The 134,196-nt window shown below is 36.9% G+C and overlaps 10 protein-coding genes, 1 long non-coding RNA gene, 1 other non-coding gene and 1 pseudogene across 24 annotated transcripts; 7 read left to right on the plus strand and 6 right to left on the minus strand.

Annotated features, from left to right (window-relative positions):
- Window positions 1–14,004: 14,004 nt before the first annotated feature.
- LOC106367572 (transcription factor MYB62-like) lies at window positions 14,005–16,957 on the plus strand. The gene is made up of 3 exons (XM_013807369.3): window positions 14,005–15,595; window positions 15,780–15,909; window positions 16,224–16,957. The coding sequence occupies exons 1-3, from the start codon at window positions 15,445–15,447 to the stop codon at window positions 16,804–16,806; spliced, it is 864 nt and encodes a 287-aa protein (XP_013662823.2). The 5' UTR covers window positions 14,005–15,444; the 3' UTR covers window positions 16,807–16,957.
- Window positions 16,958–21,965: 5,008 nt separating this feature from the next.
- LOC106363373 lies at window positions 21,966–23,233 on the plus strand. The gene is made up of 3 exons (XM_013803123.1): window positions 21,966–22,043; window positions 22,136–22,305; window positions 22,393–23,233. The coding sequence occupies exons 1-3, from the start codon at window positions 21,966–21,968 to the stop codon at window positions 23,231–23,233; spliced, it is 1,089 nt and encodes a 362-aa protein (XP_013658577.1).
- A 643-nt stretch (window positions 23,234–23,876) lies between these two features.
- On the plus strand, window positions 23,877–24,254 carry LOC125590498 (secreted RxLR effector protein 161-like). The gene has a single exon (XM_048764082.1). It carries the CDS (start codon window positions 23,877–23,879, stop codon window positions 24,252–24,254), a length of 378 nt encoding a protein of 125 aa, XP_048620039.1.
- Window positions 24,251–36,479, minus strand: LOC106363372 (annotated as a pseudogene).
- A 180-nt stretch (window positions 36,480–36,659) lies between these two features.
- On the minus strand, window positions 36,660–38,144 carry BNAC07G10820D. The gene is made up of 3 exons (XM_022700697.2): window positions 37,008–38,144; window positions 36,836–36,904; window positions 36,660–36,749 (listed from the first exon to the last, which is right to left on the minus strand). The coding sequence occupies exons 1-3, from the start codon at window positions 37,698–37,700 to the stop codon at window positions 36,735–36,737; spliced, it is 777 nt and encodes a 258-aa protein (XP_022556418.1). The 5' UTR covers window positions 37,701–38,144; the 3' UTR covers window positions 36,660–36,734.
- A 24,376-nt stretch (window positions 38,145–62,520) lies between these two features.
- On the minus strand, window positions 62,521–65,025 carry LOC106367570 (LEAF RUST 10 DISEASE-RESISTANCE LOCUS RECEPTOR-LIKE PROTEIN KINASE-like 1.1). The gene is made up of 4 exons (XM_013807367.3): window positions 64,164–65,025; window positions 64,043–64,084; window positions 63,723–63,965; window positions 62,521–63,653 (listed from the first exon to the last, which is right to left on the minus strand). Exons 1-4 carry the CDS (start codon window positions 64,801–64,803, stop codon window positions 62,701–62,703), a joined length of 1,878 nt encoding a protein of 625 aa, XP_013662821.1. The 5' UTR covers window positions 64,804–65,025; the 3' UTR covers window positions 62,521–62,700.
- A 184-nt stretch (window positions 65,026–65,209) lies between these two features.
- LOC106364789 (protein RER1B-like) lies at window positions 65,210–66,453 on the plus strand. The gene is made up of 4 exons (XM_048763814.1): window positions 65,210–65,620; window positions 65,736–65,914; window positions 65,984–66,164; window positions 66,265–66,453. The coding sequence occupies exons 1-4, from the start codon at window positions 65,558–65,560 to the stop codon at window positions 66,319–66,321; spliced, it is 480 nt and encodes a 159-aa protein (XP_048619771.1). The 5' UTR covers window positions 65,210–65,557; the 3' UTR covers window positions 66,322–66,453.
- A 7,505-nt stretch (window positions 66,454–73,958) lies between these two features.
- LOC125590499 lies at window positions 73,959–74,399 on the plus strand. Its single transcript, XM_048764083.1, has one exon. The coding sequence runs from the start codon at window positions 73,959–73,961 to the stop codon at window positions 74,397–74,399; it is 441 nt and encodes a 146-aa protein (XP_048620040.1).
- Window positions 74,400–74,963: 564 nt separating this feature from the next.
- LOC106367568 lies at window positions 74,964–80,513 on the minus strand. 13 transcript variants are annotated; one of them, XM_013807366.3, is made up of 7 exons: window positions 79,932–80,513; window positions 79,512–79,801; window positions 78,979–79,045; window positions 78,832–78,879; window positions 78,636–78,684; window positions 78,327–78,438; window positions 74,964–76,670 (listed from the first exon to the last, which is right to left on the minus strand). In XM_013807366.3, the coding sequence occupies exon 7, from the start codon at window positions 76,225–76,227 to the stop codon at window positions 75,184–75,186; it is 1,044 nt and encodes a 347-aa protein (XP_013662820.2). In that variant the 5' UTR covers window positions 76,228–76,670; window positions 78,327–78,438; window positions 78,636–78,684; window positions 78,832–78,879; window positions 78,979–79,045; window positions 79,512–79,801; window positions 79,932–80,513; the 3' UTR covers window positions 74,964–75,183. The 13 variants fall into 13 exon arrangements, with proteins under 13 accessions (XP_013662820.2, XP_022556437.2, XP_013662817.2 ...); XM_022700716.2 differs by having other exon boundaries at window positions 78,979–79,048; window positions 79,512–79,741; window positions 79,932–80,401; XM_013807363.3 differs by having other exon boundaries at window positions 78,979–79,048; window positions 79,932–80,401.
- A 10,870-nt stretch (window positions 80,514–91,383) lies between these two features.
- Window positions 91,384–93,942, minus strand: LOC125589798. The gene is made up of 2 exons (XR_007325948.1): window positions 91,852–93,942; window positions 91,384–91,644 (listed from the first exon to the last, which is right to left on the minus strand). It is a non-coding gene; the product is annotated as an uncharacterized LOC125589798 (long non-coding RNA).
- A 16,224-nt stretch (window positions 93,943–110,166) lies between these two features.
- LOC106363371 lies at window positions 110,167–113,622 on the plus strand. The gene is made up of 3 exons (XM_013803122.2): window positions 110,167–111,353; window positions 111,571–111,799; window positions 111,949–113,622. The coding sequence occupies exons 1-3, from the start codon at window positions 110,167–110,169 to the stop codon at window positions 113,620–113,622; spliced, it is 3,090 nt and encodes a 1,029-aa protein (XP_013658576.2).
- Window positions 113,623–114,462: 840 nt separating this feature from the next.
- LOC106364788 (CLAVATA3/ESR (CLE)-related protein 43-like) lies at window positions 114,463–115,100 on the plus strand. The gene has a single exon (XM_013804294.3). The coding sequence runs from the start codon at window positions 114,648–114,650 to the stop codon at window positions 114,915–114,917; it is 270 nt and encodes an 89-aa protein (XP_013659748.1). The 5' UTR covers window positions 114,463–114,647; the 3' UTR covers window positions 114,918–115,100.
- Window positions 115,101–127,801: 12,701 nt separating this feature from the next.
- Window positions 127,802–127,908, minus strand: LOC125590811. Its single transcript, XR_007326813.1, has one exon. It is a non-coding gene; the product is annotated as a small nucleolar RNA R71 (small nucleolar RNA).
- Between the last annotated feature and the right edge of the window lie 6,288 nt (window positions 127,909–134,196).

The raw sequence follows: 134,196 nt of genomic DNA on the forward strand, positions 1-134,196 counted from the left end.
AGCAGAAGTTCAGACCAAAAACAGAAGACCTGCTCGGCATGATGATAGAGGCGAACGGGCAACATATCATGTTACGGTTCCAGACATTTTCACAGATGTTGGACGACTTAGCGGAAAACCAAAGGACCGTCGACTTACTGAGCAGGAGCGCAGTCATTTGCAAACATATTTGCTCACCAACTGCGAAGACGTTCTTCAATATGAGAGGTAAATAAATGAGCTTACAAATTTTTATTTTAACAAGTTGAAATTTAAATCTTAATTAATTACATTATTGTCATCATATACAGGATTTTCATGGCAGAAAAGCGGTTCGAGTATAGATACGCCACAGAGGACGAACTAGAAGAAATGAAGCAGAGAGAATTTAGTGGATGGATGTTTACTTATGTGAGTGCTTTAAACAAATTAAAATATATTTTATCACATATTTATACTAATTCACATTTATTGATATAATATATATATATGTGCTATTAATAGGTGTCTGCTGGTTTGGCCAGAGGTGAAACATTTGACGATTGGATACGTGAGATGGTCGTTGGACCAAACTTTGTTGTGAAGTCATATCCGAGATTTTGTACTCGAGGATATGCATTCACAACTCAGAAGAGGAGACGTTCGAGTACGACTTATGATGCTGGCGTTTGTTCTGCATCAGGAGATGATGTATACTACGGACACATACATGAGATTTTGGAAATTAAGTATTTGGGCATGGTTGGATTGCGCTGTACTGTTTTCTATTGTGATTGGCACGACAACACCCCAGATCGAGGTGTGAGAACAGATGCATTTGGTGTTACATCAGTAAATTCGAGGCGAAAGCTGCAATATTATGATCCTTTCATTCTTGCTTCTCAGGCCGATCAGGTAATTAAATGTTAATTATTCAGAATGATTCATCATCATGTGTATTAATTTATAATTTTTCTAAATGTTACAGGTTTGTTATATCAAGTACCCCCGGGTAAGGAACAGAGATGATCCATGGGTTACTGTTACAAGACTCAACCCGAGAGGCCGAGTTCAGGGAAGTTCTGAGCTGGAAGACCCACTACAACCAAGCACATCCGGCAACTTAAGTGCAGCAGAAGATTTAGCTGGAGTTGGCCTTGTAGTCGATTTAACCGACTTTGGAGAGGAAGCCGTCGTTCACGTAGAGGATGAACCAGTGATTGGAGAGTTTCACCAAGATCCAGATTCAGATTCATCTGGTGATGATGACTCGGAAACAGACTACCATTGAACTTATTTATTTTTTTTTTAAAGAAATACCGAGGAAATTCCGAGGAACACTTGATATAACCTCTTTCCTCGGATAATAGTTATTTGGTTTATCTAGCAAGGCAAAGCTGAATACGAATTAAAAACTACTCAGAACACAACCAAATAAAACGAAGAAACCATGTAAAAGAAATACGAACTCATAATTAAGAAACCCAAAAAAAAACTCAGTTCAAAATTAACAGAAAATAAGACCATAAAACGTTAGAATAGAAAAGAAAATAAAATAGCCGGTGATAGCTCCTACTCCTCGTCTCCTGCTCCAGATGTTCCTGCATCGTTGGGTCTCTTGGACCTCTTTCTTACCCTGTGTGTACCACTCGAACCCGAACCAGAGGTGGATGGAGAGTTGTCCCGATGAACTACATCATCCTTTTGGCAACGACACGGCCTGATACGTGAAATGGCAGCCCAGATCTTGTGTAGCATGTCGTTGTTTGTCTTTATGCTCTGATCTCTCCAATGTTGTTGCTGGCGCGAAGTGGCGTTCGGTGGAAGCTCTTGCAGCTTGTACTGGCTGGAGTCTGATGGGAGTAGCTGATGGGGTTGTGAATCATCTGGAATGGCTTGTGCAGCCTCATCTTCTCCTTCTTCATCAACCACGCCCTTGCCTTTGGTCTGATATTTTGGCGTGAAGAAGGATGGCTTGTCTACTAGTGCGGTAGCAGGGGGTAGGAACTCAACTGCAGCCTCTGAAAGTAGAGAAGTCAGACCGATCTGAGGCAGGTGGCAGTAGAGTGTTTTCTTCGCTCGGTCCTGGAATACGTAGACGTAAGGACCATCCCGATGGATCCTCGAGTGGGGACCAGCTATGAACTCCTTACTTACTAGAGAAATGACATCCAGGTAGTTCCAAGCAATGTTGTTCGATCTGTCCAGTGCTACCTGCTGGTTCTTGCAGTCTACACCCACATGTCTAAGGATCCGAGTAATCACTGCACCAAATCCACATGCATTGCTCTTTTTTTGGTTACTTTCCCCTTGTATCCTGCTAAGTTTGCGGCCAGCACCGCTCCCATGTTGAAGGCAGTAGCAGGTGGGAATGTAGAGTTTCCAAATGCCGGTAGCAAATGCCTCACACCTTGGTACAGGAGGCACAACTCCCATTGCGTGACTGATGCGGCTGTGGTTGTCCCGTATAGCAATGAGCCAATGAGGCGTGTGGCATATCTCAGTACTGGGCTCCGGATAAGTGACTCCTTTGCCTGAGAAGATCTATAAACCCCTGTGCCAATCGTTTCCCAGAAGTTCAACAGCTCTGAAGTCCAATAAAGACCAGATGTCCTCTCCCCTGCACTCAATCCAAATAGTCCGCAGAGGTCTGTGAAAGATACCTCATAGTATACTTTCTGCACTACGAATGCCAGAAAACCTTCCTGATGGCTATCATCGGGACGGGTGACGTATGCGGATGCTATGAACTGGCGTACCAACTCCGGATAAGTGGGTTCGTTGAGGTTGCATAGTTGGCCTAGACCCATGTTCTGGAACAGTCCTTCAATGTCTGCTTGGATTCCCAATATTGTCATCGTCTCAGGACATGCTAGTTGTGTAGCCGGAACGGCTACCTTCTTCATGTTGTTGTAGTGGGTGGTATCAGACTTATCCCACTTCTTTGGCCTTTGCTTCTCTCGCTGAGACGAACCCTCTTCTTGTGTGTTCTTCTTTGCTGACATTTTCGTGCGCTTCATTCTCTACAAAATAGAATCATTGCTCTCAACATGGTTATAATCAATTAAGAACTCAAAGCAACATGAAAATGAAAAGCGAAATCGAGTTGTGATAAAAAAAAAACCAAATTGAAAAAAATTCTCAATCCCTAAATCATCTCAAATCCTGTTCCAAACTCGTTGATCACAGACAATTGTGTTCTATTCCATGTTTAAACATCTGTTTCATGCATATTTGATCAAGGAATCAACACGGAAATAAGAAATTCACAAAACCCAAAAAATTGCTCAAGAACACGATTTCAGAATGTGGAGATTCGCGGAGTATACCTGTCTTAGGGTGAAGACGAGTGTAGGAATCAGGTAGAGCTCGAAAAATCAAGTGGAATGGAGCCCAAAATTGTTCAAATCGGATGATTATAGAGAGAGAAAGGGGGGGGGCGAATTATAGGGGAAATCGGAGGGGATGAGAGTTCTAAGGTTTAGATCCAGAAAAGGTCGGGTTTTGCCTTATAATTCTGTTTTCCGAACACGCATCGATCGATGCGTTTTTGTTCTATAACGCATCGATCGATCACAATCTTACGGCCCGGTCCATCTTTGTAATCGATCGATTTGTTTTTGTTCAGAAACGCATCGATCGATGCGTTTTTAAAAAAACATACAAGATTTTCCGAGGACATTCCGAGGAAAAATTGAGATTCTCGATCGATCGATGGGATACTCTCATCGATCGATCACAATCTTACGGCCCGGTCCATCTTTGTAATCGATCGATGCGTTTTTGTTCTATAACGCATCGATCGATGCGTTTTTAAAAAAACATACAAGATTTTCCGAGGACATTCCGAGGAACAATTGAGATTCTCGATCGATCGATGGGATACTCTCATCGATCGATCACAATCTTACGGCCTGGTCCATCTTTGTAATCGATCGATTTGTTTTTGTTCAAAAACGCATCGATCGATGCGTTTTTAAAAAAACATACAAGATTTTCCGAGGACATTCCGAGGAACAATTGAGATTCTCGATCGATCGATGGGATTCTCTCATCGATCGATCACAATCTTACGGCCCGGTCCATCTTTGTAATCGATCGATTTGTTTTTGTTCAAAAACGCATCGTTTATTTAAAAAAAAATACGTTTTGAAACCCCAAACACTAGTTCCTCGGAATTTCCTCGGAATATTTTGAGGAAATTCCGAGGAAGAAGAGGGTTTCCTCGGAGTTCCCTCGGAATAATCCGAGGAAATTCCGAGGAAATAGGGTTTTTAAACTGAAAACAACGTTTTGCCGTTTTAATAACACCTATATAACCCTTATTAAGTGTCTTACGTTCATTATGAAGTCAAAAATTTGTTCCTTACCGTATAATTAACACTTTTCCGATTGTATGAACGAAATCTAGCAACATAAGACAAACACTTATACATTTTAATGAACGGTAAAGGGAATACTTTCAATTAGTTTTGAAATTTTTTATTTCATGGTTTATGCTCATCTATACAAAGAATCCTCAATGGTATGCATTACAATTGTATAAGAAATGAAATACGGCAAAAAAAATTGATGTTTTGAAACCCCAAACACTAGTTCCTCGGTATTTCCTCGGAATATTCCTAGGAAATTCCGACAGATATTTTACTATCCGTCGGAATTTCCTCGGAATATTTCATTTTACCGGGCAAATATTTCGCGAAAATTGAAATTAGAATTCCGACGGATAATATCCGTCGGACCCTAGGTTTTATAACCACGAGCCACTTCTTCTTCCCTATTTCTTTCTTCTTCCTCTGCGCAAATCCTCTCTTCTCTCCGGCGATTTCCCCCTGAAATCCGACGATATCTCCGGCGATCTCCCTCTTCTCTTACACAAATCATGTGAGGACCCTATCCCACTCTCTTAGGTTCTATTTGTTAGGTTTTTGTGTGGTTTTGATAGATTTTTTTTAGGGTGATTGGTTAGGATTGTGATTTGGTTGTATAATAGGTTTAGAATTGTGATTTGGTTGAATGATTTGTTTTGTTGAATTGATTTAGAATTTTTTTATAATTTTTTTTTTCTATTTATAAAATCGATTTTTGTATATAAAATCGATTTTTGTATTTTACAAAACGATTTTTCTATATAAATTCGATTTTTTGGACTTTACAAAAAAAAATTCTATATAAATTCGATTTTTTGGATTTTACAAAACATTTTAAATATCTATAAAACTTTTTTTGTGATTAAAAACTATTATTTGGGATTTAAAAATATTTTTAATATATATATATTATTAAAACTATTTTTTTGTAATTATTAAACTATTTTTATTTATTAAAAATATTTTTTGTTTATTAGAACTATTTTTATATATTTATTAAAAATTTTAAATATTTATAAATCTTTTTTTGTGATTAAATTATTTGGGATTTTTTTTTAAAAAAAAATAATTTATATATTTCTGTATTTATTAAATATATTTTTTAAATTTACAGGTCTCATGATGATCAGACCCGGCCTCGACAGCGTCGTGGTCGTGGTGGTACGGGGAGCCAGTCTCGGGATTCCAGCCATTTTCAGGATTCCCCTTCGCCCCACAGCTCCAACCATACATCTCCCTCTGCTGCACCCGCTCCTGCTCCTCTCGCTCCTGCTGCTGCATCCGCTCCTGTTCCTCCGGGTCCTCCGGGAGTGATGCGTGTTGCGGAGTTGGTTCAACAGCCCGGTCGTGACCATCTTCCGTATCTCACTCCGTATCCACATGGACGGGGTCAAACATGGTAATTAAACATTTTTTTTTTTTAAATTTGGATTCATTATTAACCGTTTGTTCTTTTAATAAGGTTCAACCGATCCGGGAACGGGATCAGCGCATGGATCAACCGTATGATGTACTCGGCCCTCGACAGTGGACATCCGACTTTCACTCACTTCCCAACCGACAAGCAGGTTCTGTGGTTTCGTCAGTTTGCGGTAAGTATTCTAATTTTTTACTTATATTTTTAATCTTTAATATAAATTTTCTACTAATTGTGTTTTTTTTTCAGCAAGAGTTCAACTGGAATTCCGATGAGACGCTCTTTATCTATCACCACTTCGTCCATAAAGTAATGGACAACTATGGGAAGCAGATCCACGAGTGGAAGAAGAAGTGGGAAATCAATAAGGTTCGATTTAATTTATTAAACCATTTTTTAATTTATTAAACTATTTTTTAATTTATTAAATTTTTCTTTTTTTTTTATTAAAAGGTCCCAAAGTCGATGAACGACACGGTCTGGAAGGAGTTGTGTGCGCATTGGGATAAGGAAGAGACGAAAGAAACTTCTTCCACCAACTCCACCAACCGCAAGAGCGACCGTAAAGGGAAGGGCATCTACAAGCATAACTTGGGTGCTCAATCTATTGCCACTCTCGGAGATCGCATGGTAAGTTCAACCGCTTTTTCTTCAATTATTTGAGTTTCAGAATTTAAATTTATTGTGCATTTCTTCTAATTTCTAATGTTTCTTTAATTTATGTTTTTTTTCAAGGCGGAAGAAAATGATGGCGAGCCGGTTGATGATCTCGCCCTAATGAGGAGGGCGTATACCAACAAGAAGACCGGCCAGATTGATGACGGTCTTGTGAGGGACGTGGTCGACCTGGTCCAAACTCAGGTGGTAGACGAAGTGTCTCAGCTTCAAACCGAGGATGACGCTTCGACGGCTTCGACCAACTTGTCCCGGTTTCGAATCAACGAAATCGTTGAATCCGTAAGTTCTTTGTTTTTAAAAGTTCAATTCATTTATTTCTTGGTTTAAATTTCTAAATTTGGCTTTTTTCTATTCAGTCGGTTCCAAAGAAGAAGGGACGTTTGGTCGGTTTGCGTCGTCGCACCCGGTCGGTTCCCCCTTCTTCTGCACCACCGCCCTTTGTTGATCTAGAAGTACTTACGGCCTAGTTGAAGGACAAAGATGATCATATATCTTTGTTAGAGACCCAGATGGCGGCTCAACAGGCGGGCTATGAGGCACAGAGGAGGCTTAACCAGCAAATGATGGAGATGATGCAGAGGATGTACCCGAACGAGGTGTTCCTGGACGTGCCAGACCCGTAGTTTTTTTTTTTTCCACAAACTCGGAATGTTTTATTTTTATTTGTGAAACTTTGAATATTAATTAATATGATTTCAATTTTACTTTTAATTTCATATTTTCGAATTTAAATTTCAGAAATTTTATTTTTTTTAAAAATTAATATTTTTTACATTCCGAGGAAATTAAATATATTTTTCACTTGATCGATCGATGCGTTTTTGTTCAAAAACGCATCGATCGATGCGTTTTTTAAAAAACGTTCGGGCTATACCGAGGGACAGGTTCCTCTGTTTATTCTGAGGAACTTTTCCCTCGGTATATTCCGAGGGACATCTCCCTCGGAAAATTCCGAGGGAGCTGTCCCTCGGAAAATTCCGAGGAACTGGTCCCTCGGTATATACCGAGGGAAAAGTTCCTCGGAATAAACCGAGGAAAATGTCTGTCGGTATACTCCTATCGATCGATGTATATATGTCCAAACACGCATCGATCGATGAACTTCCGAGAAATTATACCGACGAAGTTCTCCCTCGGTATATTCCGAGGACATTTCCGACAAACTAGTGATCCTCGGAATTTCCTCAGAATTCCGACGGAAAATTCCGAGGGATTTCCGAGGAAAAAATAAATTCCGAGGAATTATTTCCGACGACGTGTTTCGTCAGTATGTCGTCGGAATAACGATATTCCGACGAAATTCCGACGATTTTTTCCCTCAGAATCCTTGATGTTTTCTTGTAGTGTATGGAGCATCTTGTTATTCACCTCGCAAGAGAATTGGAACTTGGTGGTCCTGTGCAGTATAGATGGATGTATCTGTATGAGCGGTATATATTCCATTTGAAGAAGATGGTGAAAAATTTAAGTAGGGTGGAAGGTTCTGTAGTCGCACAGATGATCAATGAAGAAACTTCAAACTTTGCCGAGTACTACTTTCCAGCAGAAGTTCAGACCAAAAACAGAAGACCTGATCGGCATGATGATAGAGGCGAACGGGCAACATATCATGTTACGGTTCCAGACATTTTCACAGACGTTGGACGACTTAGCAGAAAACCAAAGGACCGTCGACTTACTGAGCAGGAATGCAGTAATTTGCAAACATATTTGCTCACGACCTGCGAAGATGTTCTTCATTATGAGAGGTAAATAAATTAGCTTACAAATTTTTATTTTAACAAGTTGAAATTTAAATCTTAATTAATTATATTATTGTCATCATATGTACAGGATTTTCATGGCAGAAAAGCAGTACGAATATAGATACGCCACAGAGGACGAGCTAGAAAAAATGAAGCAGAGAGAATTTTCTGGATGGATGTTTACTTATGTGAGTGCTTTAAACAAATTAAAATATCATTTATCACATATTTATACTAATTCACATTTATTGATATAACATATATATATGCTATTAATCTAGGTGTCTGCTGGTTTGGCCAGAGGTAAAACATTTGACGATTGGATACGCGAGATGGTCTTTGGACCAAAATTTGTTGTGAAGTCATATCCGAGATTTTGTACTCGAGGATATGCATTCACAACTCAGAAGAGGAGACGTTCGAGTACGACTTATGATGCTGGCGTTTGTTCTGCATCAGGAGATAATGTATACTACGGACACATACGTGAGATTTTGGAAATCAAGTATTTGGGCATGGTTGGATTGCGCTGTACTGTTTTCTATTGTGATTGGCACGACAACACTCTAGGTCAAGGTGTGAGAACAGATGCATTTGGTGTTACATCAGTAAATTCGAGGCGAAAGCTGCAATACTATGATCCTTTCATTCTTGCTTCTCAGGCCGATCAGGTAATTAAATGTTTATTATTTAGAATGATTCATCATCATGTGTATTAATTTATAATTTTACTAATAATTTTTTAAATGTTACATGTTTGTTATATCAAGTACCCCCGCGTAAGGAAGTACCCCCGCGTAAGGAACAAAGATGATCCATGGGTTACTGTTACAAGACTCAACCCGAGAGGCCGAGTTCAGGGAAGTTATAAGCTGGAAGACCCACTACAACCAAGCACATCCGGCAACTTAAGTGCAGCAGAAGATTTAGCTGGAGTTGGCCTTGTAGTCGATTTAACCGACTTCGGAGAGGAAGCCATCGTTCACGTAGAGGAAGATAAGGGTTTCCTCGGAATTTCCTCGGAATATTCCGAGGAATTTCCGTGGAAATAGGGTTTTTAAACCGAAAACAATGTTTTGCGGTTTGAATAACACTTATATAACCTATAATAAACACTTTTCCGATTGTATGAACGAAATCCCCACAACATAAGAGAAACACTTATACACTTTAATGAACGGTAAAGGGAATACTTTCAATTCGTTTTGAAATTTGTTATTTCATAATTTATGATCATCTATACAAAGAATCCTCAATGGTATGCATTACAATTATATAAGAAATAAAATACGGCAAAAAAAATTGATGTTTTGAAACCCCAAACACTAGTTCCTCGGTATTTCCTCGGAATATTCCGACGGAATTCCGAGGAAGATAAGGGTTTCCTCGGAATTCCCTCGGAATATTCCGAGGAAATTCCAAGGAAATAGGGTTTTTAAACCGAAAACAACGTTTTGCGCTTTGAATAACACTTATATAATCCTTATTAAGTGTCTTAGACTGATTATGAAGTCAAAAATTTGTTCCTTACCCTATAATAAACACTTTTCCGATTGTATGAACGAAATCCCCACAACATAAGAGAAACACTTATACACTTTAATGAACGGTAAAGGGAATACTTTCAATTCGTTTTGAAATTTGTTATTTCATGGTTTAAGATCATCTATACAAAGAATCCTCAATGGTATGCATTACAGTTGTATAAGAAATGGAATACGGCAAAAAAAATTGATGCTTTGAAACCCCAAACACTAGTTCCTCGGAATATTCCGACGGAATTCCGAGGAAGATAAGGGTTTCCTCGGAATTTCCTCGGAATATTCCGAGGAAATTCCAAGGAAATAGGGTTTTTAATCCGAAAACAACGTTTTGCGGTTTGAATAACACTTATACAAACCTTGTTAAGTGTCTTAGACTGATTATGAAGTCTTACAAATGAAATACGGCAAAAAAAATTGATGTTTTGAAACCCCAAACACTAGTTCCTCGGTGTTTCCTCGGAATATTCCGACGGAATTCCGACGGATATTTTAGTATCCATCGGAATTTCCTCGGAATATTTTCATTTAGCTGGGCAAATTTTCGCGAAAATTGAAATTAGAATTCCGACTGAATTCCGACGGATAGTATCCGTCGGACCCTAGGTTTTATAACCACGAGCCGCTTCTTCTTCCCCATTTCTCTCTTCTTCCTCTGTGCGGCTCCTCTCTCCTCTCCAGCGATTTCCCCCTGAATTCCGACGATATCTCCGGCGATCTCCCCCTTCTCTTACACAAATCATGTAAGGACCCTATCCCACTCTCTTAGGTTCTATTTGTTAGGTTTTTGTGTAGATTTGATAGATTTTTGTTAGGGTGATTGGTTAGGATTGTGATTTGGTTGTATAATAGGTTTAGAATTGTGATTTGGTTGAATAATTTGTTTTGTTGAATTGATTTAGATTTTTTTTATAATTTTTTTATTTTTTGTATTTATAAAATCGACTTTTGTATATAAATTCGATTTTTGTATTTTACAAAACGATTTTTGTATATAAATTCGATTTCTTGGATTTTACAAAACGTTTTTTTGTATATAAATTTGATTTTTTGGATTTTACAAAACATTTTTAATATCTATAAAACTTTTTTTGTGATTAAAAACTATTATTTGGGATTTCTTTTAAAAAAATATATATATATATATATATTTTATAAATTTCTATATTTATTAAACATTTTTAAAATTATTAAAACTATTTTTTGTAATTATTAAACTATTTTTTTTATTAAAACTATTTTTTCTTTATTAAAACTATTTTTATATATTTATTAAACATTTTTAATATCTATAAAACTTTTTTTGTTATTAAAAACTATTATTTGAGATTTTTTTAAAAAAAAAAATATATATATATATATATTTATATTATATAAATTTCTATATTTATTAAACATTTTTAATATTATTAAAACTATTTTTTGTAATTATTAAACTATTTTTTATTTATTAAAACTATTTTTTGTTTATTAGAACTATTTTTATATATTTGTTAAACATTTTTAATATCTATAAATCTTTTTTGTGATTAAAAACTATTATTTGGGATTTTTTTAAAAAAAAAATTAATTTATATATTTCTATATTTATTAAATATATTTTTTTTTAATTTACAGGTCTCATGATGATCAGACGCGGCCTCGACAGCGTCGTGGTCGTGGTGGTACGGGGAGCCAGTCTCGGGATTCCAGCCAATTTCAGGATTTCCCTTCGCCCCACAGCTCCTACCATACATCTCCCTCTGCTGCACCCGCTCCTGCTCCTCTCGCTCCCGCTGCAGCACCCGCTCCTGCTCCTCCGGGTCCTCCGGAAGTGATGAGTGTTGCGGAGTTGGTTCAACAGCCCGGTCGTGACCATCTTCCCTATCTCACTCCGTATCCACATGGACGGGGTCAAACATGGTAAATAAACATATTTTTTTTTCTTTAAAATTTGATTCATTATTAACCGTTTGTTCTTTTTGTTAGGTTCAACCGATCCGGGAACGGGATCAGCGCATGGATCAACCGTATGATGTACTCGGCCCTCGACAGGGGAATCCGACTTTCACTCACTTCCCTACCGACAAGCAGCATCTGTGGTTTCGTCAGTTTGCGGTAAGTATTCTAATTTTTTACTTATATTTTTAATCTTTAATATAAATTTTCTACTAATTGTGTTTTTTTTTCCAGCAAGAGTTCAACTGGAATTCCGATGAGACGCTCTTTATCTATCACCACTTCGTCCATAAAGTTATGGACAACTATGGGAAGCAGATCCACGAGTGGAAGAAGAAGTGGGAAATCAACAAGGTTTGTTTTTAATTTATTAAACAATTTTTTTAATTTATTAAACGATTTTTTAATTTATTTAACTATTTTCTTTTTTTATTATTAAAAGGTCTCAAAGTCGATAAACAACACGGTCTGGACGGAGTTGTGTGCGCAGATAAGGAAGAGACGAAAGAAACTTCTTCCACCAACTCCACCAACCGCAGGAGCGACCGTAAAGGGAAGGGCGTCTTCAACCATAACTTGGGTGCTCAATCTATTGCCTCTCTGGGAGATCGCATGGTAAGTTCAGTCGCTTTTACTTCAATTATTTAAATTTTAAAATTTTATTTTTTTGTGCATTTCTTCTAATTTCTAATGTTTCTTTAATTTATGTTTTTTTCTAGGCGGAAGAAAATGATGCGGACCGGTTGATGATCTCGCCCTAATGAAGATGGCGTATACCAACAAGAAGACCGGCCAGATTGATGACGGTCTTGTGAGGGAAGTGGTCACCCTGGTCCAAACTCAGGTGCAGGACGAAGTGTCTCAGCTTCAAACCGAGGATGACGCTTCGACGGCTTCGACCAACTTGTCCCGGTTTCGAATCAACGAAATCGTTGAATCCGTAAGTTCTTTTTTTTTAAATTTAATTCATTTATTTCTTGATTTAAATTTGGCTATTTTCTATTTCAGTCGGTTCCAAAGAAGAAGGGACGTTTGGTCGGTTTGGGTCGTCGCACCCGGTCGGTTCCTCCTTCTTCTGCACCACCGCCCTTTGTTGATCCAGAAGTACTTACGGCTCAGTTGAAGGACAAGGATGATCGCATATCTTTGTTGGAAACCCAGATGGCGGCTCAACAGGCGGGCTATGAGGCACATAGGAGGTTGAACCAGCAAATGATGGAGATGATGCAGAGGATGTACCCGAACGAGGTGTTCCCGAACGTGCCAGGCCCGTAGTTTTTTTTTTTTCTAAAACCCGGAATGTTTTATTTTTATTTGTACAACTTTGAATATTAACTAATATGATTTCAATTTTAATTTTAATTTTATATTTTCGAATTTAAATTTCAAAAATTTTATTTTTTAAAAAAAATTAATTTTTTAAAAATTCCGAGGAAATGAACCCTCGGAATATATCGAGGGACTAGTTCCTCGAAATTTTCTGAGGGTTCAAATTCCGAGGAAATGAACCCTCGGAATATACCGAGCCACTCTTGTTCCTCGGAATATACCGAGGGATCCTTGTTCCTCGGAATTTTCCGAGGGTTCATTTCCTCGGAATTTTCCGATGAAAATTATGAGCAACATTTCGTCGAAACTTCCGAGGTAAATTCCTAGGACGTTCTCTCTCGGTATATTCCGAGGAGATTTCCGACGAACTGGTGGTCCTCAGAGTTTCCTCGGAAATTTGTTTCCTCGGAATTCCGTCGGAAAATTCCGAGGGATTTCTGAGGAAAATGAAATTTCCAAAGAGTTATTTTCGAGGACTTGCTTTGTCGGTATGTCGTCGGAATAACATTATTCCGATGATATACCGATGATTTTTTCCCTCAGTATGTCGCTGTTTTCTTGTAGTGCTTCGTTCCATGTGTTTCTCTATCTTTTCACTTTGCTCTGCCCCACTAAACATTATCTTGAAAGTGAGGCTGTATTATTGAGTTATTTACATTTTTAAAAATTTGTTAAACGAATTATCCTTTGCTCAAAAAAAAAAAACGAATTATCCAGAATTTTAGAAGGAACAGTTCCAAAAATTACACGTGTTCCTTTAGACTATCTTAATCCAAGATGGTGACTACGCATAGAGTTCCGGTGCCAAGATTTGATTGATTTAATACATACGTCGAAACCCTTGACAAGTTGCAAAGCATGTACCTTCTTTTATGCCGCCAACCTTGTTCTTTAGTTCGTTATTGCTTTGATAGTTGCTAAAGTCATAACTTTTTATTTCATATAACCATTAAGTTCCGTGTATTTCTTCTATAGTTTCTCTACGATCCGGACTCACCTGGGCCAGTTTTTTATAATATTCGTGGTTGAACCATAAGTCTAAACCATCCATTACTAAATCTGGTATGCACTCGATTTGGATCCTGATGGGTTTTGTCAAATCCATATTCAACTCTTTAATTAAAATTGGACATCTATTATATAATTAACAACTTTTTGTCTAAACCAAACCAAGTACCACGCAAATTGTTTAGCCAGAATCTTTGTCCACTTTGGACCTAAAGGCAAAGCTACGTAAATTTAGTTTTAGATTTTTTTTCCAAAAAATCACGTATTAGTTAGAGTTAGATATTTTATTATATACTAGATATTATTTATCTAAACTTTTAAAGTGAAATATTATTTGTATTCACAAAAAATAACAGTACCTTTTTCAAATAAATTTCCTAAATATTTTCATTGGAACACCACAATAGTGGAAAGTTTTTATTTTGTAAAAAGTTTGGTTTCTTAAAAACTAGGGATTTACCTTTCTTCAAAATATTCTACACTCTATTATTCTGCTCACGAATTTGAATTTATTTACCAGAATTAATGAGCTAAAAGCATCAAAAACTTATCTAGAACTATTCTCAAGATTTAGTATCAGTCTTAAAATGTATATTGTTCTCTTTCTCTTAATATTCTTATAGAAAAAAAGAGAAGAATACTGATATGAAAGTATAGTAGTTATATCATTATATATATATATATATATGCTATCTTACCATCTAATGATGTACATATGTTGGAAATGAACTTGAAGTTTGAAGATAACTTAGAGTCCAAGTTATACTTATCCTATTCGAGTTATGTTTAGGAAAATAGGTATTACTAATGAGTTTACGAACTCTATATCTCTATATAAGGAGATGTTATATTGTGGCATAACCTATTAGTTTTAGAGATTTTGTGAGAGCTTAAGTTTTGATATAGTTTCTTAATCTATTAAGAAAATTATTCTTATTGATCTTTGAGTTCTAAACACTTATGTTACAAATCAGAGCCTCTTCGACATGGGAGAGATCGAAAGAAGAAAATTCAAGGCTAAATTTGCAGACTACATACATGTAATTGTCCATGCCTTGAGTCTTGACAATTAAGATTTATGATATATGTATGGAGAAATATGTGAAACTAATTATTATAATGGAAACACACAGAAAAGACATCTTTCAAATGCGCCAAAACTTCAGTTATCTACTGGTTGAATAATCTAAATGGTTTAACTTAGGTGTATAAAAGAAGGGAACAAATAATGTATAAACGAAAAGTACGAACATTATCCAATAACACGGGTCTATAAATTCTTCCACAACCACTGAATTCACTCTCACTTCTATCAAAAGCCTCTTGGTCCTTTGGTCTTTTTATTCATCACCATCTCTCTCTTAGTCTCTTCTTCTCATTTCTCTCGCTCTCTCTTATACATACATACACACAAACAAAGCTAATGGACTGAAATATATAATAATAAAAAGGAACAAATAATGTCAAATATAATGAAGAAGAGGTGTAATGAAAATGAAGAGAGCACAGAGCAGAGAAAAGGGCCTTGGACGCTTGAGGAAGACACTCTTCTCACTAATTACATTGCCCATAACGGTGAAGGCCGATGGAATCTGCTAGCCAAATCTTCTGGTAATATTCTTTTTCTTTTTCTTTTTTTTTCTTTTTCTTTCCAACAAAATGCAATACACTTGATGTGTGCATGAGGTTAGTTGGTTAGAATTAACAATTAAATACCGCCACTTCGTGTTATAATCAGTTTGCATTAAAGAGTGTGCATGAGATATCTGTCTTATTAATTTTTTTTTTTAAACAGGGCTAAAGAGAAAAGGAAAAAGTTGCAGATTACGATGGTTGAATTACCTTAAACCCGACATAAAGCGAGGGAATCTCACTCCTCAAGAACAACTCTTAATCCTCGAACTTCACTGTAAATGGGGTAATAGGTATGTTACTTTATTCATTTTCTGTCTCTAGCTTCATAAATTAATTTCATATTCAGTCTTTAGCTTCATAAATTAATTGGTATCCTCTCCTTTCTTTTTAGTCTTTATATGAGGATTTGGTTAAAGAAACATGAAGATGAGAATATTACACAATAAGTCTTTACTTTTTGTACCCTTAAATACCCCATTCACTGATTTACTCTTTTACCAAAAGACATTTAACCAAGACACTTTATGATACAAATGGTCATAAACTTTGCATAAAGGTTTCTCTTAAATAAAAAATGCACAACTATAATGTAACATGTTTCCAGGTGGTCAAAAATTGCGCAGTATTTACCGGGAAGAACGGACAACGAGATCAAAAACTATTGGAGGACTAGAGTGCAGAAACAAGCACGCCAGCTCAATATTGATTCCAGCAGCCACCAGTTCTTGGAAGTTGTCCGTAGTTTCTGGGTTCCAAGATTGATCCACAAGATAAAAGATAACACAAACACCAACACTAGAGCTCCTCCTACGGATTCACTTGGACCGGTCTTACAAGACAATAATTTCTCACATAATTTGGGTTTAAACAACATAGATTGTTCCACTTCCATGTCTCAAGATCTGGCGAAAATTTCACAGTTAATGGATTTGTCTGATCTTGAAACTACCAGTTCAGTGTGCTTGGAGGGGTCAAGAGGGAGTAGTAATCAATATGTGAATGAAGATTCTAGATATTTCCATTGCCTAGAGGAGGAGTACATATTTCCCACTATGGGCAATTCAGACATTTTACCATTGCAGGATTGTCACGTAGCAGATTCGACTTACGAGGAGGATGTGACACAAGATCCAATGTGGAACATGGATGATATTTGGCACTTTGAGGAGTACGCACCCTTTAATTAGGTTGTGGAACCCATTAAAATGGATGTTGTTACAACCTCCAAGGAGTTTCTAAGTATAGTATCATCTTATTTTTTGCTTGTTATAGTTTATAGTTAAATATTGATTAATTGATATAAAGTTCAAAGAGAGCTAATGAAAAACTGTTGCGTAATATTAATTTTCTATAGTGTTTTACGTACGTAAAAGAATTAGTTCGAGTAATCTAAATCTTGACTAATCATGTGGAGGTGACAACTGATTGAATATACTAGTGCTCGTCTTTGAATATCAAACCGTTGTCATTTTCGTTAGTTTAGATCTTCTAAAATAAAACAAATCTAATCTCACCTCTACATGTGTAATAATCCAGAATCAACGATTTATATATACCCGATGTTAAATCAAAGAAAATGTTTTACCAAAGAAATCAAAGAAAATGACGCTGAGATAGTGAGAGTTCTAGAAAATAATGGATGAATTGTTTCTTCGAAATTAGACGTGTGCGTGGTAGATAAGTCGACGGGAAGTCTCTACGTTTGGCATATGAATCTTCTTCAAGGTAGTTTCTAACTCAACATGTTTTCTTTTTTGACTAAAAATCTTTTTTTTTTTTAATTCAACATCTTCAAGAAACATATAAATCCATAAATATAGGAACCATGTAATTGTTACAATAGAGATTCGCACCATATAAATTCGCAACTTAATTAATCATTATTATATTTTTCTCCTAATCTTCTGTATGCCTCGACCAAAAACCTATACCTTCTGTAATAATACATACTGGTTGTTTAGTTTTCATGTACAATAAATATGGGAATATGATTTAGATTAAATCTCTTTCGATTTGATATGATACATGTAAGTCCATTGCATTTCGCCATTTGGCGTAATTACACTTAAGAGAGATTTGTTCCGTCTCAAATTGAGATACACATACTGTACATAGTCCCTCAAGACTCAAGAGCTTCAACTTAGCGGAGAAAGGTAGTTTTTATTTTCAATAATGAAATGTATACTCTTCAATTACTTGTGGGGGGGGGATATTACTAGTTCCTCTTCATTACTTCCAAATGAAAAGTCATAAAAGACGTTCATATTTTTGGAGGTCAGTTCATGGAAACTTTAGAATGATTTGGACTCAAAAGGCATTATAAAGTTAGAATAAATTTTTAAACCGTTTTTTCGAGGTCAGGAAGGCAAGAGTACATACATACTTTTGACAGAGATGAAGGGTTTTGCATGCTTTGTCTCCTTCTCACCTCCAATAATTCAAGTTTTGTATGGATCACATTTCTATAAGATAAATAGAAAACAAAAATTTATATATATGTGTGTGTGTCTTGCAACACATTATGCGAACGGTCTTAGACCATCTCCAACTCAAACCTATTTTTTTCTCTATAATTCTCACTAAAATAATATAACTATATTATAGAGTAAGTTTTGCTCCAATGGTGTACTTTATAATAGAATTACTTTATCATAGAGAAAAAATAGAGAGATTTCACTTTCTTACTCTATATTTGGAGTGAAAAATTGATATCCCTCTATTTTTTCTTCTATAAAGGCATCTCCAACTCCAATCTATTTTTCATTCTAAAATAGAGTTTAAAGTAAAAATACTCTAATGATACTCTATTTTTCACTTTATAATAGAATAAAAATGAGTTTACTCTATATATATATATATATATATATTAAATTGCTTTTTGTTCATCATTTCTATTTTTTTACTCTAAAATAGAGTACTATTGGAGTATATCACAATTATATTATAGAGTTATTCTATTTTAGAGTAAAAAAATAAGGTGAACCATTGGAAATTGTCTAACAGAATAACTCTATTATAGAGTAAACCATTGGAGCAAAACTTACTCTATAACAAAATTACACTATTTTAGCGAAAATTATTGAGGAAAAATAGGTTTGGGTCGGAGATGTCCAACCCGTAGGAAGAGACTTATACGCGCTGCTCCAAGCCGTATTTTATAGGTCAAGTCTTCACATATCAATTTTTTGGATATATTGCCAGCAAAATTACTCGGAATGAACCATTCATATACATGGAGCAGTGGGGCGTTTTGTAAATATATGGAAAATTATTATAATTTTTTATGGTATTTCGGACCTATGGCTAGAATAATCTCCTAGAAAAAGTATAGTCTATGGATAGGTCATTTACCCGAGTATTCAAATGAGACTCGGAACATAATTTCACGCGTGACCACACATGTTTTGTGTCGTGAGACTACTTCGAACCCGAACCGATTAACTTTTCAAAATTTATCTACCACTAGACCACTTCTGTATGATTAAATATTACAAATAATTCTTATTTTTTGTTCGTTAAAGGGGTTAATCAATTTAAAAGCAAGACGAAGCACTTTCACCCGAGGGTTTCTTTACATTCACTAAACACAAGGACGTAAAGGAGGAACACCTACTGAAACCAGATCTCATATTCGCTTAGTATGAAATAGCTAAAAAATTACAAGTAGTTTTATTCCTTTCCTCTACTTAGTTACTTGGCAAAACGACTTGACTTTAAACATTTGTACACAAACTTCTTTTTCTTTATGAATTATCTTCTATAGCAGTTGTAGTAAAAAAAATAGAAAAAAAAAACGTGTTACAAAAACCTGTCTAGATACTTAGATAGCCATCGTTATTTTTGTCATCATTCTCTCCCTTATATCACCATCTCCACCCATTTTTGTCTACTACAAAATCATGAACGTGTATTCCGGGGAACCCAACAAAATTGGAAATTGGAGAAACATTGGCCATATAAACTGTTAGGTGGTCAAAGTTGTTCAAGCAGATGTTGTTGTTGTTATAGAGTCGTATGTTTTTGTTGGAATAGTAACTTAGTGACCAACGAAAAATGTTGTGACTTGTCATTATCAACATAAGAATTACCTTAATTAGTAAATTCTAAGCTGTAAGTAGTTCATGCAACAGTGATTTTATGGCATCGATTCACTCAATGAGACCTTGAGTATAAACCCATAACAACAAAACATTACACATTCTTTAGGGCCGGCCTTGAGATTTATAAGATTATAGGCGATTTATTAAATATTTCAACTAAATTTTCTTTTTTACAAATTTGAGGAACTAGAATTTATTTTTGGACTTATGTATATGTAGTTTTTTTCAAAAAATTTGAGGAAGTAAGGCCGATGATTTATTTAGCTTTGTCGAGGACCGGCATGCAGCTTCACATTACCTAGCTATATTTTTGACATATTTGGACGAACACATGCTTATTTTTTTAAACGTGTTTTTTATTGAACCACATGTACAGAAAATTTTGAGAGCATTACAAATAGTCAAAAGCATAAAATCAGACCCCGATGTTTGTCCATAAAACTTCATTTTTCCACATATTAACATATATATATATATTTGATAACTTTGGTGTGATCCCAAAGATTTTTAGGCCCAAAGACTAATCACCAAGAGGTTCATAGAAATTTGGGTTTTCTTGCCACTTAAAACGTCTATGAGTGAGTGGCTAAGAGAAATCGAACCCAGAGCGGAAGCTCCGACTGAAACTCTTTTACCACTAAGCCAATATCACTTAGTTAACATATAAAATATATATATTTCCATAAATTAATATAGAAAATGAATTTATTGTTAAGTGGGACTTTTATATAAGTCGGTCCCATTGAAATATTTCGTGTCCATATGATAAAGCGGACTCTGAAAATTCGTTGATGTATTTAGAATTTTTTCCAAATTATTTAACAAATAAAACCAGTTTACTAAATCAAGTGAATTATCATGCTAAAATTATGTAATACAAATATATATCCGAAACATTGGTGACATCTCTTTAATCAAAAGAAAAATAACATTTGTAATAATATACCAAAATGAAAAAGATGATAGCGCATTCTACTCAACTTTACATCATATACTCATATCCTGAAACTGTCCTTATCCTTAAAGCACCTTATTCCTTAATCCTTAATATTCGATCTTCTTACTTTACAACTTTTTGATTCCATGTCTAAATATTCACATGCAGGTAGGATTGTACTTCCATAGGAACTCAGAAGAGTTAAAACCAATAGTAAAGTTTTAGAGTGGTCAAGACTGAAGAGGATAGCAAAATTGAATGATGCGCAGAAGGAGAAGCAGCGCACGTTGAAACCTATCAGTGGCTATCACAATCCCATTGAAGCAGCGTTGTATAATTCCAAACTCGTGAAAACTTAACATATTATTAGATGTTTAATATGTTAAGATGAACACAATAAGAAAACCAAGAAATAGGAAATAAAGTATCTATTTAGGTTAGGCTTGTGTTTTTCATATCTCACATGTTAAAGGAAATTGTCTTTCATATAAATATATGTCTAATGAAGAGATTTTCTATAAGATATAAGAGTGAAACATTGAGAGCTTTAGTTTTGAGTAAATTATAAAGCTAATAAGAAAAGTTGTTCTTGTAAATTATTTGTTTCCTAAGAGATTTGAATTGTTATCAGAGCCTCAGGTTGGAGACTCGATCTAAGCTTATGTTGTAGCTTTAGATCCTGGTGCTTGTGAACAAGAGACCACGTAAGCAAGATGGCGGATGTGACTAGGGCTCCATGCACGATGGACCTTGGATCTGCATCCATCCAATGTCCGATGTTGACATCGACAAACTACACAGTTTGGTCGATGAGGATGAAGGTTCTACTTTGTGTTCATGAAGTGTGGGACATGATCGAACCTTGTTCAAATGACCAAAATACGAGCGATGTTGCGATAGCTCTTTTGTTCCAATCTGTTCCCGAGACTTTGATTCTCCAAGTGGGAGAACAAACCGCATCAAAAGAGTTCTGGAATGCCATCAAGCCGCGACACCTTGGAGCTGATCGTGTAAGGGAGGCGAGACTTCAGACGTTGATGACAGAGTTTGATAGGTTGAAGATGGATGATTCAGATACGGTCAATGACTTCGCGGGGAAGATATCGGGCCTATCATCCAAAGCAACCTCGTTGGGAGAAAACATAGAAGAATCCAAGATGGTCAAGAAGTTCTTGAAGGGTCTTCCGAGACACAAGTGCATCCAGATCGTAGCGTCGCTTGAGCAAGTGCTAGACCTCAACAAGACGGGTTTCGAGGATATAGTTGGAAGGCTTAAGGGAAGACCAAGGGAAGCTGATGTTTTCGAACAATGAAGAGCATAGTCAGAGGGGCTATGAGAATTCCCGTGGTAGAAGAAGAGGACGGAACGATAGAGGTAGAGGTCGAGGTAGGTCACACAACCAAAACCGTGCGTCACACACCGAAGATAACAACTCGAAGAAGAATCGTTCAAACCTGATATGTTGGAGATGTGACAAGCCTGGTCACTATGCAACTGTTTGTCCTGAGAAAACAGAGAAGAATCAAGAAACCAACCTAAACGAGACAGAAGAGGCTGATGCACTCTATGTACACGAGGTGGTGTTTTTGAACGAAGATAAGGTGATTCCAAAGAATCTTGATATCGACAAAGGTAATGCAGGTGTCTGGTATCTGGATAATGGATCGAGTAATCACATGACGAGAAATAAGGAGTTTTTTTTAGTTTGAATCTCAACACCAAAGGAGGGGTGAAGTTTGGTGATGGATCGTGCGTCGACATTTGTGTGCAAGACTGGAGAGAAGGGTGTGGTTACCTTTGTGTGCAAGACTGGAGAGAAGGGTGTGCTTACCTTTGTGTGCAAGACTGGAGAGAAGAAGACACTCAAAGACATAGACTACATACCCGACCTGAAGCACAATATATTGTGTCTTGGGCAAGCAACAAAAAACGGATGTGAGGTTAACATGAAAGATGTCTACTTAACGCTCATAGATTCACATGGAAGGTTACTAGTTCGTGTGACAAGATCTCCAAACCATCTCTACAAGACCCCTATGGAGATAAGCTACCCGGAGTGTTTACATGTCAGGGACAAAGATGCTACATGGAGGTGGCATGCTCGACTAGGATATATAAGCTATGGAGTGATGAACAACATTGTAAGAAAGGAGATGGTCGTAGGAATATCGTGCGTAACACACGAAGAAGGCGTGTGTGACGCATGTCTAGCAGAGAAGCATATTATACACTCGTTCTCGAGTGTAACACACGGAGAAGCCGTGTGTGACACATGTCTCTCATTCCCGAGTGTAACACACAGAGAAGCCGTGTGTGACACATGTCTCGCAGGGAAGCAAATCAGACACTCATTCCCGACTAAGGCCATGGTTCGTACATCAAAGCCATTGGGATTATTGATTGGAGATTTGTGTGGACGAATCGCACCACCAACGCCAACAGATAATCGTGAGGCATTCTATAGGTTCAAAAGATTTCACACCAATAGAAGAGGCGATTTTGCCCCAACTAAGTTCAATCTAGGTTGCACAGATAGAGGAGGAGAGGTTGCCTCAGCTAAGTTCAATCTAGGATGAACCGATAGAGGAGGAGAGTTTGCCTTAGATGAGCTTAATCTAGTTTGTGAAGAAAATTGGGTTGAAGCTATGGCAGGCGAGTTGAAATCTATCACAAGAAACAAGATATGGGAGCTTGTAGATAGACCGACTGGTTATGAGAAGAAAGAAGAAGAAGATCGAGTTTGTGTGTTACACAAGAAGTTGCATGTGTTACGCCAGGCACCTAGGGCATGGAATGTGAAACTTGATCATGTTCTCAAGGAGATGAGATTTGAGAAGTGCACGAATGAACCATCAGTGTACTGCAAGACTAAAGGAGAAGACATCTTGATCATAGCTATCTACGTTGATGATCTATTTATGACAGGAACTTCGCTTAAGGTGATTAGGCAATTCAAGGAGGAGATGTCTAAGAAGTTCGAGATGTCAGATCTAGGTAAGGTAACGTACTATCTTGGCATAGAGGTGATTCAAGGAGCAGACGGAATCAGAATAAAGCAAGAGAGGTATGCTCAAGAGATCCTGGGTGACAAAAAGATGGAAGTGTGTAACGCAACTCAAATTCCATTGGAGGCGAATTTGAAGATTTCAAAAGCTGAAGATGAATGAGAGATAGATGCTACCGAGTTCAGAAGAATCATAGGGTGTTTTTAGCAGATATATGCACAATCCAAGAGACTCTCACGGACAAGCCATCAAACACATATTGCCGTATGTGAAAGTAACAACAAACTTCGGTCTGTTCTTGAAGGGACATGGGTCAAGGAGTGTCGTTGGTTATAGTGACAGCAGTCACAACATTGATCTCGATGACGGGAGGAGCACGTCAGGACATGCATTCTACTACGGTTCATCAATAATCACTTCGACGTCGCAGAAGCAGCAGACGGTTTCATTGTCATCATGTGAAGCAGAGTTCATGGCAGCAACAGAAGCTGCAAAGCAAGCTATATGGATCAAGGAGTTGTTGAGTGAGATACTAAGCAAAGAAGGCAAGAAGGTCAAGCTTAGGATCACAAAAAATCAGCCATTGCTCTAAAGAATCCAGTTTTCCATGGAAGGAGTAAGCATGTACTCAAGAAGTATCACTTCATTCATGAGTGTGTGGAGAATGGACAGATCAAAGTGGAGCATGTGCCAGGTGTTGAGCAGAAGGCCGACATCCTTACCAAGCTATTAGCAAGGATTATGTTCAAGCAAATGAGGAGCTTAATCGGAGTTCAGGAAATTGATCTCCCTAATTCAAGTTGGAAATAAGGGGGTGAATGTTGGATAATTCCAAGTTTGTGGAAACTTAACATATTATTAGATGTTTTATATGTTAAGATACACAAAATAAGGAAACCTAAAAATAGGAAAAGGAAGTTTCTATTTAGGTTAGGTTTGTGTTTTTCATATCCCACATGTTAAAGAGAATTATCTTTCATATAAATATAGGTATAATGGAGAGGTGTTCTAGAAGATCTAAAAGTGAAACATTGAGAGCTTTAGTTTTGATTTGTTTCTAAACCTAATAAGAAAAGTTGTTCTTAGAAATTATTTGTTTCCTAAGAGATTTAAAGTAGTGCATTTTCGGTTTTGCAGTAAATCAAAATCACATGCCTATAGATATGAAATTTTCTCTCTCTTTGTTTAATCTGGTAGAAGAGCTATCGGAAAGTTTTTGCGCTAGTAATATAAACATCGTTTGAAAGATGATATTTTTTTTGTTTTGTAACACATACGATTATATAAAATCTAAAAGATTTTAAACCATTACATTCGGAGCTAAGCTCAACGGTAACAAGATAAGAACCGGAGGGATCCTCGACGGTTTGATGAACATCATAAAACAGAACATAAAACATGTGATAACAAAGCTAAATAAGAGAGTCTTGCTCATCCATTGGAGAACCGTGGGAAGCATGAGATGTATCTATGAATAGGTTACTATCACGAGCATGAAGTGGTCAAACCCGACGTTGATTATACCAAACGGCAAAGTTTGGAAGGATCTGGAACGAGCATGAACAGCTCTAGCTCCAACATCGAGGTTCCACGAAGAGACTAGGTAAATCTCAACAGAACCGGAGAGTATAAAAGTCCTAGATTTTGCGCTGACGAACAAATATGATAGACCTTGAAACCGAATAGCGCCAGTGACAAAATGAGAGCTAATAAAAACTCTACTGGCATGTGATGGAATGGCAATTTAAGCACAACATCACGGTTTTAGGCTAGGTGAACCCTTTGCACTGAGGCGCGATGGCTGACTGCAAACAGACATGATGCTTCGGAGAAGGAATAATGGCTCAAGTTTATAACAATCTGCAAGTTTAAGCTCCATAAATAGTCTTGGTTCAGACCAAAGCATGTGTCGGTTGAGTACCAGCGGCTCTCGAAAGGGATTGGGATACAGAGGCGACGCGGCAGAGGTGAGGCGATGTTCCTGAAGATCAACCATGAGGGAGTGCAAACTAAGCTCCAGCTGAGAAAGTGAACTCCGATATTACCGTATCGGGATACATAGCTCTCGTCGAGACCTGAGCTAAACCACACTCCTATTGCAACATTTCGAAAACTCAAATCAAGAAATCTGTCGGGGTTAAGCTCTCTGAGAGAATACATAACAGTATTTCACAGAATTGAGATGGCCACGAGACGGAACGGAGGGAAGGAGACGCTTCAGATACGCATAAACCCCCAGATCTGGCGAGTCTACCCCCGGGATGAGTAGATTTGGTGGTTATGCTTTTACAGAAAGGAGCGGCGTCGAGAGGTGGAATATGATGGACATTGATGGCGGTGAGAAGCGGGGGCTCAGACTGAAACTCAAACGTTGGCTCTGCAGTTTCAGAGAGGCGAGCAGAACTAGTATAAAGAGCTTTAGCACTTCTTCTCATTCTGAGCGGATGAGTGGTCACATGGAGATGAACTGGGGAAGAGACGGTGAGCCGGCAAGAAACAGGGGAGGCGGTGAGACGGAGTGAACCAAGGGAGGAGGAGGCGACACACAGGGGAGTATGAGAGGCTGTGGTCTAGAGTGGGGTAAGAGAAGCGGAAACGAGATGACAAGACGGAGCAGAGTTGTAGGAGACAGCAGGAACACGATTCCAGCAACTGAAGAGGACGAAAAAATAGAACCAGAACAGAGCAAAGCAAGCGACAGAGAAGAAGACCCGACGCCAGCGGCCAAAAGCTTTACCGGCGTCAAGAAAGACGGCGTGCGACGTTGCTTCGGGAGTCGGCTCTGGGAGAGAAAACCCTAGATCTGTCTTACTTTTACGTAGACTACACATTTGAAAGATGAGAACTAAACAACATTTTTTACCATTCACTTAGAAACAAGCTCAAGAAACTATTTAACTGTTGCACAACGTGCGTGTCAAACAAAGTTTTCATTTACTGTTTTAAAGTGTTGACCGTTGACCGTTGACCAACAAAATGTTTATGTCGGTGGACTCAGTGCCGATTAAATATACTCAAATTTAGGTTCTCACATAATGTTTCGGCCCTTAAGCAATTGATTACTCTATTTATCTTATGGATCGGTCCTGGGTGAAAAGAACCTTTGGCTTTATCACTTTCTCAGGGTCATACGCTGCATGAATCTCACTAATGGTTTCATTTTCATCATCAAAGACTAACGTTGGTGCTCTTGATTGAGAAACCGTATCTGCAAACGGAAGGAAGCACATTAAGTCACAGGTGAATCACATATTCAAAACTAAAGTAGTAAATAGTACTGATTGAAAAGAGTAAATGTCCGTTTCTATACATTAGCAATACTGATTTGCCAAAAAGAACGATCAGGAAAACAGAAAAATGTTCCATATAATGCTGCCGAAAGCCAAACAAAGCCAAAGACATAGACAGGGACACCCCAATTGTGTTATACTCTCGACAGAGCCAACAGTGTAGTCGGTAAAATAGTAGCTCGGATAGATGCACCACTTGTCACCAGCATGAGGATGAGGTGTGAACTGCAAAGCATACAATCAAAACAGAATGGGGGAGAAATATTCTTCTATGCAAGTAGTGATGACTTTTGTTTCACTGCCTGTATACGTAAAAGCTCCTGCCAATACTACAAGCCTCGTAACATTCATTTAACCTGAAGTCCTCAGGACCAGTTCTCTTATAAAACGTAACTGCAGCAGCCTATTGGACTCAAGTTTTAATCTGCAGATTCATAATACAGAGAAAATCAAAACAACATTCTCCAGTGTTCCATTGACAAAGCAGAACCTAAGCCAAGAAAGGGCAGCTCTGACTGATAACATTTCAGCTGCAGGGACTATTAATGAAGGAGCCATATGCTAACCTTAGAGGAGATAATGTAATTTAGCAATGTAGGACGATGCACAAGAGCATTTGCCGGGAACTCAGTAGTATTGATTTGTTAAACATAATTGAAAGGAGGATTTAACATTCAATAAGTTTCTTTCTAGCATTGACAAGCATTCTAGGCAATTTAGCTTTTATACAAAACAAAACAAAGCAAAACAAAACAAAAAGGCGAAAATTCATGTTGCTAACTTGAAATTGAGATTAGCTTAACAAGAATATATCTCATTCCAAACCGGTGCTGAGGACAAGCTTAACAGATTCCTCGGAGTTATCGTCTTTGGGAGCCATGGCGCCGAAACAAACAGTCAAAAAGTAACTGAAAATAAAGGAGACTTCTCTAGGGTTTAATGGCGTGGACAAGACGTTACTTTTTTGTCCGGTTTTATTCTAAACCGAATTGATAGACTCTTTGGTTTTGTTCTAAACCGGATTGATAGACTCTTTGGTTTCATTTTAACCGAAGATGGCTATATATATAAGGAGCCAGATTAGTACAGTTTTGAAAAAAGAACCGAACCACAAAAAACATGAAATGCAACCGTACTTCGGTTATTTTCTCGATTCGGCTCGGTTCGGTTCGGTTTGGTTAGTTCGGTTATAGTATTTTTCCAATTAAAATAAACCATAGTTAGTTTGGTTTGGTTCGGTTCGGTTTATGTTCGGTTCGGTTTGTATTCGGTTCGGTTGGATTTATTTTTTGGATCAGATTATTTTGGTTCTTCTTAGTCAGGCATATATTATGTATACATAAACTATGTGAATTAATTTCAATATAAAATTGAAAAAAACCATTTAAAAAGTCACAAAAATATATAAGAATTAAAACAAATGAAAGTTAACTAAAAAAAAACCGACATCATTAGTAATGTCTTTTATATCATTATTAAAAATTTTGCAATGAATCATCTTCCATGTGGCGCTGTGGAAAAGAATTTTTGCTTTTAATAAAATTTGCTTTAGGTTTTAGGTTTACATTTAACATTCATGTTTACATATATAAGAATATAAAGATACAGACTTTTCTATTTTTTTAAATCAAATATTTTAATGATTACATAGTCGGTTAGAAGAATATATGTTAATAAATGAAAAATAGAAAATATGTGGTATGGTATTAGAATTTTAGTAATTGGTATTACTAATATTTTTAATTTAAATAATTACAAAAACACATCGGTTTTATATTTTTAATTTAAATAATTACAAAAACACATCGGTTTTTCGGTTCAGTTCGGTTTAAAATCGAACCATTCGGGCTAGGAAATCTTCAACCGAATGGTTTGAAATAGATTTTGGTTCGGTTCGAATCGGTTTCTGTTCGGTTGGTTGGATTTGATGAAGCACGAAGGATTCAAACCTGACAACTTCAATTTCGCGAGTGTTCCTGCGTGATTGGGGCTTGTTGTCGAAGAGGATAAAGACTGCGTGCAGTTTCATGTTGCAGCTCTCAGCTCTGACATCTGCCGCTGGTTCTGTCACTTCCATTTAGAATGCTCTGGTCTCTCTGTCTTTTTGAAATGTGCTTCTTTGTGTACTCTATCTTCAATTTTACATTCAGCAAGAGAAGTGTTTGATCAGAGATCCCTAAGAAAGATGAGAGGTCTCTGGTTATGTAAAGAATGGTTGTTTTTTACTCAGCGTAAGAGTTGCTCGAGGTGATGGACGAGAATGCTATGATTTCTTGTTATATTCATCAAGTGATGTATCAGGAGGTGTTGGAGATGGTTAGAAGGATGGTTTCATCTGGAATTAAGCTCGATGAGTCTACATGTCCTGGGAAGCTCGTGCTTATGTAACTCTTTTTTTTTTTAAATACTTATACTCCATATATTAAATCAACCCGTATAAACGGGAATTTTAGATCCGGTTACAAGCAAATTTTGTACAAAATTCCCAAAATCAAACTATTACAGAAATTAGTTTTGTCAACCCACTAAACCTGGCACGTTCCGCTAATCCGCTTTTCGTAATTCTTTAGAATTGGTTACCGTTCTCAACCGTTAACGATAATCACAAAAAGGTGAGGTTCTCGTCGTTGCCTCGGATGCCGGGACTTTTCTGTGTCGTTTCCGTAGTAGCTAGCTCCCAAAGAACTCCACCATACTTGCAACCATCTCTAAACATGAAGCTCCAAACGACAAATAAGGGAGAGTTTCAGGTACACATACCAGAGCTTTGCTAATGCCACCAAAGCTGACTTGTACACAGCAGCACACAGCGCTTGAAACCGCCTTCCGACCGAACCGAAGCTCGCTACTGCCGCCACAGAACCAGTACACCAAATACGCCTGACCTCCAAGCCACACACCAATACAAGAGAGCTCTAACGACCCGCACACAAATCAGCCAGCTACACTACCAAGCAATCCTTCACCGGTACTGGGATGGTAGCTGAACACAACAGAGACACCGCCATGGAAGACCAATCTGAGACGTCTCTTGCCGTCTTCGAAAACCGAAGAAACGGAGAATGTGACTCGCAAACTAATCCACTTGTGTCAATAGTGAACCAACAGATAAAGCACGAGAGCTCGACTCCAATAGAGAAGCGGCCGCTAAACTAATGAAGTCCTCGAACTGATGACATGATGATGAAGCCGGAAAGACAAGTGTAGCGCCGAGGAGAGCTTGAAACAGCCATAGACGACTGTGTAGGACTCAACTAGGCACTCCAACACGAGCCATATACAGCCATAGACGACTGTGGACACTGAGTAAAACCAACACCAGCGTACCCAACCTCGACTCGCCTCCAGAGAGAACCAATCTCTGAGTTGTCTTTGTTTCACCGCAGATGGAGACAAACCCCGACGACGCCGTAAGGGTTCCCGGTTCCACTCGAAGAAAACACAAACCACAACAAGAGCAGCAACGACGCCACTGCCTCACCGTAACGGCGAGCCAACTCACCACCACGAACATGGAGGCCTCGAGAGAAGATCTAAAAGGGAAACACGACCTCTCTCTCAGCCAAAAAAAGCCGACTCCACCAACCATAACCCCTGCAACGCACCACGCGTCGACTCCAGAGCAAGCCGGATCTCCACCTTCGCCGAAATCCTCGCGCGCGGCTCATTGAAAACGGAGATTCGCCTGACCAGAGACCGGAAACAAAGCGATGGGAGAGGGGTTTTGATCATGAAGCAAAGACAAAGACAGATTAAAGGGGAAGGGAGCTCCCGACGGCCTGACGCGCATGGACGCGCTGGTAACATTGGAGCAGAACTAGGGTTTTGAAGGTTGCAGAGAAGATAAGAGAAAGAGAAAGGCGACTTTTGAATAGAAATAGTAGTTGTCTAGTCGTGCTTATGTAACTTAACGAAGCCTGAAACCCTAATCATAACTTGCTCCTAAAGGAAACCAATCTATCCTATTAAAAGTGAAGTACAAATGGGAAATAACCCTTACTTCTTCTTATTATTTACGATTCTATGCCACTGGTTTTATTAAAAAAAAATTTGCTAATTAATCTTACATCATTTCACGTAAAGCTCACTACAAAGCCCATTGCGGTTTTTATACAACATTTAAATGAGGCCAATAAAATGGGATAGATCTCCTTTAATAAAAAGGACGTTGAAAACTGTTAAAGAAAGTTTCGGACGTTATACGACATTTAAATAGATTTTATTCAATTGATTCTGCATCTATCATTGAAACAATTTTTCAGGTAATATCAATTAAAAACTGTTAAGATATCAACTAACTATTCCACTAAAACTTTAAATATCTTAATTACTTAACATAATAACCCCCTACAAATAGAAGAAAATCGTGAACCATAATAAATAGAAAAATTAAACACAAAAATCTTTGGAAAATATTCTATACATTAAGTATATTCTTTATCTACATACGATTTCCTCATCAAGTTTTCTAATTAATAATTAAAATTTAATTATCATCAAAATTTCACTTATTTATCTATATATACACTTCTACGTTAAAAACAATATTCACATTCCGATCAATACCAAAGCAAAAAAATGATGACCAATGCAATTCTCAACCATGTCAAAGACTTGAAGCCATATAAGACTAAATGACGATCTCAAGTGAAATTGCTACATTCTTGGCAACAAAACACTTCATTCGGTGGAGAGACTCTTTAGATGGTTTTAATCAATGAACATGTAAGTTTCAAAACGCAAACAATCATTTCTCCAGTGTTTGTGGGAAAAATATGATGAGCAATTGGAGGCATATGTTGAACGTGAACAACCACTAATCTGTTTGATCAGGTTCACCAAAATCAGTTTCTACAGAGGTATTATTATAAAGGTGTATTCATACTAGATCAGAACTTATATTGTAAATATTTTATGTGCTCAATTCTATCTAAATGTAAATAGGTGAGGTGCAAATAACAAATGCATTTGATGCATCCATTATTTATCTTGATCCAACAATGGAACATGCATTACAATTCAAGGAAAAGTAAGTTATCATCATCTAAATAAGCGTTTAGGTTATATTAATAGTTACTTTTGCATTGATATTGTCTACATTTACGTATAGGTTGATGGAAGACGAACTCCCTCTTGCTGTTATTGAGAAGAAAAATGGTAAAAGAGAGATATTTTACAAGAAGATGATTGGAACAACCTTGGTCCAACAATGGAATAGGCATTGAACGTGAACAGGCATTGAACGTGAAAATATGATGAGCAATTGGAGGCTTATGTTGAACGTGAACAACCACTGATCTGTTTGATCAGGTTCGCCAAAATCAGTTTCTACAGAGGTATTATTATAAAAGTGTATTCATACTAGATCAGAACTTATATTGTAAATATTTTATGTGCTCAATTCTATCTAAATGTAAATAGGTGAGGTGCAAATAACAAATGCATTTGATGCATCCATTATTTATCTTGATCCAACAATGGAACATGCATTACAATTCAAGGAAAAGTAAGTTATCATCATCTAAATAAGCGTTTAGGTTATATTAATATTTACTTTTGCATTGATATTGTCTACATTTACGTATAGGCTGATGGAAGACGAACTCTCTCTTGCTGTTATTGAGAAGAAAAATGGTAAAAGAGAGAGATCTTTTACAAGAAGATGATTGGAATGACCTTGAGATCAAGATGATTTCTGAACTCATTGTTGCAAATCAGGTTATATTCATAACGTAGATTTTTTATTTAGTAATGTATTTAATTCTTATTTTCGTTTGTAAACCTAACATGATAGGAAATAATTAAAACTAAAAGTGTAAATATAATCATATGTTGAGAACTGGAAAATAATTAGAGTAAAATCTATATATTATTCTGAAAATAAATATTCTGAAACTGTGTGTTTATTTTTATTTGTACGCTTCACACACTTATTTACTACTTACATCAAAATTTTCTTCTTATTGTCTGGTTTTTTAAAATAAACAAACAGCTTCATTTTTTTGTCATTTTAAACGTTGATGTTTTTATTATTTTAGTAGATCATAACACAATCATCCAAACAGAAAACAGCAAACAATTTATAAAGTCAAAAGAAAACAAATAACTATAACTATTGACAATTCACAAGAACAATACTATATGTCTTATTACTCAATGTCTAAGAGCTTATGATCATTCTATTACTCAATCTATCTACGAGCTTAACATCAGCAATTTACTAACCTTCTGGTGTTTGAAACTATCTGTTGTCAGATTCATTGTGCAGTTTGAGTATAAGAGCTTCAATGTGTCTAAGATCTTTGAAAAATTGAATTCTATGACCTGCATACCATATATTCGGTTCTAATTTTTATCGTACTACTCACTGGGAATTTCTAAATATGAGTAATAGAATACTTATCTTTTTTTTTCATGTCGGCCTCTTCCTCTGCTGTTTATGGATCTGTTGTTATCACTTTCTCGACACAGTATGAACCGAACTATATCAGGAAACATCACCACAGACGTCAGCCTCGATAGTCACGCATCTGCAAGTGATCTAAAGATCCGTAAATTTCATTCACCTTGACAAGATTCCGACAACAAATATTAGTAGATGGGTATATTTCACACATAAAACAAGGTCCCGATATTAGAACTAACCAAACGTCAGCCTCGCCAAAACAGAGGCTGTATTCTTTTGGTTAATCTATTAAGTGATAATCTATTACCTGTATTCTTTTGGTTAATGCCATTGCCTTGATCCGAGACATTGAAAACACAACAGTTTCCTTTTATTTTCTTCTTCTATGTCTTGATTTATGACACAATCAAGAAACCTATCAACTCGAGACAAAAAAGACGTTTCGTTACCGTCTGAGTATAGAATGCAATGTTTAAACATAGTATACATTGGTACCTTGATAGAGTCGATTAATCCATTCATTACATCTTCTAGTTCTATATCACATTGAAATCGTATGAAATTCATCCTGCAATTTTGTAATATTTCCCTCTTAGCCCTAGAGTCTTCTCTTTCAATTGTCGAGGTTTTGTTTTTTTTTTTAATTTCATCGTGTAACTGATTTTTTTCTTCTTAAAGTTGTTAAACATCTAACTAGGCTTTGTTATTGTTATTTTTGGTTTAACATAAATAATTGGAAAGCCCAATTAGTTATTGGTTATATTTTGGTCTATAACCAGCAATTAAAAAGCCCATTTAGTAATAATATATATTGCTTTAACTATATATATTATCTAATCTAATCTATTACATGAACATATTTTTAAAAATTGGAATTCGAATTTACAAATATACATTAATTATCTGATACAACTTTTTATCTGTAACTCAATAATGTTAATAATCTAATATGGACATGCATTTCTAAATATATAAACAAAATATTTTAAAATATGTAAGTGAATGAGTATAAAAATATATCAAATATTTCTTTTGTTGACTATAAAATTAAAAAACTACTACAGACAAACTATGTGATTAACAAAAATCTTTTTCAACCATTTAGATATAAATAACTAATGTAATTCATTATTTAATTTTTTACATATAACCATATAATATAAGATATTTAATATAACAATTAAATAACATATAATAAATATTATAGCATTTCAAACCGAAAATGAACATCCGTGCGGGGGCGCGGGTCATGTTCTAGTCCCACTTAACAATAACCAAATTCTTCCAAAACCTCTGAACGTTCATAGTTCTTTATCATTTAATTCCACCCAAGACTGGACAAACAAAATTCAGAGCTAAGAGTTGAAGTTAGTTCTGTCTTGAATGGCTATTATATCGTGGACCACTAGGTAGTTTAGTAATGGCAAGCTTAACAAGAAGCAAAAGGAGTAGTATTGAGGGTCCTTTGTTTCTTTCTCGCTAGAGAGAATGTATTATGTTTCTTTCTTTCTACTTCCAATTTGATAAATATATTTTAACCAAAAAAATAATTTTATATCATAGAAGTAGCGGTAAACAATATATCAACATTTAAATTAAAGTGGATTGGTGAATACAAAATTACAAAAATAACGAGAAAACTGCCAATAAAAACCCAAACTTTCAGATTAAAACCCAAAAAACTTTCGACTTGTGTTTGTGTCAAAAAAATACCCCAACTTTTAAATGTTGGTCATTTTAGCTCTCATTTTTTGTTGATTGGACTATTTAGAAACTCGGAAAATCAACTATTAAACCGTAAACGTCTGTTAACTTGCTATGCGACGCCATTTTAAATACTACTTAAAAATTCTTCTTCGACACTGATACCATTATTCTAAGCCTCATTATCATTCTCATTAGTCTCACTATCACCTTCATTATCAGCTTCTTCTCCGACTTGATTTTGTTGTTCAATTGTAGATTCCATAATACTTTCCACTTAATATCTCTCACTAGGAAGAACCCGAAGTAACCCCATCGTCCTAGCCATCCTTTGCATTATTAATGGTTTTGGGATTTAGAGATTAGAAGATTGAGAGATTAGAGAATTAGAAAATTAGAAAATTTAGGTTTCGCGAAATGGAAGATGATTTAAATGTTTACAGAAGTAAAACTATATTATTTCATTAATGTTTAATCAGTTTTTAAAACGACGACGTTTAGCGAAATAACAGATATTTAGCAGTTGACTTTACAAATTTCTAAAATGGCCTAGTCAACAAAAAATGAGAGTTAAAATGACCAACATTTGAAAGTTTGAGTTTTTGTTGGTTCAAACACGAGTTCAAGGTTTTTTGGATTTAATTTGAAAGTTCAAGGTTTCTGTATCTGTAGATGTTTTCTACGAATATAACTGAAAATACATACAGTTAATACTTACTTACGTAAATACCCACAAATTCAAGTGGCTCTTCTCTATAAACTTAAAACTATATAGTTAGTTTTTGTTTTTTGGTCAAAAAAAACTATATAGTTAGTTTGGTCATAGATTCATCATAGTTGTTGAGGGTGAGCCAACCGGAATCAACCACTCTCAAAGAGTCAAGTCGAGCACGGCGATTGCTTAACCAGGTTTCTATCAGGTTAAACCAAATTGGGAAGAAGTTAACCGGCAAGAACGAGTCAAAGCACTCATAACTCCGGAAAGCGGAAACGAAACCGACGCGGGAAAAGAAGTTTCAAGTCCCCAACACAAGCATTTGGTCTCAACTTTTCCTAGGAATCAAAAAAATACTTGCAACCTTTTCAAGTTCAACGATCTGTGAGCCAAACAACACTCCTTGGACAAGACTCAATCTGAAAGAACATTGAGCCAGAAAACTCTCTTCTTCACACATTAAGCTGTTCCTAGATCTGTAACTGCTCGTATAGGTAGATGAAAAGACAGAGTCTTTTTTTATTGACCTAATCTCACAAAAGATTTTGTGTGTTTCCTCTGTCGGTGCATCAATGTTTTTTCACCCAAGCATATGAGAAGATTCTCAGCAATATATGGAGCATGTGAAAAATCTGAGATCTAGCAATCTCTGAAGCTATTGGTTCTTGGTGTAAGATTTGAAGTGTGATCAGTCAGAAACAAAGAAAAGCTTCTTTTTTTTTGTGAAATGAAACTGTTATTATAAATTAATCAACCGGAACAGAACCTACACATTCTCCATAGCTTTTTGTACAGTTTATTCAGAACAAGTTGGGAAGAAAGAATGATTAAGAAAACGAAAAATTAGCAGAACAGGGAAGGGAGCTTCAAGACTTGACCCAATTTCAAAAGATTGACAGCTCTTTGAAACTTCACGGCAACTGAATTACATAATCTTTTACATCATCATCATCATCATCATCGGTGTATATTCTTTAAAAAGCAAAGACTTTCAGAACTTTTCAAAAACTACAAAAGGCTGATGCTTTTCAAAAGATAGATGATTATCATTATCATACCTTGGTTTCTTCTGGGACCTTATACGCATCAAGCGTCACTTCACTAAGATAAAACCCAGGATGCAAGCTCTGTATCCATGGCAAAGCAAACAAGAAAGAAAAAAAAATCAACTTTCGATCACAGATCAGATCAGATCAGATGAATCAAGAAACTGAACAATCCGAGACTTACGTCGAGTTTTTTCTGAACGGTTCTTGGCCGCTTCTTTGGCCGGCGCGGTGGTCGGTGACCAAGAGCCGCCATGAAATCCTCCTCGATCTCCTTCTTCGTAAGCTTCACGGAGAACTTGGGCCGCCGCATCGTAATCTCCTTCGCCGCCGTCTCGGCTTCCACCACTCCGGCTCTCTCCTTCACCCTCGGCGGCGACGGATTCACTATCTTCTCCGAAACAGGTTCCTTGCACGCGGCTCTCCTTTTCCTCAGATTCCATGGCTTCGCCGGAGAAACCTTCTCATGGCCGGACTCGTCGGTGTTACCCTCTTCTTCTTCGTCCTCGAGAGCGTGTTCCCTAAACATCGATTGCGTGATCTTATCCCTCACCGTCTTCAGATCCGACATGATCTTCACCCTGAACTCCTCGATCCCTTCTTCTTCTTCGTCTTCCAACGGTGCGAGGCGGCGCTGGTTGTTGATGCTCCTCCGGTGTTCAGACGGGATCGAAACGGAGGAAGCAGGGAGTTTGAAAGGCGGAGATCGGCGTCGGAGTCGGTGATCGCCGGAACCGCTGCCCAAAGAATCGATCCTGGAGCACTTGAGATGACGCTGACTCCCCCACTTCAAGTCCGGGAGCGTGAAATTATGGAGACTCTTCGGTCGCTCTGTTCTCCTCCTCGGCGCCGTCGTCATCTCACCGCGTAATACCATTGATCGGTGCACTCTCTTCTTCTTCCTCTCTAAACCGATCGAGAATCCCAAACGATATCGAACAATCTATCTCTCCTCTTTTAACTTGAAGATTTTCTCGCCGGAAAGTTTCACCGTCGGTGGTGTTTTTTTTCTTTTCTCGGGTTGGTTTATTGTTATTTGTTAACGATACAGCCACGGAGAGGTCACAGCTTTTTGTTATATATGTTGGAACTCTGTTTTTACAAAGAATTTAGAAGCTGATGTTTTCTGATTTTCCGGTAACATTTCCGGCTACACCGGTGGCTATTCCGGTCAGATCATCAGCTCGTTGTAAAGCTTGTAATGAGCACTACAACCTGGTATATTCACACATCAAAAACAGATTAATATTGAATAAGAAATGATTCTAAGAAGTTGGTAGCTTGGTGTATGTAACACTGCAACTTTTGTCTAAATGACAAAACCAATAATTGTCCCACATCGGGGAATACAAGAGTCATAGAGCAGTATAAATATGGCATTGTGTCATATGAGTGTAAACGGCTCAGAGGAAGAGAGAGCTCCCCACGCGCGCGCCGCCGCCGCCGTCCGGCTCGGCTCGGCTCGGCTCGGCTCGGCTCGGCTTGGGCTTGGGTGGAGGGCCTTTGGCCCGATAAGAAGTATTCTTTTTGGACCAAGTTAAGCTCAATGTTTTGCCATTTATTTCGAGAAAAAACAGCATACAATTTTATTTAAAACGACAAGTAGTTTGTCTAGAAAATAAAAACGTCATGCATGTTATCCTCTCGAAAATTTTTAAAACGAGATAAGAGAGAGTCTTGAGGAAGAAGTTTCGGAACTCAACTTCCCTCGATCTCCGCGAGATTCTCGCCCACGTGCAGCAGCTGTTGCGGGAAGTGGGTCGTCTCCGTCTCTTTAAATATCGTCTCTCCTCTTCCTTCATTTCTCAATTTTTTCGAGATCAAAATCCAACAAAAATCCTTCTGCGTAAGTCTATATTGCGAGAGTGTTTCGTAGAGTTTATAGTTCGATAGGGCGATCACGAGTGAGGCGTGATTCGTCTGCCATGGTTTTATCCTGGGACTCTATATTCGTACAGTTCCGTCTCACTAACGGAGCGAATATTTTGAGTTAAGGAAAGAGATCATATCTCGACTCCATGTCTCTTCGCGAATACGATTTCTTATCGTTCTTGTATTCGCTTTATACATTCGTATATTTTCCTTAACATCGCTTTTATTCTATCGTTTTATATCAGTCCGGTTTTCCGGCTTATACAATATATACGGTGAAGGATGCCGAGAATTCAGTCTTGTTTTTGTATACTCAATGATGGTGAGGGTACTTTCGGAAAATGCTGATTATGACAAATTTTATTTATCATTTTTTTTAAGCCTAAACATGTATAAATAACCCCTTTTTTTATCAAACATGTATACGATATAGAAGTGGATGAATACGCCATTACTTCAAGAGAAATGACTTTGACTATACTTTTGGTAGATAACCCTTATTCACTAATGAGTTATTAATGTCTGGTTTGATCGAGATCCAACTGACTAATTTTTTGAAAGTATCCAGTGTATCGAAACTCAACCGATTAATTTTATGTGGACTTATATACTGATGTAAAACATACATGATTGTTCGCAATAAGAATTAGATAATTCAATTCGCTTGATCACATAAACCGATAAATCTGAAATAGTAGATTTTTCAGTATTTTATCTTATCATAACGCAATGTGTGGGTAGTATTTCATGCCTGGACTATAAATTGTACATTGAACAATTTGATGTCGATGTTTTCATATTAAAATCTTTTTAGTAAACACTGATTTTGTTTTTCTTCGACTTGAAATAACTTCTCACATTCTTTAACAACGAAATCTTCCATAAAAAGGTTGTCTATTGTAGTTTTGAAAAAATATGTTTCTGTTATAAAAGGAACTGGAATTTTATTGTATCGCGAAAATTTAAATAAGGGCAAAATTTATACCCGTAGAATTTATAATACTGATAGAAAGAGTGTATTATAGAGAGAAGATAAGAGTGAATGATGATTTATAAACGATCGAATCGATCGTTTATATAGAAGTAGAATTTACTGTGCAAATAGTGCAGCGGACCCCACATATTTTTATATTTTCAACATAATCGGCTCCTCCCCCCCTTTTTTGACTTTCGTAACACTCCCCCTTGGGGACCGGTGTCACTATCCATTCTCGCTTAACGTCTTTGTTGCCTCGTTAAAAACCTTTCTAGGAAAAACCCAATGGGAAAAACCATAGTAAGGTAAAAAGAGTACAACTATGTAAGCTCCCCCTCGAATAAGCAGTCATATATCCTTCTGATGACGCATTCCAATGTTATGGACATGTTTTCTGAATACTGAAGTCGGAAGTGATTTTGTGAAGAGGTCAGCTGCATTGTCGCATGATTGAACATATCTTACTTCAATCTCTTTATTCTTCTCGAGCTCTTGAGTGTATGAGAAGAACTTCGGAGGCATATGTTTGGTTCTATCGCTTTTGATATATCCTTCCTTCGATTGAGCAACACATGCCGCGTTATCTTCATATAGAATAGTTGGCTCCGTATTTTCGTCAATCCCACTGCTTAAACAGATGTGTCGGCTTATTGATCTTAGCCATACACATTCTCTACTTTCTTCATGGAGTGCAATGATCTCAGCGTGATTTGAAGAAGTAGCAACAAGTGTCTGCTTCTGAGAACGCCAAGATATGGCGGTGCCTCCAATTGTAAAAACATATCCTGTCTGGGATCGAGCTTTGTGTGGATCTGACAAATAACCTGCATCCGCAAAAACAATCATTTGACCTTTTGAACTTTTAGGATAAAACAAGCCTAAATCAGTTGTTCCTTGAAGGTAACGAAAGACATGTTTAACTCCATTCCAATGTCTTCGCGTAGGAGACGAACTGAATCTCGCTAAAAGATTAATGGCAAAAGATATGTCAGGTCGAGTACAATTTGCAAGATACATAAGAGCTCCAATTGCACTTAAGTATGGAGTTTCAGGACCAAGTATTTCTTCATTTTCCTCAGATGGTCGAAACGGATCATTTTCAACATTAAGTGATCTAACGACCATCGGGGTGCTAAGAGGAGTTGCTTTATCCATGTTAAAGCGTTTCAATACTCGTTTGGTATATGTAGACTGGTGTACAAATATACCCTTTTGAGAATGCTCAATTTGTAATCCTAGACAATATTTTGTCTGGCCGAGATCTTTCATCTCAAATTCTCCTTTCAGATAGTTTGATGCCTTTTGGATTTCGTTTTGAGTTCCAATAATATTAAGATCATCAACGTACACCGCGATTATCACAAATCCGGATGTTGTTTTCTTTATGAAAACACAAGGGCATATAGGATCATTCGTGTATCCTTCTTTTGTTAAGTGTTCGCTGAGACGATTATACCACATTCGTCCAGATTGTTTTAACCCATATAATGATCTTTGCAATTTTATTGCACATAACTCTTTAGGTTTGGAACTTAACGTTTCTGGCATTTTAAATCCATCTGGGATTCTCATATAGATATCAGTATCTAATGATCCATATAAATATGCCGTAACGACATCCATGAGACGCATTTCTAAATTTTCATTGGCTGCTACGCTCATCAGAAATCTAAATGTGATTGCGTCCATGACAGGAGAATAAGTTTTCTCATAATCAATTCCTGGCCTTTGAGAGAAACCTTGGGCTACGAGACGAGCTTTGTATCTTGTAATCTCGTTTTTCTCATTTCTTTTTCGGACAAACACCCATTTGTACCCAACTGGTTTTACATCTTTGGGTGTGAGCACAATAGGTCCGAATAAATTTCGTTTGTTAAGCGAATCTAATTCGACTTAAATTGCATCTTTCCATTTTATCCAGTCATGTCTCTTTTGACATTCATATACAGACTTTGGTTCTGGATCTTCGTTTTCTTCATTTATTTCCTTTGCTAAAAGGTATGAGAAAACGTCATCAATATCATCCATCTCATTTCGTTTCCATATCTTTCCATTATGGATGTAATTGATAGAAATCTCATGATTTCCTTCAGATTCAAGATGTTTTATATTGTCATTAGATTCACAGTTTTCTTCGTCCAAAATATTTTCTGTTATTTTGGGAGTATCATGCTTTTCACATTCCTTACGTTTTCTAGGAAGTTTATCCTTTGAACTAATAGGTCTACCGCGCTTTAAACGTGTTCCTGATTCACGTGTATCAACTGCAGTTCCACCATTTTGTGGTATTTCAATACGAGCAGGAGTATTTGCAGCGGGTATATGTGATTTAGTTACCATTTTGGTATCAGCAAATGCATCAGGTAGCTGATTTGCTATATTTTGTAAATGCATGATACGTCGAACTTCTAGTTCTGACTGTTTCGTAGGAGGATCAAAGTGTAATAACGATGGTACACTCCATTTGATCTCTTTTCCTACTTGTTTATTGTCTCCCCCTAGAGTTGGGAATTCTTTCTCATTGAAATGACAATCGGCAAATCGTGCCGTAAACACATCACCAGTTTGTGGTTCTAGGTATCTTATTATTGATGGAGAATCATAGCCAATATATATTCCCAACCGTCTTTGCGGTCCCATCTTTGTACGTTGTGGTGGTGCTATTGGAATATAAACCGCACAACCAAAGATTTTTAGATGAGAGATATTTGGTTCTTTTCCAAATGCTAACTGTAATGGGGAATATCTATGGTATGCACTTGGTCTTATCCGAATTAGTGCTTCTGCATGCAAAATAGCATGTCCCCATACAGAGGTTGGGAGTTTTGATCTCATGATCAATGGCCTTGCAATTAGTTGCAGCCGTTTAATTAATGATTCTGCCAAACCATTTTGTGTATGAACATGAGCAACAAAATGCTCTACTTCAATCCCTGATACCATACAATAATCATTAAAAGCTTGGGATGTGAATTCACCAGCGTTATCTAATCTAACTCTTTTAATTGGATAATCTGAGAACTGTGCTCTTAATTTGATTATCTGAGTTAGAAATCTCGCAAATGCCATATTTCGAGATGATAACAAACAAACATGTGACCATCTACTCGATGCATCGATTAATACCATAAAGTAGTAGAATGGTCCACACGGTGGATGTATTGGTCCACAAATATCACCTTGGATTTTTTCCAAAAACTTTGGTGATTCTTTGTCAACTTTGGTTGGTGATGGTCTTATGATTAATTTCCCAAGAGCACACGCATCACATGTCATTTTATTACTTTGGTATATATCTTGGGTTTTTATTGAATGACCATGTGAGCTTTCAATGATTTTTCGCATCATTGTAGTGCCTGGATGACCAAGGCGATCATGCCATAATGTAACATCTTCTGGATTTCTTTTTATCACAAGATGTGATTTTATAGCATCAATATAAGTGTGATGCAATCCAGAAGGAAGTTCTGGAAATTTTTTCAGTACAAGGCATTTGCCTGATTTTTCAGAAGTTATATACAAATACTTCTTTCCATTCTCAGTTGCAGACTGAGTGTTATACCCTTGACGGTATATATCTTTGAAACTCAGCAAATTTCTCTTAGAATTTGGAGAATATAAGGCATTATCTATGGAAAACTTTGTTCCATTAGGCAACATAAAGTTCGCCTTGCCAATTCCTTCGATCAGGTCTGTAGGACCTGATATTGTGTTTATAGTCATTTTTACTGACTTTAAAGTAGAGAAATATCTCTTATTCTTCAGTATAGTGTGCGTTGTGCCACTATCTGGTATGCAAACTTCTCTACCAATTTGCTTAGTTGTTGTTCCATTTGCTTTCTTATCCATTTCTGTAACACACGGTTAATATCAATAAAGAAAATAAACTTTCATAAGTAAAATATTATGCATCAATAACAAGTACACAATAATTATACATTATTTATTATGAAATACAACATTATTCAGAAAGTGAAATACATAATATTTTATGGCATCACTAGGCATTATTAAGCTTGATCAGTACAAGCACTTCAATTATTTTGATGAGTGGCCTCGTCGAAATCTCCCATAAAGTCAGAGGATTCGAGGTATGTCGATGTTGTACCCACAAGGTGTTCATTGAGATTTACTTCCTTTGCCTTGCCTTTAATAGATTCTTGGTACAATTGGCATAGATGCCGAGGAGTTCGACATACTTGAGACCAGTGTCCCTTCGATCCACATCTGTAACAGACGTTCTCATTTTTATGAGTAGGGTTTTCTTGGGTTTCTTTCCCTTTTACCCGATCAGATCGATTCCATGTGTTGGATCCCCTTCCTCTTGGGTTGTTACTCCTTTCATGGTTGCGGTTAAATCGATAACCACGACCACGACCAAAACCACGATTGTGACCACGGCCACGACCACGCCCACGATAGGAATAATTTCCTTTTTCCGGATTTTTTATATCCGTTGCATTTACCTCAGGAAATGCTTTGGTTCCCGTGGGTCGGGCATTGTGGTTTTTAATGAGGAGTTCATTATTTCTCTCCGCTATTATAAGCGCCACAGCGAGTTCAGAGAACCTCGTATACCCACAATTTCTATATTGTTCTTGTAGAACATAATGATTTTTGTGGAACGTTTGGTAAGTTTTCTCGAGCATTTCTGCTTCCGAGACAGGCTTACCGCAATAATCTAATTGCGCCGCTATTCTCAATATAGCGGAATTGTACGTTTCCACTTTTTCAAAATCTTGAAATCGTAGATTTTTCCACTCATCGAGTGCATGGGGGAGAGTAATTTTCTTTTGGTTATCAAACCTCTCCTTCAGAGCTTTCCAAAGATCTAAGGGATCTTTGGTTCTCGCATAATCATGCGTAAGATTTTCATCTAGATGCCTTCTCAGAAATATCACGGCCTTAGCCTTTTCATGAGAGGTTGATATATTGCCGTCTTTTATTGTTCCGAGTATTTCCTCGGAATCTAGATGAAGCTCCATATTTGTAACCCATGCCGTGTAGTTTGTCCCAGTTACTTCCAATGCCGGAAACTGAAGTTTCTCGATTTTTGCCATTTGAATTTTTAAAGCACATAAATAAAAATTATTAGAATATTATTAATATTAAAAGGAACCGTTTACGTTAATCATGCAAGCAATTACAAGGAGAAGCGATGTAAAGAAAATTAAACCGATATTCATCTTAAATTCACTCATAGTAAATTCTCCAACGAATACACCATAAATAGAAACACAAATAAAAATGGCACATAAAAACAAAAGTGCGCGAATCATCTTTCTTGAAATGAAAAATCGGAGGAGACCGTTTAGAAATTTTTTGAGAGAAGATGAAATGTTTTGGATGATGAAATGGAGTGAAAATGAGTTGTATTTATAGATGAAAATTACTGTTCATGACCGTTGGAGAAAGGGGAAATTTTTGAAAAAAAATTCTTTGTGACCGTTTGGGGTTAAATCTAGTGCACCAAAAATCAGTCTGAAAATATTGTATTAAACAGTCAATCAAATCTATAAAATTTCATAAAAGTAAAAAAAATTATGGCAATGAAATATTTATGTTATGACAACAAATCATGCGACGGCTCAGCCGATCAATGCAGAGTAATAAATAAATTATACGGCGGCTCGGCCGACCAATTAATAATAAACAGAATATAAGGCGGCTCGGCCGACCAATAAATAATAAACAGAATATAAGGCGGCTCGGCCGACCAATAAATAAATTAAATTACTAGTGAATAATATATGCGGTATTCCGGCCATTATAACATGATATAAATAATAGTAGAGGCGGTATATCGACCATTATAACAGGGTATAAATGATACAAATAAATTTTACCGAATCGCAGAGTGATCGTGCTGATAACGTGTTATAAAAGGAACTGGAATTTTATTGTATCGCGTGAATTTAAATAAGGGCAAAATTTATACCCGTAGAATTTATAATACTGATAGAAAAAGTGTATTATAGAGAGAAGATAAGAGTGAATGATGATTTATAAACGATCGAATCGATCGTTTATATAGAAGTAGAATTTATTGTGCAAATAGTACAGCGGACCCCACATCTTTTTATATTTTCAACATAATTGGCTCCTCCTCCCCTTTTTTGACTTTCGTAACAGTTTCGATAATAATTCCGTTAAAATTTGTATAAAACAACAGTGATTTGTCTTACATTCATTGTAACCACGAAACCATACCTCTAAGTCTAAACTAACTACATAAGCTAAGATGATAGAAAACTCATGAGAAACACTAGACCATCACCGGCACAATTGCTGGAATCCATGCTTTGGGTGTACCAACAATTCAACAAACCTTTCTCTAAGGCCCTTTCTCAAAAAAAAAGAAACAATTCAACAAACCATCCTAAAGTGAGTTAAGATATTACAACCGATGAAAATCAAAGGACAAAATTGCTACTAAAGTTTATCTAACTTGAAAGTTTTTTTACCTATGATTTTTTAAAACGGAATGATGTTCGTAACTTCAAATCTTATAATGAATATGACAAAAGGTGGGTTGTGAATTTCTAAAATATTTTGCGATTGGCAAATTAGATACTCAAATATTATATACATATATTTATTTTTCAACTAATCATTAATCACGCAAAATAATGATTAAATAGTAAATTATTAAAAAGTTGAGGAAATTGTTTTAGGGATTAACTATTTATTCTGAATTTTGCATAATAACTATTAGTCAAATATTGATTTTCCGCAAATAATATTTAAATATTAAAGATGCACATACTCAGAAATAAAATGCGCATTTTCCCTAGGAAAAAATGCTTAAAACTAATTTAACTAATTTTATTTTGCTATAATTATATTTTGGCTTCATGTTTAATACACAACTTATTATTTGATACCAAATTAATATATAAACTTTTAAAATCGCAAGTTTCACACCGCCAAACTAACGACGTCAGGTGAAATCTTCTATAAAGCGGTTGTTCTATTGTAGTTTGAAAAGATTATGTTTCGATAGTAACTCAGTTAAGATTTGTATAAAACAACAGTGATTTATCATACACTAGAGTCGGCCCGCCCTACGGGCAGGAATTTATAATAAAAGCTATTTTATATAAATTTATGTTAATTTTATAAAGCATTTAAAATCATTATAGATTGAAAATAATATTATAGACAAACAAATAATAATAAAATTTTTGAGATAATATTATTGTTTTTAATAAATATTTTTGGTTTTAATTAAAATGACAGTATCTTTCATTATTCACAATTTTTTAGAGAATACAAAATTAGCAAAAAGTAATTCAGAAAATGTAATAATATATATAGTGCTATTATTTATATTTCAATTTGACATAATAAAAATATAATTTTAAATGAATAATACTAAAATTATTTCAAGAATTTTAAGTTTTGAAAAACTTTTACACAAATTATTTATTTCATGATAATAAATCACTACAAGAAAACACATGCTTAACGACGAAAATTAACGAGGAAAAACAATCCTCGTAAATTTGCGTCGAATTTACGACGAATTTACGTGAAAAACTAAAGTCATCGTTATTTCCTCGTAACGTAACGACAAAACTGTTTCGTCGTAAAGTGGATGTAATTTTACGAGTATTTTACGAGGAAAAACTATTTCCTCGTAAATACGACGTAAATTTTGCGTGGTATTTACGAGGGAATAGTTTACGTGTATTTAGCGAGGAAATTTTTGAATCCACCAACTTCATAGGTGTTACACGTTTTTTTTGCCCACCTAATTAATTTTCGTCGTAAATTCATAGCAAAATTACAACTACCAGATTCGAATTTTCCTATAAATATGGATGTTTGAACATCATTTTAAACACACCAACAACAAAAAACGTGAAAGAAAAAAAATGGCTGGCTCCGGGACTATTTACGAGTTGCGGAAGTGGATGTATATGCATAGAGATGCTAACGGGAGAGTGACGAAAGAATACCTTGCGGGTCTGGAGACATTTATGCATCAAGCAGATTCAACACCGCTCGCCCAAGAAAGTGGTAAGATGTTCTGTCCTTGTCGGAAATGCAACAATTCGAAACTGGCAAACCGTGAAAATGTTTGGAAGCATTTAATAAATAGAGGTTTCACGGAAAATTACTATATCTGGTTTCAACATGGAGAAGGTTTTAATTATGATCAGAATGAAGCTAGTAGTAGTAATAGCAATTTTCAGGAAAAAGAACCGGTTGATCATCATTTGCATAATGAACATAGTTACCATCAGGAGGAGATGGTAGATTATGATAGGGCTCATGATATGGTAGCTGATGCATTCGTAGCTCATGATGAAGATGAAGAACCTAATATAGATGCAAAAAAGTTTTACGAAATGTTAAACGCGGCGAATCAACCACTTTACAGTGGTTGTAGAGAAGGTCTCTCTAAATTATCGTTAGCTGCTAGAATGATGAATATTAAAACTGATCACAATCTACCTGAAAAATGTGAGAGATTCATTCCTATAAAATGTGATTTTACAGCCTATTTGTTTCTCAAGTCGAAGAAACATTTCCTGGTATATCCACAAGTGACGTAGACAAAAGGAAAGATCAACACTTCATTAAGTGGTTGCGGAATCAGGTATTAACTAAAAAAATTTTTTCATACATTATCTGTATTTCATTAACATTCTCTTTATTTTTGCAGGTTGATTATGACGACGACGATGCAGATTATTCTAAGTGGTTACACGAAGTAATTCAATCTCCACTTGTAAAGGTCACCACATCACAGATGTATTTCACACGTGGCTATACTTTTCATACATATGACTATGGTATACAGCGGGCGACCAGTAACTATGGAATATGTGTGAAAGGGGAAACAGATTTCTACGGGATCTTGACGGAGATTATTGAAGTCGAATTTCCAGGGATACTGAAGCTGAAATGCGTCCTCTTCAAATGTGAATGGTTCGACCCCGTCGTCAACAGAGGTGTTCGGTCTAATAAATTCGGTGTAGTTGATGTCAACGGTGGACGAAGGTACAACAAATTCGAGCCTTTCATCTTAGCTTCACAAGCAGACCAAGTTAGCTTCCTTCCATACCCTCGGATGAGAGATTCAGGTATAAATTGGTTAGCAGTAATCAAAGTTACACCTCGAGGACGAATCATCAGTGGAGAAGAACCACCATTGCAAGAAGAACAGATAAATGAAGTTGAGGAACCTGAACAAGAAATTGATGACATCCTTCTCATTGATCCACATAATCACGAGTACGAAGATCTTACCGATGATGCCACAGACGAAGCTGTTGAAGACGAGTTTAATGAAAATGATGATGTTTCTAGTGATGACGAGAATGTCGATGTATCCGATTGATGTATTTGTTTTATGAATAAGATGAGAGAGTTTGTTTTATGAATAAGATAATGTGGAGTTTGTTTTATGAATAAGGTAATGTGGGAGTTTGTTTTATGAATAAGCAAATGTGGGAATTGTGGTTTGGAATGGAAATAAAGATGGGGTTTGGAATATATGAAGTAGAAAATAAGGAATATGGGGTTTGGGGTTTTGGGTTTCGGGTTTTGGATTCTAGGGATTTAAACATAACAGTCGTTAATTCCACGTAAGCTTAAATCGTCGTAAAGTCCTCGTATTCCAACGAGTAAATAACGACGAAGGACTCGTTAATTCCACGTAGGACTAAATCGTCGTAAATACCACGTAGGATGAATTCGTCGTAAAAACCACGTAGGATTAAATCGTCGTAAATATAACGTAACATAACGAGGAAATAACGACGAAACCTAAAAATAAATATGGAATATGGGATTTGGGGTTTGGGGTTTCAGGTTTCGGGTTTCGGGTTTGGGGTTTGGGGTTTTGGGTTTCGGGTTTTGGGGTTTCGGGTTTTGAATTTCGGGTTTCGGGTTTCGGGTTTTTGGTTTCGGGTTTGGGGTTTCGGGGTTTGGGGTTTCGGGTTTTGAATTTCGAGTTTCGGGTTTCGGGTTTCGGGTTTCGGGTTTCGGGTTTCGGGTTTGGGGTTCTAGGGATTTAACCATAACACTCGTTAAAAATAACGACGAAACTTAAAATTAAATATGGGGTTTGGAATATATGAAGTAGAAAATTAAAGATGAGGGTTTGGGTTTCGGGTTTGGGGGTTTCGGGTTTGGGGGTTTCGGGTTTGGGGGTTGGAGGTTTGGGTTTCGGGTTTCGGGTTTCGGGTTTGGGGGTTGGGGTTTGGGGTTTCGGGTATGGGGTTTCGGGTTTGGGTTTCGGGTTTCAGGTTTCGGGTTTCGGATTCTAGGGATTTAAACATAACACTCGTTAATTCCACGTAAGCACAAATCGTCGTAAAGTCCTCGTATTCCAACGAGTAAATAACGACGAAGGACTCGTTAATTCCATGTAGGACTAAATCGTCGTAAATACCACGTAGGATGAATTCGTCGTAAAAACCACGTAGGATGAAATCGTCGTAAATATAACGTAACATAACGAGGAAATAACGACGAAACCTAAAAATAAATATGGAATATGGGATTTGGGGCTTGGGGTTTCAGGTTTCGGGTTTCGGGTTTGGGGTTTCGGGTTTCGGGTTTTGGGGTTTCGGGTTTTGGATTTCGGGTTTCGGGTTTCGGGTTTTTGGTTTCGGGTTTGGGGTTTCGGGGTTTGGGGTTTCGGGTTTTGGATTTCGAGTTTCGGGTTTCGGGTTTTGGGTTTGGGGTTCTAGGGATTTAACCATAACACTCGTTAAAAATAACGACGAAATTTAAAATTAAATATGGGGTTTGGAATATATGAAGTAGAAAATTAAAGATGGGGGTTTGGGTTTCGGGTTTCGGGTTTCGGGTTTGGGGGTTGGGGTTTGGGGTTTCGGGTTTGGGTTTCGGATTTCGGGTTTCGGGTTTCGGATTCTAGGGATTTAAACATAACACTCGTTAATTCCACGTAAGCACAAATCGTCGTAACTACCTCGTAGGATGAAATCGTCGTAACTACCACGTAAAATGATTTAAACAAAACACTCGTTAATTCCACGTAAGCACAAATCGTCGTAAAGACCACGTAAACGGATTTATACATAAACCCGTTAATTCCACGTAAGTACAAATCGTCGTAAATATCTCGTAGTGTACAAACTTGAAAAAAAAAGGAAAAGGAGAAAAATATCAGATTAACATGTGGCAAGACTTCCAGCAATTATAATACGTAAGTCTCGCCCACATGAATTCTAATATCTTCTCCTTTTCCTATTTTTTTCAAATATTTATAATTTGAATAGGATTTTTTTGAGGATTGTGATTTGAGATAAGGTGTGATTTGGGAGTTTGTGTGTGGTCTGAGAGTGAGAGTTGTGGGTATATTTATAGGAAAGCAAGCCTCGTTAATTCCTCGTAAAGTAAATCGTCGTTAATACCTCGTATAAAAAAACACGGGCCTTTGTGATTACTCGCAATTTCCTCGTAAAAAAAAAGACGGGTCTTTGTAACTGCTCGCTATTTCGTCGTAAACTTACGAGGAATTTGCGGCGATATGTAATCTTATATATACACCCGAGCACTCACTCTTTCTTTCCTCTCTACTTCCTCTCTACTTCCTCTCCATTTCGTAGCAATGGTAAGCCTCTCTGATTCCTCTCTAATTTGGTTAGTTTAGGATAGATTAGGTGGTTAGTATAGGGAATTTAGATAGGTTTGCGGATTTTATGTTATTTAGTGTTGATTAGGTGGATAATGTTGGGAAATATATTGTTGATGTTAATTTTAAAAATTTCATTTTTTTCCCAGGTTCGAAAAAGAAGACTTACTGCCCATTACAGAGAGATCTTCGGTGAGCCGGGTAGTCGTTTAGACCCGGCCTCTTCTTCCGCTCCCAGTTCTTCGGGCCAGGAGACTGTCCCCGAGACTCAGTACACTCAGAGAGTCTCTGGGTCTACTTCTTCTAGTGCACCATCGGCTCCTCATGTGCCTCCTCCGATGCCTCCTCCTGTGCCTCCTCTGATGGCACCTCCGATGGTCGCCGATATTCATCCTGATCTGATGGTGCCTCCGAGTGCTCCTTACTCGCAGTACACTGTAGAGGACATTCTCAGTCTGCCAGGCAGAGAAGGTTTACCAGTCATCGACCCAGACCGACCGGACGGAACGTTGTGGTATGTTGCATTAATTTTTTTTTAAATTCGTTTAAATTTCTTTTATAACATTAAAAATAATTTATATTTTAAATTTGTATTTTCCAGGTGGGGGGTTGACGGATGTCTTGCATCGGACGTAACCGGCACGATCAAGGGTTACTTCTCCATGGCACATCCAAACTGGAGTAAGACGCCTCACTACGTCAGAAAGACGTGGTTTAAAATTTACGCTGTAAGTTTCTATTAATTAATTATATATATTTTAATTTTTTCATGATTTATATATATACTTTCTAAAAAACTAATTGTTAATTTATTTTTTCCAACAGCAAAAATATAATTGGGCCTTGGGGATCACTGAGAGGGTGAGGAAGAAGTTTAACGCGAAAGCGAAAGTTCGCTTGTTGGACACGGTCTCCAACTGGAAGGGTGACTGGATCGTGAAGGGGTATGAGCGTGGCAAACCCGCTGAGCTCACCACGGATGTGTGGGATGGCCTCATCCGTTATTGGCGCCTTCCTGATTCCATTAGAATCGCCCAGACTTGCTCTAACTCCCGTAACACGGTCGATGAGCACGGGAACGGGCCGATGCTTCACACTACGGGCCAAAAACCCCACGCCGGTGTCCGTTTGGAAATGGTAATTAAATATTTTATTAAATAATTTTTTTAATATATATATTAATTTATTCTAACTTTCTTAAATGTTTTTTAGGCCAAAGAGACGGGACATCTCCCGTCTCTTATGGAACTTTACAAGAGGACCCACAAGAACAAGGCGGGCGTATTTGTAGATGGCAAGTCCGAGCAAATCTACAACGATGTAGTTGCTCGGGTTGAAGACCGCCAGACTCAGCTGACCCAGCAATCTACCGACGGATTACCCGTCACCTTATCCACACTTGAAGTGGATAAGATTTACGAGGAGGTAAATTTTCAAAAAAAATAATTTTTTATTATTCATTTAATTTAACTTTAAATTTTTACTTACAATATTTATTTTTTTGTTTTTAAGGTTGTCCCCAAAAAAAAGGGACGGACGTTGGGTATTGGTTCCGTCAACGATGTTCCGAGAGCGACATCGTCTTATGGTCAGCGACGGGATGATGAAGTCACTGAGCTGCGTAGAGAGTCCGCTCAGCTGCGTAACGAGTTGACCGCGACAAAATCTCGTATGGGTGGAGTCGAGGGCTTCTTGGACGTTATTGCGGCCACAAATCCGGAATGGGAGTCCATGTTGAGGAACATGCGACAACAACATCTCATTCAAGGCGAGTCATCCGACGTACATAACGAGGCGAATGTTACGAGGAGGAGTGATGAATTCTACCGGGCGATGAACGACCCTTAGTTTTTTTTTTTGGTTGTTGTGTTATATAAATTCAAAACTTATTTATATATTAAATATTTTCATATTGATTTATTTTTATTTTGAATTTTAATTTATTATTAAATTAAATAATTTTAATTATTTTTTAATTATATTTTTAAATTCTGTAAAATAATAAAAACGAAGTAAATTCGTAGCCAATGTACTTTACGTGGAAACCTCACGAGGAAATGACGAGAAACATTTAACGAGTATTTTACGAGGAATCATTTACGAGGAAATAACGAGGAAAAGTTTACGACCATTTTACCAGGAAATCATTTCGTGGTTGTTACGTGTATTTTACGAGGAAACTCTTTCAAGGTATTTGCGTGTAGGTTACAAGGAACTATTTTCGAGGTATTTACGAGGTATTATAGCGACGTCCTTACGTGGAATATTGACGTGGTCTTTACGACGAAACGTCCTACTTCGTCTTTACGACGAAATATATTCCTCGCTAAGTTACGACGAATTAGCGAGGAAATATGTGTTACGACAGACGTGTAACGAGCAAACGCGTTTCCTCGCTAATTCGTCGTAAAGCCTCTTTTACGACGAATTAGCGAGGAAAACCGCCCTCGTTAAGATTATGTTTTCTTGTAGTGAATTAGTATATCTCCAAACTAAATATATAATATAAAATATAATATAATATCATTTAAAATCATGGTCTTTCTTAATAATAAATAGTTTTACTTGTTATGTTTTGTAACTTATTATATCTTTTGTTGAACTCTGTTTAGTAACAAAGTTATTTGTTAGGAATGTTTCTCATGATATTTTAAAATATTGTTTGAAAATAGTATTTTGTAAATTAATGAAATAGTATACTTCTCTAGCAATTTTTTACTTTAGTTACATACCACTTTCATATCAAATAATTTATTGGAGGAAGTTATATTGAAGGAAAACATAACTAAAATGATTTTAATATATATTCACCACTTGTTTTTGTTATTATTATTTAAAGTTATAGGTTTATCTAACTATTAAGAAAATTTTCATTTTCAATACTGGTTTTGCCTCTATCATAATTATAAATATAATAAAATTATTCAGAATTAAAGTTGATATTCAACACATATTTTTTTTCTCTCCGATATAAATTTGTTTCTGAATAAATTTTACACATTTCTGTGAAATCCATTGTTTTAAATTATGCAAAAAGTTAGATACCCATCATGACAATCCAATACTGAGAATTGTTATTTTTAAATATAAATGTTTGTTTGAATCTTGGCACGTACTTGAAAAATATTATGATAAACCAACAAACTCGTTGGACACTTAGGAATGTTCATGTAAAATAGCAATTAGGAATGTTCTGTCTAGTCATCTAGGTTCTCTGTTCCTTCTCTGTTTCTGATTGAGTCAAGCATTTTGTGTTCTATCAAATTCACAAACTTTAAGATCTCAGCTTTGTTTAATATGTAAAACAAAAAGTTTGTATAAGAAATCTAAGGAACAATCGCAACTGAATATAACACTTACTATAATCCCATCTACAATTTTGTGTTTTGTTTTAATCAAGATCTGCCAAATTGCTGGAGCATGTACATAACTTGACGCTTGTCATTCTCTAGGAGAATCTTCTTAAAAAAAGCAGGGCATATTTTTATCTTTTGACATTTTAATAAACTTGAACAGCTTTTCATAACCATGAAGAGAAAACAATATATGAATTGAAAGATGATTCAGGGACTAAAAAGCATTGGAGCTTGGTTTTCCCACTTTGGTAAACTCAAGCTATTTGGAGATTCAAAAGACCACCCTTTTAACTATTTTTCAAACTCTACACGATCGATTATATTCAGCATAAGCATAGATATCTTGGCAATAGGGTAAGCCTGAAATATATTCTCCATGAAGTTTGAAAATGGCTCGTAGAAAGTAAAACATGTATTTTTCTAAATAGCATCAACTGTGCCTACAAAATGGAATAAATGGCAATGCTCCAAAATGGAATAAAGACATACATTTTTAGACTGAACTTGAGTTGAGCTTCCACCGTTCAAATCATCTCCTAGGCCACCGTTGCCGCCCTGATAAAACCAAGATGCACAATGTTACTTTAACATACAGAAAAGCAGTATCAAATGTAGATACAAAATTATATCGACAAAGTCAGAGACACGAAGACGCTGGCGCTCGTCGAAGATGGGTGAGATTGTGAAAGTCTGATGCTTCGCAGTGTAACTGAAACTGGCCAGGCTGAGCTGGAACGTGTATCTCTTGCTAACAATGTCGGTAATAAACAGGGGAGCTGAATATCATCTGGGTTCGCAATACCTCCAGCCTATAAGACAGAGTATAAAAACAGCTTCGTCAGCCTCATCACCAACGCTTAACTCCACAGGGTATCAAAATTCAAAACTTTCTAAATGAATAAACAGAAACAAAATAATCTTACATTAACAAACAAAAACAGAAACAACAAACGAAACCAAAATCATCTAAATCGTTCTAAATTAGCATACGAAACCAAAATCATCATCTATCAATAAAAAAATAACAAAAAAAAAACAGAGCCAAAATCATCTAAGCTTTTTAAATCAATAAACAATACCCAAATCATCTTACATCAACGAACAAAAACCAAATCAATAAACGTAACCAAAATCATTCTGCTGTAAAAAAGTTTCAAAAGTTATTAGGATTTGTAGGGATGATGTTCACGGGATGAAGCAATACCTTTTTTATAGTTGAGATCCACCGTCTGTAAGAAAGATAAGAATCATTGAATGATTGATCGTGGTGCAGTGGGTTGAAAGAGTTAAGAAATTTTTAATGGCGTTGAATCAATGCAACTTGTAACCCCTTCGAGGAGGGGAGAAGAACCGCAAACGAAATGACATAAAACCGCAAAGGACTCAAAGACTACTCATGAATACTCGTCTCTTACAATCTTTCAGAACATCTATTTTTGGTTTATCGTAATCGGAGTTCGCAGGAGAAGATGAACCCTAAAGTTGAGTGGCGGCTCCACGTTGAAAAAGTTTGTGACTACAGGGCAAGCTTTAATTTGCTTATGCCCGGATGAAATTATGCAAAGCCCACAAAATAATGGTGTAAGCCCAAAACCAAGCATAACAAATTGAATGATTTTTAATGAAGGGAGACACGTGTCGTCGCGACGTCGCCCGACTTATTGACGTGGATGCTGAGGTGGCGCAACAGGAGGGAGCCAAACATTTTTTTATATATATAGACTAGGGATTAACCCGGGCTATGCCCGGGATTTTTATTTTTTTCTAATTTAAGTCGTTAAATTACTTATATTTAGGTTATGATATATATTTATATAAATGTTAAGATGCATGTGATAATTAAAATTTATTTTCAAATTTTAACACGTTAAATTAACATATTTTTTACTATTTAAATATTTTTTGTAATTTTGTTGGCTATCTAGTTATCATATTTAGCAAAACTATCTGTTGAGTGTTGGAATAAATGTTTTAGATATTTAATTAAACTGCAGAGTATTTTCGAATCGACCACATGCTCAACAATCGATCGATCCGTAAAAAGATGGTCGATCTCCTTGGCCAAGTAAGTACAATTTTAGCAAAAATATCTTTGATTTTCAAATATTAAGTATATAACTATTCTTTTGAATATTGTTTTTTTGAATTGTATTTTTTGATTAAATTACTGTATTATAATTTTTATGTAAATATTTTTTGTGATGTTTGAATTTGTAATGTTAGTATACTTAACCTAGATGATATTGATGTTTAACAATTTATTTTTTTTCTGGAAATAGAAAATAATGATATATCAAAATGTATCTAATACAGAAATTATTTTTATTTAAAAACATTATTCGTATATAATACAATAGTTTAAGTTTGGAAGATTAATCTATATATATATATATATTATGTATATTTTTAAAAAATAATTTAAGATATTATATATTGAGTAACTGAATAAAAGCTGAATTTCTTATCTTGAAAATGAAATATTTATATTTTTGTCTTCATGTTATACTCATCAATCCAGCATTGATATTTATAACTCAGTATGTTTTTAAAAAAACTTAGTTTTAAGTAATAAACGAATTTAATAAATTAAATTCATCACCTATAATGTTCTGTAAACTATATTTGAAAACTCTCTAAAATTATATTTTAAGCATAATATTACTATTATTTAATTTAAGTTATTTTAAGCATAATATATGCTACACCAACTTAAATTATATTTACAATAGGACCATCCTAAACCGGTTAATAAACCAAAAACAATAATAAACCAACATGAACCAATACCTGATTCGGCGAAGAAAGAAGTGTTTCGGGATAAACGCTTGAATGGTTATTAACCGTAATGGTTTGATCATGAAAGAGTTAGTATGAATATTAACAATAAAATTATGGATTAGATTAATTTAAATTTGTAAGAATACTTTTGAATCTATGAAAATCAATTTAATTCCCATGAATAAGTTTGGCTTTTGGAAGTTGCGGGTTTCCCAACAATGAATCCACATAACAAAAAGTTCGTTGTTATAAAAAATCTCCTTCAAGGTCATTAAAGGTTTTTGAGACGGCAAGAATTGATGGTGGAGCCATTTTTTTGCTCGAGTGCTTTGAAGTTTTCTTTGATAGTGTGAAGTTGATGTTGATGGAATAATGAATTTTATAGGGACTTTCTTGATGTAAAACTATACATTTTTATATTTTTTTTGTTTAATGTGGTATTTTCATTTTTATATAATTTACTATTAAGATAGATGTACATTTTAAGATAGATGTTTAAATCTTAATGTACTTTTCCCATTTTTTAAAATGTTTATTTCCATTTCTTATATTTTTTATTTACGTAATATCTATATTTTATATTTTAAAATAGATATTTAAATCTTAATGTAATTTTTTTCATTTTTTTAAATTGTGTATTTACTTATATTATATATTTTACATTTTAAGATAGATGTTTAATGCTTAATGAACTTTTTCCATTTTTTTTTTAAATTGTGTATTTACTTATTATTATATATATAATTCATATATTATCTATTTACATTATTTACTTATTATTTATTTTCCTGTATATGTATTTTCATTTCTTGTACTTTTTATTTACTTAATATCTCTATTTTACATTATAAGATAGATGTTTAAATCTTAATGTACATTTTCCATTTTCTTTAAATTGTATATTTCCATTTGTTATACTTTCTATTTACGTAATATCTATATTTTAAATTTTAAGATATATTTTTAAATCTTAATGTACTAATAATTTTATATTTTAAGATAGATTTACATTTTAAGATAGATGTTTAAATACTAATGTATTTTTTCCATTTTTTTAAATTGTGTATTTCTTTTTCTTATACTTTCTATTTGCGTAATAACTATATTTTACATTTTAAGATAGATGTTTAAATATTAATATACTTTTTTCATTGTTTTTAAGTTGTGTATTTTTTTTTCTTATACTTTCTATTAACTTAATATCTATATTTTACATTTTAAGATAGATGTTTAATATTTAATATACTCTTTCCATATTTTAAAAATTGTGCATTTACTTATTATTGTATATATAATTCATATATTTATAATATTTACTTATTATTTATTTTTCTATATATTGAGTATTTCTCTTTCTTATACTTTATATTTAGTTAATATCTATATTTTATATTTTAAGATAGATGTTTAAATCTTAATTTTTTTTCCATTTTTAATGTAAAACGGTAATGTTTAATAGAAGAACTTGGACAAATAGTCAAATAGTTATATTTATGTTTTTTTTTTTTTTTTTTTATAAAATGGTAATGTTACATTATGGAAATAAGCCGTTTTTTTTAGTAAAAAATGGTAATCTTACATATGTTTAATATATTTTTTCCATTTTTTTTATGTTGTATGTTTACATATTATTGTTATTTTTAAGTGTAAAATGATAATCTTACATATGTTTAATGTAGTATTTCCATTTTTTATGTTGTATATTTACATATTATTTATTATTTTCGAAATTATATATAATGTTTTTTTTACAAAATAGTAATGTTACATTATGAAGATAAGCCGTCTTTTTTTTTAGTGAAAAATGGTAATCTTACATATGTTTAATGTGGTTTTTCTATTTTTTATGTTGTATGTTTACATATTATTTTTTAAAAATAAAAATGTAAAATGGTAATCTTACATATGTTTAATGTAGTAAGATTACTCAGCTACATATGAAATTATATATTACATATAAACATCTACGCCTTTGTAAATATAAAATGTATTATTTATATCTGCATTTTATAAGATTAATGTAGTAGATTAATAATGTACTACATTAATACATTAAATATTAAAAAATCTAATATTTATAATAAGTAAATATTAATCTTAATAAATATAAAATGTATTTTTTGTGTCATAATTTTAATTTAAGGTGTTTATATTTAAGTTATAAATAATTTAAACCGAGCTACTATTGAAAAATGTATCTATACTAATAAAATGGAGCTCTTTTTTTTTTTTTTTTTTTTTTTTTGTCATCAGCATTACAGACTCATGTTGACTCTGTGAACCAAACCGGGTGAGCTGAATCCATGTGAACGACAAAAGACGATTGCTTCCTAGCACTGCGTGCCAGACTATCCGCCTTTGAATTTTGCGTCCGTGGTACATAGATAATGTCTGCTCTTATGAAGCTCTCTTTCAGGATCGTGATGTCTTCTAAATAATTTGCAAAAGCTGGCCATTCTTCTGGTTCCGAAACCATCTTCACCAATTGAGAACAATCCGTTGCAAACGTAACCTGAAATTGACGTAAATTCCTCATGCATTCCATTGCCTAGAGTAACGCTTCTATTTCCGCATGAAGAGGCGAAAGACTAGCCCTGACATTTCTCGCCCCCAACAAACCATCAAACCCTTCCAAAGTACTAAGCCAACCTTGTCCTGAGAAACTAACACCCTCTTTCCATGAGTCATCTGTAAAACACCATCTACCTGGTATCGACGGTAATATCGGATCTATTATTGATGTTATCATCCTCTGATCGATTGCTATTTGTGCTTCCGCCCACAGTATCGATTCTGTTTCAGCCAGTTTAAGCGTATCCATAGGGTCCATATCCAAATTACTAAAAACTTTATTATTCCTAGCTTTCCAAATGTACCAAAGTATCCATGCAAACTGATGATCTTCCATCGACGGGAGAATTCTCCAGAATAGATAATCCATGTTTGTAAAGAGGGAATTTGTTGGAAAAATAGTTGGATTTGATGGTATCTTCGAAAGAGCCCAAACCTGAAGAGCTGGCGGACATTCAAAAAAAACATGATTTATCGATTCCTCCACAGCTCCACATCTTACACAACATATATCTCCTTTAATCCCCCTTGCTTGTAAATTCTTCCGCACTGCAATGCATCCTGTCATTAATTGCCATAGAAAATGTTTTAATTTCGGTGGGCACCGTATTTTCCAGCAGTGAGCCTTTAAAACATCCACTGTAGGACCAATCAGTAACGGTGGTCTATCTCTATCTGGGTAGATACGTTCTACCTGATATCCTGATTTAACCGAAAATTTTCCATTTTTTGTAAAGTGCCATCCATCTCTATCTACCCGTTGAGTCCTGCCCAGTGGTATACTTTCTATAAGTTTTGCATCCTGAGGATCCACCAACGCACGAATTACCTCTAAATTCCAAGTACGCGATGTAGAATCAATAAAATGGAGCTCTATACTAATAAAATGAAGCTTTTGAGGCTTCATATGACGTCCACATCAACGGAAAAAATTTCTTCTAAAAGATGACACATGACATTAACAAAAAATAAAACATAATTATACATATAAAGAAAAATAAATAATAAGTAAATATATAATATAAGAAATAGAAATGTTACATTAAACAATAATAAGTAAATATACAATATAAGAAAAATAAATAAAAAGTAAATATACAATATAAGAAATAGAATATTACATTAAACATCTATCATAATTTATCATCTGATATAAAAGTAAGAAAATTAGATTACGTAAATATATAATTAAAAAGTGAAAAAAACTAAATTAAACATCTATCTGAAAAATGTATCTATATTAATAAAATAGAGCTTTTGAGGCTCCATAGAGCGTCCACATCACCGAAAAAAACTTCTTCTAAAAGATGACACGTGTCTTTAATAAAAAATAAAAAATAAAAAATAAATATACATATAAAGAAAAATAAATAATAAGTAAATATACAATATAAGAAATAGAAATATTACATTAAAAATAATAAGTAAATATACAATATAGAGAAAAATAAATAAAAAGTAAATATACAATATAAGAAATAGAAATATTACATTAAACATCTATTATAATTACATTAAACATATTTCCATTTTTACAATATAGAGAAAAATAAATAAAAAGTAAATATACAATATAAGAAATAAAAATATTACATTAAACATCTATTATAATTACATTAAACATATTTCTATTTTTTATGTTGTATGTTTACATATATTTATTATTTTCAAAATTATGTATAATGTTTTTTGTTTTTTTTATAAAACGGTAATGTTACATTATGGAGATAAGCTATCTTTTTTTTTAAAGTGAAAAATGGTAATTTTACATATGTTTAATGTAGTTTTTCTATTTTTTTATGCTGTATGTTTACATATTATTTATAATTTTCGAAAATTAGTAATATTAAAATAACTATATTTTATGCCACGTGTCATCTTTCGGAAGAAGTTTTTTTTCTGATGTGGACGCTCTATGGAGTCTCAAAAGGTCCATTTTATTAGTATAGATTCACTATAACCACGAAACGATACCGCTTACCAGACTCGTTAAAATGTCATTAATTTTAATCAGAAAAACTATTCAAAAAATGCCTGATCAAATTTTCATTTGTTATAAAAAATAAAATACATAAACTATTTTGGTTTCCCGTTTCTTACCCAATTTAGTATTTGATACCCAATTAATACCTAAATTTTTATTGAAGTTCATTGCATGTTCGATCAAGACTCTCACTGGAGCTATGCGTATAGGTTCTAACAAGCTGCATCTGTTCGAATTATTAGGTAGTGTGAAGTGTGATCATTACAAGCCTACATAATAGGTTTTAGGGGAATGTATCAAAATGGCTTTCACCAACCATTATATTTTTTTCTGCTGAGATTTGTTTCTTCAAGTAATTTTGCCTTGTAATAGAATGAGATTAGTTTCCCAATATTCTTTTATGCATCTGCTATTGGGGATCTGTTGTGTCTTTAATTGTAATGGATATTCTGGTATCATGCACAGGTCTACTTCTCAGTTTATAACTCTGTGTAAGACAGAGCTATATGGTTTCATTCAGATCATTAGTGGAGCTATCAATTAAGATGTGAGTCAAATTTTTGTTTTTTTGTTAGAACCTTTTGAGTTAATATTACATACAGTTACATATGATGAGTATGATAAACAAAAGGTAGTGCAAGTTATGTCACTATATGTGCATTCTCTCAGTACCTACAGCTTCACTACATGCTATATTGAGAATAAACCAATACCTCATGATGGATCTTAGCAGTCGTAGGCGCTAATATTCGGTGTAGTTGATTTACTGGTCCATTGGTCAGTCACAGAGATTGGTGAACATGGAAATTTCATATTCTTTAGAAGCGAAACCTCGTCCCAATCCGGAGGCGAAGGATGTGAAGTTAGCGTCTCTTCTTTGTGATCTTCCTTCTGGATTCCCATTAGCTCTTGCACAACTTGTTCCATTCTCGGCCTCATAGTACTGTCTTGCTGCAAGCACCGAAAAGCCAACTCTGCCACCATTCTAGTCATTTTACTAACTCCTTCATTCTTTCCATATCCAAGACTCTGATCAATCAGCTCGTGCGTCGCGTGGTTCTGTATCTTGTTTATAGCTAAGCTCGATAGGTTGATCTCACTCTTGCACCTGTTTATATCAACAGCAGGCTTCGACGATATCAGCTCGACAAGAACCACTCCAAAGCTGTATACATCACTCTTATCGGTTAGATGGTAGCATCGATGATACTCAGGATCAACATACCCCGGAGTACCCTGAGGAGCAGTTGAAACATGCGTTACATCACTCGGACACAGCCTCGATAACCCGAAATCCGCTACTTTGACTCCGAAGTTACCGTCCAGGAGAATGTTTGCAGTCTTGACATCGCGGTGAATGATATCAGAAGCGTGAAGGTAAGCCAACGCACTAGCTGTTTCTATGGCGATGCTCATGCGCATCGACCATGTTAAGTAGCATTTGTTTCTCGAGTTTTCGGTTTCGCCATAGAGATGATCTGCAACCGTACCGTTTGGAACAAACTCGTAGACAAGGAGAAGCTCTCTGCTGCGGCGCGAGGTGCATCCGTAGAGGGAGACTAGGTTCTTGTGATGGAGACGTGTGAGGATCTCTATCTCGTTCATGAACTGCTCGAGTCTTCTGTAGTTGTGCTCGTAGAGACGCTTCACTGCAACTTCTCGTCCATCATGCACTTTTCCTGATAAAAGACAAGGAATCAACATTGAGATCTCACTTTCTACAATGGTTAGTGCACTGATTATCTTACCATAGTAGACAGTGCCAAAGCCTCCATCTCCCAGTAACCTGTCTTTGCTGAAGTTATCTGTTGCTTCTTGAAGTTCTTTATAGGAGAAGATTGGTAGCTTAAAGAAGACATTGCTAAACTCAACGTCGGATTTGGAGTTGTTTCTAGATAGGAGATCTGAACTTGTTTTCCTTCTGTAAATCCTGTGGATGATGATAAAGAGTGCTACCAAGATGATTATCAAGATGACAGATCCTCCTATTCCTGGATAGTTAGAGAGAGGAAGATGATTCAAAAATTTGAGAATGATGAAACTTGGGAGAGGTAAACTGAATTATTACCTAATCCTAGCTTTAACTTCTCCCCTTGGTGGTTGTTTGGTCCTGCAACAAAGAAGAGGTAAAAATTGAATTATTGTCATCTCTAAATGTGTCATTCATCATTCATGGTATTGTATCATACTTTTGGTTCCCCCAACGCAGCGAAACTTGTCGTTGATCATTGTACATTCTCCTCCTTGTCTATAGCAGCGATGGCAGCTTCCAGGCAGGTTTATATGAAGAGAGAAAGTCGCATTAAGATTAGACTGGTTCTTGTTTCTTTGAACCACCCAGCTCTCTGGAGATTTGATAACTGAGCACCCTGAATGTTCTTCCAATTTGGAGTAGTACAAGCTGCTTCCTCCTCCTTGGCAATTTGCATAAGTGAAACCATTCTTCCTACTGTCGTTGCATTTGTACAAATCGGTCAACTCGAGCCATGGAGAATCTGGAAGAGAGAAGCTTGACAAGTCAGTACAGGACCCTGTTTCCAAGCTTTGGTTAAGCCTTGGGTCGGTAATGGTTATGGTGTTTGCTTGAGAGACGCTTATGACTTTATACCATTTCCCTTTTTCCTCAAGCTGTATCTCTGATATCTGGTGATCACTGCAGTTCAGCTTGAACAGACCGCATCTAGACTCCATGTCTGTGCTAAAGAAAGGGAACTTGAAGTCGAGGCTTCCACAGGAGAATGTGCGGCAACGTGTCCGGTTCCTGCTCTGAGCTTCTGCCATGAGAAAGAGGAGGAAGAAGAAGAAGGCCAACACAGAGATAGTCTTCATTTGTTGTTGTGATCTACAAAGAGTATCAAGAGTTTGGTTCTATCTTTGAAGAGATTGGATTATAACTCTCCACCTACCCTTGATGGTCCTTGTCTAAACAGTATTAAGACAGGAGCGTTGACTTTTTGAAGGATTCAGACAGAGCTACAGAGGAATAAGAGTCGTTACAAGAGGAGATGATGAAGATTTGTGATGGCAGTTTTAATTTTTTTTTGCAATAGTCGTTGAATCTTGCAGCTTTATTGGAAAAATAAGATATGAGGGTGAGTTTGACCGGAGACTCTGGTGGAATGGGAAACTTTCAATTCAATAGAACTGTGTTGCATATTCAAGAATCAAGATTTGACCACGCATCGCCCATCTTCCATTTTTAAAACGTTATAAGACCATCCATCCATAACAAATCCTTAGCATTAATCCTTAAGATTAATGAAATATAATAATAATATTTTGGCTTACCTAACGAAGGATCAATCCTTCAAGAAGGATTCGAAGGACTCGATCTTTGATACACGTGTCCCCTTACTCTGCTTTTTTTCTCTCTCTATCTCTCCTCCCTCGCTCTCTCTCAATCTCTCCTCGCTCGCGCCATCATCTCCCATGGCGGAAACAAGGGTCGAAATCTCAGATCATGTGGGTGGTGAGGTCTCTCTGACGGACTCGGAGGTTTGTTCATCTGATCTGTGCTATTTTCTTTTGTTGCCACTGTGTTCCATCTGATCTGATTGTGTGGATAACTGCCACTTGTTCGTCGATGAGTGAGGAGGTCTCCTTTTGGGTCAGCAGAGAAGCTCTCATTCACTATCCAGATTCCTCCGTAAGTTGTTCGAACCTCTGATCTCTCGAAATCAATTTAGTGAGGTTGTTTAGCTAAGAGATGATTCATTTATAGCCCTTCTCTAAAGATGTAATTTTTATTCTATCTCTATTAGGTTTTTCAAGAATCGCAAATGGACAGAAGCGGCGGCGATGGTGACGGTGGCGGTTCCATAGCCACGGTGGCGGTTGATCCTGAGCTCGACCTCTCCTCTGATGCTGGAGCTTCTCTCCCTACTCGAGGCTCTGATGAGTTCAAGCCTTTTATCCGCCGTCTCCCCGAGTTCAAATTCTGGTTACTCTCTACCCTATTTATTATCTAGCTTGGTTTCTTTAATTTGATGGGATTGAATCTGTTTTTCAGGTACTCCATGACTAAGGCCTTCTGCATAGCTTTCCTCATGACGTTCTTTTCGGTCTTTGATGTCCCTGTCTTCTGGCCTATTCTGCTTTGCTACTGGGTCGTTCTCTTTTTCCTCACCATGAGACGCCAAATCTCCCACATGATCAAGCACAAGTACATCCCTTTCAGCATCGGTAAACATGTAACCTTTCTTTGTTTTCTTCCAATAACCCTTTTTTTTTGTCATTAGTAGAATCTTCTTGAGGTTGAAGTTGCTAATGTATTCTCAACTGTGTTGGCAGAAATATAGTGGCCGGAGATCTTCTGCGAGTAGCGGTGGTGCCTCTCGTGCGGATTGATTCTGATTATTAGTTCCAGTTTGTTTCATGTTGCTCTCTGTTAGTTCCCTCTGAAGTACCTCTTCTGTAAATATGATTCATTTCTACTTCAAACCGAACTCATTCCCTTTGTTCTTTGTTTCGTTAGTTTCATTTCAGCTGAGTGAGCAAGAGGATCTGATTGTGTGGATAACTGCCGCTTTGATTTCTAAGAACTCATAAAAGAGGAACACCATTGGACACACAAAATAGTGTAGAGTCCTTAACTATTCAAAAAAAAAAAAAAACTATAATAATCTTAAGGACTCCAAGAGCAAGTCCACCATTGTGGATGATCTAAGCATTGAAAGAGAGACTTTTGGTTCTGTCTGCTCTTTAAATTATCCGGTTTAAAGATAATACCCGAGCAAAAATCATTGTAAATAATATGATTTTGTTATAAGATAAATTTTGAAATGATCCTCCACTTCTTTACCAACTCAAGCACTATGATCATCTACTCATCAAGCACTATGATCACCCACTCATTTACCAAATCAAGCACCATCTTTGTTATTTTATGTATTGTTGTTCACTATAAATACCATCACTCATCTCACTCTTTTGTACACCATAACAAAGAAGAATTTATAATCAAAGAACCATTACATCTTCTTCTTCTTCCTTATAATAAACTATCTCCCTTATATTAGTGTTATTTGCTTCCTACGGGTATTAAATTCTACTCTTATTTAAATTTCTCGATACTATAAATTATAAGTTATTTCATAACACGTTATCAGCACGATCGTTCTGCAATTCGGTAAAATTTATTGTATCATATATACTCTGCTATAATGGTCGGTATGCCGCCTGTACTATTATTTATATTATATTATAATGGCCGGAATACCGCCTATATTATTTATTAATATTTTAATTAATTTATTGGTCGGCCGAGCCGCCTTATATTCTATTTATTGTTAACTGGATGGCCGAGCCGCCTTTATTTTCTGTTTGTTGTTAACTGGACGGCCGCGCCGCCTTTATTTTCTGTTTGTTGTTAACTGGTCGGCTGAGCCACCTTATATTTTGTTTATTGCTAATTGGTCGGCCGAGCCGCCGTATAATTTATTTATTATTCTGCATTGACCGGCTGAGCCGTCGCATAATTTATTATCATAACAAAAAAAATTTATTCACCATAATTTTTATTTTTTTTATGAAATTTAATAGATTTGATTGATCGTTTAATACGATATTTTCAGACTGATTTTCGGTGCACTCGATTTAACCCCAACGGTCACAAAGAAAATTTTTCAAAAATTTCCCCTTTCTCCAACGGTCATGAACAGTGATTTTCATCTATAAATACAACTCATTTTCACTCCATTTCATCATCCAAAACATTTCATCTTCTCTCAAAAAAAAAAAAAAAATTCAAATCGCTCTCCTCCGAATTTTTCATTTCAAGAAAGATGATTCGCACACTTTTGTTTTTATGTGCCATTTTTATTTGTGTTTCTATTTATGGTTTATTCGTTGGAGAATTTACTCCGAGTGAATTTAAGATGAATATCGGTTTAATTTTCTTTACATCGCTTCTCCTTGTAATTTCTTGCATGATTAATGTAAACGGTTTTTAAATTATGAAGTTCATAATAAATGGTTCATTTTAAAATTGCGAAATTCTAAAAAATATATATATATATATAGTCATTTTAGACGATGATATATATATATATATATATATCAACGCTTGTCTATATGTAAGAATAATAATTATTTGATGAATTAAATTTTGCTTATTATACTTTAATATGCTTCATGGTTTAATGGTATTAAGAAAACATACTTTATGATTCATTGTCTAACATCATAAAAGAAATTATTTGTAATCGATTAGTTTTGTAGTCGATTAGTCTTTGGTCTAATATCATAAAAGAATTTGGATTATATGTTGATATTTACTAATGTAATAGCCATGTTTATATGAGCAAAATTTAAAGTTTTCAGGATTGTGTATTCTCTCGGAAAGATATGGACAAGTTATCAGCCAATTCAGAAACGTGAACAGCTGAAACTTTCATCGCCGATATACTTCTGTTTATAAGATAAGTATTTTATGCTTTATATACAAGTTTAACAAACTTGATTAGATAAATCAATTTGCATGAAGTTGGCAGTGATATAAATTTGTTCATTAAATTGATTGATAGGTTAAACTTTGTTAAAAAACATGAGAGTAATAATATAGTCTATATAATAATTACTATGAAAGTTTTATTTATTTTCTGATATAATAAGACACCTTTGTTAATACATATTTATATATATTTGAAATATTTTGATTTTATTACCATTTATATTGAGGATTTTAAGTTTAAAGCTTCACTCTAAAAGATCCATAAGTTTTGGAGAATAATATATATAAAAAAGGTATTATCACCTGAAGTGATTACCTAAAGCTCATTTTGTATTTTGCATTTAAAGATTACAAGACCTGAAGTCTGTAAATAAAGCCAACTATGTTAGATGTTAAGTTTAAAAGTAAATTTTCTTCAATAATTTTTTTATGATGCATATATATGAAAAAATATCTATTGATAAATCACGTCTAGTTGATTATGATTCATTCTCCTGAAGAGAATATGACATTTATACCCTTTTAGACGTGAGCATTGGTCAAGAAAATGAACATAAAAGTGGTTTTAGACGTAAGCATAAATGAGGTCAAGGTCCAAAGAGTTTCTTTATAGAACTCATACTCTCACTTAAAGTTGAGAAAATAAACATGGTAATAAAGAAAAGAAATTATGAATTCATCTGAAGATGAAAGAAAATTTATTGTGTGTTCAATACAAGGTAGTAAAAACTTATAGAATGCTTAAAAAGAGGATCTATATGATGCTCCAGAAGTGTACATAGTATTACTGCACATAAAAATTCAATTTAAAGTTCTTAAGAATGCAATTTAAAGTTCTTAAGGTATTGTATTTTTATAAGTATCAAAAGTTAAAAGGATCTACGAAAAATACATAACTCATGTAGGATATAGTGTTGATTATGAAAATGAGATACATTCGAGATTGATAAACCTGTAGTATTATCATCTCGAGGGGAAGAGTTAAAGAATCTCACTTTTTATGATAAGTCAAACATTCAGAAGATTATGTTTACACTAAAACTAAGATTGGTGAATTTTTCTCAAAGTAAATCCGTAAGATTTTGAGACACTTATGTTGAGACAATAAGCAAACGAAATGATATATACATTTCAATCAGAAATAATTCTCAAAGCAGTATAAGTATTTTAGAGAAAATATCTACAGCCTCTTATATATTGTACTACACAAAGATTAGTATAATGAAGATAAATGTATAGTAAACTAGAAGTTTACATTTGGCATGAATCAGTTAGAATTTGGTTCATTAATAATGCGAATATATACTTAAAGGTCATATGCATAGTCATATAAGAACCAGAAGATTCTTCCGAATGATTTGACATATGTTGCTTACCCATAAGATAAAAGGGTAATATGGTTTTCACCAGCCAAAATAAGATATTGGCATAAATAACGAAGATGTTAGTGGACTGATCACCCACTATGCATTTTTATAATATTGGTGAATTCACTTCTTAAAGTCTTTAACGACTATAGCACATTCACTGAGATAAGTGCTAAACATTTTGAGCAACACTGGTTCGCATCAAGCCAATAAATATTCACTAGTTCTCCCCATCATTGGTATAGAATCAGAAACCAATCATTTTCATCTAAGAATGTTGGATGTTGCTCCGCCACAGAGCTTCAAATGAAGATGTGTTTTCAAATGAGGTTGGAAATATATGTTGTATATAAATCTCTATTGACACTTAAGAATCCAGAGCCATCCCCGAAAAATATAAGTAAGGCTATACATGAATTCTAAAAGTGAGTAAGTACTTCCAACATAAGGGGGAGAAAATAAACAGCTGGAAAAGAAAATAAGTTGAAATGAATTATCATTGATCCTCGGGCTAAACACAATGTGAAATAGAAGTCCAAAAGATAATTCATTTCAAAACTTACTAATGCAGTTGCCAGACACGACCCATATAAATATAGTGATCAAGTCACATATACCAGCTGTAAATGCTCCAATAAGAATAAATGTTCTACAAGAACAATATCAAACTGCTAGTCACGCCTGCAGCGTGGTAGACAGATTGGTTCCCAAGATAAATCCTCGTAAATGAAAAGGAGCATATATTGATAATGGTCAAAACGAGGCAATATAGTTTTGTATGATCTCCGAAGAGAAATTAAACATGACTGACGAAAATTCAGGTACCTGAGACAAATGAAGAGATCTCAATAAGTTATGTCATGTATGAAACAAAATGGAACCGATAAGAAAATTGACGTCGATGATATTATACATGCAAAGTAGCAGTTGATATAATAAATGAGAAAGAGGATCATGAAAGAAAGTCTATTGAAAAGTGTACACAAAGAAATGATTGGCCAAATCAGAAAGATGCAATAGACAAAGATATAAACTTCTTGTGAAATAGAGAAGTATTTGGACCAGTAGTCCATACACTAAAAGGTGTAAAACAAGTGAGATGTAAATGAACCGTTGCACACAAAGAAGGATCAATATGAAATTAATTGTGAAGAGACATAATTTCATGTGGTAGATGCAACTAGTTTTCAAGTTCCTTATAGTCTGGTAATAAAGGAAGAACTTGAATAAAACAATCCACTTGAAAAATGTTAATCCCTGGAAGTATAATCCATGAAGGATTGATAATATCAAAATCATGTTCCCGGGAACTCTGTATATTCGATCGAATTGAAACAAACTATTTATGGGATATATGAAATATTATAAGGTTAACAAATGTATCCATTTGTATTTATCAAGAGATTATAAATCAATAGAATCATGATTTGAATATAATCAAAACTGCTGAAGAGTTATAGAAAAATTATGTTTTGGAAGAAAACTTTTGACAATACCATATTGTTTTTATGTATTCTAAACTGGAGATCTAAAACTGAGATGTTATCATAAAGATCCTTAAAGTATTTTATTTAAGACGCTCGTATATGTTTGGTCCTGAAATACCATACGTAAGAGTGTTATTTGAGAAAATTATTAATCTTTTTCATTACTGAAAGATGTAATTTCATATGAAAAGAAAGAAAATCATAATAGTAACTTCTATAGTTACAAATGAATAATTCGTATGTACGAGGCGAATCTCTAGACGATTGTATGTAAGAAATTTGGTTTGAAATCCAAATAGACCAATAAACTATTGTCTAAGTCAAAAGAGAATTATGGACAAGAAGTCTAAAGGCCCTAGATATCATAATTGAAATGAATAGAGTTTATTCTCTTAAGCTCAATTCTCTGAAGAGAGTTGATTGGAATGCATATCCTGAAGATATTGTTTCCAGGGAAAGAAATATGATAGTAAGTGTGGTTGTACTCTTTTTCCTTATCATGTTTTTTTTTATCCCATTGGGTTTTTCCATGACAAGGTTTTAACGAGGCAACAAAGATCATACAAAAGATAGACACTCAAAGAGAATGTTACAATTTGAGAGATGAAAATCTATCATTGTTCTAAAGGTTCTATGACTACTCATTCGAGGGGGAGCTTACGTAGTTGTACTCTTTTTACTTTTACTACGGTTTTTCCCATTGAGTTTTCCATGACTAGGTTTTTAACGAGGCATTACGTAATACAAGATGGATGATCAAGGGGGAGTGTTATAAGATAAACTTTGAAATGATCCTCCACTTCTTTACCAACTCAAGCACTATGATCATCTACTCATCAAGCACTATGATCACCCACTCATTTACCAAATCAAGCACCATCTTTGTTATTTTATGTATTGTTGCTCACTATAAATACCATCACTCATCTCACTCTTTTGTACACCATAACAAAGAAGAGTTTATAATCAAAGAACCATTACATCTTCTTCTTCTTCCTTATAATAAACTCTCTCCTTTATATTAGTGTTATTTGCTTCCTACGGGTATTAAATTCTACTCTTATTTAAATTTCTCGATACTATAAATTATAAGTTATTTCATAACAGATTTATTATTATTTTTTGATAATGATGTCGCGCTATACACCATAGAAGATAAGATGTTTGATTATGAAATTATTAAGATGGCGACCAACTTGAAGAATAGAGAATAAGTTTTAAAAAAAAGATTTGTAGGGTTAATGAAACACGTTCTCTGTAGAATAAGGACGACACGAGGACTGCTGCACATGTTTCGAGTAAATTTGATTAAATCGAGTTTTTCTTTCTTTCTTTTTTTTGACAAAGGGCTTGATTAAATCGAGTTATAGAGTTTTGGATTAATTGAAGATTTTTTTTATTCACTGATGATGAATCTAATCGGTTATACTACAATAGATCAATAATGAAAATGAACATATAGTTGTGGAAAACATTTCAATCTTAAGGACTACTATCTTTGTTCTTGACATCACTCCCACGACTACCTTGGAACTAATTTGCATACTATTATTACGTATGGGATGATGAGGCGCGAACTTTTGGGTTCTATGATTGGTCGGAAGTCAATTTTGGGATATTGAATTTAGAGCTCCTTTTAAAAACTGAAGTTGGTCAACTCTCTCTTGCCATTGTTTGTTTTTACTTGAGATGAACACGACAAAGACGGAGCTATTTACTGCGGGTCTGGACCATAGTGAATCCCTTGCTATTGCTAGCTACAGATTCTCTACTGGTTCTTTTCCCATCAGATATCTCGGTCTTCCCCTCATGAGCAGGACCCGCTCATGACCAAAATCACCAGAAGCTTTCAAGCATGGGCTGTCAAGCTGCTTTCTTTCGCTGGCCAGCTTCAGCTCCTGAAATCTGTCATTTTTGGGCTGATTAATTTCTGGGTCTCAGCCTTTGTTCTTTCGAAGGGTTGCATTTCGACGATTGAGTCTTTTTGCGCTCGCTTCCTTTGGTCTGGGAATATTGAGAAAAGAGGAATTGCTAAAATTGGTTGGACGACGGTCTGTCTCCCGAAGCAGGAGGGGGGATTGGGGATTAGAAGTATCATTGTGTGGAACCAAGTTTTGGGTCTTAAGCTCATCTGGCTATTGCTTTCTAACTCTCCCTCGCTGTGGGCTGATTGGCATAAAAGTGTTCATCTCACGGGAAACTTCTTCTGGACCATAGAACCTGCTTCGTCGGACTCATGGGCTTGGAAGAGAATCCTTAAACTCAGACCTCTCGCGCTGCAATTATGTAACACCGTCATTGGCAATGGTGTCACCACAAGATTCTGGTTCGATGTGTGGTCTCCTTTTGGTCAGTTAATTAATTACATAGGTGCTGGTGGACCCAGAGCGCTCTGTGTGCGTAAGGAGGCGATGGTAGTTGATGTTATCTCTGGCTCATCCTGGTCGCTTCCTCATCCACGCTCTCAGCAGGAAGTGGCCTTTCACTCTTATTTAACTACTATTCCTCTTCCACTTCATAATGATGTCAATGATGTATTTGAATGGAAAGCTCTTGATTGTACTTTGAATGTGTTTAACTCTAGGGCTACTTGGGAGGTGCTGAGACCTAGACAGCCAAGCCCAAGCCTGGCATGATGTCGTCTGGTTCAAAGGGGCTCTGCCGAAGCACGCCTTCACGATGTGGGTAGCGAACTACGATCGCCTACCGACAAGATCAAGACTGATCTCTTGGGGTCTTGCAATTCCAGCGACGTGTCCTCTCTGCGCAGCTCTCCCGGAAACGCGTGATCACTTATTTATCTCCTGTCCATATACCGGCGATATATGGACTCAGGTATTCGCTAGATGCAACCCTCCCTCGCGGATGTTTGCGGACTGGAACGAGCTCCTATCCTGGATCCGAACAGCTACGTCGAAGAGGAAGGTCATGCTAAGGAAGCTGGCTTCTCAAGCGGTGATCTTTCATGTATGGAAACAGAGGAATAACCTGATTCACAATGCTACTGCCCTGTCTGCTACAACCGTCTTCATTTCTCTTGACAGGGAGTTGAGGAATTTAATCTCCTCTAGAAGAACCAAGAAACATTTTAGCTCACTTATGGCTTTATGGATTAGATAGAGTTTTAAGTGGCTTTTTATCCAACTGTTTGGATGTGGTTGATCCATCTTGTTTTTATTCTTTTTTGCTAAGATGTGTTCAAACTTAAGATCTTGCTTGTGTAAAATTTTTTTTTCATTTATATGATATTTACAATTTAGCAAAAAAAAAAAAAGAGTCTTCCATACCTGGAGGTGGAGAAACTTTTTTAAGTAATTTGTTTTTGTGAGATGTAAAGTGTAAACTACATGAATTACGTGACTTCCAAATTCAAATTACCAAAATAAAAGGATGACTAAACTTTAAATGATTGTTGATTTGAAAGTCAAATAACTTCGCCAAACCCTAATATATCTCCTCTAACCCAAGCGACACGTTTCCATTTTGAATTAAAAATTTGTCAACAAACCATCAATTTGTTATTCGAAATATTACAAAAAAAAATTCCTACAAAGACTAAACTATCAGTCATTATACAACCAAATTCAAAAGGCTTTCTACAAGATATTGTGAATGTCTGATTTCGTTAATATTCGAACTTATTTATATTCCCGTGGTCACTAATGAGTAACGAGGCAATAAAAGTAAGTTCCAAAGATTCTTTTCCTTTTTGAAAAATTGAAAGTAAATAACAAATACTTTTTACACTGAAATAACATTATTGAAATAAACTCTAAATACAAAATATTTACAAAAAAATCTTGAGGTCATTTACAGTTTACTTTGAATCTTAATTTGGTGTATACTAGACCGGACCGTACCAATCATTTGTCATTAATACAACTCCCAACGAGAATCCTCAGCCTCACCGACGGCGTCTCACCATTGTAACAACGTCTGACTCAGTCAGTTCCGTCATCGCACCGTTAACCATCCTCATGTCTCCCACCGTTATCTCCCCGTTGGCGTCATCCTCAACGTAGATCTTGTTAACGCCACCGGCGTTGACCCTTACGATCTTCCCTAGCAACCTCCCCGGCTGTTTCCATTCAGCGAGCAAAGTAGGCATTCTGAAACCTTCGCGTGCATCCCACGCACTCACTTCCACGGCGTCGGATCCTTTCTTCTCCGCCGCTAATAAAACCGCCGGAGGCAACGACGAGGAAACTCCGTACTTGTTGAAGAAGGAAGCCACCACTTCCTGACTTCCTTTTAAGTCAAGATTGTCCCATAGCTTAACAACTCCTCTTGAGCCGAACCCACCAAGATCAGGCCAGGACAACAAGTCGCCGAAGCTATCACTGCACCGACGCAGCCAGGGTACATTTCCATCTATACCCTTGTCGTCATTTTCCTCGTAATAACTAAATCTTTTAACGCGTGAATCTCCATTGACCGAGTCGTCTTCTTTGTCACCGTCGTCTTCTTCGTCGTCTGAGGACTCTGAGGAACAAGATGAGTCGGAGTCGCTGTCGTAATCATAGACAATAGATTGGGAAGCTAGAGACGCGTCTACATTTCTTAATCTAAGGACTAAACTTTTGATTCTAGTCATGGTGAATGAAGCAAAAAATGAAAGCAGCAATAAAGCGCCCCATTTAAAGAAAGTATAAGCATAATGTAACTTTCCAACTCCGGAGACGGCAAACGGCAAAGTCGCTAATTCTGGTAATAACGACGGATCGTTCATCGAGTTTATCTTCACGTCAAAGTCGCTAATTCTGTTAATCACCGGTATTTCCATGAGGGTTTTTCTTGGGTTGAAGATTGAGTTTTTTTTTTCTTTTCTTTTTAGCAAGAAGATTGAGTTTCTTTTTGCTTGGTTATTACAAGGAACGGAAGTTAGAGAACGAGAAGAGGTTTTGGCTTTAGGGGTCACGCGAGTATTTATCACAAAGGGTAGATACATATGATGTGGCAGATAAGTATAGGATAGAATTGTAGAACGCGTAGGAGAAAGGTGGCGGCGGATGCTTTCGAGGAAGTGCAGGCCAGAAGAGATAAGAGCCCACGTTACATGAGTCAGCTTCTTGCCATTTGTGATATGTACGTTTCATATTTGACGAAGTCCCCTACCACATTTACGATTTAGCGTTAGCGTTACCCAGGGGCATTTAGCCACATATTGATTGTGAGAATATGGGCTTTGAATCAATATTGTTCTATTGGGTCAGAAATTAAAACAGAGCCCAATCACATAATGTGCCTTACAAACCGACGTTGTTCTTGTTACGCAAGGAAAAGGAAAAGGATTATTTACATAATCCTTACGATGTTAGGAGGAATAAGTCGGCTACGGTTCAAGTATAAATAGAAGATGTTCCAAGCTTGGTTGATCATCCTGGAGAAACCCTAAACACAAGAACAAAAGAAAAGTTAGGAGAGAGAGGTCAAGAGTAGAAGAAACTAAGGAGAAGAGACATTGTTGGAGTCATGTCTCTAAGGGATAAAGTTTCTTTGATCTTTCTTATTCTTTGTTGGTGTCATGTTTTATACGAGGAGGGCGCTTAGAGCGTTTGTGTAAACCCCTTTGATTGATAGTGGAAGTTGTGGGAGACGGTTCCCACCCGAGACGTACCGGTTCGAAGCCGGGAACTCGGTGATCAAATTCTATGTGTTCTTTTGTTAAGCAATCATACGATGAATAATTCCTAACAAGTGGTATCAGAGCAATCCAGGTTTTGATTGCGGGTGTTAGTGAGATTATAGAGGCAACACATGGATGGGTTGGATTTGAAAGATCAAAGGGAAACATGACGTGAAAGAAGTACGAGGTTGTTGAAGACTAGAAGACTGATTTCCGCTGCAATCACAAGGTTATTGTGATGTTCGAATTTTCTGGATACTCAAAGCTGCTAAGGATATGGAATCAAGATTTTAAAAGAACACATAGGAGTATACCGGTTTTAACAATAGAAAAGTCAAGATTTTTTGCTGTGAAATCAGGCTGTATCTTGACTTGTTCTAGTTGTTGAAAGTTTATTCAGGTCAGTGTTCAATGATGGGTTGATAGAGCAACCAGGTTTATAGAACCATGACTAAGGGACGCCTTGGGAATGGAATATATCTGAGAAAGTTGTCTCGAGATTATGTTACAAATCTTAGATTCAAGGGAAAATTTATAGCAGAAGAGTATGGAGGTGAAACATGGAGTCTGCTTTGAGGCAAAGCAGGCAGGGAACTTATGAGAAGTTCATATACAATCAGGCTGATAAAGTTTTCAAGGAGGGTTAAGTGTCAGGGATAAGGATCAGAGTTTCAAGAACTAAAGAAGAACACAAAGGGTGTGTTAGGTTCTGTAAGAAGAGATGCTTGGACTAAGGGTGTGTCGAAAGTCTATCTAGCAAGGATGATAGCTTGATGGCGGGTTCTGTTAAGTGATAACAGCGGTACACAGAAGAGTTCAAGGCAGATTTAATACAGAAGAGTCTGATGAAACAAGAGGAGTTGAATGGAAAGTTGTGTCGAAAGTCTTCCCAACAAGACTGGTTAGGAGGCGTGTTCCATCATGGATGATGGCGGTACAAGATGGATTCAGACTGCGGTTGTTTAACCATAAAGCAAGGTTTTCTGAAACACAAAAGGGAAGCTCAAGTAAAGCTAAGAGAAAGGAAATCTAGCAGTAATGTTTAACACTGTTAGTAAGGTTCTGTTTAACAAGAAGCATGGATCATGGTTTGTGTTGAAAGTCTATCTAGCATGTTTGGTAGCTTGATGGCGTGTCCTGTTAACGTTAACGGCGGTACAAAAGGAGTCCGAGGCTGTGGGGTTTAAACAGAAAAGTTTTTTGAATCAGAGAATTGCTTCAAGGGTTGAAACGTGTATGAATCAGGGAGGTAATTGCATTTGGTTAAAGGAAATCAACAACAGATTCATGACGGTCATGGAGGAGGCTGTGTGATTGATTGACTAATAGTAAAATCAATGTAGCTTCGGGCGTGAGGCAAACATGATTCTGGTTTGTACTAAATTTAAAGTGCAAAAGCGTATATAGGTAAAGGGAATTACCTAAAGATGAAGGAGGAGGCTGAGCTCTCACAGTTGAGGTTTAAAATAACTGTGAAGAATTAGAAGTCGTGCAATGTTGATTCTGGTTCCAGGTGGAGCTCGTCTTGGAAATCTGAAACGGTTTCAAGTTCCGAGTTAAGGTTCTCCGAAAGAAAAAGAAAAAAAAAAGAGACAAGCCATAAGAAGATGAAGATGTCAATAAATTCAAGCATAATCAGGTTGCAACATGAGTGAGAGGGAAAGCTTTCAGGTTAAATGCTTGGTAAGGATGGAGACATCTCGTTAAGAGGCAAAAAGGTAAGAGGTTACCTGAAGTTGCAGGAAGCAAGAGCGAAGGTTGGTCTTTCGTCATGAGTAGCTGGAAAGGAACAAGGAATCAAGTGTTAGATTCCACAAGGAGCTACTGTGTGAAGAAAGAGGTTGAAATCCAAGCGGTGATTTCAGTGTCTCGAATAAGTCTGAAAATTACTGAGGCTAGAAGGATGGTTCAAGTTTGTGGTCTTACCAGGAATCATCATGGGAGCAGAAGTACTTCGACTGATCACCGAAGAAACTGCGGAGAAGAAATCAAAAGTGATGATTTCACATAGCCTAGAGAAATCAGAAGAGACAGAATAAATGGAGTAGTTCCGGGATTTATTGAGGATGTTACCATTTAATGGAATCAGAAGATGATTCCAGGTCCAGGTGGAGCTGAAGAATGGTAAGATAAAGTGGAGCTGCTGTGGGAAAAGAAACCAAGTTAAGTTCTCAACAAAAAAAAAAAAATCAGAGGCGCAAAGGAGTGTGTAAGAGTTATCACAAGAGAAGTGCCATTGAAGGAGAACATATAAGGTTTTAGTAAAGCTGGCAAGGAGTTCAGCCTAAAGAACTGGAGGAGATTACTTAAGGAAACGTCTTAAAAAGTGGAGGTGGCGAAGGCTTTCGTCGGACAAGCTGTAGAAAGAAGACAAGCTAGCTCTGTTTGCAACTTTATCAAGAGAGATGAGTCGGACGCTGGAGGATCTTGAGCATTGATATCACATGATCAACGATGAAGTGAAATCGAGTGTTCCCATCAATGGTGATAACTTGAGAGAGAGTCATGAATCTCTATGAGTTTTTTTGAGCTCAAGAAGAAAACAGAAGCAGAGCGGTCCAAGGTGGTGTAATCGAAGGAAGAATCAGAGTTCAAGGTGGAGTAACCTGATCTGAGGTCGACGGCAAAGTAATGTCAGAGTTGCAATCTCGGATCGGAGTTGCGATGGTGGTGAACAACTGGAAAAGCAGGTTCGTAGATCGGACAAGCTGAAGGGAGACGTGTGACTTATATACAGCAGAGGAGGCAGAAAATACACTGGAGAAGCTGGTAGGGATTTTCAGAGTTGGTATCGACATACATCTATCACGGTAGTGGAATAGAACGAGGTTGATACCTGAAGCTGGTAAAGATAAGTCACCGAAGTTGCAAATAGGTAATTTGCATTGAGACTTCACTATCAAAGGAAAAGTCAAAGTCAAAGGGGGTTAGGACAACAAATCTACTATTCTTGCTGGAGATCTCATTGTTGTAGTTACGATGTGAGCAATGGATACTACAGATTCACTAAAGGGTTTAGTGATTACCGGCTATGGAGAACTCTCCGGAAATTAAATAAATTATGGCGAGACGAAGTTGCATCAGTTCCATTTTGCCATGATCGAGAGAGCAAAGCAGAAAGAGAAGTCATTGCAAGTTGCAGCGACTTTAATCGGGTTTGGTTTGCTTTGATAGATGTTGTTTTTGGTGTTTCACTGCCGGTGGAGACAGTCTCGAGTTGAAGGTGGCCGGAGGGCACCGCCATAAACCACTGAGATTCGTCGGAGTTCCAGTTGCATGTCAGGGTTTGTGTCTGAGACGTAATCAGAAGGAAAAGCTTTGATTTGCCGTCGGGGAAGGAAAGGACGTGAGGTAGAGGTGGGCCTTATCTGACTAAAGCCCAAGGTGGAGATTGTGAGAATATGGGCTTTGAATCAATATTGTTCTATTGGGTCAGAAATTAGAACAGAGCCCAATCACATAATGTGCCTTACAAACCGACGCTGTTCTTGTTACGCAAGGAAAAGGAAAAGGATTATGTAATAATCCTTACGATGTTAGGAGGAATAAGTCGGCTACGGTTCAAGTATAAATAGAAGATGTTCCAAGCTTGGTTGATCATCCTGGAGAAACCCTAAACACAAGAACAAAAGAAAAGTTAGGAGAGAGAGATCAAGAGTAGAAGAAACTAAGTAGAAGAGACATTGTTCGAGTCATGTCTCTAAGGGATAAAGTTTCTTTGATCTTTCTTATTCTTTGTTGGTGTCATGTTTTATACGAGGAGGGCGCTTTGAGCGTTTGTGTAAACCCCTTTGATTGATAGTGGATGTTGTGGGAGACGGTTCCCACCCGAGACGTACCGGTTCGAAGCCGGGAACTCGGTGATCAAATTCTATGTGTTCTTTTGTTAAGCAATCATACGATGAATAATTCCTAACATTGATCAAAATTCATTATAACTTTACTATAAAGTAACCCATTTGGCGGCGGATTTATCGTAATATGGAATCTATAATTTTATAACGGAAAAAAAAAACAATAATAATAATAATTCTATAACGGAATAACATATAGCTTGCAATTTAGCGTTACTTAGAGCAAGATTAACCTAAAGACTCATTTTGGGGATCTTAGTTAATTTTTAATAGTATATGTGAGTTAAGAGACCCAATTAAGAGATGACAACATTTAATGCGCTCCAATGCGAGTCTCCTAATTAAGGGTTTTTTTTAAAAAAAAAAGTTTAAAATAGATTAAATAAAACATATTAAAAGATAACATTTTAAACATAAATTTTTAAATAAAAACATGAAACAAAGATCAGTAAAATAAACGAGAGTAATTTCAAAGAAGCATCCGAGTTTAGTTGTTGTCTTCATCAAGTCCAAATTTACGTCATATATGTTCAACTAGATCAGCTTTCAGTTGTTGATGCATTTGTCTGTCACGAATTCTAGTTCGAACACCCATCATATTGGCGATATTTGTTGGGATATCTGTAGAATACGTGAGATCGACATGTGAAGTTTCGTTGTCTTCTGCTTTTTTGAAGTCTGAAACGTCAAATTGAGTGTATCCATCTCGTTCGTATTCTACTATCATATTATGGAGTATGACACAAGCTCTCATTTTTGTGGGAACCAAAATTCACACCGTCGAGTTTTGTTAATCGGAGGAAAGCCAAGTTAACCTAGCCTTCCCTGAAGGTCCCGGTTATCTGCTGGGCCACACACGACACGATCAATATGAAAGAATAAAATGAAAATAAGCAGAAAAAGAGAGTAAAATGAAAATGTCGCGAAGCGGGCTTTTCCATATTCCCTTCTTCTTTGTGATTATCTTCGGAAATTAGACATTTATCTCTTCCCGCGGATGAGATAAACCGTCATACCAGTCTTTGGGCTCAAGTCTTTTGGGACCATAGATGGGCCGTTGTCCGAAATTCGGACCCTCTTTGGGCCGTATCGAGACTTAAGCGTTTTTACAATTTTACCCGCGAAGTAGCCGTTGGTATAGGCATGGTTCTTCCAACGGAACCCTGTTTCTTCGCATAGACGAGGTAGTTGGTGTTAAGTTAACCGTAACCTGCTCTACTACGAAGAATAGGAAACCGTTTGAGAGACATAACCTTCCCAACTTCCCGAATACTTTTGACGATGTTTTTTAGACGGAACATTGGTGTCGTATCCACGGACCCAAAGACTGAGTTACGGAAACTTCGGACGAAGATGCATGGTTATGGGATGGGACCGGGTTCGGAATGGTCCACGGAGAATTGGCCGCGCTCGCCGGGCGAGCTGATCCGTGCCACGGTCGAGCTCGCCGGCGAGCCGACCGGCAACACGGTCGTGCTCGCCGGGCGAGCTGGCTCGTGTCACGGCCGAGGTCGCCGGCGAGTCGACCGGCAACATGGTCGTGCTCGCCAGGCGAGCTGGCTCGTGTCGTGGCCGAGCTCGCCGGCGAGTCGACCGGCAACACTGTCGTACTCGCCGGGCGAGCTGGCTCGTGTCGCGGCCAAGCTCTCCGGCGAGTCGACCGGCAAAACGGTCGTGCTCGCCGGGCGAGCTGGCTCGTGTCATGGTCGAGCTCGCCGGGCGATCCGTTTCGGCTATTCGTTTTCTCGGCTTTTGAAGTTTTGGCCGAGATTCGGTTTTTCTGAGGACTTTCGTACATCGATTCTGTCGTGACCGATTTTGACCCCAACAGATAGCCCCCAGCTAGCTAGGATCCGTGGACCTGGGTGTTAGGTCCTAGCTTGCGGTATGGTCTGTTCTAGGTGGAATTAGACGTAATAGGTCCTAGCTTGCGGTATGGTCTGTTCTAGGTGGAATTAGACGTAATCCTTTGTCGAAAGATTGAAGGGAATAGTAAAAAAAAATTGTATAAGTAAGGGAAGTAAGTTTTTCAAATTCTTTACTCACTTCTTCCCTTAAGAAAAGATTCCTCCAAGATAGAAATTTTTTCTCCAAGATCTCTCTTTGCTCAAAGAAAATGTCTTCAAGAAAAGGATCTTCAAAGAGGAATTCTTCCTCACACTCATCTTCGGGTGACACTTCTGCCAATGAGGTGATCGCCCCGAAAGAAGAGTTTGAAGTTGAGGAAGAAGCAAAGGATGCGTACTACAAAGCTCTTTGCGGCTCGCCTCCGCCTTCGCAAGACATTCCGATTCCTAAGAGGCCCGTGAGGTCGCCAAACGTACCCCTCACGCCGAGCATGGTCTCTCCCAACTATCTCACGACTCTCAGGGACTTTTACCAGATTCCAAGTGGAGTCGTATTTCGGATCCCGAGTTGCAACGAGAGTCCGAAGAACCCTCCGGAAGGTTTCTTTACTTGCTACGAGGCCTTCCTGGTGTATTGCCGCATGTGGTTTCCGATCCCTGGTACCATCGTCTGCGCGCTTCACCACTTAGGGCTTTCGATCAGCCAGCTAAGCGTTCCGGCCTTGCAGCATTGGCTCGGCGTGTTGACCTCAAGTTACGAGCTAGGAATGGATCTTAACCCTGGCGACTTCGAGGGATTTTGGTCTACGAGAGGAACGGGGATCGATGGCTCATGCTGCATGGCGCTAAAGAAGGGCATGGCTATAATTCAGGGGCACACTTCACATCCTAAGACATGGTTCGAGCGCTTTTTCTTTGTCGGGATAGATGGGGAGTCTGTCGAGGAGAGCTTCCTCCACCTATTCCGTCGGGAGTGGAACTTCACCCGTGGTAATAGGAATAGCTATGTTTTTCGTTTTGATACCTTGAAAACATGAGAGGATGATTTTTTTATTATCTTGCAGTGAACAGGATCGTTCCGCCAACTCCTGTCGATCTTTTTGCCAAGCGAGATCTTCTCCGCGGCAGGCCGTTCTTCTGGAATTCCTTCACCACCGAACGGATTCGAAGCACCGTGGAGCTCCATCGATCTCGAGCCGTCTCTCAGCCTCTTGACGTTCCGTATGACGTAGAACCGGTCATTGATGTCTTGCCTGCTCAGAGGCAGAGAATCAGGTCTCGGAAAGGCAAGGGAGTTGCCTCTGACAACGTCTTGGGAAACCCTCCGCTGCCAGAATGGAACCCTAGTTTCTCCCCAGGGGAAAGGAGTGGAACAAGCGAGGTTCCCCCTCTCAGTGACTTTTTTGCCGACCTCCCTCCCGGTTTTACTACCCATGAGTCGCTGGACGAAGAGTCGAGGAGGAAGGTAGTCACCGAAGGCTCCAGCTTAATAAACGAGGTTTATCCTTTGAACTTTGATCTAAATTATATTATTTTTTTTTCCTTTTCCGATCTTAAGTTCGTGCAGGGGATGAGGGTGTTCAATGTACCGCTCGACGGAAGTTTCCGGGAGTCGCGTATCTCTCACTTCAAAGCCGAGGAGGCTGAAGAGAACTCTTTCGGTTTCGGAAGGAGGTCGAAGAACAGAGCCGGAGACAGGCTGAGCTCCATTCTCGGGCCCTTGTCCGTGCGGAGAGGAGAGGAAAGAGAGCGATTGTCGCCGAAATGAAGCGAAGGGCTGCTTTGTTTGCCACCGAATTCGAGAGCTTTAAGGATGCTCAAGAATTCGTGGGCGATTTTCGCGAGTGCCGTGGCTCGGTTGCTACCATCTACAAGTCGCAGAACGAGGACTTCTCTTTGCCTACCGAGGTCGCTGAGATGTCGGGTCTTATGAACGGGTGTGCCCATGCCGAATCCTTGGTTCCTACGATCGAAGGAAGGGTCCGACAGCTTTGGGATTCCATCGAAGTCTCGGAGGACACAAAGGAAGCGGGAAACGGTATTGGTGATGAAGGTGCCGGAGTCGCGGACGTAGAGGTGGACCAGCCTGCGAGCTCGTTCGGGGTCTCCATGTCCGGGTTCTTCGACTTTGAGCTTTGAGGATTGTTGGGATTATTTCCCTTAGTTTTATTTCGAGGTTTGATGTATCTAGGCCGAGTGTGGCCGTATTTGATTTATGTGTGTTATGGCCTTGCGAGGCTATGTGAACTATGTGTTTGAGACCGGCCGTTTGGTGGCTTTGGGTCCTAGCCATTTTTTGCGGCTTCTATATATATGATGAATGATTGACATTCTGTGCGTTTTAGTTTATACTTCTGCCAAGTGTGAGGGAAAGATACGAGTAGTCACTTCGTATCTTAACTCTTAGTTTATCGTCTTGTTCGTTTGCTCTTACTGAACGAGGGCGTTCGGAAACGTTTAGGAGTTTCGCGAAGTTTCGTGAGCGTATTAGATATAGACGATGGGACATGTTTTTAAGATCTCGTATCATGTCTTGAGATGTTAGTGGACCAGTAGGACTGGGTTTAGGGCAAGACCTAGGTTTACTTTCGGCTCTAAGGCTGTGCGATGACTGATCGGCTCTCATTTTGCCCGTGGGCGATTTCCACCTGGTTCTTTCCGATTTAAAGTCCACGACTTGGCGCCGGCTTATATGACTTGTATGGAACGAACCGAGCACTCTCCAGAGACCGTCTGGAGTGCTGACCAAAATTTCGGATTTCTTGTAGAGCGCGCTATGGTATCCTCGTCGGGTGTAAGAGAACCTTTACTTTTACGAAAGGTTAGACTACGAGTTCTTTTTTTAGAACGTTTTGGGTTTGTCCGTCGGGGCCAATCGACGGGCAATTTGTTTTTTTTTTTTTAGAGTCGCGGACGGACCGTGTGTTTGGATAATATCTCTCGAAAATATTTACGACGTCTCGCTTTTTCCGAAAGGTATATCCTTTGTAGTGAGAAAGTTAAGATCTTCGTTTTTAGAGAAGATGTATTTGGTCTTGCTTGACCATTGATACGCAGTGATTGTTGTTTAAGTTAGTTCCCATCCAAGGACTGCTTGAAAGGTATGCGTGTTTGGAGACCCTTGTCTTGGGTGTTTCTCAGGTTAACCTCCGATTGTTGTGGCTTATTGCAAGTGAATCGGGAGACCAAAATAAAATGAGTTTTATTGGAAAAGTTTCGAAAATATCGAGTACATGTGTGGATTTTCCGAACTTTGTGGGAGTATACAAGTATACGTACCCACTCCCCCCCCCTTTTTGGAGAGGGGGATAGCTGAACTTGTCAATATGACAAGCTGCCTACATACCTCTTTCGAGGATCAAGCCATCTCGTAGTTCTGCTTTGTTGTTACGGGCGTTCCTACTCGTTGTATAGGGCCGTTTCTGTTACTTCGGCCGTTGAGTCTTTAGTTAAATCGGCAGCCGTTTCGTGAGTCGGGTTTTCCGCTGGTAGGGCGATGTACTCCGGGATCGCGTCGCTGTCCGGAGCCGCTGCCTGGGTGAGTGATTCTGAATCACTCTTTGTGGAACCTTTGGGAGTACTCTGATTTTTCTTGACTCGCTTCGGCCTAATCGCAGGGGTGTTCCGAGTTTGTCGTAGCTTATGCTCGGTCAAAAAGCAGAGCCTAGATTCTTTCTGGCATCCCCAGATTACTGCTGTTCCGTTTGGTGTTGGGAACTTGATGCTAAGGTGGTAAGTCGACGATACTGCCTTCATTGCGTTGATCCATGGGTTCCCATGATAACATTTTAGATGGCCGGGTTATCGACTACGGCGAAGTCAACGATTTTCGTGACTTCCCTTGCCATGACCGGAAGTTTGATCGATCCGAGGGTCATTGATGTTGTGCCCGAAAAACCGGTCAGTGGTTTTGGTTCTGGGACGACTTCCCCGAGTTTGATGTTCATTCTCCGTAGAGTGTCGAGGAAAATGACGTTGACCGTGCTGCCTGTGTCGATGAGGATTCTTCCCACTTCGAGGTCTCGAATCACAAAGTCGATGACTAGCGGGTCGCAGTGAGGTTTATCGAGTCCGACGGTTTCCTCCTCCTCGAAAACAATCGTATCGTTTGGAGCGTTGTTGGTCGGGGACTGAGTCGTCCAGTTAGAACTTGTTTCCGCCTTTCTTTCGTAGGCCTTGATGGATGAAACAGAGTCGCGGTAGAATTGCGATTCTCCGATGATCATGTTTATCCTCCGGTAGGTACTATTGTCTCCATGGTCATCCTGCCTTCTTCCGCGTTTCTCGCCAGACTGGTTTGCGCGTGCGTCCCTCTCGGGAGACTCTTTATCAGTCCTGGGAGGGCGGTCGGAATCCAGGATGAGGCCTTTTATGCTAGTGACCTTCGAGAGGTCGCCAGCGAGGAGTTTTACGGCTGGCCTTGCGCCGAGAACTTTGCAGTTTGTAGTGGAAAGACCTTTGGTCAGGGGGAACTCGCAGTAGGAGTTATCCTTGTACTGGTTCCTGGTCCAGGACGTCTTCTCCCTCGTGTTGATAGTGTAGTTGTGCTCGCCCTGGACGTCTTCTCCCTCGTGGTGGACATACTTGTCGTTTCGAGAGCTTTTCTTTTTTTGTGGGCGTCTTCTGCGGGTTGTACTTCTGGGAGAGGATTTTCATCTCCTTTTCCATTACGATGAAGTCCGTTGCCTTATGAAGAGCATCCTGAATCGTTCTTAGTTTTTCGAGGGATATCCATTGCCAGAATTTCGACCGGTACCAGAGAGTTTTCTTCAGAGCATCGATCGCCACTTTGTCGCTGATCCCGCTGACTCTTGCCATTACTCGCTTGAATCTGTTCATGAACTCGCGAAGTGGCTCGTCTTCTCTTTGAGACAGGCTCCAGAGATCGACGTCTGAGGTTTCTCTGTCCAAGAACATGGAATACTGCTTGAGAAACTCTGAAGCAAGTTGGCGGAAACTTCCGATGGAATTTCGTTTTAGGCGAGAAAACCATTCGAGCGCGGCTCCTTTGAGGTTTTCGACGAAGAGAAGGCAGTAGCCAGCGTCTCGTTCGCGTTCCTTGAGTTTGCACCTCCCCATCGCGATCTGGAAAGACTGCAGGTGCGCTTTCGGGTCGGTGGTGCCATCGTATATGGGAATTTTAATCTTCCCTGGGTCCGAGACGTTGGTCTCAGTAATCCGGGCAGTGAACGGGGTTTTGCGTGCTTCCTCAAGAAGTCTGTCGATCTTGGGCGCAATGCTTGTCGCGTGGTAGATTTGTGATTTCACCGCTTTCACCTCCGCTGCGGTTTTCGCGATGTACTCGCGGAGATCGTGGATCTCATCATGATTTCTGGCAGCCTTACGAGCTTGTCTGTGTTTTCTGCGGTGGATCCGGGCCTGCTTTTCGGCCAGCTCCTCCTGTTCTACCCAATAGAGTTTTTCTTCTTCCTCGGTCATGGGTCTTTCGAAGGACTCGTCCTGCCGAGCGGACTGGCTTTGCGTTCTTCTTGGGTGGATGTCAGCACCGTCGTCCGAGTGATCGGACTGGTCGCTTATATCCAGGTCGATGCGCTCGATTTCTTCTCCTTCGTTGCTCTCGGTAGGAGGTGGAAGGTTCTCCGCAGTTGGCTGTGCACCTGGCTGGAGCGTTTCATCAGGGTTTTGGCCTGAGGAAGCCTTGTTCGCGTGTGCAGCTCGATTGCCCGGAGTCTCGAAATCAAGTCTTCTACCGCTGCGGGCTCTTGTGGTCCCGCTCGGGGCTTTGCTCCTGGCCTTCGCCGTTAAGGTTTCCACCTGTTTTGCGAGAGAGGCCACGAGTTTTCCTTGGTCGTCCGACTTTTTCTGAGCGGAGGTGAACATTTCCTTCATCTGGTCTAGTATCGCGGTGTCGGCAGTGACCCTTGATACGTTTCCAGCTGGACTTTTATTAGCGTTGGCATCGACGGGAGTCCCGTCGTGCATTTGCGGATCTTTGTCAGCGTTGGTCGTCATATCGGACTGAGTGTGTGTGGTTGCGAGAGAGATAGATCCGTACCCCCCCCCCTCCATCTAGCGCCAAACTGTGGGAACCGAATTTCACACCGTCGAGTTTTATTAATCGGAGGAAAGCCAAGTTAACTTAGCATTCCCTGAAGGTCCCGGTTATCTGCTGGGCCACACACGACAGGATCAATATGAAAGAATAAAATGAAAATAAGCAGAAAAAGAGAGTAAGAGGATCTTATTTCCGAATTCGCGTTTGAGCGTGAACAACAAGTAAAGACCTAGGCTACAAGAGTTGTCGGTACGTTCGCTAGTCTAGCGACCTAAATCTAAACTAGTTGAGTCGCAGCTCGATTAGTAAAAACGGAAAAAGATGCCTAAATTGCTCTAAGTGCTAAGTTGCTCTGATGTGCTCTGATCTCCCCTCCCTCTTCGTCCTAGGCCCTCCTTATATACTCCTCCTTAGGTCGGTTTACCTCTTCTTGGGCAGGATTTGTCGCGAAGCGGGCTTTTTCATATTTCCTTCTTCTTTGCGATTATCTTCGGAAATTTGACATTTATCTCTTCCCGCGGATGAGATAAACCGTCATACCAGTCTTTGGGCTAAAGTCTTTTGGGACCATAGATGGGCCGTTGTCCGCAATTCGGACCCTCTTAGGGCCGTATTGAGACTTAAGCGTTTTTACGATTTTACTCGCGAAGTAGCCGTCGGTATAGGCATGGTTCTTCCAACGGAACCCTGTTTCTTCGCATAGCCGAGGCAGTTGGTGTTAAGTTAACCGTAACCTGCTCTACTACGAGAAATAGGAAACCGTTCGAGAGACATAACCTTCCCAACTTCCCGAATATTTTCGACGATGTTTTTTAGACGGAACATTGGTGTCGTATCCACGGACGAAGATACATGGTTATGGGATGGGACCGGGTTCGGAATGGTCCACAGAGAATTGGCCGCGCTCGCTGGGCGAGCTGATCCGTGCCACGGTCGAGCTCGCCGGCGAGCCGGCTCGTGTCACGGCCGAGCTCGCCGGCGAGTCGACCGGCAACACGGTCGTGCTCGCCGGGCGAGCTGGCTTGTGTCACGGCCAAGCTCGCCGGCGGGCCGACCGGCAACACGGTCGTGCTCGCCGGGCGAGGTGGCTCGTGTCGCGGCCGAGCTCGCCTGCGAGTCGACCGGCAACACGGTCGTGCTCGCCGGGCGAGCTGGCTCGTGTCGCGGCCGAGCTCGCCGGCGAGTCGACGGGCAACACGGTCGTGCTCGCCGGGCGAGCTGGCTCGTGTCGCGGCCGAGCTCGCCGGCGAGTCGACCGGCAACACGGTCGTGCTCGCCGGGCGAGCTGGCTCGTGTCATGGTCGAGCTCGCCGGGCGATCCGTTTCGGCTATTCGTTTTCTCGGCTTTTGAAGTTTTGGCCGAGATTCGGTTTTTCTGAGGACTTTCGAACATCGATTTAGTCGTGACCGATTTTGACCCCAACAATTATTTTCCCAATTTTGACTTTATCCCAAAAAAGAGCTGGAATTTTAACTATGGTAAAGCGAGCTTGCAAGACTCCAAAGGCACGCTCGACATCTTTCCGTCTAGCTTCTTGACGTTGAGCAAATAAAACTGCTTTCGGCCCTTGCGGTATTGAAATTGATTGGATAAAAGTTGCTCATTTCGGATAAATACCATCAGTGAGATAGTAAGCCAAATTATACTCTCTTCCATTGACATAGTAAGTGACTTGCGGAGCTTGACCATTTATTATATTATCAAAAACGGGTGAGCGATCAAGAACATTGATATCATTTAAGGTACTTGGAGGTCCAAAAAACGCATGCCATATCCTGAGATCATATGAAGCAACCGCCTCTTAAACGATGGTTGGTTTACCTGAACCCTGAGTATATTGACTTTTCCAAGCGGTGGGACAATTCTTCCACTCCCAATGCATACAATCGATGCTTCCTATCATCCCGGGGAATCTACGATGCTCACCAATATCAAGTAGACGTTGAAGATCAGCAGGCGTTGGTCTTCTTAGGTACTCTTCGCCGAATATAGAAATTATTCCGTCCACAAAATGTTCCAAACATGACCGAGTAGTAGTTGAACCGAGTCGGAGGTATTCGTCGACTGCATCAGCCGCAGTACCATACGCGAGTAGAGGAATGGCTGCTGTACACTTTTGAAGTGGAGAGAGACTAACCTTCCGAGAGCATCTATCTTTTGTTGAAAGAATTGAACTTCATTGGAGAGTCGATGAACAATACGCATGAACAATGGCTTGTTCATTTGAAATCGTCGTCGGAAAAGATTTTGAGGATATGTTGGAGTTTCGCTGAAATAATCGTTCCATAAACGTACATCACCTTCTTCACGATTTCGTTCGATATAAATTTGTTTTTTCGTTTTTTTCCTCTCTTTTTGTTGATCACCATAAGCAATGGACAAATTCTCAAACGTTTGATCAAAATATTGATCAAAAGCATCATCAATTGATCCATCAAATGTATTATGAGAAGAAGATGCCATTTTTTCCAAAGAAGAGAAATTGATATTTGTTTGGTGAGAAATAACCGAATATGAGTTGGTGAAAAGGAGAGAATGGCGATTTGGTTGGATTTTGGTATGGTGAAAGGAAGTGAAATGACGTTTTGGTTTGATATTCGTATAGTGAGAAGAAGAGAATGGCGTTTTGGTTTGACTTTTGTATGGTGAGAAGGAGAGAATGGCGTTTTGTTTGCTCGTTGTAGGGTGAGAAGGAGAGAATGAGTTTGTTTGATCTTTGTACAGTGAGAATGAGAGGGTATGAGTTAGTGATCAAACGTCTAGACAACATCGCTTAATATATAGAACATTACTTGGTGAGGTCAAGACTACACAACAAAATACAACAAGACTCGTGACAAAACAGAACAAGACCCGTGACACTCCGTGACTGATACAATACAACAAGAGACAAGACTCGAAAGACTTAGACAATACAACAACACACAAGACTCCATAGACTGGTACAATACAACACTCCGTGACACAAGACTCCAATCACTCCGTCACACAACCACTCCCAATGTCTTCACATGTCTTCACCTGAAACGAAGGACAACCAACAAGTCATGTAAGCATCTATATCAACACAGAGAGTTAAACTTAGACTAGCAACATTAAACATTAAACGAAGAACATCTAATTAAACAGAGAGATAAACTTAGACTAACAACATTAAACAGAGAGATAAACTTTCACAAGAACAAGAAAGATAGAGTTAACAATTACACTAATTAAACATTAACTCACTGATGAGCTTCTTCTTAAGGGCCTCTTCATACTCAGCTAGAGGTTCTTTCTTTGCAATAAGAAAGTCAAGTAGACTCAGCTTCGACAACCTTTCCTTCTGTGCTAAGTCCATCTGCTTAATGTCCCACATAAACTGAAAGTCATTTAGTGAATTCTCCTCTACCAAAGTCTTCTTTCCACGGGCCTTTGCAGCCTTTACACCCGCAGGACGCTTGGTATCAGTTCCTTGTGAACTCGATGAATCGGCACCGTCAGCACACTTCCTCTTCTTACCGCTCCCATCGATTTTAGCAGTAGAACCATCACACCACTTCTAGTCGTTCCTTAACTCATTCCAAGCATGCTCTAGAGTGAATTTCTTCTTGTGGTTATTGTAGAATATCTCAAGAGCTCTTTTGAGGACATCATTCTCATTGCAACCGCTAGTTTTCTCTCTAGTTGCCGCCTCGTACGCGCCACAGAACTTACAGACCAAGTCGTTCATCTTGTGCCAACGCTGCTTACAATGAGAAGCCTCTCTCTGTTCGCAGCCAGCCATCTTCGGACTTGCTGCATAGTAGGCTACGATTCTCTTCCAGAATGCACCTGACTTTTACTCGTTGCCAACAACTGGATCCTTGCTCGTGTTAAGCCACGAGCTGATCAGAACAACATCATCCGTGGGAGTCCACTTCCTTCGTTCCTGACGCTCACCAGGATCATCTGTACCTACAGAAGGAAGTTGAGATGAAGATAGATCAACACTATCTTCATAGTTCCCAAAGGAGATACTTTGTTGACTATTTAGTAAGTCAACAAAGTTTGATGTTTGCGTAAATGGATTGGAATCCATCTCCGAACGACGATCAAGTAAGAGAGAGGAGAAGGAAATAATGTGGAAGTGAGAGGAGAAGAAGACGGGTAGAAATGAATTCAAGAAAGAGGAGGAGTAAAGAATTTTTATACATTCAAGAGAAGTATCAATGCACAACCAAACCGAGGTGACATCTATCTAACACATTCAACACTACACCGAGAGAAGTATCAATGCACAATTGAACCGAGGTGACATCTAGCTAACCATAACATTAATTACCGGCGAAGCTAAATCTATTCATTAAGTCAAGATCAATGAGTAATTATACCACAAAATAAAGACAGAACAAAGACAGAACGCTAACCTGAATTGTATTGTACTCCTTTGTTCGATGAACTTGGTTAATTCTTCTCATCATTCGAGATTCAGACAGAAGTAAGAAATCAAAAGCAATTTGGTTCCTGTATCTGACAAATTAAAGAAAGACACGACAAATTAATCAACAGCCTGAAACAAACTTGAAGAAACAAGTTAATAATTTGTTTGATTTGGTATGGTTTTAAGTTTAAATCATGAGTTTTTCTATACATATATCCTTATCTTGAGGATTTTCTTATGAAGAAAATTCAAGCTGGTTTGGAGTTTGATTTTTTTTCTTGGTTTATTTTTTGGGTATTCCGGTTAAGAATTTGGAACTAAGTAAACCGAATTAAGTTTGTTAATGGTTTTGGATATATGTTTATAAACATAAATCTGTTACCCTAGTGAACCGGCTGCAAACCCAACAACTCAAACTTAACTTACCTATGGCCGAAGTGGACCAAACAAATAATAAATTAATAATATCTATTTGCTCAAGATGGTTTGGTTCTTAGAAACCGAGCCAAACCGTTCTAACTCGACCCCATCTTTTTCGGTTTAGACGTTCTATATGGCAAAACAAGTAACAACAAACAACAGGTATAATTTTTCTGTTGATAATGCAGCTTTTGCTTCTTCTTTTCCCGAAGAAGTTAGGCCTTCCGCTTTAATCTCTTCCTCAGCCTTGAACCGGTCTTTGACCTTAAACAGAAACATGTTTAATTACTCTTCTTACAGAAGCTCGAACTAGGCATGCAACGGGACCAACCTCTGCGCTTAACCACAAGCCCACGCATACTAGTGGTCGCCCTTTTTTGGTAGGTGTTTTGAACTATGTTAATGATGATGAGAGTTTATATAAGTAATGGAAATGTGAGCGGAATCAGCTTTTGCTTTCATCCCATGGCTTCTTTAGTATATTTGAAAATCATGAAACCACAACGTTTCTATAGGAGTTGAAAAATCCCTCTCTAGACAAGACAGATTGTTCAGACTTGGTCTATATAACTGAACATCCTATACTCCACGTTGTCAAAAATAGTAACGCGCATCTTAAAAATGACGTTCTTTTCAGTTGTAAGCCCCACCGAGCCGTGCCAACTTAGATGCCCCAAGAGGCATTCCCCTTTTTCACATAGTTGACAAAATTGGTGTAATTTTTGACGGGAAACAAAGATCTTATAAACAATAAAAAAGAAACTATGAAAGGGGGAAAATTATTTCATCCTAGATAAGGTCTCTGGAAATATTAAACCGGACTTGCAAAGAGACAAACCACAGAAACTAAGAGTAGCCTTATTGCTCAGAAACTCAAATGAATGTCTAAGATTGATATTCTAATAGTTAAAAAGTGTTGGATCATTTTAATAGTGGCATGTATTATTTTTTTAATCAATTTGTTATTAGCTGAAAAGTGTGCTCATAGTTTTTCAAAAAAAAAAAAGATTTTAAATCTTTTATATGATTGATAGTTCTATTTTTTCTACTATTTATTATTTTTTTTAAAAAAAAATTTTGAGAAATCCATTGAAAAACCATGGATAATGATGATCTAGTGCAACTCTCTTGGTGAAGTTTGTGACTTTGTTTATTCCAATGACACAGGTAAAAAACCTTTTGAGTAGATAACGTTCATTGTAGACTTCTGGTGGCCTTTGCATTCACATGGTTCACGAATCCATACAAAATTGATAAAACTTGTGAAGTATTTCAAATCTTCTTTTCTGTTCGCCAAAAAAAAAAGAATTGAACCAAATTTACAGCATAGTGTATCAATCAAATTACTATTTATTAAGTTATATGTAATAGGTTCAAGCAAGAGTGTATCTTATATATTAAAACAGAAGTCACAACCTTGATTCATGTGCGATTTTTTTTAAAAATGGATCTAATGGACCTATTCATAAAAAATCATGTTACATTTAATCTCTAATCTTATCATTTAAATTTTGGGTCTACCAGAAATTTTTATTGGGCTATCAATAATTGAATTTAAACAATAGATGATCAATTGGATTTAAATATAGTGTAAATTAACTAGATATAATTTAATGCTGTAATACTATATTTCCATATTTAATTATTTACATATTCGTCAATGTTAACATTTAAAATTATAAAGATTTTTTTTTAAATAACAAAAATCATATTATCTAACAATGATTAATCTTTACTATCTTAAACCAATGAAAACAAATTTTAAACTATATAGTTTATTTTAAAAATTAAACAAAAACTAAATGTTTAATTATTTACTCGATAATATAAATCTATGAAGCAAAAAGTTTACTTTTTAAAAACTTTTTAAATTTGTGAAATATTACAATATTTTTGAATATGACAATAAAATAATATTTTATTAATATTTATATTTATAGTTACGATTTTAATAATAAAATAATAATTTAAAAATACATATATAGAAGAAGATACAAATATATGTGAAAGTTTGAAACAATCTATTCAATGAAAAAAATATACCGTAAACTTATTATGTTTTAAAAATTGATAGACACATATATATTATAATATATACCAATTTAGAATTGAAAACAAAATATTTATATAAAAATAAATGAAAAAAAAATCCGCGCGGTTGTGCGGATCGAGATCTAGTCTCTATTTTAATTGTTTTCATTTTTTTACAAGGGCCGTGTTCTATAAATCGCCTTTAGCCCCTGTAACAAGCCATTTTGTAGACAGTAAAACTAAGAACACCCTTATTGTTCAGATACTCAAATGAATATCTAAGAATAATATTTTTTATACTTAAAAGGTGTTTTGAACAATTTAATCTTTTTTTTATTATTTGAGGAACATTATTAACAATTAACCTTATCCCTATGTGTGATTAACCAAAATGCCATTACTTATGTGTCATCATGAGAATCATTCTCACAACCTTTATTAAATAATTTTTCCTTGCCTAGACTAATTACATGTAATGTCATTATTTATTATTTGGATCCTTTCATACAATATACAATATGATTATTTATTGCATTACTAAAAACCAATTGATAGTTGTAAATAATATATGAATTGTGATTACATTACTAAAATTATGGTGTACACTGACGGTTATTAACAATACACTTAGACAACTACGAAGGTTGTCTTTCCCAAATGTGGTGTGGCATAATATTAGTGTATTTTTCGATGTGTATACTGCAGTATTTTACAAATTCGTAGTATAATATTAGTGGATTCTTCGACATATATGTTGTATTATTTTGTAGAAGTTAGCATACATTAAGTGTATTTGTCTTAGCTATTATATCATGGCTATATAACAAATTTCGATAGCTAAGACAAAAATTCATATTTTTATAATATATTGTTAATAATCATGTTCTTGAGTGATTGTAAAATACATTCAAGAACGAATTCCATATTAAATTGTTTGCAATCCCTTAACTTTTGCAACAAGTCATTTTTATTACAAAATTAACATAAATGCTGACAGACATCAATTTGGAAATTTATATAATTCTTTCCGGTTAAGTTTAAAGTCAAATATCATGTTCTTTACGATTCATAAATGATACATGACATTTTTTAGGGACACGATTCATAATTATGTTCTACTATAAACATTGGTACGTGCCATTAATTTTGATTAATTTGTTTTGTATTTGATGGGATACGTGACATTTATTTGGGATTGAGCAATAGAAACTCGATTATATTGTAAAATCAAAATATCGTATGTAAAAATTTTAAACGCAATCTCGAGTGATTGTAAAATACATTCAAAAAGGAATGACATATTAAATTTCTTTCAATCCTTTAACTTTTGCAACAAGATTTTTTTTATTACGAAATTAACATAAACGGTGATAGACATTAAATATGGAAATTTATATAATTCTTTCCGGTTAAGGTTAAAGTCAAATATTATTTTTAATATGGACTTCTTTTATTTTGGCTCCTTTCAAAAATCCATATTTTTATAATATATTGTTAATAATCATGTTCTTGAGTGATTGTAAAATACATTCAAACACGAATTCCATAATAAATTGTTTGCAATCCCTTAACTTTTGCAGCAAGATTTTTTTATTACAAAATTAACTTAAATGCTGACAGACATTAATTTGGAATTTTATATAATTCTTTCCAGTTAAGTTTAAAGTCAAATATCATGTTCTTTACAATTCATAAATGATAGATGACATTTTTAGGGACACGATTCATAATTATGTTCTACTATAAACATTGGTACGTGACATTAATTTTGATTAATTTTTTTTTGTATTTTATGGGATACGTGACATTTATTTTGGGATTGAGCAATAGAAACTCGATTATATTGTAAAATCAAAATGTCATGTATAAAAAATTTAAATGCAATCTCGAGTGATTGTAAAATACATTCAAAAAGGAATGACATATTAAATTTATTTCAATCCTTTAACTTTTGCAACAAGATTTTTTTATTACGAAATTAACATAAATGGTGATAGACATTAAATATGGAAATTTATATAATTCTTTTCGGTTAAGGTTAAAGTCAAATATCATTGGATTTGCAACATTCCTTTGTGGCAATGGGTTATTCATTTTTTTTTTCAAATCTCCTGGGTCAGAACTTTATTAGTTGTATATATATCATACTATCCTAATATCTACGGTATTACAACCTAAACGTTTCAAAACTAGCAAAGAAAATGAGTGGCATGAATTTCATCTCTGACTTGAGCCAAAGAAGTCTTTGTGGAAGATGGGTGAAAGTCATAAAACTTTGGAAGCAGTATTCGGCTGCTGGTGAAGAGACCAGTGAAATGGTTTTCATATGCTATATATTCTTTAAATTTTAAAAAAAATCAAATGTTACTTCTGCTAATCTATATAGGGGTGTTCAATTTTGATGTCGGTTCGGTTTCTTCGGTTTTTTCTGTTTTTCGGTATTCCAGTTTATAAAAATAGCTACCATATTAAAGACCATATCTATTTTGGTTTGGTCCGGTTTATATACAGCCAGTTTCCGATTTATTTGGTTTTATACCAAAATACCATAAATATAATCTTTTATAACATTTTGTCTTTAATAACATTTTGTTTCAAAAAAAAATGATCTTTTATAATTTTGTAAATTTTACTCTATATAATTAAATATTGGCTTTAATAAAACACGAAGATACTTTTGTTTTTAAATAGACTATTTTATTTTACAATTTAAAATTATTAGTAAACATATTAAGTTGATAACAATAATATTTTCTATAGAATAGAAAAATTAGCAATCCATAATATTATTAACTAAATATTAGTGTACATATATGTCAGCGTAAAAAAAATAAAATTATGTTTTTTTAATTTGATAAAGATGAAATATATCTTTTGACTTAAAACAAAATATTAAATTAGTAAAATAAAAATTTTAAGTATGAAGACCATATCAATAAATAAATTATGTATATGTTACTAATTATATTATAGAATTTACATATAATTATACAACATATTTTCATTTTATTCGCTTTGATCAGTATAATTAGTTTATATGCCAAACCATATCCATATAGCGTATTTTAAAAAAAAATAACATCCATTCGGTATATTCGGTATTACCAAATTCAAAACATTTTTTCTATTTCGGTTCGGTTTTACCGGATTGAACTCCTAAATCTAAACCATGTATAATATCTCACTATTGCTTTTACCTATTCAATATCTATTGATTAAATTTATAATTTTTTTTTAGTCTACTCACCCCGCGCAGGGCGCGGGTCATCACCTAGTAGTGATAGTATTGGAGTATGATTCCTAGTTATCTTAGGAATTATACGAAATAGATTTAGATAGACTCTAATATGATTTTCCTATTCTAGATTGGTTCTTTACAATTTCCTATTGTTGCTTTACTTAACTTGGTATATAAACCAAGCTTCTAATCAATAAAACATAATTTTCTTTGATCCCAAACTAGAATTTGTCATGGTATCAGAGCAAGAACAAATATAAACACATCAAAAACATCCTTATTCTCGTGATTATCTTGCAGATGGCAGACCATTCACGATATTTTTTCAAAACTTCTTTATTCAGAAACTTGAATAAGAAGATCTTCCATTCATACTAAATCTTGTCTTTGCAAATCGCAAACACAAACTTTCCTTATTAACTCATCGTTTCAGAACTTGAAACAACGAGCATTCAAACCTTCGGCGTTCAACAATGGAGATCACCGCAGGCAACATCAAATACAAAACAATCACCCCTTATGATCTTTCATCTAATGATAATCCAGGAGCTGTTATATCTCAACCACTCCTGAATGGATTTAATTATGATGAATGGGCCATCAACTTTCGTATGGCTCTTAGCTCACGGAAGAAGTTTGGTTTCCTTGACGGCAGTCTACCAAAACCGGCAGCCGATTCAACCTACTTAGAAGATTAGAAAACAATCATCTGATTGTAGGGTGGATAAAACAAACGATTGAACCAAAAATTCGATCATCTATCTCTACCCGTGAAATCGCTAAAGATTTATGGGATATCATCAAAAAACGTTATTCTATCAAAAGTGGAGCACGTCTTCAGCAGCTACGAAACTCTTTGGCAAATTGCAAACAGAACGGGACTTCAATAGATGAGTACTTTGGTCGTCTAACGAAAATCTGGGATGGGATTGCAGACTGCATGAATTCCAAACAATGTAGTTGTGGCAAATGCGAATGTGATCTAAATTCGGCTAGAGACAAAGAAATAGAAACTCTGCGAGTTCATGACTTTCTCTCGGGACTCGACGATGCTACACACGGCATCATACGATCACAGATATGCGCCATAACTCCTCTTCCAGACCTTGATAGCGTCTACCAGACGGCATCACAGAATGAGATAATTCGTTCCAGCATCACATCAGATACACCAGTAATGGGCTTCTCATCTCAGGCTCGTTCATCAACTAATGCTTCAAGACCTAATACTACGAGACCAGGGAACAAGGATCCTTCCCGACAGTGGACGGCGTGTGGTCGGACAGGACATGAAGCCTCAGGGTGCTTTACAATTATCGGTTTTCCCGAATGGTGGGAAGACAGACCAAAGAACAGAGGTCCTAATCGCAGTACACAACAAAAACCAACTCAACCAAAAGCAAATACAGCTACAGTCGCTAAAACAGAGACATCAAAGCTTCCAAGCGAATGTAACCATCACCGATGTTGATCGATTGGGACTCACTGGTATCACTGACGAGCAATGGAGTATTGTTCACAAGTTAATCAACAAGGGAACAACTCAAAACGAGCATCTAAAGGGTAAGAAAGACGAGTGTGTTTGGATCATGGATACTGGTGCAACACACCATATGACAGGTTGTATCGATATAATGATAAACAATCGTGATATCACACCTATACCGGTTCTATTACCCGCAGGCTCAGAAGCAATGGCTTCTAAGCAAGGAACAGTTCAACTAACAAGCACATTACACATTCACAATGTGTATTATGTGGCGGGATTTCATACTAATCTCATCTCCTTTGGTCAATTAGTTACAGATAATTTCCTTGTTGGACAAGTAACTGATAAACTCATGATATTGCAGGACCGTACCTCGAGGATGCTGATTGGTGCGGGTGAAAGAGAGGGAGAGGGATTGTACCGTTTTCGAGGGATCGAGACCTTGACGTCACTGCAGACTACTGTTGTAGAGGATTCAGTTTTATGGCATCGTCGTCTTGGCCATCCATCTACTCGTATTGCGGGAATAGTTTCTACTTCAGAAACTTTAAATCTTATTAAAAGTTGTGATATTTGTTTTCAAGCTAAACAAACTCGTCAAAATTTTCCAGATAGTAGTCATAATGCAAAAGAGATTTTTGATTTAATCCATTGTGATCTTTGGGGTCCGTATCGAACTACAAAATTTTGCGGATCTCGCTACTTTCTCACCATCGTTGACGATTTTTCTCGAGCCATATGATTATATCTTCTACCGGACAAGACCTTTGTGGCTCAACAACGCAAAGATTTCATGACTTTGATCGAGAGACAGTATGGTAAGAAGATCAAAACATTACAGAGCGACAACGGAACGGAGTTTACTTGCCTTACCAAATTCCTTAGAGAACAAGGAATCGTCCATGAAACCTCGTGTGTTCACACACCGCAGCAGAATGGACATGCTGAACGAAAGCATAGGCATATCCTTAATGTCGCACGAGCCTTGATATTTCAAGCAAACCTAATCAACCGCACACCATCATCACTTCTTAAGGATAAGACTCCGTTTGAGCTTCTTCATGGTCAACCTCTTACGATCTCTCACCTCCGTGCTCTTGGTTGTTTAGTTTATGCTCACAACAAGAATACCCAAGGCGATAAGTTTGCACCACGCAGTCGACGATGTATTCTCATTGGCTATCCTTCGGGTACTAAGGGATGGAAATTGTTTGATCTTGAACAAGAAACTGTTTTCATCTCTAGAGATGTCACTTTCCAAGAGGATGTATTCCCTTATGATGATAAAGCATCAACGGCACCAATGGAGACCATACCTCTGCATATAATGACCGCATCAGATACTGAACATGTGATTGTCTCACTTCCTATCCAGAAAAATACCCCAACGGCTTTAGAAAATCAGCCCGAAGGGGTAGACATTACAGAAACAGAGGTTACAGAAACAGAGGATATAGAAACCACATAAACAGAGGCCATTGAAACAGAGCTTCTTGGTCGTGGTCATAGGTTACGCACTCCATCGACTCAATATCACGATTTTGTGATCAACACGGTTACTACAATCCCTACTCTCACTCCCTCTCTGCCATCATCTACACCTCAGCTATCCTCAGGTTCGTTGTTTCCTCTATCTAACTATTTATCATATGATCGTATTGCTCCTAAACATTGCAGCTATCTCATTGCTTTGGCGAGCAATATCGAACCTAGAAGTTTCAAAGAAGCAATGAAACATAAGGTTTGGAGAGATTCTATGAAATCAGAAATGGATGCTCTTGAAAGACAACATACATGGGATCTTCAGGAGTTACCGCAAGATAAAAAGGCTCTCGGAACCAAGTGGGTTCATACGATTAAACTTCGAGCGGATGGTACAATCGAAAGACACAAGTCTCGGCTGGTAGTCTTGGGCAACAATCAAAAAGAAGGCTTAGACTATACAGAAACGTTTTCCCCGGTGGCTAAGATGATAACAGTTCGTTTGTTTCTTGATCTTGCCGCGAAGAATAATCATGGGATCCATCAAATGGATGTTCACAATGCGTTTCTTCATGGTGATCTCCAAGAAGAAGTTTATATCAAGGTTCCTCTCGGTTTTTCAAATCCTAATGATACGCGTGTGTGCAGATTGCGAAAGTCACTTTACGGTCTCAAACAAGCTCCGAGATGTTGGTTCGCGAAACTTGCAGATGCTCTCTTAAAGTATGGGTTTTCACAGACCCATTCTGACCATTCATTGTTCGCCTATACGAAGAACAATGTTTCTCTCATGATTTTGGTGTATGTGGATGATCTTATTATCTCCGGCAACTCCAATTCTGAAGTCAATTCATTTAAAGCATACCTATCAACGTGCTTCCATATGAAGGATCTCGGTATACTCAAATACTTTCTTGGCTTAGAGGTAACCCGGAGTCCTCAAGGTATTTATCTTTGCCAGCGGAAATATACACTAGAAATAATAACAGAATGTGGTTTGCTCGGATGTAGACCAGCCGGGTCACCTATGGATCAGAATCATAAACTAGGCTCGTCTCAGAGTGATTTTCTTACGGATCTAGAGTGTTATAGACGTCATACCGGTCGCCTTATATATCTACTTGCGACTCGTCCTGATCTCGCTTACTCCGTACATATCTTATCGCAATTTATGCAACAGCCAAGAGAAGAACATTGGTCTGCTGCTTTGAAAACTGTTCGATATTTAAAAGGGACGGTCGGCCAAGGTATTCTACTAAGGGCCAATGCTACGTTTTCCATCACCGGCTGGTGTGATGCGGACTGGGGAGCATGCCCTACCTTTCATCGATCTCTAACCGGCTGGATAATTCAGTTTGGGACTTCTCCCATTGCTTGGAAGACTACAAAACAAGATGCTGTTTCTTTATCATCAACAGAAGCAGAGTTCCGTGCGATGAAAGCAATAACACAGGAACTGATTTGGTTGAAGGAGCTTCTCCGGGAAATGGGAGTCTCGCATCAGGAGCCAATGACGGTCTGTTGTGATAATAAATCAGCCTTACACATAAGTGCCAATCCAGTTCTACATAAGAAGACAAAGCATATGGGAATCATCTGTCAATTTGTTCGTGATGAGATAATCAAAGGAGTTATCAAAACGATTCATGTATCAACATACGATCAGCTTGCAGACATCTTCACCAAACCTTTGGGATGCAAGGAATTTGGTTCATTTCTTCTCAAGTTAGGCATCAATAATATTCAGGCTCCAACTTGAGGGGGGGGGGGGGGGGGGGGGGGGGGGGTATTGGAGTATGATTCCTAGTTATCTTAGGAATTATACGAAATAGATTTAGATAGACTCAAATATGATTTTCCTATTCTAGATTGGTTCTTTACAATTACCTATTGTTGCTTTACTTAACTTGGTATATAAACCAAGCTTCTAATCAATAAAACATAACTTTCTTTGATCCCAAACTAGAATTTGTCAGATATGTGTATTAAAAAACATCATCAGCTTGTTATTAGTTGATAAGTGCGTTCATAGTTTCTCAAAGAAGGTTTTGAGTCTTTGATATGATTGATGGTTCCATCTTTTCTACTATACTATTTTCAATTTTCTTTCTTTTTTTGTGTAAAATGCTAAATTATTATACCAGTGACAGAAGATACAAAAGCAACTTGTAGCGGAGAACAAAAAATAAACAAAACAATAAGACAAAACGAAAATTGACGCAACTCGAAACAGAGCGGAACAAAGCCTTACAACCAGCTAAGCAACAAGACGAGCTCAGACCAAAGAAACCGGAACTGGTCGGGGTCGAGCACCGGGCACCACGAGCTACCGAGAGAAAGGCGCCCTCAAACCTTGATGCTACGGCTCTTGGAGCTTCCGGAAATTCCACCTAAACCCTGAAACAGACCAAGAATCCAACCATGAACACACACTCAAAGCACCCGACAGAATACGTCCGACAGCACGAGAGAAAATCTCATATTCAATTTTTAAATCTGAGAAATCCATTGATGAACGTATAAAATTCATCTAGAAAACGCCTTTAGCATCTATTAGCCTGAACCTGACACTGATATTACCCTATGGAGTAAGGTTTAGAAACATATTTTGTAGATAATAGATGAAAGTAGAAAGAGTGACTTACATTGATCAGGAAAAAAAATGAGCGACTTACATGTTAAGACACATTTGTCTTTTCTCTTACTTTCATAGATACATTTTGTTGGAAGAGCACAATTGTAACTTTCGATGTAGTTTTTTAACAGTTTTACTAGATTCAGATCCGCCCTAAAAGGGCGGGTATATTTCTTGTTTTACATTTTTTTAGAAATTTAATTTTTATATTTGTGTGTTTTTAGTCATATTTGTGTTTTTTATATAATATTTCTCTTAAATGATTAATAAAATGTTTTAATAACTGTATTAAAATAGTTTGACCACACTTATATCAATAGGTCATATTCATGTTTTAATAGAATAGATCCTTACAAATTTGAGACACAAGTGGATATTTAGCACACACTCATACACCTTCTCCATATCCGTATCCCACCCCAACCGTATCCACTACTACCTCCTCCTTTCGAGTAGCCACCTCCACCACCATTGTATCCACCCTCACGTCTTCCACCACCGACTTCTGCATAACCATCACCCTTCCACTGCGGTATCCACCTCCACCCCGGCCTCCACTGCCGCAGCCACTACTATCGTCATCTAAATTGCCTCTCGAAGTTTAATATCAATCTGTTGGTGGTGAAAACAGAAATTGGAAAAGAAAAGAACAGAGCTAGAAGAGTGGAAAAGAGGATTAGGGATTATTTGATGGCTGGTGTAAGAGAAAGAGTTAAGAGGTAAATTTTACATTTCAAACGAAAAAATGTACCAAAACCAAGATATGCCTTTTAATGTAATTGACTTCTTAAAATGTGCCTATCTGTGTAATTTTCTCACGTAGAAAAATCCCTAAACTGGTATAGAATTAATATTATTGAAAGCAAAGAGTTAAAATAGAATAATGTTGGGGTCAGAGGGTAGACGTGAAGAGTAAGAAAAGGCAAAAAGAAATTGAGACAATAACAAGAAGAAAATGGCAAGTGAAGTTGAGAAGAAACAAATTTCGGTTTTGTAATTTTCTACTTTTTCGCTTATCAAATCTTTTTGCTTTTCTTGATTAGCATGCATCAAATATTATTCATCCTATTAAACAAAAAAATATATATTATCATCCTATTCGTTTGATAAGACTATAGAGTGATATGAAACAAATATCTAAACAACCAAAGTTTGAATTACTACCCAATCTATATTACTAAAAGAAAAGTACTCATTTAAAAATGTTCTTACTTCATTAATTAAACTCCCTATTTTTTTGCTTGTCTTTTTCAGTTGCATTTATGAAATATCCTAAAACGAATAAAACTACCTACTTTATTACTTATCTTTTTAGTTAAATTAATGGAATATGCTTAAATGAATTTAAACTTCATATTTTATTGTTTGTATTTTTCAGTTACCTTAATGAAATATCCTTAAAATAATTTGGACATAATGTCATTTAATCAACCAAGAAAACTCATGAGTTATCCTTACGTGCATAATTTTAATAATAGAGATTTTAAAAAACGTGCATCATTAAAATGTTAGCTAAAACATGCAACACTAATATATAACATGCATCAATAAAAGTAGAATTTGACTCATACAATTGTACGGATATTATTTTCAGTTGATTAAATTTAAAATTAATTATTTGTTCAAAAAATATTTAAGAATGACTATGCTTTAAAAAATTATATGGTATTATTTGCTCATAACTCATTGTCATTTGCTAAATTGTTAGAAATAAATTTTTAGCATAATATAACTCAGTTGTCATTTGCTAAATTTATGGTTTTTATTTGTATTTTTTATTAATTAATTATAATATTTTCATTTTATATTTTGAAGATAAATGAATTTTCTTTCAAACAATATTTTTTTTAATGTATTTTCTTAAAAATAATCAATTTAAATTGTTATTATCATTGAATATAATTATTTTTAACATAATTTGAGTTTTCGTTTACATCAAAACTTATCATATTTTAGGATAATTTTAATTTAAAATGTAATTTTCGTATTTTTCAAACAAATTCTAAAAATATTTTTTAAATATTTTGTTATAATTGTTAAAAAAATATTGAGTTGCATTTCAAATAAAAAGGTACAGATATTAAAAATATTCTAATTAAAATATGTAAAATTTAATATAGTTTTAAGGAAATTGTCAAAATAAAAAAAAATTACGCATAAAATAATCATGATTTTTGTTAACTGTGCGGATCATTATTTATATGATATCGCACACGAAAGAAAAATTTATGTTTTTAAAATTATCTAATTAATTCTATACTCATTTTTTATATTTTTTATATGATATCACACATTCGTAAAAAAATAGACAGTTTAAGATGCAAAAAAAAATATTTACTTAATGAATATAATATGAACGAATATTACAAATATATCATTTAATAAAATAAATAATTAAAAACTAAAAATTTATATCCGCGCTGGCGCGCGGATCAGGGTATAGTTTAATATTTATAAGGGTTAGCTTATGGTATAAGACAAGGTATTTTTCTATAAATGAATCCTTTATATATAGTTGGACTGGTAGATTATTAATCACAGAAGAAAACAAAATTTAATGATATAAAAACTTGTATTATTTATATTTTTACGGATGTTTTTTATAGTTTTTTTTACAATGAAAACTCCTTATTTTATCATATTAATTCTAAAGAGTCAGCTTTTGGGACCAACCCATTTGGAACATGAGAAAATACAATATTACAAGATCGGACTTCTTTCGCAAGAGAGTCCGCTGGAAAGTTTAAAATACGGGGAGTCAAACTAATGGAGCAAAATAAGAACTTAGAACGATTTTGAAAAACTCTTCTGATTCAACATTAAAGCTAGCCATTCTTCATCTTCTTCGTTGTTGAGGAAGGTAACGAGCTGCAGGCAGTCAGATTCAAAGGACATGGTATAGTGACCGAGGAGAATGGTGGAGTTCATAGTCCATATAAGGGCATTTGATTGATAACAAATGAACCAAGCGACTATCTTCCTTCTCCGTCTTTGAGTGAAAATCCTCTTCCAAGGAAGAACATTTTTATGCCATGAGGCATTGATCTTGCAGTGTGCTATGTTACAATCATCAAAGCAGTGTGATGTTGGTCTTCTTCCTCTCCCTGCGGTTTCACTATGACATGAGCAAGTTTCTAGTTATCAGCCTCACTTGAGGCGAGTTGGAGTGGGTCAAAAGAGGAGACGTCTTTACCATTAAAAACCTTTTTATTACGTGTTTTCCATAGATACCAAAGAATCCAACATACTTTGGAGGTTGTAAGGTCAGGGACGCCTTGCTCTCTGATTCACCATAAGAGGTGATCCAGGTTACTGTAGACCGAGGTGAACGTGAATATTCCCGAAATAAAAGGGACGTCTGCTAGGTCCCATGTTTGGAGTGTCGGGGGGCACTTAAACAACATGTGATTGATTGATTCATTATATGCTCTACACCTAGGATAAGAGCGGTCTCGACTGCAATACCGATCAGCTAGGCGATCGCATACATGAATGTAGTTTGATAATGCCTACCACATAAAATGTTTTATCTTGCTCGAATTTACAATTTTTCAGACCTTTTCTTTGAGCAGCGTCGTGCTAGGTTATGTGAACGCTGCTATTTATGTCCCTTGTTTAAGCTCCATGGCTAGGTTATAGTGTGTTTTTAATGAGTAAATACCCAGTAGTCTTCTTTCACACGACAAAATTTTGTTTTAATGCTACAGTTGAGAGAGATATCTGGCCATGAAATAATTGCGCAGAGTGATCATGTTCAATGTCTTGGGTTGTGGCGAGAGGAGATAGGCGACTCTCAATTCTTGATTGGCTGGAGCTCTTGTACTTAGAGCTGGGCGAAGTGGTAAATTTGTTATCCATGGGCCTGACCAGACCTTCGTATCTTCACTTGAGCCAATCACCTTTCTTAAACCAGCCTGTAGTAGTGGCTTGACTGCCATGAGGCTTCTCCTAACATAGGATGGGGAATTTGCTTTGCCAACCGCTATAGGGTCAGAGGCGCGAAAGTAACAGCTTTTCAACACTCGAGCTAGGAGTGAAGATGGATGGTAGGGAATTCTCCACTACTGCTTCGCAAGTAGTGCGAGATTAAAACTTTTAAGATATTGGAAACCAAGTCCGCCTTTATCTGGTAGGACAGATTTTTCTCTAAGTAATCCAATGCAGTCCACGGCTATTTTGCTTTTAGCTCCACCAGAACTTCGAGATTGAGATTGGGAGCTTTTTGATAATGTCTTGAGGCAGTATGAAACTAGATATGACGTAGGTCGGTAAGGCTTGAACAACTGATTTTAGTAACACCTCTTTCCACCTTTCGACAAAAGTTTCGCAGACCAAGAGTTTACTCTAGAGTTGAGTCGATCTTGTATGTAGGCGAAGGTCTGTTTTGTTGACCCACATTTTTTCTGGTAAGCCTGAATATATTCCTGTGATGCCTTCTTTTGTAATTTCTAGAGCTTGTTTGATGTCTATCTTTATGTCTTGAGGTTTTGTTGCCAAAGAGGATGGATTATTTTGAAATATTAAGTTGTCATCCTGGAGGTTTTACCATAGTTATTTATGATCTTCATCATCTATGTACATTGCATGATATATCAGCTCTAAAAAAAAATAGATTATCGTCTGCGAATAAGAAATGAGATATCGGAAGGATTCCTCGTGCAATTTTTAGACCTGTTATCCTTCATTTGCATCTAGCTCTCTTGATTTGACTGATAAGACCTTATGTTAAGGTTGTTTCTTTGTAGTTGTATATTTTCTACTATTTTGTTATTTGTTTATCGTTTTTTTTTCTTAAAAACTTTGTACCTTTTAACGACATTAATCGGATTCAAATACTACTAAAAGTGTGAGAAAATGTGGTTTTAATCTAGAAGACGGCCACCCATGACACTGAAAACATAAGTTACTTGTGGAGCTCCATGGACCTGCAAAGACATGTGATTACTAAATAGAGTTATTGCTATTAGCATAAATAGTTATAGACAATCTGAAATTGATAATACATTTTACATTTCTTGTTTTTTATATTTTTCAGACATACCCATGTGGTCAATTGACACCTCGACTAGACAAATCATGTTTCTTAAGAAATATTTATCTACAATTTAATGTTACAACCATATAACTAATTATATATTTCAACCTTTTCTACAACTACAACACTGTCATATAGAATATAATATAGATAAGCCAACCTTTATGCTGTAGATGAGTAGTTTACATTCTAGAATACGTTTTGCGTGATTATAATCAACATTTCTCCTTCTTCTCCAGCAATATCTCGTCGTCAGTTTTGACCACACCGACACACTGAAACTTAGGTTTTAGCTTCTTGTTTTCGTTGTTTATGTTCCTCTTTTATTGTACATGTTCTTCTTTACATCTCCCTCGAGTAGCTAGAAATATCAATTTTTGTGCCTAATTAATTGCATCAATTTAATTCTCAACGCTGCACCTATCTTGGGAATGCAACTCATGATTATGATATTTTCTTTGCATACATTTGTCGTTGGACCACTCCATATTTTATCAACGACTCATATAATTTGGACCATATTTTTAACTAACCGAGGAATAAACAGATATATATCAAAGTAACATGCATGCGACAAGAAACCCAAATCAGTAAATCTAAACCATAGTATAACTGAGAAAAGTTAAAACATACGTACTGCCTGCCTATTAAAAAGGTTCTTATTTATAATTTCCCGTATAAACTTTTAATAAAAACACCGTATATAAGTATTTCGTTGGAACATTTCCCAGATATTATTTTTCTTATGGAAACAAAACAAGGTAGAGATGAGTTGGTGGATTTTCAGGTACTGCTTGGGTACGATAGGATAATGACTGTGAATCCTATTGGGTACAGTGGAGGGTTGGCGTTACTCTGGAAGAACTCTGTAAATATTTCGTTTAAGCATGTAGATAAGCACTTGGTTGATCTCGAGGTTCAGATGGGAGGTGAAACTTTCTTCATGTCGTGCATACATGGAGAACCTGTCAGGAAGAATAGACCAAGATTATGGGAGAGGCTTTCTCGCATAGGTGCACACCGTAAGGAAGCTTGGTGCATGATAGGAGATTTCAACGAAATTAGGAACAATGATGAAAAGCTTGGAGGGCCTAGGCGGAGTGACAAGTCCCTTGAACCCTTCAATGATATGTTATCAGTGAGCGAGATGTCAGAACTGCAAGCGTCTGGAAACAACTTGACATGGGGAGGTTTGAGATGGCTAAAATGGATCCAGAGCAGGCTTGATAGGTGCTTTGGAAACAAACAATGGTTCAAAAACTTTCCGGCATCAAATCAGAGTTTTCTAGACATGAGAGGGTCGGATCACAGACCGGTGCTGGTCAAGTTGTTGGAGTCTACGGAATCCTACAGACGAAGTTTCAAATTTGATAGTAGATTTCTGAACAAGCCTGGAGTCAAGGAAGAAATTAAGAAGGTGTGGCTGACTAATCATAAGTTTTTTGGATCATCGGTATCAGACAAACTCAAGCAATGCCGCAAGTCCTTGAGTAGATGGAAGAAGAATTTCAACCTGAACTCCAGGGATAAATTGGTGCATATTCAAATAGCTCTGGAAGCGGAACAATCATCTAGTTTCCCGTCTGGAGTAAGAGTGAATTACCTGAAAACTGAGTTGATCAAGTCATACAGAGAGGAAGAAAAGTACTGGAAGCAGAGGAACAAGGATAAATGGGCCACTAAAGGTGATCTCAATACCAGATATTATCATGCTTCGGTCAAAGCGAACAGAAATAGGAAGAGAATTGATAAGTTGATGGATGAGAGAGGGCATCTACAATTCTCTGAAGCTGCGAAGGCTCAGGTTGCTACAAATTACTTCAATAAATTGTTCAAGGCAGGAGAGGCTGGGAATTATGATCAGCTGTTTGAAGGATTTACTGCTAAAGTCTCCGTGACTATGAATGAATTGCTGACAAGGGAGGTAACTAACGAGGAGGTCAGAGATGCGGTTTTTTCTATCAATCCATCAAGTGCACGGGCCAGATGGAATGTCAGGTTTGTTTTTCCAAAAATATTGGGGAACGGTTGGAGGCCAGGTAACAGAAGAAGTGAAGAATTTTTCCTACATGGGGTGTTCCCTAAAGAATGGAACTACACTCATCTGTGCCTTCTGCCTAAGATAACTGACCCAATACTGATGACTGATCTTCGACCAATCAGCTTGTGCTCGGTCCTGTACAAGATGATCTCGAAGATAATGAATGGTGAACAGGCTTAAACCTCTGCTCCCGGACTTAGTATCTGCAACACAGTCAGCGTTTGTCGAAGAATGGCTTATCACTGATAACATTCTCATTGCTCATGAGATGGTGCATGCGCTGAGGACCAATGATAACTTCTCTAAAGATTTCATGGCTATCAAATCCAACATGTACAAGGCCTACGATCGGGTTGAGTGGAATTATTTGAAGGCGATGTTGAGGGCTTTGGGTTTTGCTGAGGTATGGATAGAGAGGGTTATGTTTTGCGTGTCATCGGTCACTTTCTCCACACTGATTAATAATCAAGCCTTTGGGTGCATCCAACCAGAGAGAGAGGGCTCAGGCAAGGTGACCCGTTATCTCCATTCCTCTTTATATTGTGTACAGAGGGCTTGATTCACATGTTGAACACGGCAGCAAGGAATGATAAGATTCAGGGCATCAGATTCGATGAAGAGGGTCCGATGATTCATCACATGTTATTCGCCGACGACAGTTTGCTAATCTGTAGAGCGAATCAGGACCAAGCTGCAGAGTTGATGAGAATCCTTAAGGTGTATGAGAAAGCGACTAGTCAACAAGTGAGTATAGCTAAGTCCGCGATTACTTTTGGATCCAAGGTGCACGAGGATGTTAGAAATGTGATCAAAAGAGTTACCAGAATCCAGAAGGAAGGGGGTTCAGGTTCCTACTTAGGATTGCGTGAATGCCTTAGTGGGTCCAAGACGGAAATGCTGGCGTACATCTACGACATGCTAAAGGATAGGCTATCAGGATGGTTCATGAAACAGTTGTCGCTTGGAGGGAAGGAAATTCTAATCAAGGCAGTGGCCATGGCTATGCCTATCTATGCCATGTCCTGTTTTAAATTAACGAAGACGTCCTGTGAAAACTTGACAAGAGCAATCGCAGATTTCTGGTGGAATTCCTTAGAGAACAAGAGAAAGTTGCACTGGTTGAGTTGGTCGAAACCATCACTGGCAAAGGATCAAGGTGGATTGGGCTTTAAAGATATTCAAAGCTTCAATCAATCGTTATTGGCCAAACAGGCGTGGAGGATCCTCAATGAGCCGGAATCTCTTTTTGCCAAAGTTTTCAGGAGCCGCTACTTCCCCTTTGGCGAATTCTTAGCTGCCGCAAACGGGCCTAGACCCTCCTATGCTTGGCGGAGCATTCAGTTTGGCAAGGAATTACTTGTTATGGGCATCAAAAAGAAGATTGGCAATGGTAAGACAGTGTCTGTGTGGGTTGATGCTTGGATTGAAGGTGGAGTGATGAGGAGACCTGTAACGAAAAACATTTTTGTCGACCTCTTGCTCTACGTAGATAAGTTGATTGACGAGGAAAATAGATGCTGGAATTTAAACATCCTTCACGATCTGTTCTTTGAGGAAGACGTCGCAAGGATAATGGCAATGAAACCAGTCTTTGAGGGAGATGATTTCTGGGTGTGGCAGCACAACAAGCATGGAAGCTACTCGGTTAAATCGGGGTATTGGCTAAAAAACAGAATGGCGAGGGAGGAAGAGATCAGAGAAGCTGAAGCCATGCCCTCTCTAAATGAGTTGAAGAGTGCGGCGTGGAAACTCAAGACTCCTCCTAAGATTAAAACTTTTCTATGGAGAGCCTTGAGCAATGCGATTTCTGTAGGTGAACTGCTTGTGAAGAGAGGCATCAAGTTGGATCCGTGTTGTCAAGCCTGCGGGTTCCAAGGAGAATCAATCAATCACATCCTCTTCACATGTCATGTTGCGCGCCAAGTTTGGGCTTTGGCGAATGTTCCTTCTCCCCCAGGCGGCTTTGATTTGACATCTCACTACGCCAACATTCATCACCTATTCTCAATGGGGTCTAACAAATCAATCCCAAGCAAGGTACGTAATGCTCTGCCATGGATCACTTGGTTTCTTTGGAAGAACAGGAACAATCTGATGTTTGAAGGAAAACAATCTGGTTTGCTTGAGCTGGTGGAAATTTTTTTTGTGGAGTCTGAGATGTGGAGTTTAGCGCAAGTGGAAGAGCAAAAAGAGGACTTAGAAGAACGAGGTGATGGCACGGCTTGACAGAAAAGATGGGTTCCCCCTACGAGGGGTTGGTTCAGATGTAACATTGGCGTCGATTGGATGAAAGACACTTGTTTGGTTGGAGGAGCTTGGGTTTTAAGGGATGAGAAAGGTAAGGTGATTCTTCATGGGAGAAGAGCTTTCTCTGAGATTGGTAGCCTTCATGACGCAAAACTGCAAGTTTTGGTTTGGTCAGTGGGAAGTATCATATCTCATCACCAAAACAAAGTGATATTTGCCTTAGATGATGGCGACATAACTCAAATGGTTCTTAGCCCTAAAGCCTGGCCTAACTTCAAAGGAGAGATAAGGCTTATTTTGGGTAAATTGTGTGGACTTGAATGGTGGAGAGTGGTGAAGGAAGAGAGAGCAAACAACAGAGGAGCTCTCCTCATTACTAAAGGGGTGACCAAAGGAGGGCAGACGCAGTCATACGTGGCAGCAGGACCACCTGGATGGCTTCTAGGTTGCTTTGAAAATGAGGAAGTATCATCCTCTGTTTAGGTGCTTGGGTAGGTTTTTGGAGGTATTTTTTGGATGAGGTATAATAACTGTCTTGTGGAGCGGTTTTTGTAGAGGAGATTGTTGTATTCCCATGGGTAGGTTTTGCCATTCTTGGCAGTGCGTAACTATTATGTAAGGAGAAACCTTGAAGTAACATCCAATATATTCCGAACAGATGACCAAAAAAAAAAAAAAAAAAGTATTTCGTTGAATATATACAAATATATATAACAGATATTTCATTGTAATATATATGAACAAAAATGAAGAACAAAATAGAGACATGGATAACGACAGAGACAGGGACTCACTCAAAATGACAAATGAGTCAATGACAGAGCATGCCCGTCACCTTCCCTCCGGCTGCTCCAGCTCCACCACATTAAAACTCACACGGAAAGAGAGAGAAAGATGGAGTTTTATGAATATAACACTCTGACCTTCTTGTCTTATCACAAACAAATCTCTCACGTTCCTTTTTACTCATCCAAACCTATTCTCCATCACCATCTCTTTACTGTATGGGTTGTCGAGATATTCTGCTGACTTTCTCCGTCGCCCTCTTACTCATCTCTCTGTTCCAGATCTGGCTTTTCCGGGAAGGACAAGTCCGGGAACTGTCAGAAGACAACCAGGTTGGAAAAGACGTAAACACCCTCGCCTCCAAGAACAAGAAGGATAATGTTCAACGTATCTTCCATAGGTACTTCAAGGGTCTAAACAATAGCAACAGTCGCTTTGAAGATTCATACAGACAGATCCCTAGCTCCCCAGATCGCCTCCACAACTAGTTAGTTGCTTCTGTTTTTATATTCTTTTATTTTCTTCCATCCTTTTTAAAAAATTTATTGTCAAACTATATTTATTTCTTACCTCAATTTGTATCTTATGTATTTCGTAAATGAGGGCATTTTGGTTATTCACATTTGAATGACAATTGTTAGCCGTTGTATATATCAAAATCGTTTTTTTCATTTCAGAATTCTGAAGAGATTTACTAGAATTATGAAAATATCTCTTCATGATTGATCAACATTAAAAATGATATAAAAAACTGTTTTACAAATATTGGTATTATATTATTGAGAATCTTTAAAGAGTTTGTTTACCATTGAAGTGCTTTGAGTTAATTTGCTTTACTTCTACAGCTTTGTGATTTACAAATGCACATTCTGTAAATGGAATAAAAGCTCCTCGTTTTTTCAGTAATCAGTTATTGATTTGTCTTACCCCTCAATCAAGAAAACAATACTTATTTGCCTATTGTTTATTGGTTTGTCCTTATCATCCGTCTTTTTTTACAATACAACTGGTTTCCCGCTATATCCGCAAACGCAATTTTTGCGGTTGGTAAAGGTTGTTGGCATTTTGCAACAATCACTCAAACTGTTCTAAACCGATTCAAACCGTTCTAAACATCATAAATTTAAAAACTGGTTCCAGTTAACGTTTGCGGGAGGATAATTTTTTTTTTAAAACAATATAAATACAAAAATAAAAATATTCAATAAAAAAATTAAATTGGAATAATAAAAATACTAAAATATATCTATTATATTTTAATTAATATTATAAAATTTTAAAATAAAAATATATTCTATAATTTTTAAAAATTTAAAACTATAACTTTCTAAATATAATTTGTATATTTATTATAATATTATGATTTTGATATTTTATAATAATATAAAATATAAATATTGTTAATTTATTATTTAACTGATGCTGCATTTGGTAGTTAACCAGTCATAAATATCACGCAAACACACCAATTTCTAACCGTAGAACCAGTCGTACAAATCTCTTAAAACCACTGGAAACCGCAATCACCCGCATCTGCAAACTCCCGCAACGCTGCGTTCGAACCAGTCATGACCTAAACATCATAGTTTAGTTATTGTTGTAAAAAAAAAAATAGCTAGACCATTTTCTATGAAAGTTTAATTTTTGGAATTATGATATTATCAGCTAATCGTTCAACTTTCATATAAATTCACGCACGTTAATTTGATTATCGTGTTCATTCATATTCATGTCTTCTATTTGTTAATTTTGTTTCAAAAATAATTGCATAGAAACACCAAGTCACCATTATCTTACTCCCACTATATCATCAACATATTAAGGTTTTGAACATACCTGTAACACGTACATATAACATTATTTATTTATATTATTTTGTTTCATAATTAGTTTAATTATGTAACGTAAAATATCATTAAGTCTTCTTGGATGCGGTAATCTACCTGAAACAGAGTATATTATTCTTGAGAAACATTGGTTTTATTGTGTTTGCCCCTAAAACATATATTTAAGGCTTAAAGCAATAAATCACTAAAATTCAAAATAGAAAACAGAAGAGTAAATAATTGAATGACTAAAACAGCAAAACCTCTATAAGAAAACGAAAAGAGATAGAAAAGAAGCATTTATAATTTATTTGAAAAATAATGTTGGGGCAGCTAAGACTTGCCCTTTTTCTTATTGTTCATCACTTAAATTGACGTAAAAATGTTTGTTTCCCAACGTTAAAATTTTATCCATGAAGAGAAAAGGGAAAAATACGTCATCGACGAGACAGTAACGAAAGGTCAACTAGTGTTGAACATCGCATCAGTTATAGACTTATAGTGTGTGATAGCAGTAAAATAAAAAGGATTAAACAACATGATTAATCATAGGAGAAGAAGATAGAACCATGGTCCGTGAGACATGACGACCAAAAAAACGGAACCATGAACGTGTGATACTTGTAGCAAAATCTTAGATCGAGGCGTGTGGGCGAGATAGTGACTCATGTGAATTGATCGATGCATTTGATGGGCCGGTGCATTATTTTTCAAAAGTAACCGTACAAATATATATATACAATTAATTCAATAAACAGATAAATAGACAATAATTAACGTTAAAAATATTTTTACTAAAAAACATTTGAAACAAATTTTTATTTGCGCATGTCATTTTTATGTAATGATTATGATGTTTCAAATATATCAGATGTTTCTAAATGGACATTAACTATTTAATGCTATATAACGATCCCACTAAAATCTTGCATGAGTTTCCACATTTTAAAACAATATTGTACCGTATTCTGTAAGTATTTCAAATAATTGAGAAAGTTATGAGTTTTTTCAAGGATTTTTAGTAATAAACCCCTCAATTTTTGGTAAAAAACTCTCAATTAAAGATGAATTGTAAAACAACTCCTCGACTAAGAACACGATGAAAGAAACCCTCAACTTTAGTTCAGTTAACGTTTGTTATCCTCTGTCTGATACCTTCCGTTTAAAATACTGTGACAAAGGGTAACTGATGTTAACAGAACTAAAGTTAAAGATTTTTTTCGTCGAACTTTTAGTTGACGGTTTGTGTTATGATCCATCTTTAACTGAGAGTTTTTACTAAAAAATATTATTTTTTAAAAAACATTATTATCACTTAAGCATTATTTGAAACTCTTATAATCGATTTATACATCTTTAAAACTAAAATATAAATCATTTTTAGAAAAATAGAATATAAATCATTATACATTATTTTATCAATCTTATAACCGATTTATAAAGATTCGGAAATCAAAGGAAAGAAGAATAATCATGCATTATTTCCGCGGAAACAATAGGAAAATATGACCTGAATGCCGAAAATCGTGTAAACAGGAGAAAAAGCCGATTTCCTACTCTAAGCAGAAAGATTGAATTCCTAAACTAATTATCCTAAACACTACTTAAATCTTAATATAACTTAGAAATTTTCAATTATTTGATATTTGATAATAGGGATATAATAAAACTGTGTGTTTCCTCCTTATAAAGCTAATTTATTGTTTACTTCATGTTTATGTAATGTCACGAATAAACATGTATTATTTCGTCCTAATAAGTAGTATAAACTATAAGAGCTTATAAAATCATTTCTTAAATCTTATTCATCATTTGTAAAAGACTTAAAATATTTGGAAAGCTTTATAAATTGGTCATAAAATTGATAAAGTAATATATCAATACTATTAAAACATGAAAATGCCCAATTGATATTAGTTGAGTACAACTATTTATTTCCTTTATTTAAGGAACCATAAATTATTCTCTTTATATAATTAATTTATTTTTTAAAACACTAACTACCCTACCACATTATCTTTTCTTTGGTAACTGTATCTTCCAAAAATTCCTCTTTCTCTTTATTACGATTGTTATGACCTACTAAAAAATAAACCAAGTATTATAATATAATTGATTATCTTTCTTCCTACAGATTAGTTACATAAGCAATTTAATTCAAAATTGGAGATAATTTATATGCATATCATTAGATTTCTGTGTTGACCGCAGATTCTTATCAAATATGAAAACATCTCAAAAAAATATTATATTACAAATTAAGTTCAACAAAATTTAAATAGTTATTTTATATCAATATTTTCGAGTATATAGGTTGGACTTAGTCGGTTTCAGGATCTAGACTTTTAGGTAGGTTCAACATTAGGTTTTAGAGTACAAACTAGATTCTGACCCGCCCTTAATTGGTAATTTAAATATAGGTCTAATGACATAAAACATAATAAATAATATTTTAAATAATGATAAAGATAAAAGAAATAGTTGTTGGATCCAACTTTTATCAATGGGTCAAACAGGTGTTTTAATAGAATAGATATTTTTAACTAATTACGTTAATAAATCAAAATGTTAATAAATGTAAAAAAAATTCTGATTTTATTTAAATCTGATTACATATTTCATAATCAAAATTATTTATATTAGAATATTAAACATATTATAATATGCACAAATTCAATACAATTATCAAAACCATTACTAATCATCTAAAAATATATATATTTTACACAAATATGATTATAAAAAATACAAATATGATGGGGAAAATTACATGTTTACCACTTTTATGCTACCACTTTTCATTTTTACCACTACTAAAGGGACATTTTCAAAAATACCGTCTTCATTAAGTGACAAAAGACTCTTATGTCATTGTTATTTATGTATATAATAAATAAATATTTAAATAAATAAAAATCTAAAAAAATAAAAAAAATAATTTTTTAATTTTTTTTGAATTATGCTATTTCGAAATTCAAACCCTAAACTCTAAAACTCAACTCTAAACCCTAAACCATCAATCCTAAACCCTATTTTCTTTTTGAAATACGAACTCTAAACCCAAAACCATCAATCCTAAACCCTTTTTTTTTTTGAAATATGAACCCTAAACCCTGAAACATCAACTCTAAACCCTAAACTCCGAAACATCAACTCTAAACCTTAAACTCTAAACCATGAACTCTAAACCCAAAAACATCAATCCTAAACCCTAAACCATGAACTTCAACTTTAAACCCCTAAACCATCAACACTAAACCCTAAACTATCAACACTAAACCCTAAACCCTAAAAAGTAAACTCAAAACCCTAAACCTTAAAAAATTAACCCTAAACCCTAAAACATCAACTCTAAACCCTAAACCCTAAACCTTCAACTCTAAACCCTAAACTCTAAACCCTAAATCCTAAACCCTAAACCCAAAAACCGTAGAGTTGATGTTTTACGGTTTAGATTTGAATGTTTAGGGTTTTAGGGTTTAGGATTTTAGGGTTTAGGGTTTACGCTTAGGGTGTATAGTAGATATTTTAGGGTTTAGATTTGAAGGTTTAGGGTTATAGGGTTTAGGGTTCGAATTTCAGAAAAATCTAGGGTTTAGGGTTTACGTTTAGGGTTTAGATTTGTTGTTTTATGGTTTAGATTTGAAGGTTTAGAGTTTAGGGTTTAGAGTTGATGTTTCGGAGTTTAGGGTTTAGAGTTGATGTTTCATAGTTTAGGGTTTAGAGTTGATGATTTAGGGTTTAAAGTTGATGTTTTAAGTTTAGATTTAGGGTTTAGGGTTTACATTTAGGGTTTAGAGTTGATGTTTTAGGGTTTAGATTTGAAGGTTTAGGGTTTAGTGTCTAGGGTTTAGAGTTGATGTTTCGGGGTTTAGGGTTTAGAGTTGATGTTTCATGGTTTAGGGTTTAGAGTTTATGATTTAGGGTTTAGAGTTGATGTTTTAAGTTTAGATTAGTCAACCATATGTTTTTTTTTTGAAAGTTAATCAAAAGGTTGTAAATGTCTTTTACCCTTCATTAAAGATGAGGGTAAAAGTGGTTAGTGTAAACATGAAAAGTGATATTTTAAAAATAATATTTTTGGCAATTTCCCAATATGATGCAAAGAAAAACACAAAGGGCAATTCTCTCGTATAGACCATTTTTAAGTTTTGTGTCACAAAAATAGACCTCAAAAATAAAATGACCAAAATAGAATTTTTTATTTTGAAAATTTTAATATTTTGTATGTTTTTAAAATTTAAAATTATACCCCCAAAACCCCATCCCTTAACTCTAAACCCTAAACCTAAATCATGAACTGTAAACCCTAAATACTAAACCATAAACCAAAAAACATACCCCTTAATAAAATATCTTGGTCATTTTGACCTTTAAGTGCTATATTTGTGACAAAAACTTTTTTAGGTCTATCATAGAAAATTTCTCAAACACAAATATGAAAAATTAATTTTTTTAAAAGAAGTGTAAACAAAAAATATACCCGCCATTTAAAGGGCGGGTCAAAATCTCGTAAATATTTATCAATTAGTCAAAAGGTTTATAAATTTATAAGAGTTTTAAACAATGCATATATAAGTGATATCAAATGTTCTAAAACATTTAATGAATTTAATAACAAAACTCATCAATTAAAGATGAATCGTAGAATAACCCATCAACTAAAAATTTGATAAAAAACTGTTTTTTAGTAATAAAACCCTCCAACAAAAAATAGATGGTAAAAAACCACTCAGCTAAAAATTTCACGAAAGAAACTCATAAGTTTAATTCCATTAACGCCTGTCACCTTCTATCACGGTATTTTATACGTAGGGTGACAAACATTAACGGAATTAAAGTTGATCGTTTCTTTCATCAGATTTTTAGTTGAAAGAGTTGTTAGGATCTACTTTTAGTCGAAGAGTTTTATTACTAAATATGATTAAATGTGTTAAAATCTTTATTATCACTTATGCTTATTTAAAAAATTTAAAAATTTTAAATTCGAGATCGCAAATAAAGTTTTTAAGTTTTGGGAAAACTGTTTTTTTAGAGCAAAAAAATAGTAACTATGTCCCTTTAGACTAATCTATATTTTGTGTCATATTTTCCTATAATACCCTTTAATATTTATGAAAATAATTTTAATAAATAGTTTTACAAACAAAAAAAATTTGGAAAAATAGTAACATTTGTTAAAATACCTATATGAACTTAATGGTATATTTTCCAGTTATAAAAAAGTTAAAATTATAAATTTCAGATTATGTTCTAAAAAAAGTAGAAATGACATTCTACGAAGTCGAAAACGAAATCTACTTTTTTCATTGAATCTACAATGTTTAGAATACGTGATCTACGTAAATAGGAGTATTCTACAAATATGTAGAATACACATTCCGCGCTTAACCTACCATTCTAAAATTCTTAGAAATCGAAATCTACACATTAATCTAATTCTAAAACATGTAGAAACTGACTTCTACAGATTTACTATAAATCTAAAACATGTAGAAATCAAATTCTAAACATTACTATAATTCTAAAAAACCGTAGAAACTGATTTCTACATATTAGTTGTATTCTACGGATAAGAAATCAGTTCCTAAAAATATGAAAACAAAATATTTGAAAATATTCACTTTTATATTTTTTTAAAAAATCGATTTTTTAAAAAAAAAAAAAAACGAAAAAGGAACAAAAAAAAGCGACAAAAAAAACCTTGGCAACCTTTTTCGCCGTCTTCTATATTCCATTGATTGTTCACAAAATTTTCACAAAATTTTCACATTATTTCTACCATGATTCATGTCTATGCTTCATGTGGTGTTTGGGAATTGGTTGTATCTTCAGGTTGGAGTTTTAATGTTGATAAAAAGAAAGGGGGAAGGTTACTTGCTTTGGAATTGAAGTCTTCTCTGGAAGAGTTACAGAAAAACGTTATAGAGGATTTTGGTTTTGAAGAAACAGATGCTGATTTGGAGTTGAGTTACCTTCCTATTGGATTGATCAATTCATCAAAATGTCCACCAGTGATCATTGGAAACTCAAGGCAAGTTCAAAATTTTCTAGGGTTTTGTAAGAAGCATCAGTCAACTCAATTGTGTGTCAGCTATAAAGCAAAGCAAGGAAATCCAAATAAGATCGACATTGATCTTAATAAGATGCCAATTGATGCAAGTACTAGTGAAGAGAACGAGCGAAATCCTTGTGGCATTGGGACCGCTTCAATTATTGGCACGGGATCGATCGATCTATTCTTACAGATCGGTCGATCTGTGTAAATCGACCTTCGCCGATCGAGTGAAATGGACCAGGTCGATCAGTATATATTTCGCGTTTTTTTTTTTGTTCTGAATAATGATCGGGATCGATTGATCCACTATAACTTGTAAAGTGGGATCGACCGATCCCCCTTGTCGAACTCAATATATATCTTTTTAAGAAAATTACAATTTTAAGGGCATTACTGCCATTTTGAAAAAAATTAGTCTAATAGGACATAAAGTAGTATAAATTAGTCTAAAGGGACATAGTTACCATTTTTTTGCTCCAAAAACAGATTTCCCTTAAGTTTTTTAGTAGCATTTTGATTACTTACGTACCATTTTAGCAGCATTTTGATTAATCACATTGAGATTTTTTTTTGTAGAAAACCTTCTCAAATAAGAAAACAACTAGTAGAGTTCAAACACCTGCCAAAAAGGCTGTTAGTGATAGGCTATAAGCATACTGGTAGCAGAGAAGTAAATTGGCTATAATACCCCTTAAACTTACAGAACGAAGAGGGCCGAAGTGAGTCCCTTGACTATAATCGGGCTTTGTTATTTTATGGGTCAAACGCTGAAACCCAAACTTAATTAAATCACTCAATTTCGACTGGTCCAAAGTGTGATCTCTTTAATTTTTTTTTCAAACCCCACGTACCTAAGAAACTATTATAGAACTGGTAGTCTGGGACATGTGCCGATCGATCAGGCTTAATGGAAGTCGCATAATCTACCTAGGGTCCATATATCTTCTATTTACTTGTTGAGGATGAATGGTGTCATCATCTGCTTGAATGGTGTCATCATCTTCTTGAGTGATTATATATAGCTTCAACCTGATCTCATTTTGCATGTTTAAGAAAAAAAAAGTTAAGCTTACTTATAAGAGCATTACTAGTCTATCTGTACCTATAGTAATGAAATAAAAAGAAGTGAAGACATTATGGAAGGGTCCTCATGAAAATATCATAGGATAAATTAAGGGGAGGTGCCATTAGGGGTTTTATCTAAATGACGGTCCCTCACGTTTTGGAATTACTCGTACTAGGGTCACGGTCCGCGCTACACGTGGAGAATACACTAAGACCATTTCCAATGGGGGTTCTTCCTATTAGAATTCTTAATATATGTATTATGTATTATATATATATATATATATATATATTATATATGTGTAAATAATTGTGGGGTCCACAATTATCGTGGAACCCCATAAATAAGGGTTTTTAAGAATTCTTAAAACTCTCTTTTAAGAATCCTTATTTGGACCCCACAATTATTTATACATATATAATATATACATACATATCTATATACATAATACATATATTAAGAATCTCAATGGGAAGAATCCCCGTTTGAGGTGCTCTAATGGTCTAAATAGTGACCAAGGAAATGAGTGAGAATAATGAATTACTTATCATTCCTTACAATTTACACAATTTACAAGGAATATTTGTTCCTGTGATTCTTTTACATTCCTTAACATTTAAGGAATAATAGACTACAATTATTCCTTATCAAATTAGGAGAAGAAGAATTTTTCCTCTTATTTTATTCATTTCATTCATTTTCTTCTTATTCCCCAAATTCTTTTAATAGTTACCAGTTAGAGCCTATATTTAATTATATATTTAATTAGGTTGTGGAAGTTTTTTTTAATAAAAATTTCTTGAGAGGAAACAAAATAATTTTAAGAAATAGTGAGAGACAACCGTAAAGAATTTAGCGATTTTTATATGAAATCATTTTTTTGGTGAAGCATTAACAATTTAGTTTGTTTGAAAAAGGCGATGCGGTGTTTAATTCACCATTCTTCTTCAAAATAGTAGTAAGTTTGAATAATAAATACTTTTGTAAAAACTATCTTAGGTAGTAGGAAGTGTTTTCGTGTTCATCACATTAAATGATTTATCCAATGGAAATCATATTCTTGAAATTATTGAGCATTTTAGAGTGCTCTATTTTTGTTGAATCCCATGTGTAGTCATGCCTTCATATGGAGAATTTTAGTTTATTCCTCTTTTTGGAAGCGTTGTATGATATCAATGTTGTTATCAAAGTAGAAGCGCGTTCCTGGTGTTGAGGTGAGTGATAGTTTCCATGTAATAGCGAGATATTTTTTAGCTATAAATTTGGTATAATCTTTATGTTTAGTATATTACCTTCATATAATCGTGGACTGGCGCTTGTTATGATTACAACTTGGTATTTTCTGTTTGATATGCCTTGTAACTCTCTAAAATTAGCCGCTTGGTTGTCCCATATAGTAAGACGTACTATTATCGATCTAAAAATTATGTTTGAATTATATATTTATTTATATTTAAAAATATATTTGAAAACTGATGATTGGTACATGTTTAAAAGCAAACCAATGATGATCTTTCTATTTGTTTTGTGATTGCATATATCACTTCTTTGGATGATTCGTATTTGTCCAACCACATCTGTGAATTTTTTTTTGTTGAATTTAATAGTATGTGAGAGAGGTAGAGGTATGTTATTTTTTACCTGGTAGGAAGTTAGTTTCACTTGCTAAGCTGATCAAGTGGGTGTAGCGTTGTGGCCGGAATATGTATGAAGGAATCTCAGGTATGTTTTCTTTTATTGGTGTATTAACTGTTGTCGCATTGATTTGGATGATGTATGGCTGAACGGTAAATCTGTACCGGAATGAGCTTAAAATATCTAATATGATATAGTTCCCCTTCTTCCAATCGTTGGTGTGTTGCGTCAGACGTAGGTTTAGCTACTCTCACTTCAATTTTTTGTTCCTATTTTAGCAAAAAAACTATTATTTCAAATGTATTGGAAATAATTCTAAGTTAGTTGAATTTTTACCAACCTGTTTGTCAAAACAAATGCAAGTTGTCCCTAGGGATGCATTTTCGTTTTTGATGACCCACATATGAATGATCCGAACAATTATTGACTGCGTTGCGTTGTTGTCTTCCTGGCTGATGTTTTGTAAGTGGATTGCATCTGTTTTTGCTAGCTCTGACCTAAGATTATTCCAAAAAAATAATCTGTGTCATAAGATAAAGAAAACGCAGTTCTTTTTTTTTTTCAAATGTTTTGTAAGACGATTATGTTGGAAGAAGTCTCTGAATAAGAATAAGAGGGAGTGAGAATGAATTAATAGTGAGAAGCTGACATTGTTTTGTTTTTGGTTTACTGATATCTTACATATTTCCATTGTCTTATCCATTCATCCATGTGCATTTTTGATCATATAGACTAGGATTTAGCCACGTTTAGGTTGCATTTTGCATACATGAGTCTTTATCAGGTGTTGGAGTACCACATGGAGTTCTTGGAGGCATTTGGGTGCATTTGGAGCTCCAAAGAAGTGTTTAAAGCGATCAACGGACGAGCAGCGCACCAGAGCGACCTCATCGGAGCGACGCCGTGAAGTCGCTGTGACACACATCCCGGAGCGACCTGGCCAAAGCGACATGGAGAGGTCGCTTGCGTTTCTATCGTGAAACACCCCTCTCAGAGCGACGCTCCGAGGTCGCTCGCGTTTCCATGGCGAGACGACACAAAACGAAGCCCGGAGCGACCTCTCAGAGCGACTCACTGAGGTCACTCCCGAAGCCCGGAGCGACTTGTCGGAGCGACATGCCGAGGTTGCTCCGCGTCTATTTGCCTGTCGAACTCATGTTTTCTAAGGGCCCTTTGGTCATTTCATTATGCACGTTTTTACTTTTCTAAACCTATGTTTTACGGATTTTTTTTGGTAGCCACCGAGGAGATTATCTTTTGTTCTTAAGAAAAAACCTTTGGAAAGTTCATCTCTTGAATCATTTTTGTTCATCTAGTTATTGCAATTCTGTGTTTCCAATTCATTGTTGTATCCCTCTGTATGATTAATCTGAAATCCAAAATGGGTTTAAGAGAAATCATGAAGAGTAGTGAGTAATCACCATTTGAATTCATGGGTTAGGAAGATTAAGGGTGATTAGGTTAGAGCTAGGATGTTTTAGTGTAGATCATTCCAAAACCTTGCTAGTAGAGTAATCACAATGCATCTTCTGAGTTAGCTTCTCAAAAGTTGATCTTTAGGCATTTCCCACCCAAAAGGTGTTCGATGAAATGCCTGAAACAACTCTTCTAAGCTTTTAGCATATTTTGCCAATGACATTTGTTGTTAGAAGTGCTAAGATAGCCTTAGACCTGTTAGTAATGATTGCTTCCATATTATTCAACCAAAGACATTTGTTGTTTGAAATGTGTTAGTAAATGAACATTCATCTAGACATAGAGTTTGTTTAGAATTGTGTCTAAGCTTAAGGTTGATAGTTTGATTGTTCGTCTGCCATCCTTAGTTCGAAACTTGATCACCCAAGGTCTAATTCATATGCCAATGAGTTCTCATTTTCCTTAGTTAAGAAAGTCAACTCATTTACCGCTTTTATTATTCTGAAACTGAATCAGCTTTATTTATTAGCTTAGAAATCATTTGAAATCACTGGTTGCACTTAGATTGAGTGAGTACTTGCATTCTCATTGCTTCGAATTCCCTTAGAATTGGTTCGACAATCATTTATACTACAACATTTGTCTTAGGAGCCTTGAAAACTCCTAACATCAAATTGGCGCCGTTGCCAAATTCTGAGTAGATTTGAACATTGAGATTTAGTCACTTGCTTGAGACTAAGTCATTTTTATTTTCTTTTGTTACTGATTCTCTTTCTTCACCTCCCTTTAATCTACAGGTGTATGAACTTGCGGAGCAGGGGTCCATCAAACCTAGTTCCAAGAGCTGCAGACATCAGAGCTTTAGAAAGAGAGTGTGCTAGAAAGAGAAGAGAAGAAGAGCAACAGGCTCAATTGCAGAGATTGGACACTGATATGGGTGACATACCTCAAAATGATGCAGGCGTCAATGGAGCTAACAACGTTCCACAAAACCAACAGCGAGCAGCTCGACCCATTGGCACTTACGACCGCCCCAACATTCATGGCCATAGATTGGGAATCCAAGCATCCGATGTGGCAGCCAACAACTTTGAGATCAAGTCAGGACTCCTCAACGTGATAGAGAACAATAATTATCATGGCTTGGCTTTGGAGGACCCATTCGATCACTTGGACAGGTTCGACAGCTACTGTGGGTTGTCAAAAACCAATGGTGTGTCTAAGGATGCCTTAAAGCTGAAGTTATTCCCTTTCTTTTTGGGGGATAAGACACGACAGTGGGAGAAGTCTCTACCAAGCGACTCTATCACCACTTGGGATGACTGCAAGAAAGCTTTCTTGGAGAAGTTCTTTTCTACTTCAAGAACTGCTAAGCTGAGAAATGAGATCTCCAGCTTTCAACAGAAAGGCTTGGAAGGATTCAGTGAAGCCTGGGAGAGATTCAAAGGCTACCAAGCTCAATGCCCTCATCATGGATTCTCTAAGGAAAGCCTGCTGAGCACATTTTACAGAGGAGCACTTCCTAAGTACAGAGCCAGATTGGATACAGCTAGCCATGGGTTCTTCTTGGGAAGAACAGAGGAGGATGCAGAGCAGCTGGTAGACAACATGGTCAAGAGTGATGCAGTCTACAATGGAGACCACGACAGAGGCAGTAGAACATATGACAAGCAGACGAGGAAGGAGTTAAAGGCTCTCCAGGATAAGATTGATATTCTCATTGCTGATAAGACCACCCAGGAGCAGCTGCACTTTGTTGGTAACCCAAACCAAGAAGCCACACCTGTTGTCCAGGAAGTTAATGGTTTGGAAGGGCAAGAAGAGTTGTGCTTCATCAACAACAATGGTAGCTGGTACAAGAAAGAGCCAAACTTTCAGTACAACAACTACCAACAGAGATCTTACCCCAACAACCAACAGAGTGGTTATCAGCCTAGATACAACCAGCAAGCCAGCTACCAACCTCAGCAAACCACTCCTCCTGGTTTCCACAACAAAGAACAACAACCTGCCCAACAACAACCTACCACTTCTACCTCTACTCCTCAAGTCAGCAGCACTGATGCCCTACTAAAACAAATCTTGGAGTCTCAGACAAGAAGTGAGAAGCATGTTGGCTATGAGTTGAAGAACCTTCACTCAAAGATTGATGGAAGCTACAATGAGCTCAACAACAAGTTCAGAACCTTGGAGAACCAGTTTGCTGCCATGAACACTCAACAAAATCGCCAACAAGGTTCTTTACCTGGAAAATCTGAGCAAAACCCCAAGGAGACCATGAAAGCTATCACCCTCAGGAGTGGTAAGGAGTTACCTCAGAAAGCTCTCACCAAGGATGCTGAGAAACAAGGTGAGGGGGTTGCCATCAACATAGATGATGAAGTGGTGATTGTTGATGAGAAAATCAATGATGAAATCTTGGAGAAGATTGTGGAAGCAAAAGGTAAAGGAAGGTTGGGGAAGAGAAGAAAACAGTGAAAGATGGTGAAGTTGTTGCTCCAGCAAGTGAGAATTTTTTGTTCCTCCTCCCTATGAACCCAAACTACCATTCCCTGGTAGATTCAAGAGGCAGCTGCTAGAGAAGTACAAAGCTCTATTTGAGAAGCAAATGAGTGAAGTTCAAGTCACAATGCCCATCATTGATGCTTTCATGCTGATTCCTCAATATAGCAAGTTCCTGAAAGATGTTGTAGCTGCAAAGAAGAAGGAGATGGAGGGCATGATGATTCTCACTCATGAGTGCAGTGCCATCATCCAGAGGCTTGTTGTTCCAAAGAAGCTAGAAGATCCAGGATGCTTCACATTACCTTGTGCTCTTGGACCTATGGTATTTGATAGATGTCTCTGCGATTTGGGAGCTAGTGTCAGCTTGATGCCTTTATCTGTTGCTAAGAAGCTTGGTTTCACTCAGTACAAGAAGTGTAGACTGTCTCTGGTATTGGCTGATCGTTCAGTGAAGTACCCTGTGGGTATCTTGGAGGACCTCCCCGTTATGGTTGGAAAATATGAGATCCCTACAGACTTTGTGGTGCTTGAGATGGGTGAGGAAGCTGCAGATCCTTTAATCCTTGGAAGGCCTTTCTTAGCTACAGCAGGAGCAATTGTTAATGTGAAAGAGGGCAAGATTGATCTCCACTTGGGTAAAGGGCATGTTCTTCACTTTGACATCAAGGAGGTAATGAAGAAACCAACAGTTCAAGGGCAAGTTTTCTACATTGAAGAGATGGATGCCCTTGCTGATGAGCTCCTTGAAGAGTTGTCACTAGAAGACCCTCTACAACATGCTTTGACGATAGAGAGGGAAGCTGAAGTGATTCAGAACCTGGAGAGTGCTGCCTATGGGATGATGTTGGATTCACACAGAGGATTTGGTAGTAAGGATCAGTATGAGGAGCTGCCTCAAATTGTCCATCAGGAAGCCTCGGTCATTCAACAAGGGGACACCCAGCAAGACGACTGGAGCGAGCTTAAGGCGCCTAAAGTGGAGCTTAAACCTCTCCCCATGGTGTAAGGTATGCATTTCTTGGTCCTAATGGAACTTATCCAGTCATTGTGAGTAGTGAACTTACTGAAACTGAGCTATCTGAACTTTTGAAAACACTTAAAAGATTTAGAAAAGCAATAGGTTACTCACTTGATGACATCAAGGAATATCACCCTCTTTGTGTATGCATAGGATACATCTTGAGGATGAATCAATGACTTCTATCAAGCATCAAAGAAGGTTAAATCCTAACCTGAAGGATGTTGTAAAGAAAGAGATTCTTAAACTCTTAGATGCTGGTGTTATCTACCCTATCTCAGATTCTAAATGGGTATCTCCTGTGCATGTTGTGCCAAAAAGGGTGGTATAACTGTGATTAAAATGACAAGGATGAATTGATACCAACAAGAACAGTCACTGGGCATAGAATGTGTATTGATTACCGAAAACTGAACTCTGCATCTAGAAAAGATCATTTTCCACTTCCATTTATTGATCAGATGCTTGAGAGACTTGCAAATCATTCATTCTATTGCTTTCTTGATGGATATTCAGGATTCTTCCAGATCTCCATACATCCAATGATCAGGAGAAAACAACATTCACATGTCCTTATGGTACCTTCGCATATCAAAGAATGCCATTTGGTCTATGTAATGCTCCAGCCACCTTTCAAAGGTGCATGATGTCGATCTTTTCTGATCTGATTGAGGATGTTGTGGAGGTGTTCATGGATGATTTCTCTGTCTATGGATCTTTGTTTTCTGCTTGTTTGTCAAATTTGTGCAGGGTCCTACAAAGATGTGAAGACACCAACCTTGTGCTGAACTGGGAGAAGTGTCACTTCATGGTCAAAGAAGGGCTTGTGTTGGGACACAAGATATCAGAGAAGGGGATTGAGGTGGATAAGGCTAAATCGATGTCATGGTTGGTTTGCCCCCACCGAAAACAGTGAAAGACATGAGAAGTTTTCTTGGTCATGCTGGATTTTACAGGAGATTCATCAAGGACTTCTCAATGATCACTAGACCATTGACCAGGCTGCTCTGCAAAGAAGCCACATTCAGCTTTGATGTGGAGTGTCTAGAAGCCTTCAAGAAGTTGAAAGGTGAACTCATCAGTGCTCCAATTGTCCAGCCACCTAATTGGGATCTCCCCTTTGAGATCATGTGTGATGTTAGTGATTATGCTGTGTGAGCTGTTTTGGGGCAGAAGAAAGATGGCAAGACACATGTGATCTACTACGCGAGCCAAACCCTGAATGATGCTCAGATGAGATATGCCACAACAGAGAAGGAGATGCTAGCCATTGTCTTTGCCTTTGAGAAGTTCAGAAGCTACTTGGTGGGATCTAAAGTCATTGTCTACACAGATCATGCTGCGTTGAGACACCTTTTGGCGAAGAAGGATGCAAAGCCCAGGCTCTTGAGATGGATTCTTTTGCTGCAAGAGTTTGATTTAGAGATCAAGGACAAGCCAGGAGTTGAGAATGGTGTAGCTGATCACTTGTCCAGGCTGAGAGTGGAGTGTGGCATTCCAATTGATGAAGGACTCCCTGAGGAACAGATCATGGCTATTGGAGCAGTGATAGCAGTTTGTGAGACTGGAAGGAAGCTTGAAGAAGTCAAGGCAACAGAAGAGAAAGAACCTTGGTATGCTGATTTGGTGAATTACCTAGCCACAGGAAAGAGCCTTTGAATCTTGTGGGTTATGCCAAGAAGAAGTTCTACAAGGATGTGAAGAGATACTACTGGGATGAGCCCTACCTCTACATTCTCTGCAAAGATCAACTTTATAGGAGAGTGGTTGCTAATGAGGAGATTGATGGGATCCTTACACAGTGTCATGGATCATCTTATGGAGGCCACTTTGCTACCTTCAAGACTGTTGCTAAGGTGTTACAAGCTGGATTCTGGTGGCCACACATGTTCAAGGACACACAAGACTTTGTTTCAAGGTGTGATTCATGCCAAAGGAGGAAACATCACCAAGAGGAATGAGATGCCTCAGAATCCAATCCTTGAAGTTGAAGTGTTTGATGTGTGGGGTATTGACTTCATGGGGCCATTTCCATCATCACATGGCAACAAGTACATCCTGGTAGCTGTTGATTATGTCTCAAAATGGGTGGAAGCTATTGCAAGTCCCACCAATGATGCAAGAGTGGTAATCAAGATGTTCAAGAGCACCATCTTTCCAAGGTTCGGAGTTCCAAGAGTTGTAATCAGTGATGGAGGGTCTCATTTCATCAACAAACTGCTTGAGGGACTTCTCAGGAAGAACGGTGTTAAGCACAAGGTGGCAACTCCTTACCATCCTCAAACAAGTGGTCAAGTTGAGATTTCTAACAGAGAGATCAAGTCCATTTTGGAGAAGATTGTGGGGATTACAAGGAAGGATTGGTCAGTTAAGCTTGATGATGCGCTTTGGGCTTATAGGACAGCTTACAAGACACCTCTGGGGACCACACCTTTCAACCTAGTGTACGGGAAAGCTTGCCATCTGCCAGTGGAGCTTGAGTACAAGGCACTTTGGGCAGTAAAGTTGCTGAACTTTGACATCAAGAGTGCCAAGGAGAAAGGCTTTTTCAGCTACATGAGCTTGATGAGATAAGAATGGATGCCTTTGAAAACTCAAGGATCTACAAGGAGAAGACTAAAGCTTTCCATGACAAGAATATCCTAAAGAGAGAGTTTAAAGAAGGAGATCAAGTTCTTCTCTACAACTCAAGACTGAAGTTGTTTCCAGGAAAGCTTAAGTCAAGGTGGTCCGGCCCTTTCAAGGTCAAAGAGGTTAAGCCATATGGAGCAATAGTTTTAGGAGTACTGATGGAAGAGACTTCACAGTCAATGGGCAAAGGGTTAAGCTCTACATGGCAGATGCACCTGAGGAAGATGGAGTTTCAACTCCACTGTCTGATCCTACCCCAGCCTAATCCAAAAGGAGGCAAAGTCAAGCTAGAGACTTAAAACAAGCTCACTTGGGAGGAAGTCCCATGCGTATCCTTGTACATATTGCATTGGTATTTTCATTTTCATCATATTTCATAAAAAAAAAAAGGAAAAGTGTTGAAGTAGTGTTTAGGTGGTTCATCGATCCGGTCAAGGCAAAGAATCGAGCGTGGAGCGAGGTTCCGCAGCGACGCCACGAGGTCGCTCCAGCTGGGAGCGACGTGATCAGAGCGACTGGTCCAAGTCGCTCGCATTTTCGGTGTCCGGAGCTCGAGAGTCGCTCTCGAAGCGACGTCTCGCAGCGACCACGTGAGGTCGCTCGCAATTCTGTCGATCAGAGCGACGTCTTCAGAGCGACCCTCCGAGTCGCTCGCCTTCGTCGACACACAACGACGCGAGAAAAAACGCCCGGGAGCGACACCCTCAAGTCGCTCCCGAGCCGGTCCAGGTAAGTCCCTCTTCGATTTTGTCCGGTTTAATTCAAGTTAACCAGCCCTAAACCTAACCGGACGACCCACGACCTACCCAGACCCACGACCTTCATCTCTTTCACTCTCCCTTCCTCTCACAAACACTCATACTCTCTCAAACAACCCACACCAAAAATCCCTAACTTTCTCAATTCTCACCCAAATCTCCTAGTTCTTGTTTCTAAATCAAGCTTTCGCCCCTGTAGTCTATTCCTCATCACCCATTCCCCATTTCCTTTCATCCAAAGCAAGGTATTGTGTTTTTAAATTCAAATCTGTAGGTCCATGAACCCTAGAATTTGAAAATCGAAAATTGGTCATTTTCTTGCTTGATTGTGGTAAAATAGACTAGGAAAGCTTATATATCAAGTTGGGTTGAATTGATGGTGGAATTGAGCTTAATTTGAACTTTGGCAAAATTAGGGTTCATGGATTTGAGGCTTTTCGAAATTGATCCTAATTGAGTGTGTTAGTGGGTGAGTTAGTATGTTAAGGTGTTGAAAGGTTTGATTTGAGAACTCTCTCATTCTAGAATTACTTTGATTATTGAATTTTACTTGTCTTGTAATTTTCACATGATGAAAAGATTGAGAATTGTGATTCTTTACGTTGCCTCTTGAAGTTTACATTTGCAAAGTCAATCCACTTATCCCTTTCCAAGTTTTTTATTTCTCAGGTACAATGGTTAAGAAACTAAGGGAAAGTCGGATGCTGAGAGGCAAGAACCTGAGAGACAAGAGTCTTCGTTGAGAGGAAAGACTTTAGCCTCGGAACAAGCTGGTTCTGGGACACAAAGGGCTTCTCGACAGCAAACCTTGGCTGCAAAGAAGGCAAAGGAGCAAGAGAGAGGGCATGAAAGAA

This window comes from Brassica napus, chromosome C7 (genome assembly GCF_020379485.1).
Source record: "Brassica napus cultivar Da-Ae chromosome C7, Da-Ae, whole genome shotgun sequence".
NCBI lineage: Eukaryota > Viridiplantae > Streptophyta > Magnoliopsida > Brassicales > Brassicaceae > Brassica > Brassica napus.

Bases quoted from the DNA above. Each gene is read 5' to 3' on its own strand.
- LOC106367572 (XM_013807369.3), top strand. From the start codon at position 15,445: ATGTCAAATATAATGAAGAAGAGGTGTAATGAAAATGAAGAGAGCACA. The intron at 15,596-15,779 runs GTAATATTCTTT...TTTTTTAAACAG, and splicing joins TCTGCTAGCCAAATCTTCTG to GGCTAAAGAGAAAAGGAAAA. The intron at 15,910-16,223 runs GTATGTTACTTT...ACATGTTTCCAG, and splicing joins CACTGTAAATGGGGTAATAG to GTGGTCAAAAATTGCGCAGT.
- LOC106363373 (XM_013803123.1), top strand. From the start codon at position 21,966: ATGAAGAGCATAGTCAGAGGGGCTATGAGAATTCCCGTGGTAGAAGAA. The intron at 22,044-22,135 runs GTAGGTCACACA...AGATGTGACAAG, and splicing joins CGATAGAGGTAGAGGTCGAG to CCTGGTCACTATGCAACTGT. The intron at 22,306-22,392 runs GTATCTGGATAA...GGAGGGGTGAAG, and splicing joins AAAGGTAATGCAGGTGTCTG to TTTGGTGATGGATCGTGCGT.
- LOC125590498 (XM_048764082.1), top strand. From the start codon at position 23,877: ATGCACAATCCAAGAGACTCTCACGGACAAGCCATCAAACACATATTG.
- BNAC07G10820D (XM_022700697.2), bottom strand. From the start codon at position 37,700: ATGGTATTACGCGGTGAGATGACGACGGCGCCGAGGAGGAGAACAGAG. The intron at 36,905-37,007 runs GTAAGTCTCGGA...CCATGGATACAG, and splicing joins CCGTTCAGAAAAAACTCGAC to AGCTTGCATCCTGGGTTTTA.
- LOC106367570 (XM_013807367.3), bottom strand. From the start codon at position 64,803: ATGAAGACTATCTCTGTGTTGGCCTTCTTCTTCTTCCTCCTCTTTCTC. The intron at 63,966-64,042 runs GTAATAATTCAG...CTAACTATCCAG, and splicing joins GAAGTTAAAGCTAGGATTAG to GAATAGGAGGATCTGTCATC. The intron at 63,654-63,722 runs GTAAGATAATCA...GTCTTTTATCAG, and splicing joins CTTTGGCACTGTCTACTATG to GAAAAGTGCATGATGGACGA.
- LOC106364789 (XM_048763814.1), top strand. From the start codon at position 65,558: ATGAGTGAGGAGGTCTCCTTTTGGGTCAGCAGAGAAGCTCTCATTCAC. The intron at 65,621-65,735 runs GTAAGTTGTTCG...TATCTCTATTAG, and splicing joins TTCACTATCCAGATTCCTCC to GTTTTTCAAGAATCGCAAAT. The intron at 65,915-65,983 runs GTTACTCTCTAC...TCTGTTTTTCAG, and splicing joins CTCCCCGAGTTCAAATTCTG to GTACTCCATGACTAAGGCCT.
- LOC125590499 (XM_048764083.1), top strand. From the start codon at position 73,959: ATGTGGGTAGCGAACTACGATCGCCTACCGACAAGATCAAGACTGATC.
- LOC106367568 (XM_013807366.3), bottom strand. From the start codon at position 76,227: ATGTATCTACCCTTTGTGATAAATACTCGCGTGACCCCTAAAGCCAAA.
- LOC106363371 (XM_013803122.2), top strand. From the start codon at position 110,167: ATGACTGTGAATCCTATTGGGTACAGTGGAGGGTTGGCGTTACTCTGG. The intron at 111,354-111,570 runs GTTTGTTTTTCC...AATGGTGAACAG, and splicing joins CGGGCCAGATGGAATGTCAG to GCTTAAACCTCTGCTCCCGG. The intron at 111,800-111,948 runs GTATGGATAGAG...TTGTGTACAGAG, and splicing joins GGGCTTTGGGTTTTGCTGAG to GGCTTGATTCACATGTTGAA.
- LOC106364788 (XM_013804294.3), top strand. From the start codon at position 114,648: ATGGGTTGTCGAGATATTCTGCTGACTTTCTCCGTCGCCCTCTTACTC.